Raw genomic sequence first — 144,179 nt, 5'->3', positions numbered from 1 at the left:
AATATATACATATATATCAAAGTATGTTCAAAATATATTTACAACACTTTTAATATATTTTGATGTTTTAAGTTTATTAAGTCAGCTGTCCACGTTAGTAACCTACAACTAGTTGTCCACAGTTAGATGTACATAAATAAATCGATAAATATTATCTTGAATCAATCCACAACCCAGTGTATACGTATCTCAGTATTGATCACAACTCAAACTATATATATTTTGGAATCAACCTCAACCATGTATAGCTAACTCCAACATTCACATATAGAGTGTCTATGGTTGTTCCGAAATATATATAGATGTGTCGACATGATAGGTCGAAACATTGTATACGTGTCTATGGTATCTCAAGATTACATAATATACAATACAAGTTGATTAAGTTATGGTTGGAATAGATTTGTTACCAATTTTCACGTAGCTAAAATGAGAAAAATTATCCAATCTTGTTTTACCCATAACTTCTTTATTTTAAATCCGTTTTGAGTGAATCAAATTGCTATGGTTTCATATTGAACTCTATTTTATGAATCTAAAAAGAAAAAGTATAGGTTTATAGTCGGAAAAATAAGTTACAAGTCGTTTTTGTAAAGGTAGTCATTTCAGTCGAAAGAACGACGTCTAGATGACCATTTTAGAAAACATACTTCCACTTTGAGTTTAACCATAATTTTTGGATATAGTTTCATGTTCATAATAAAAATCATTTTCTCATAATAACAACTTTTAAATCAAAGTTTATCATAGTTTTTAATTAACTAACCCAAAACAGCCCGCGGTGTTACTACGACGGCGTAAATCCGGTTTTACGGTGTTTTTCGTGTTTCCAGGTTTTAAATCATTAAGTTAGCATATCATATAGATATAGAACATGTGTTTAGTTGATTTTAAAAGTCAAGTTAGAAGGATTAACTTTTGTTTGCGAACAAGTTTAGAATTAACTAAACTATGTTCTAGTGATTACAAGTTTAAACCTTCGAATAAGATAGCTTTATATGTATGAATCGAATGATGTTATGAACATCATTACTACCTTAAGTTCCTTGGATAAACCTACTGGAAAAGAGAAAAATGGATCTAGCTTCAATGGATCCTTGAATGGCTCGAAGTTCTTGAAGCAGAATCATGACACGAAAACAAGTTCAAGTAAGATCATCACTTGAAATAAGATTGTTATAGTTATAGAAATTGAACCAAAGTTTGAATATGATTATTACCTTGTATTAGAATGATAACCTACTGTAAGAAACAAAGATTTCTTGAGGTTGGATGATTACCTTACAAGATTGGAAGTGAGCTAGCAAACTTGAAAGTATTCTTGATTTTATGAAACTGGAACTTTTGGAATTTATGAAGAACACTTAGAACTTGAAGATAGAACTTGAGAGAGATCAATTAGATGAAGAAAATTGAAGAATGAAAGTGTTTGTAGGTGTTTTTGGTCGTTGGTGTATGGATTATATATAAAGGATATGTAATTTTGTTTTCATGTAAATAAGTCATGAATGATTACTCATATTTTTGTAATTTTATGAGATATTTCATGCTAGTTGCCAAATTATGGTTCCCACATGTGTTAGGTGACTCACATGGGCTGCTAAGAGCTGATCATTGGAGTGTATATACCAATAGTACATACATCTAAAAGCTGTGTATTGTACGAGTACGAATACGGGTGCATACGAGTAGAATTGTTGATGAAACTGAACGAGGATGTAATTGTAAGAATTTTTGTTAAGTAGAAGTATTTTGATAAGTGTATTGAAGTCTTTCAAAAGTGTATAAATACATATTAAAACACTACATGTATATACATTTTAACTGAGTCGTTAAGTCATCGTTAGTCGTTACATGTAAGTGTTGTTTTGAAACCTTTAGGTTAACGATCTTGTTAAATGTTGTTAACCCAATGTTTATAATATCAAATGAGATTTAAAATTATTATATTATCATGATATTATCATGTATGAATATCTCTTAATATGATATATATACATTAAATGTCTTTACAATGATAATCGTTACATATATGTCTCGTTTAAAAATCATTAAGTTAGTAGTCTTGTTTTTACATATGTAGTTCATTGTTAATATACTTAATAATATGTTTACTTATCATAGTATCATGTTAACTATATATATATCCATATATATGTCATCATATAGTTTTTACAAGTTTTAACGTTCGTGAATCACCGGTCAACTTGGGTGGTCAATTGTCTTTATGAAACATATTTCAATTAATCAAGTCTTAACAAGTTTGATTGCTTAACATGTTGGAAACATTTAATCATGTAAATATCAATCTCAATTAATATATATAAACATGGAAAAGTTCGGGTCACTACAGTACCTACCTGTTAAATAAATTTCGTCCCGAAATTTTAAGCTGTTGAAGGTGTTGACGAATCTTCTGGAAATAGATGCGGGTATTTCTTCTTCATCTGATCTTCACGCTCCCAGGTGAACTCAGGTCCTCTACGAGCATTCCATCGAACCTTAACAATTGGTATCTTGTTTTGCTTAAGTCTTTTAACCTCACGATCCATTATTTCGACGGGTTCTTCGATGAATTGAAGTTTTTCGTTGATTTGGATTTCATCTAACGGAATAGTGAGATCTTCTTTAGCAAAACATTTCTTCAAATTCGAGACGTGGAAAGTGTTATGTACAGCCGCGAGTTGTTGAGGTAACTCTAGTCGGTAAGCTACTGGTCCGACACGATCAATAATCTTGAATGGTCCAATATACCTTGGATTTAATTTCCCTCGTTTACCAAATCGAACAACGCCTTTCCAAGGTGCAACTTTAAGCATGACCATCTCTCCAATTTCAAATTCTATATCTTTTCTTTTAATGTCAGCGTAGCTCTTTTGTCGACTTTGGGCGGTTTTCAACCGTTGTTGAATTTGGATGATCTTCTCGGTAGTTTCTTGTATAATCTCCGGACCCGTAATCTGTCTATCCCCCACTTCACTCCAACAAATCGGAGACCTGCACTTTCTACCATAAAGTGCTTCAAACGGCGCCATCTCAATGCTTGAATGGTAGCTGTTGTTGTAGGAAAATTCTGCTAACGGTAGATGTCGATCCCAACTGTTTCCGAAATCAATAACACATGCTCGTAGCATGTCTTCAAGCGTTTGTATCGTCCTTTCGCTCTGCCCATCAGTTTGTGGATGATAGGCAGTACTCATGTCTAGACGAGTTCCTAATGCTTGCTGTAATGTCTGCCAGAATCTTGAAATAAATCTGCCATCCCTATCAGAGATAATAGAGATTGGTATTCCATGTCTGGAGACAACTTCCTTCAAATACAGTCGTGCTAACTTCTCCATCTTGTCATCTTCTCTTATTGGCAGGAAGTGTGCTGATTTGGTGAGACGATCAACTATTACCCAAATAGTATCAAAACCACTTGCAGTCCTTGGCAATTTAGTGATGAAATCCATGGTAATGTTTTCCCATTTCCATTCCGGGATTTCGGGTTGTTGAAGTAGACCTGATGGTTTCTGATGCTCAGCTTTGACCTTAGAACACGTCAAACATTCTCCTACGTATTTAGCAACATCGGCTTTCATACCCGGCCACCAAAAATGTTTCTTGAGATCCTTGTACATCTTCCCCGTTCCAGGATGTATTGAGTATCTGGTTTTATGAGCTTCTCTAAGTACCATTTCTCTCATATCTCCAAATTTTGGTACCCAAATCCTTTCAGCCCTATACCGGGTTCCGTCTTCCCGAATATTAAGATGCTTCTCCGATCCTTTGGGTATTTCATCCTTTAAATTTCCCTCTTTTAAAACTCCTTGTTACGCCTCCTTTATTTGAGTAGTAATGTTATTATGAATCATTATATTCATAGATTTTACTCGAATGGGTTCTCTGTCCTTCCTGCTCAAGGCATCGGCTACCACATTTGCCTTCCCCGGGTGGTAACGAATCTCAAAGTCGTAATCATTCAATAATTCAATCGACCTACGCTGCCTCATATTCAGTTGTTTCTGATTAAATATGTGTTGAAGACTTTTGTGGTCGGTATATATAATACTTTTGACCCCATATAAGTAGTGCCTCCAAGTCTTTAATGCAAAAACAACCGCGCCTAATTCCAAATCATGCGTCGTATAATTTTGTTCGTGAATCTTCAATTGTCTAGACGCATAAGCAATCACCTTCGTTCGTTGCATTAATACACAACCGAGACCTTGCTTTGATGCGTCACAATAAATCACAAAATCATCATTCCCTTCAGGCAATGACAATATAGGTGCCGTAGTTAGCTTTTTCTTCAATAACTGAAACGCTTTCTCTTGTTCATCATTCCATTCAAATTTCTTCCCTTTATGCGTTAATGCAGTCAAGGGTTTTGCTATTCTAGAAAAGTCTTGGATGAACCTTCTGTAGTAACCAGCTAGTCCTAAAAACTGGCGTATGTGTTTCGGAGTTTTCGGGGTTTCCCACTTTTCAACAGTTTCTATCTTTGCCGGATCCACCTTAATACCTTCTTTGTTCACTATGTGACCGAGGAATTGAACTTCTTCCAACCAAAATGCACACTTTGAAAACTTAGCGTACAATTCTTCCTTCCTCAATACTTCTAACACCTTTCTCAAATGTTCACCGTGTTCTTGGTCATTCTTTGAGTAAATAAGTATGTCATCAATGAAAACAATGACAAACTTGTCAAGGTATGGTCCACACACTCGGTTCATAAGATCCATGAACACAGCTGGTGCATTAGTTAAACCAAACGGTATGACCATAAACTCGTAATGAACGTAACGTGTTCTGAAAGCAGTCTTTGGAATATCGTCTTCTTTCACCCGCATTTGATGATACCCGGAACGTAAGTCAATCTTTGAATAAACAGACGAGCCTTGTAGTTGATCAAATAAGTCGTCGATTCTCGGTAGTGGGTAGCAGTTCTTGATGGTAAGTTTGTTCAACTCTCGGTAGTCGATACACAACCTGAATGTACCATCTTTCTTCTTGACAAACAAAACAGGAGCTCCCCACGGTGATGTGCTTGGTCGAATGAAACCACGCTCTAAAAGTTCTTGTAATTGGCTCCGAAGTTCCTTCATTTCGCTAGGTGCGAGTCTGTATGGAGCACGAGCTATTGGTGCAGCTCCCGCTACAAGGTCTATTTTAAATTCAACTGATCGGTGTGGAGGTAGTCCCGGTAATTCTTTCGGAAATACATCGGCAAATTCTTTTGCGACGGGAATATCATTGATGTTCTTTTCTTCGGAATTGACTTTCTCGACGTGTGCTAGCACAGCATAGCAACCTTTTCTTATTAGTTTTTGTGCCTTCAGGTTACTAATAAGATTTAACTTTGCGTTGCTCTTTTCTCCGTACACCATTAAGGGTTTTCCTTTTTCTCGTATAATGCGAATTGCATTTTTGTAACAAACGATCTCCGCTTTCACTTCTTTCAACCAGTCCATACCGATTATCACATCAAAACTCCCTAACTCTACTGGTATCAAGTCAATCTTAAATGTTTCGCTAACCAGTTTAATTTCTCGATTCCGACATATATTATCTGCTGAAATTAATTTACCATTTGCTAATTCGAGTAAAAATTTACTATCCAAAGGTGTCAATGGGCAACTTAATTTAGCACAAAATTCTCTACTCATATAGCTTCTATCTGCACCCGAATCAAATAAAACATAAGCAGATTTATCGTCAATAAGAAACGTACCCGTAACAAGCTCCGGGTCTTCCTGTGCTTCTGCCGCATTAATATTGAAAACTCTTCCATGGCCCTGCCCATTAGTATTCCCCTGATTCGGGCAATTTCTAATAATGTAGCCTGGTTTTCCACATTTATAACAAACAGCGTTGATATTACTTGCTCTGACACTATTCGTTTCGGTATTACTTGTTCCGGCATTATTTGCTCCCTTAGTTCTGTTAAACTTTGGTCCGTAGACCTCACACTTTGTCGCGCTATGGCCATTTCTTTTACACCTGTTGCAAAATGTCGTGCAAAACCCCTGGTGATTTTCTTCACACCTATGACATGGCTGTTTTTGGTTTTTGTTGCCGTTGTTGTTATTGAGGTTGTTGTTGGGATTGTTATTGTTGTTGAAACGGTTGTTGTAGTTGCTGTTGTTATTGGGATGTTTGTTTTAGTTATTGTTAGGATTGCGGTTATTGTTGCGATTGTTGTTGCGGTTGTTGGGATAGTTGTTGCGATTGTGGTTGTAATTGTTATTGTTGTTGTACTGGTGACACTTGTCACCGTTTTTCTCCCACTTCCTCTTGAGTTGTTTCGTGTTGGTTTCTTCGGCCGCCTGCTCTTTAATTCTTCCCTCAATCTGATTTATGAGTTTATGAGCCATTCGACTTGCCTTCTGTATAGAAGCGGGCTCATGTGAACTTACATCTTCTTGAATCCTTACTGGTAACCCTTTTACAAACGCGTCGATCTTCTCTTCTTCATCTTCGAATGCTCCCGGGCACAATAGGCACAACTCAGTGAATCTTCGTTCATATGTGGTAACGTCAAACCCTTGTGTTCGTAAATCTCTAAGTTCTGCCTTGAGTTTATTGACTTCGTTTCTAGGACGGTACTGCTCGTTCATCAATTGCTTGAATGCCGACCACGGTAGTGCATAAGCAGCATTTTGTCTTACCTGTTCAAGATAGGTGTTCCACCACGTTAACGCAGTACCTGTGAAGGTATGCGTAGCCTACTTAACTTTGTCCTCTTCAGTACACTTACTTATGGCAAACACCGATTCAACTTTCTCGGTCCACTGTTTCAATCCAATTGGTCCTTCGGTTCCATCAAATTCCAAAGGTTTACAGGCAGTGAATTCTTTGTAGGTGCATCCTACACGATTTTTTGCGCCGTTAGCTGCATTGCTAGATTCAGCGTTATTGTTGGTATGTAGCGCAGCCTGTACTGCGGCTAGGTTTGAAGCAAGAAAGGTACGAAACTCCTCTTCGTTCATACTCACGGTATGTCGAGTAGTTGGTGCCATTTCCTTCAAAAATAGCCAAAAGAAACGAGTTAATCATATAGAATATCAAGAGTAGTCAATAGTATTTCGTAGCATAATATGAACTTATTTATAAAAGCTCTTTCTTCATATTAGCGTTTTATACTCTTTAATTCGGGTAGTACCTAAAATGTCCCGTTCGTATTGATTAAAAACGTTCCATATTAATTGATTTCGTTGCGAGGTTTTGACCTCTATATGAGACGTTTTTTAAAGACTGCATTCATTTTAAAACAAACCATAACCTTTATTTCATCAATAAAGGTTTTAAAAAACTTTACGTAGATTATCAAATAATGATAATCTAAAATATCCTGTTTACACACGACCATTACAAAATGGTTTACAATACAAATATGTTACAACAAAATAAGTTTCTTGAATGCAGTTTTTACACAATATCATACAAGCATGGACTCCAAATCTCGTCCTTATTTAAGTATGCGACAGCGGAAGCTCTTAATAATCACCTGAGAATAAACATGCTTAAAACGTCAACAAAAATGTTGGTGAGTTATAGGTTTAACCTATATATATCAAATCATAATAATAGACCACAAGATTTCATATTTCAATACACATCCCATACATAGAGATAAAAATTATTCATATGGTGAACACCTGGTAATCGACATTAACAAGATGCATATATATAAGAATATCCCCATCATTCCGGGACACCCTTCGGATATGATATAAATTTCGAAGTACTAAAGCATCCGGTACTTTGGATGGGGTTTGTTAGGCCCAATAGATCTATCTTTAGGATTCGCGTCAATTAGGGTGTCTGTTCCCTAATTCTTAGATTACCAGACTTAATAAAAAGGGCATATTCGATTTCGATAATTCAACCATAGAATGTAGTTTCACGTACTTGTGTCTATTTTGTAAATCATTTATAAAACCTGCATGTATTCTCATCCCAAAAATATTAGATTTTAAAAGTGGGACTATAACTCACTTTCACAGATTTTTACTTCGTCGGGAAGTAAGACGTGGCCACTGATTGATTCACGAACCTATAACAATTTATACATATATATCAAAGTATGTTTAAAATATATTTACAACACTTTTAATATATTTTGATGTTTTAAGTTTATTAAGTCAGCTGTCCTCGTTAGTAACCTACAACTAGTTGTCCACAGTTAGATGTACAGAAATAAATCGATAAATATTATCTTGAATCAATCCACGACCCAGTGTATACGTATCTCAGTATTGATCACAACTCAAACTATATATATTTTGGAATCAACCTCAACCCTGTATATCTAACTCCAACATTCACATATAGAGTGTCTATGGTTGTTCCGAAATATATATAGATGTGTCGACATGATAGGTCGAAACATTGTATACGTGTCTATGGTATCTCAATATTACATAATATACAATACAAGTTGATTAAGTTATGGTTGGAATAGATTTGTTACCAATTTTCACGTAGCTAAAATGAGAAAAATTATCCAATCTTGTTTTACCCATAACTTCTTCATTTTAAATCCGTTTTGAGTGAATCAAATTGCTATGGTTTCATATTGAACTCTATTTTATGAATCTAAACAGAAAAAGTATAGGTTTATAGTCAGAAAAATAAGTTACAAGTCGTTTTTGTAAAGGTAGTCATTTCAGTCGAAAGAACGACGTCTAGATGACCATTTTAGAAAACATACTTCCACTTTGAGTTTAACCATAATTTTTGGATATAGTTTCATGTTCATAATAAAAATCATTTTCTCAGAATAACAACTTTTAAATCAAAGTTTATCATAGTTTTTAATTAACTAACCCAAAACAGCCCGCGGTGTTACTACGACGGCGTAAATCCGGTTTTACGGTGTTTTTCGTGTTTTCAGATTTTAAATCATTAAGTTAGCATATCATATAGATATAGAACATGTGTGTAGTTAATTTTAAAAGTCAAGTTAGAAGGATTAAATTTTATTTGCGAACAAGTTTAGAATTAACTAAACTATGTTCTAGTGATTACGAGTTTAAACCTTCGAATAAGATAGTTTTATATATATGAATCGAATGATGTTATGAACATCATTACTACCTCAAGTTTAGTAGGTAAGCCTACTGGAAGTGACAAGAAATGATCTAGCTTCAAAGGATCTTGGATGACTTGAAAGTTCTTGAAGTAGGATCATGACACAAAAACAAGTTCAAGTAAGATTTTTACTCGAATTAAGATAGTTTATAGTTATAGAAATTGAATCAAAGTTTGAATATGAATATTACCTTGAATAAGAAAGATAACCTACTGTATATAACAAAGGTTTCTTGATCTTAGATGATTTCTTGGAATGGATTAGAAAGCTTGGAAGTAAATTAGTAAACTTGAAGGGATTTTTGAAGTGTTCTTGAAGTGTTCTTCCTATGATGATTATAGCTTGATTCTTGAAGTGATTTTTGATGAAGATGATGATTAACTACTGGAAAAATACATTTATAATAGTGTGTGTGTGTGTTGAGAGAGAATTAGAAAGAGAATTGGAAGTGAAACGGAGTGAATGATGAGTGGTAATTGGTGAGTGGTGAGTGGGGTTAAAAGGAGTTCTAGTTAGTTGACTAGCTCATGGTAGAAGTTAAAATTGATTAGTCATACATGACATAATCAAGAGTGGAATCCCATGCTAGTTCCTATTGGTATATACTCATAGTAAGTACGTTTTGAAGCTGTGTATAATACGGGTAAGAATACGACTAGAATTCTTGATGAAAGAAAAGAATGGAAAAGTAACTGTCACCATTTTCGTTAAGTATGAGTGTTTTGATATATGTCTTGAAGTCTTCCAAAAGTATTTTAATACATCTAAATACACTACATGTATATACATTTTAACTGAGTCGTTAAGTCATCGTTAGTCGTTACATGTAAGTGTTGTTTTGAAACCTTTAAGTTAACGATCTCAATTAATGTTGTTAACCCATTGTTTATTATATCTAATGAGATGTTAAATTATTATATTATTATATTATTATATTATCATGATATTATGATATATTAATATATCTTAATATGATATATATACATTTAAATGTCGTTACAACGATAATCGTTACATATATGTCTCGTTTCGAAATCCTTAAGTTAGTAGTCTTGTTTATATGTATATAACTCATTGTTAATATACTTATGGAGATACTTACTTATCATAATCTCATGTTAACCATATGTATATCCATATATATATATCTTCATGTCGTTTTTACAAGTTTTAATGTTCGTGAATCGCCGGTCAACTTGGGTGGTCAATTGTGTATATGAAACATATCTCAATTAATCAAGTCTTAACAAGTTTGATTGCTTAACATGTTGGAAACATTTAATCATGTAAATATCAATCTCAATTAATATATATAAACATGGAAAAGTTCGGGTCACTACAGTACCTACCCGTTAAATAAATTTCGTCCCGAAATTTTAAGCTGTTAAAGGTGTTGACGAATCTTCTAGAAATAGATGCGGGTATTTCTTCTTCATCTGATCTTCACGCTCCCAGGTGAACTCGGGTCCTCTACGAGCATTCCATCGAACCTTAACAATTGGTATCTTGTTTTGCTTAAGTCTCTTAACCTCACGATCCATTATTTCGACGGGTTCTTCGATGAATTGGAGTTTTTCGTTGATTTGAATTTCATCTAACGGAATAGTGAGATCTTCTTTACCAAAACATTTCTTCAAATTCAAGACGTGGAAAGTGTTATGTACAGCCGCAAGTTGTTGAGGTAACTCAAGTCGGTAAGCTACTGGTACGACACGATCAATAATCTTGAATGGTCCAATATACCTTGGATTTAATTTCCCTCGTTTACCAAATCGAACAACGCCTTTCCAAGGTGCAACTTTAAGCATGACCATCTCTCCAATTTCAAATTCTATATCTTTTCTTTTAATATCAGCGTAGCTCTTTTGTCGACTTTGGGCGGTTTTCAACCGTTGTTGAATTTGGATGATCTTCTTGGTAGTTTCTTGTATAATCTCCGGACCCGTAATCTATCTATCCCCCACTTTACTCCAACAAATCGGAGACCTGCACTTTCTACCATAAAGTGCTTCAAATGGCGCCATCTCAATGCTTGAATGGTAGCTGTTGTTGTAGGAAAATTCTGCTAATGGTAGATGTCGATCCCAACTGTTTCCGAAATCAATAACACATGATCGTAGCATGTCTTCAAGCGTTTGTATCGTCCTTTCGCTCTGCCCATCAGTTTGTGGATGATAGGTAGTACTCATGTCTAGACGAGTTCCTAATGCTTGCTGTAATGTCTGCCAGAATCTTGAAATAAATCTGCCATCCCTATCAGAGATAATAGAGATTGGTATTCCATGTCTGGAGACGACTTCCTTCAAATACAGTCGTGCTAACTTCTCCATCTTATCATGTCATAACCCGTCCTTAACCATAAGAACGTGTTAGATAACGTATGATTTCATTGCGAGGTATTGACCTCTATATGCGACATTTTTAAAAGAACAACTGCATATATTTTACATTACAAACCATAATTCTTATTTTGATACGAGCTTTAGACAAAATAAAGATGATTACCATTTAGCGATAATCTTAGACTTACAAACTTTACATGTGATGATAACAATACGATTTCTAGCATATTTTACATTACAAATCCTCCGATATGCAGTTTTATTTTTGACACAAATATGCATACTCAAGATCTTGTTTAAATTCAACATGTTGCAGCGGAAGCTTCTAATTATCACCTGAGAATAGACATGTTTAAAACGTCAACATAAAGTTGGTGAGATATAGGTTTAATGCCGGCAGCGATATAAATATAGACCACAAGATTTCATATATAAACATTTTAATAAAAATATTCTAAGTGGTTGAGCACTTGGTAACCATACTTAACATTTAATCACGTCGCATATTCCCTTTATTATGAAATCTTACTACACCGTACCAAGTGTAGTCACGAAACGAAGTACTGTGCAACCGTTGAATACTGGTCGTCCAGTCCGGTTGGGGTTGTCAGGCCCGATAGATCTATCAACAGGATTCGCGTTTACAATACCGCTGTAAATAACAGTTACCAAGCTACAGGGAAGTATGCCAGTGGTACAACTCAACGTAGAATATATTTTTCAGTTACTTGTGTCCATAACGTAAAACATAAAATACATGTATTCTCATCCCGAAATACTTAGAGTTTAAAAGTGGGACTATATACTCACTTTCGTCTTGAAGATATGTAATTTCGACTTGGTCTCCGATTGATATCACGAACCTATCCATATATAGTTTATCAATATATTTCTATTTTAAACAATCGTCACATATATATACTTTTTATACTTTTAATAGTTTTAATAATTTCTTAGTCCGTAGTTAGCAGTCCGATGTTAGTAATTCAATTTTAATGGTTCATTTTTAGGTGTTTAATAAACCCCCAATGAAATAAATAAAAACCCCCATCGTATATGTATTGGTCGAGATTAATCTTGACCCATGGTACCGGTGTTGTCAAATGACGTGTTGCGTACATAAAGTACCGGTGTTGTCAAATGACGTGTTGCGTACAATCATGGGATCTTATGATTAATCTTCTCGTATTGTTTACGGGTGATCCTGAACCATATAAAATTAAATTATGAGTACATATATATAAAATATCATGTTATTTTAAAAAGATGTGATTTATTTAATTTTCTCCAATTATTTTCGTAGCCAAACTAGTCTTAGATATCCGATCTCGTTTTGGTCATAGTTTCTTCGTTACAACTCCGTTTTCGTTGATTCAACTTGCCACTTCCTTGGATCGAGTCCCTCTTTAAGACTATGAACTGTAAATACCTTAGTTTGTATTCGAAATCACAGGTCATAGGTCAAACTTTAGTGAAACTTATGAAGTTAATCATTTTCCATCATGTAAACAACCTTAAATGATTATTTTTCTAAAAATACTTATACTTTGAGTTAAATTATGAAATTTTTATGTGTTATCATATTCATAGTAAAAATCATTTTTCCAGAAAATAAACCTCCAATTCAATGTTTAAGATGGTTTTTAATTATCCAACCCAAAACAGCCCCCGGTTGCACTCCGACGTCGTAAAAACAGTTTTTAAGGTGTTCTTTGAAAAACCAAGTTATACCTTGTTAAATTAGCATATTTTTAAGTTATATTACAGGTCTTGAAGTATTTTAAAAGTTAAGTTATAAGGATCTATTTAGTTTGCAAACAAGTTTGAAAACATTCAAACTATGTTCTTGTTGTTAAAATTTTATACCACAAAATAAGATAGCTATATATATATGAATCGAATAAGGTTATGAACATAGTTACTACCTCAAGTTCCTTGGACAAGGTTACTGTAAAAGAGGAGTAAAAAGCTAGAACCAAAAGGGTGATGGAATTGAATGAAAGATTGGAAGTAAGTTTGTGTTCTTGGAAGGATTTCTTGAAGTGTTTTTGTAAGGTTTTCTTATGAGGTTTAAGTGTTGTTTTTGAAGCTAAATGATGGGGAAAATGCTTAGAGATGATAAAGTATGAAGTTAAGAGTATTTTGAGAGAGAAATGGAAGTCTAAGTATGAGAAAATGGGGTGAAGAAATGGTGTGCATGCATAAAAACGTTTTTAGGTTATAAAGGAAAAAAAAATACCTAACTTTGTTTTCTTGCTAAATAATTCATGCTACTTGACAAATGGTTGGTTCCACATGTTTCTTAATCATTTAAGGCTGCTAAGGAGCAGATTTTTATTGGTATATACCAATAGTAAATACATCTAGAAGCTGCGTATGATACGGGTACATATACCCTAGGTATACGTATAGAAATCTTTGAGAAAACGGAACGAGGATTCAAATATAGCTATCTTTTGTAAATATACTTATATTGTTTTATGTATTTAAGTCTTTAAAAGTGATTAAATACATTACTTATACGATATATGTATAAACATTATAGGTCATAAGTATTTAAGTCAAATAACGTTACGTATGGTTATCGTTTTGAAAACTTAAGTTAGTAGTTTCAAAATATACTTATAACTTATTGTTATTAATACAAAATGAGATATTAAAACATTCTTAGATCATGTTAAATATGTATATATACATATATATACACAAACGTATAATTATCATATATTGTATAGTTCGTGATATCATCGGTCAAACTAGACGGTCAAACGTTGTGTAAAACTCTTTTCGAAAACATAAGTCTCAACAATTTGGATTGCTTATCATGTTGGTAAGGTTTAATTTATATAAATATTAATCTTATAAGTATAGAACGATCGAAAAAGTGCGGGTCATTACAGTACCTACCCGTTAAATAAATTTCGTCCCGAAATTTTAAAATTGTACCTATTTTGCGTCATCGGAAAACAAGTGTGGATATTTTTGTTTCATTTGATCCTCTCGTTCCCAAGTAAACTCGGGACCCCTTCGAGCATTCCAACGAACCTTAACGATCGGTATGTTGCTCTGCTTGAGCCGTTTAACTTCACGATCCATGATTTCGATTGGTTCTTCGATGAATTGTAGTTTCTCGTCGACATGGATTTCTTCAAGTGGAATGGTGAGATCTTCCTTTGCAAGACACTTCTTAAGGTTTGAGACGTGAAATGTATTATGTACTCCGGCGAGTTGTTGTGGTAACTCGAGTCGATAAGCTACCGGTCCAATGCGTTCGATAATCTTGAACGGGCCTACATATCTTGGGTTCAGTTTACCCCTTTTTCCGAAGCGTATTACACCTTTCCACGGTGACACCTTTAACATAACCATGTCACCGATCTGAAACTCTAATGGTTTCCTTCGAACATCGGCGTAGCTCTTTTGGCGACTACGGGCTGTTTTCAATCTCTCCTTGATTTGTACTATCTTCTCAGTCGTTTCGTGTATGATCTCGGGACCAGTTAATTGTAAATCTCCTACTTCATTCCAGCAAATAGGAGATCTACACTTCCTTCCGTACAATGCTTCGAATGGCGCAGCTTTAATGCTCGCATGATAACTATTATTATACGAGAATTCTGCTAATGGTAGATATTTATCCCATCCGTTTCCAAAATCGATCACACATGCCCTGAGCATGTCTTCAAGAGTCTGAATCGTTCTTTCACTCTGCCCGTCGGTTTGCGGATGATACGCGGTACTCATATCCAAACGAGTTCCTAGGGCCTCCTGTAGTGATTGCCAGAACTTTGATGTAAATCTACTATCACGATCGGATATAATGGAAATAGGTATTCCATGTCTTGAAACAACTTCCTTTATATACAATCGTAATAGTTTCTCCATTCTATCCGTTTCCTTTATAGGCAAGAAATGTGCAGACTTGGTGAGACGATCAACAATCACCCAAATGGTGTCGTATCCCCAGGCAGTCTTTGGTAACTTCGTGATGAAATCCATGGTAATACCATCCCATTTCCATTCTGGGATTTCTGGTTGTTGAAGTAACCCTGACAGCTTCTGGTGTTCTGCTTTGACCTTGGAACAAGTTAAACACTCCCCAACATATGTTGCAACGTCTGTCTTTAAGTTAGGCCACCAATAATGCGTCTTAAGATCTTGATACATCTTTCCGACTCCAGGATGTATTGAGTATCTTGTCTTATGTGCCTCGTTCAATATCAACTTCCTTAATCCACCCAACTTCGGTACCCAAATACGGTTTGCAAAATATCGAATTCCATCTTCCCGTATAACGAGTTGCTTCTCATACTTCTTCATTATTTCATTTCCTATATTTTCTTTAGTAAGTGCTTCTCGTTGAACTTCTTTGATTTGTGAGTTGAGATTCATGCGAATTTTTATGTTCATCGCTCGTACTCGAATTGGTTCTCGTTCCTTTCTGCTTAGAGCGTCGGCCACCACGTTCGCTTTCCCGGGATGATAACGAATTTCACAATCATAGTCATTTATTAACTCAACCCACCTACGTTGCCTCATGTTCAGCTGTTTTTGATCGAAAATATGTTGAAGGCTTTTATGATCAGTAAACACAGTGCATTTAACCCCATACAAGTAGTGTCTCCATATCTTCAATGCAAACACGACTGCTCCCAGTTCTAGATCATGCGTCGTATAATTCCGCTCGTGAATCTTCAATTGTCGGGATGCGTATGCAATAACTTTCTTCCGTTGCATAAGAACGCAACCAAAACCTTGTCGCGAAGCGTCACAATATATTTCAAAATCATCGCTCCCTTCTGGTAACGATAAAATAAGCGCCGCAGTCAACTTTTTTTTCAGTAACTGAAATGCACTCTCCTGCTCAGAAGTCCATTCATATTTCTTCCCTTTTTGCGTTAACGCTGTCAACGGCTTAGCTATTCGGGAAAAATCTTGAATAAACCTTCTATAATAACCGGCTAAACCCAAAAATTGGCGTATCTGCATTGGTGTCTTAGGAGTCTCCCATTTTTCAATGGCTTCAATTTTTGCTGGATCAACCTGAATTCCTTTGCTACTAACAACGTGGCCAAGAAATTGCACTTCTTTCAACCAGAAAGCACATTTAGAAAATTTAGCATATAGCTGTTCTTTTCTTAACAACTCTAATATCAACCTTAAATGCTGCTCATGCTCTTGCTCACTCTTGGAATAGATAAGAATATCATCAATGAAAACGATAACAAACTTATCTAGATATGGACTACAAACTCGATTCATGAGGTCCATGAATACAGCTGGCGCATTCGTCAATCCAAACGGCATGACCAAAAATTCGTAATGACCGTAGCGTGTCCGAAAAGCAGTTTTCGGTATATCTTCTTCTTTGACACGTAATTGATGATAGCCCGATCTTAGGTCAATTTTCGAGTACACACATGATCCTTGGAGTTGATCAAATAAGTCGTCAATTCTCGGTAGTGGATACCGATTCTTGATAGTTAACTTATTTAATTCACGATAATCTATACACATTCGGAAAGATCCGTCTTTCTTCTTGACGAATAAAATTGGAGCTCCCCACGGTGAAGTACTTGGTCGTATGAATCCACGATCCAGTAATTCTTTTAACTGACTCTGAAGTTCTTTTAACTCGGACGGTGCAAGTCTATATGGAGCACGAGCCACTGGTGCAGCTCCTGGTACTAAATCTATTTGAAATTCTACAGATCTAAATGGAGGTAATCCCGGCAACTCTTCCGGAAATACTTCAGGAAAATCTCTTGCCACAGGCACGTCATTGATGCACTTCTCTTTTTCTTTCTTTTCGACTTTATTAACATGTGCTAAGATAGCATAGCACCCTTTCTTCAAGCACTTTTGAGCTTTCAAATAACTAATGAGTTTTAGCTTTGAGTTACCCTTCTCTCCATAAATCATTACTGGCGTTTTATCCTTACGAGGAATGCGAATTGCCTTCTTGGCGCACACAACTTCAGCTCCTATTTTGGACATCCAGTCCATGCCGACTATTACATCAAAACTTCCTAATTCTACGGGTATCAAGTCAATTTTAAACATTTCTCCGGCTAAATTTATTTTACAATCACAACAAATTTTATCGGCTTTAATTAGTTTACCATTAGCTAACTCAATCATGTACTTAGCATCTAGAGGTAATGATGAACAATTCAATTTAGCGTGAAAGTCTCTACACACGTAACTTCTATCAGCACCAGTATCAAATATAATAGATGCGGATAAGTTATTAATGGTAAACATACCCGTAACAAGCTCCGGGTCTTCACATGCCTCTCTAGTATTAATAACAAATGCTCTCCCACGTGCAGGTCCGATATTCTTCTCTGGATTCGGGCACTGGCTCTTATAGTGACCTTGTTTTCCACACCCAAAACAAGTAATGGTAGCCAAAGCAGTTCTATTTGCATTGGTGGCAGGAGTCTTGGTACCATTTGTATTTGTAACGAGAGCCCTACAATCTTCAGCAAGATGACCCTTTCGATTACATTTGTTGCATACCACATTACAGTAACCAGAGTGATGTTTGTGGCATCGGTTGCATAAAGGATTTTGTCCTTTATAACCAAAGCTTAAACCACTACCCGCACCTTGCGTGTTTTCTTGTTTCTTAAAAGATTGTTGTTGGTTACCTCGATCATAATTTCCATTCCACTTTCTTTTATTACCTGATACCTTCACATCAGTATTGGATACTTTCTTATCCATGATGACCTGATCCATTAGCTCGTTTGCCATAGTTATAGCTTCATGAATTGTCTTAGGTTTCGATGCTGTAACATTTGCCTTGACCTTTTTGGGCAAACCATCTTTGTACATTTCAATCTTCCGTTCTTCGGTTGGGACCAATTCAGGACATAGCAAAACTAATTCCATGAATCGCTGATTGTAGTTGGTGATTTCAGTACCAATAACCTTCAGACTTCGTAACTCATCTTCCAACTTCCTAACCTCGTTCCTTGGACAATATTCGTTGATTAACATTGTTTTGAATTCTTCCCACGGAGTATCATAAGCTACATCTCCTCCTACAGCCTTCACATAATTTTTCCACCACGTGAGTGCACTATCTTGTAAAGTGCACGATGCATACTTGGTCATGTCCTTTTCAACACAACCACTGATTTTAAACACAGTCTCCATCTTTTCTATCCACCGGGTTAAACCGATCGGTCCTTCTGTTCCACTGAATGATGAGGGCTTGCAAGCTTGAAAAGTTTTGTAAGTGCACCCCACACGAGGATTTGGGTTAACTGCAGCACCTCTTGCAGCCTCGACCCATAACATTCTGTCGTTCACTCGCTGATTGATGAGTTCCTGGATTTCTTGTTCCGTCATTCGGTTTAATCGCGCCATATTCTTCTATAAGAATGAAAAGAAAATAATTATTCACATGGAATATTATAGATGTAGTGTATATTTACAGTACATTATAGCTTATTAATAATATGAACCAGGTATTATTATAAAAGCCTTTTCTTCTTATTAGCGTTTTATAATTATATCTAGGGTATTACCTACCCGTTAATGTCCATACTTAATAGCTTAGTACAGAATCAATTACTACCATCTAAATAATACTTAACCATGGAAAATTATTGCATTTCACACTTCACTATTTTACATATGCTTATCTTACATCGAACATTAAGCAAACCACACTAATAATATTATACAAAACATTATATGATCCCATGGTTTAATACGGCAGCGTATCGTTTGGTCTATTTTCTAGGACGTTTAGGTTCAAAGAATCGCTTAACGCTTATCCTGGCTGTCTACCTATATTTTGGCTGTGGGACTGAAGAACTGGATGCCGGAATAGAACGAATAGGAATAGCGGGAATAGGGGTGGTAGTGTCTAGTGGAGTTGGTGCCACATCATCCTTACTAAACTCGGGATTTGAATTTTCTAATTCATTAGCCTTTCGTTTCTTTCCTAGTTCGAACTCGTCTTTTGTAATTTCCTGTATTTCTTCCTCGGGTTCACTTTCCTCCTAGGGTTCACTTTCCTCCTCGGGTTCACTTTCCTCCTCGGGTTCACTTTCCTCCTCGGGTTCACTTTCCGGGTTCTCTATAGTCGGTTCATCCGGAATTTGTGAGTCTTCCCCAAAGATATTATTTTCGTCATCGGATAGGTTAATGACTGGAACACCATCTGAAGATTCTGGTTCGGAGTCGCTGAATGTGATAACAAGTTTTGAGCCCGACATCTATCACACAACAACTAACCCATTAGTACTACATAATATTTACATATAAATTTTAACCAACAATGATAAGCAATGGTTTTTAAATCAGACCCGGTCAAAGTCCAGACTTACTAATGTATCCTAACGACTTCTCGGTTAGACACACTAATGTAAACCTGGTTCGCTAAGACCACCGCTCTGATACCACATGTCATAACCCGTCCTTAACCATAAGAACGTGTTAGATAACGTATGATTTCATTGCGAGGTATTGACCTCTATATGCGACATTTTTAAAAGAACAACTGCATATATTTTACATTACAAACCATAATTCTTATTTTGATACAAGCTTTAGACAAAATAAAGATGATTATCGTTTAGCGATAATCTTAGACTTACAAACTTTACATGTGATGATAACAATACGATTTCTAGCATATTTTACATTACAAATCCTCCGATATGCAGTTTTATTTTTGACACAAATATGCATACTCAAGATCTTGTTTAAATTCAACATGTTGCAGCGGAAGCTTCTAATTATCACCTGAGAATAGACATGTTTAAAACGTCAACATAAAGTTGGTGAGATATAGGTTTAATGCCGGCAGCGATATAAATATAGACCACAAGATTTCATATATAAACATTTTAATAAAAATATTCTAAGTGGTTGAGCACTTGGTAACCATACTTAACATTTAATCACGTCGCATATTCCCTTTATTATGAAATCTTACTACACCGTACCAAGTGTAGTCACGAAACGAAGTACTGTGCAACCGTTGAATACTGGTCGTCCAGTCCGGTTGGGGTTGTCAGGCCCGATAGATCTATCAACAGGATTCGCGTTTACAATACCACTGTAAATAACAGTTACCAAGCTACAGGGAAGTATGCCAGTGGTACAACTCAACGTAGAATATATTTTTCAGTTACTTGTGTCCATAACGTAAAACATAAAATACATGTATTCTCATCCCGAAATACTTAGAGTTTAAAAGTGGGACTATATACTCACTTTCGTCTTGAAGATATGTAATTTCGACTTGGTCTCCGATTGATATCACGAACCTATCCATATATAGTTTATCAATATATTTCTATTTTAAACAATCGTCACATATATATACTTTTTATACTTTTAATAGTTTTAATAATTTCTTAGTCCGTAGTTAGCAGTCCGATGTTAGTAATTCAATTTTAATGGTTCATTTTTAGGTGTTTAATAAACCCCCAATGAAATAAATAAAAACCCCCATCGTATATGTATTGGTCGAGATTAATCTTGACCCATGGTACCGGTGTTGTCAAATGACGTGTTGCGTACATAAAGTACCGGTGTTGTCAAATGACGTGTTGCGTACAATCATGGGATCTTATGATTAATCTTCTCGTATTATTTACGGGTGATCCTGAACCATATAAAATTAAATTATGAGTACATATATATAAAATATCATGTTATTTTAAAAAGATGTGATTTATTTAATTTTCTCCAATTATTTTCGTAGCCAAACTAGTCTTAGATATCCGATCTCGTTTTGGTCATAGTTTCTTCGTTACAACTCCGTTTTCGTTGATTCAACTTGCCACTTCCTTGGATCGAGTCCCTCTTTAAGACTATGAACTGTAAATACCTTAGTTTGTATTCGAAATCACAGGTCATAGGTCAAACTTTAGTGAAACTTATGAAGTTAATCATTTTCCATCATGTAAACAACCTTAAATGATTATTTTTCTAAAAATACTTATACTTTGAGTTAAATTATGAAATTTTTATGTGTTATCATATTCATAGTAAAAATCATTTTTCCAGAAAATAAACCTCCAATTCAATGTTTAAGATGGTTTTTAATTATCCAACCCAAAACAGCCCCCGGTTGCACTCTGACGTCGTAAAAACAGTTTTTAAGGTGTTCTTTGAAAAACCAAGTTATACCTTGTTAAATTAGCATATTTTTAAGTTATATTACAGGTCTTGAAGTATTTTAAAAGTTAAGTTATAAGGATCTATTTAGTTTGCAAACAAGTTTGAAAACATTCAAACTATGTTCTTGTTGTTAAAATTTTATACCACAAAATAAGATAGCTATATATATATGAATCGAATAAGGTTATGAACATAGTTACTACCTCAAGTTCCTTGGACAAGGTTGCTGTAAAAGAGGAGTAAAAAGCTAGAACCAAAAGGGTGATGGAATTGAATGAAAGATTGGAAGTAAGTTTGTGTTCTTGGAAGGATTTCTTGAAGTGTTTTTGTAAGGTTTTCTTATGAGGTTTAAGTGTTGTTTTTGAAGCTAAATGATGGGGAAAATGCTTAGAGATGATAAAGTATGAAGTTAAGAGTATTTTGAGAGAGAAATGGAAGTGTAAGTATGAGAAAATGGGGTGAAGAAATGGTGTGCATGCATAAAAACGTTTTTAGGTTATAAAGGAAAAAAAAATACCTAACTTTGTTTTCTTGCTAAATAATTCATGCTACTTGACAAATGGTTGGTTCCACATGTTTCTTAATCATTTAAGGCTGCTAAGGAGCAGATTTTTATTGGTATATACCAATAGTAAATACATCTAGAAGCTGCGTATGATACGGGTACATATACCCTAGGTATACGTATAGAAATCTTTGAGAAAACGGAACGAGGATTCAAATATAGCTATCTTTTGTAAATATACTTATATTGTTTTATGTATTTAAGTCTTTAAAAGTGATTAAATACATTACTTATACGATATATGTATAAACATTATAGGTCATAAGTATTTAAGTCAAATAACGTTACGTATGGTTATCGTTTTGAAAACTTAAGTTAGTAGTTTCAAAATATACTTATAACTTATTGTTATTAATACAAAATGAGATATTAAAACATTCTTAGATCATGTTAAATATGTATATATACATATATATACACAAACGTATAATTATCATATATTGTATAGTTCGTGATATCATCGGTCAAACTAGACGGTCAAACGTTGTGTAAAACTCTTTTCGAAAACATAAGTCTCAACAATTTGGATTGCTTATCATGTTGGTAAGGTTTAATTTATATAAATATTAATCTTATAAGTATAGAACGATCGAAAAAGTGCGGGTCATTACATATCATCTTCTCTTATTGGCAGGAAATGTGCTGATTTGGTGAGACGATCAACTATTACCCAAATAGTATCAAAACCACTTGCAGTCCTTGGCAATTTAGTGATAAAATCCATGGTAATGTTTTCCCATTTCCATTCCGGGATTTCGGGTTGTTGAAGTAGACCTGATGGTTTCTGATGCTCAGCTTTAACCTTAGAACACGTCAAACATTCTCCTACGTATTTAGCAACATCGGCTTTCATACCCGGCCACCAAAAATGTTTCTTGAGATCCTTGTACATCTTCCCCGTTCCAGGATGTATTGAGTATCTGGTTTTATGAGCTTCTCTAAGTACCATTTCTCTCATATCTCCAAATTTTGGTACCCAAATCCTTTCAGCCCTATACCGGGTTCCGTCTTCCCGAATATTAAGATGCTTCTCCGATCCTTTGGGTATTTCATCCTTTAAATTTCCCTCTTTTAAAACTCCTTGTTGCGCCTCCTTTATTTGAGTAGTAAGGTTATTATGAATCATTATATTCATAGATTTTACTCGAATGGGTTCTCTGTCCTTCCTGCTCAAGGCATCGGCTACCACATTTGCCTTCCCCGGGTGGTAACGAATCTCAAAGTCGTAATCATTCAATAATTCAATCCATCTACGCTGCCTCATATTCAGTTGTTTCTGATTAAATATGTGTTGAAGACTTTTGTGGTCGGTATATATAATACTTTTGACCCCATATAAGTAGTGCCTCCAAGTCTTTAATGCAAAAACAACCGCGCCTAATTCCAAATCATGCGTCGTATAATTTTGTTCGTGAATCTTCAATTGTCTAGACGCATAAGCAATCACCTTCGTTCGGTGCATTAATACACAACCGAGATCTTGTTTTGATGCGTCACAATAAATCACAAAATCATCATTCCCTTCAGGCAATGACAATATAGGTGCCGTAGTTAGCTTTTTCTTTAATAACTGAAACGCTTTCTCTTGTTCATCATTCCATTCAAATTTCTTCCCTTTATGCGTTAATGCAGTCAAGGGATTTGCTATTCTGGAAAAGTCTTGGATGAACCTTCTGTAGTAACCAGCTAGTCCTAAAAACTGGCGTATGTGTTTCGGAGTTTTCGGGGTTTCCCACTTTTCAACAGTTTCTATCTTTGCCGGATCCACCTTAATACCTTCTTTGTTCACTATGTGACCGAGGAATTGAACTTCTTCCAACCAAAATGCACACTTTGAAAACTTAGCGTACAATTCTTCCTTCCTCAATACTTCTAACACCTTTCTCAAATGTTCACCGTGTTCTTGGTCATTCTTTGAGTAAATAAGTATGTCATCAATGAAAACAATGACAAACTTGTCAAGGTATGGTCCACACACTCGGTTCATAAGGTCCATGAACACAGCTGGTGCATTAGTTAAACCAAACGGCATGACCATAAACTCGTAATGACCGTAACGTGTTCTGAAAGCAGTCTTTGGAATATCATCTTCTTTCACTCGCATTTGATGATACCCGGAACGTAAGTCAATCTTTGAATAAACAGACGAGCCTTGTAGTTGATCAAATAAGTTGTCGATTCTCGGTAGTGGGTAGCAGTTCTTGATGGTAAGTTTGTTCAACTCTCGGTAGTCGATACACAACCTGAATGTACCATCTTTCTTCTTGACAAACAAAACAGGAGCTCCCCACGGTGATGTGCTTGGTCGAATGAAACCACGCTCTAAAAGTTCTTGTAATTGGCTTTGCAGTTCTTTCATCTCGCTGGGTGCGAGTCTGTAAGGAGCACGAGCTATTGGTGCAGCTCCTGGTACAAGATCTATTTGAAATTCAACGGATCGCTGTGGGGGTAATCCCGGTAATTCTTTCGGAAATACATCGGGAAATTCTTTTGCAATGGGAACATCATTGATGCTCTTTTTTTCAGTTTGTACTTTCTCGACGTGTGCTAGAACAGCATAGCAACCTTTTCTTATTAGTTTTTGTGCCTTCAAATTACTAATAATATGTAGCTTCGTGTTGCCCTTTTCTCCGTACACCATTAAGGGTTTTCCTTTTTCTCGTATAATGCGAATTGCATTTTTGTAACAAACGATCTCTGCTTTCACTTCTTTCAACCAGTCCATACCGATTATCACATCAAAACTCCCTAACTCTACTGGTATCAAATCAATCTTAAATGTTTCGCTAACCAGTTTAATTTCTCGATTCCGACATATATTATCTGCTGAAATTAATTTACCATTTGCTAATTCGAGTAAAAATTTACTATCCAAAGGCATCAATGGACAACTTAATTTAGCACAAAAATCTCTACTCATATAGCTTCTATCCGCACCCGAATCAAATAAAACGTAAGCAGATTTATTGTCAATAAGAAACGTACCCGTAACAAGCTCTGGGTCTTCCTGTGCCTCTGCCGCATTAATATTGAAAACTCTTCCGCGGCCTTGTCCATTCGTGTTCTCTTGGTTCGGGAAATTTCTAATAATGTGGCCCGGTTTTCCACATTTATAACAAACTACATTGGCATAACTTGCTCCGACACTACTTGCTCCGCCATTACTCGTTCCAACACCATTTGTTCCTTTCGTTCTATTAACCCCTGGTCCATAGACCTCACACTTCGCCGCGCTATGACCATTTCTTTTACACTTGTTGCAAATTTTGGTGCAGAACCCCGAGTGATACTTTTCACACCTTTGGCATAGCTGCTTCTGATTGTTGTTGTTGTTGCGGTTATTATTGTTGTTAGGATGATTGTTGTAGTTGCTGTTGTTGTTGTTGTTGTTGTTTTTATTGTTGTTGTTGGGCCGTTTGTTGTAGTTGCGATTGATGTTGCGATTGTTGGGATAATTGTTGCGATTATTGTTGTAATTGCTGTTGTTGTTGTATTGGTGATTCTTATCACCGTTTTCCTCCCACTTTCTTTTGACTTGCTTCACATTGGCCTCTTCAGCAGTCTGTTCTTTAATTCTTTCTTCAATCTGGTTCACTAGTTTGTGAGCCATTCTACATGCCTGTTGTATGGAGGCGGGCTCGTGTGAACTTATATCTTCTTGGATTCTTTCCGGTAATCCTTTCACAAACGCGTCGATCTTCTCTTCCTCATCTTCGAATGCTCCCGGACACAATAGGCACAATTCTGTGAATCGTCTTTCGTACGTGGTAATATCAAATCCTTGGGTTCGTAACCCTCTAAGTTCTGTCTTGAGCTTATTGACCTCGGTTCTGGGACGGTACTTCTCGTTCATCAAGTGCTTGAATGCTGACCACGGTAGTGCGTACGCATCATCTTGTCCCACTTGCTCTAGATAGGTATTCCACCATGTTAACGCAGAACTTGTGAAGGTATGAGTAGTGTACTTCACTTTGTCCTCTTCAGTACACTTACTTATGGCAAACACCGATTCGACCTTCTCGGTCCACCGTTTCAATTCGATCGGTCCTTCGGTTCCATCAAATTCCAAAGGTTTGCAGGCAGTGAATTCTTTGTAGGTGCATCCTACACGATTTCCTGTGTTGCGAGATCCAAGGTTATTGTTGGTATGTAGCGTAGCCTGTACCGCGGCTATGTTTGAAGCTAGAAAAGTACGAAATTCCTCTTCATTCATATTCACGGTGTGTCGAGTAGTCGGTGCCATTTCCTTCAAAATAGTCAAATGGAACAAGTTAATCATACAGAATATTAAGAGTAGTTAATAGTATTTCGTAGCATAATATGAACTCATTTATAAAAGATTTTTCTTCATATTAGCGTTTTATAAGTTTAAATTCGGGTAGTACCTACCCGTTAAGTTCATACTTAGTAGCTAATATACAATTCAACTACTACAATTCTATATGAAAAACTGATTGTAATAATATTTCGCGTTCAAACTTTTATACAATATTTTACAAACTTACAATACCGCTTATTTTACATAAAGCATGAAATATAGCACACAATAACTTTGATACAAGATAGTTGTGAAGATAATTCTAGCTAGTACACAAGTCGTTCAGCAAAGGCAATAAAGACACTTAATTCATACGTCCAGAAACAAGTCATGCATTCTGGTTTTACTAGGACTAATTCCCATCCTTGGTCTTGTGGAACATAACCGTTATGGCCGTTGATAAGACAGCGTGTTGTAACGTCGTCAAAGGGACGAGGGTTACGTAATGACCAACAGTCTCGTAATAACCTAAAAACCTCATTTCTTACCCCAATTACCGACTCCGTCACTTGTGGGAACGTTTTGTTTAATAGTTGTAGCCCGATGTTCTTGTTCTCACTTTGGTGAGATGAAACGACCCGACCCAATCCATAGGGATGAATACAATAACATATGATTACATCGCGAGGCATTTGACCTCTATATGATACGTTTTATAAACATTGCATTCTTTTGAAAAGATATACCATAAATGAATATTTAAAATTCAATGTTTTCGACATCTGATAATTTCTACATATAGACAATCACCGTAAATAACAGTTTACAAGAATACTTCCGTTGACAATGCAGTCAAAATAAATACACGGTGATGATTTTGTGAATGCAATGCTTCCTCGAATAAAACATGTATGACTCCATGCACATGGTTTCTCTAACATATATTCAAACAGCGGAAGACTTCTAGGAACCTGAGAATAAACATGCTTTAAACGTCAACATAAAGTTGGTGAGATATAGGTTTAATGCTAGCAGCGTTATAAATATAGACCACAAGATTTCATATACATAAACGTTTTAATAAAAATATTCTAAGTGGTTGAGCACTTGATAACCATACTTAACATTTAATCAACGTCGCATATTCCCTTTATTATGAAATCTCACTACACTGTACCAAGTGTAGTCACCGAAACGAAGTACTGTGCAACCGTTGAATACTGGTCGTCCAGTCCGGTTGGGGTTGTCAGGCCCGATAGATCTATCAACAGGATTCGCGTTTACAATACCACATGTAAATAGTAGTTACCAAGCTACAGGGAAGTATGCCAGTGGTACAACTCAACGTAGAATATATTTTTTTTATCACTTGTGTCCATAACGTAAATCATAAAATGCATGTATTCTCATCCCGAAATATTTAGAGTTTAAAAGTGGGACTATATACTCACTTTTGCCTTGAAGGTATTTAACTCGACTTGGTCTCCGAACCTAACCATATATATATATAATATATCAACATATTTTCTTTTCAAGTAATCGTTACATATATATATATATATATATATATATATATATATATATATATATATATATATATATATATATATATATATATATATATATATATATATATATATATATATATATATATATATATATATATATATATTTATAATACTTTTAATATTTTCTTAGTCCGTAGTTAGCAGTCCGATGTTAGTGGTCCACAATTAGTTGCTCAATAAAATAAATAAAGACCCCATCGTATTCGTATTGATCAGAATTAATCTCGACCCATGGTACCATGTTGTCAAATGACGTGTTGCGTACATAAAGTACCGTGTTGTCAAATGACGTGTTGCGTACAATCATGAGGTCTTATGATTAATCTTCTCGTGTTGTTTACGGGTGGTCCTGAAATATATAAAATCAAATCATAAGTAATTATATATAAAATATCATATTAATTAGAAAAGATATGATTAATTTATTTTATCTCCAAATATTTTCGTAGCTAAACTAGCTTCGGATACCCAATCTTGTTTTAGTCGTAGTTTCTTCATTACAACTCCGTTTTTGTTGGTTCAACTTGCCACTTCCTTGGATTGAGTCAAATTTTAAGAATATGAACTGAAAATACCTTAGTTTGTATTCAAAATCACAGGTTATAGGTCAAACTTTGGTAAAACTTATGAAAGTGATCATTTTCCATCATAAAAACAACATTTAATGATCATTTTTCTAAAAATACTTACACTTTGAGTTAAACCATGAAATTTTTATGTGTTAACATATTCATAAGAAATATCATTTTTCCAGAACATGAACTTCCAATTCAAAGTTCAAGATGGTTTTTAATTATCCAACCCAAAACAGCCCCCGGTTGCACTCTGACGACGTAGATTCAGTTTTTAAGGTGTTCTTTGTAAAACCAAGTTATATCTTGTTAAGTTAGCATATCATTATGATATATTACAGGTCTTGAAGTGTTTTAAAAGTTAAGTTAGAAGGATCTATTTAGTTTGCAAACAAGTTTAAAATCATTCAAACTATGTTCTTGTTGTTAAAATTTTACAACATAAAATAAGATAGCTACATAATTATGAATCGAACAAGATTATGAACAAGGTTACTACCTCAAGTTACTTGGATAAATTTATTGTAAAAGATAAGAAAAAATCTTGAAATCAAAGAGTGGTGGAGTTAGATCAAAAGGTTAGAAGTATACTTCTTCAAATGGGTGGTTATTTTGATATGTTCTTGAAAGAGTTTTCTTATGGTGTTTAAGGCTTGTAATTGAAGCTAAATGATGGGGAAAATGCTTGGAGATGATCAAGTATGAAGTTAGGAGTATTTTGAGAGAGAAATGAGGGTGTAGGTATGAGAAAATGGAGTGAAGAAATGGTGTTCATTCATAAAAACGTTTTTAGTTTATAAAGAAAGAAAAGGATTCCTAATTTTGTTTTCTTACTAATAATTCATGCTACTTGACAAATCCTAGTTACCTCATATCTAGGGCAGTAATAATGTTGATTAGGATATTGATTTGATGTGTATATACCAATAGTAAATACATATAGAACCTGGGTATGATACGGGTACATATACCCTAGATATACGTATAGAGATCTTGAGGAAACGGAATGAGAATTCAAATATAGCTATATTTTGTGAATATACTTATATTGTTTTATGTATTTAAGTCCTTAAAAAGTGATTAAATACATTATATATACGATACATGTATAAGCATTATAGGTTATATGTATATATATCAAAGAATGTTACGTATAGTTATCGTTTTGAAAACTTAAGTTAGTAGTTTCAAAATATACTTATAACTCATTGTCATTAGTACACAATGAGATGTTAAACCATCCTTAGATCATGTTAAATATATATATAAATACATATATATACACAAACGTATAATTATCGTATGTTATATAGTTCGTGATATCATCGGTAAAATTGGACGGTCAAACGTTGTATAAAACTCTTTTCAAAAACACAAGTCTCAACAATTTGGATTGCTTATCATGTTGGTAAGGTTTAATTTATGTAAATATTAATCTCATAAGTATAAAATGATTGGAAAAATCCGGGTCGTTACAGTACCTACCCGTTAAATAAATTTCGTCCCGAAATTTGAATGGGATGGTCATGGCTGACAATAAGTATGTTGTCATGACGTATACGAGTTGGAAATTAGAGTTTTATTATCATCAAGTAATATTGATAAAGCAATTTGATTTTTGTGAAGAGTACGAGTGAGGCTATCACCAAAGGGTGAAATGAGTAGGTATAGATTCGTCATATCTTTTGACGTAGATAGGATTGATTTCCAAGTTCAAGAGATTTGGAGTAAAATCTTCATAATGAGATTTGATTCTTCGATAATCAAGGAAATTAGAATCCACTTTAAATGTGATCATCTATTTTGATTGCTCTGTCGGATCTTTTACTATAAATCCACCTCCCTTCATTTCCTTACAACTCATACCTTCTATTCTTCCTCCCTCAATTCATACTTTAAAACATTTATCAGTATGCTTCATCCAGTACTGATCCTGGATATACTCTTAACTTTCATCTCTGTCATTCTTCTTTTTCATCTACCTCCGGAGGATTTTATTTATTTGTACTATTACCTTGGGGTTATAGTATTGTTAATTCTCCCGTGCCTTTACGTTGCAATACGTATTGATATACACGGTTTGTAATTTATTTGTTGTTGTCGAGCTTTATATTTTCTTTTATATTCAACAGTTCCATACTTCTGTTTCCTCTTCCCGACTTCGAGTCAAGCGAATAATGGTCCGGAATTCGTAGGTATGGATTTTGAAATAAACATAGTTAATGTTCTAAGAAGGAAATAGTAATTGCACGATCTTGATTTGGTAAGTTACCAGAATGTTCGAAAAGATAGAATTATCAAGGAGATATGTTCTTAATATGTTTGGAGATTGGGTAGAATGTAAGAGTTGTGTAACATGGAACATGATGACGTTATGATCTGTGAATCATTATGTTCCATTTAGAAACTCAGCATGAATTATTGTAATATAATCACGTTGATCAAGTGTCATTATATTATACTAATTCATGCTTCAGTTTCCAACACTACTTCAAAACATTCATATTTTAAACTCGAATTTTTCAGAATTTAGAAACTAACACAGTTTCTTTTATGTTGTAACGCAAATATTGTGAAGAGATAAATGATTTTTGATGAGGATAGTTGGGAATATATATTCAGGAATATCGGAGATATTTATAATGAAAAATACGATGATATCTTAGAATATCTAAGATCAGGGAATGACGCGGAAAATCTGTCTGTGAAGGTTTAGAATAAGGAGTAAGGTTCTTACTAACGGTTTCAGCAGACACTGAATCATTTGAATCCTTTGAAGGTAGATTTTGTCATTGTGATTTGTCCACGACCTCCTTTATACTTTGCTCAATCCATTTTCCAGTACCAAATTTTTTGTTCGAGCTTTTCCAATCTATTATTCTTTATTGTCAAACTTCTGACCGTATTTGTTGTCTACTGTCTTTACCACTTTATCGGTCTTTTCCAAAACTTAATAGCACTAATCCGTAGACTGGAGCATTTTTCAAAAACTTCACATTTGAAATATGTAATTCTTGGGGATAGACGTTGTATATATATATATATATATATATATATATATATATATATATATATATATATATATATATATATATATATATATATATATATATATATATATAGATATATATATATATAACTGCCGAAATAGAAATGCTGCGAGATTTCAAAATACCAATTGTTGATTCCGCCAAAGGGGTAACGAGTTGCTGGTACATCTGCTGATAATGTCGTGGAATATAAAAGGTTCCCTGGTAACAAAAGGGTAATCATATGTATTACAGGTTATAATAAGGCTACTTCGAATGGAAAGTCGAGGTTGACTTGCTGAAACTGTGACAAAATTTGCTATTTTGAAAAGGAATCGCAAAGTTATTTTTGCTAATAAATGCTAAAAGATTTAATGCGGATATGTGTTAAATTATGTCCTTGGTTTCGAGAGCTTTTCAGGTGCAAGACTGCGGGTAATGTGTGGTTGGATCATCATCTCGATTGTCCATTATTTGAAGTGTCTTCAGGAATTTCGAAGGGTTTGATCATAGATTGTAATTGTTAATATACATATGATGTTTTAGGACTCTGAATGATACAAATATTTTTCTGGGATCCAAGAATCGAATGATGTTCTAGCATAGTTTTGAAGTCAAAGTATAGTTTTGAAAGATGTAAGAGTCCTAAGAGTGATGTCTTCTGTTAAGTCTTGACTTGGATTTCGTTTTGTCGTAATCAAATTTGGATGAGAATGGTTGTTTTGATTTCTATAAAAGAATGTATATTATAGTTGATGATTGTTGAATCAGAGTCGAAGAATATAATCATATTAATTGTGAATTTATATATCTCTCGGGTATTACCTACCCGTTAAAAAAAAATTTCACAAGTAATGTTTTGTACCAGAGAATTTTATTACAATCTTTATGAAAATATATGTACATATATATCTTCTTCAGATGTAATCATGAATTTAATAAGTCAATATAATATTAGACTCATTTGATTTTCAGTTTGAGCTAGAATAAGTAATCTCTAAAACGATTAGGAACCACATATTCTTCACAGAATATTAATGAAGTTATTGTTCAATACTTCATTATTTATTCTTATATATATTTCCTTAGTGAATCATGCTGATACTCATTGAACTTTTGCTAACTTCGCAAGATATGAATGTTGTTTCCCAGTAAGCTTCGAGTACATTGAAGATGAAAGTGTAAAATCAAACATATTATTGAATAATACACTTGGTTTATTATAAAACGAAATTCATTGAATTGAAACAGGGATTGTAGTTAACGATGATTAAGTTACTGACGAAGGACGTATATCATTGCATATTTGTAGTATGAATTTAAACGAGTAGTATCTACCCTTTTTCAATTCATACTTAATAGCTTAGTACGAAAAGATTTATTTTGGTTTCCGAATTCATATATATAAAATATTTATATAAATTCTTCAGAAGAATGAGTTAATACTTCATAACTCGTTGATGCAATATACGCGTTATTGATGATGTCCACGGTGATTCTTGAACTGGTAGAGCTTGTGATGTTAAAGTTGCTAACGATTCTAATGATGTTGACAGCACTGACTGTGTTGGTGAGGCTAAGGGTACTGCTTATGCTGTTGGTAAAACAAGTCTAGCTTGTACCTTACGCATCATTCTTCTCGGGGTTTCTACTCTTCCTTTTATCATTTCTGTCCACTCATCTGATTTATGGTTAAGGCAGAAATAGGTAATCTCTATGTCTTTAGAGATTACATAATCACCATAGAATGTTTCTCCGATGAAGTTATGAATCAATACTTCATCGTTTGTTGTTGTTGGTACTTCTTGGTATCTATGGTGCGTGTGACGTTGATATCCGAGGTACGAATGGTGATATTGAGGCGTGTGATGCGGATGTGATTGTTGGTGGTGGTAATGATCCTGTTGATGTTGATGATGGTGATAACGTTGATGCTGGTGATGCTGCTGGTGCTTAGGGTATTGAGGCTTGCGATGTTGATGTTATTGACGGTACTGGTTATGCTGCTGATGGTGTTTGTAACCTTCGTACCGTATTCTCCAAAGCCACTACCCGAGTGCGAAGCTTGTTGACTTCTTCTATTACACCGGGGTGATTGTCGGTTCGGACGAGCGGATAAATAAAATCTAGAATTTGATGTAGTATATAATCGTGACGAGATACTCTGGAAATGAGAGAGAAAATGGTTTCTCGAACAGGTTCGCCGGTAAGTGCTTCAGGTTCATCGTCAAGAGGGCAATTTGGTGGATGGAAGGGATCACCTTCTTCTTGTCTCCAATGATTGAGGAGGCTACGAACCCATCCCCAATCCATCCAAAATAGATGATGACTGATTGGTTGATCCATTTCGGTCACACTGCTTTCGGAGCTTGAGTGGTATTCCATATCGGAATTCGAGGGACTTCAACTAGCGACGAGTTCCATTTCGTATGATTGAATAAAGGATTTTTCGATATGAAATGATTTTCCAGCTATCGGGTGGTATTCTAATTATATAGAATATCCACATATATAGAACAAAAGATCTCATAGATTACTGAGGGATTTACGAAATATGTCAGACAAAGTTTACAGTAACAGATACGCGTACATATGAATTAGCAAATACGCTAAGATATGAATTTTGTCTATACACCATTCATGCAATGAATGCAGTAATACGCGTTTAGACTTAAGATGATAAGCATGTAATTTCCTACAGATGATAAGTAGATGATTTTCGACACAAAATGATAAGCAAAATTTTGACATGCAGACACGGTCGAAGTCCAGACTCACTAATGCAACCTAACGACTTATCAGTTAGACACACTAATGTAGACCTGGTTCGCTAAGACCACCGCTCTGATACCACATGAAATGACCCGACCCAATCCATAGGGACGAATACAATAACATATGATTACATCGCGAGGCATTTGACCTCTATATGATACGTTTTATAAACATTGCATTCTTTTGAAAAGATATACCATAAATGAATATTTAAAATTCAATGTTTTCGACATCTGATAATTTCTACATATAGACAATCACCGTAAATAACAGTTTACAAGAATATTTCCGTTGACAATGCAGTCAAAATAAATACACGGTGATGATTTTGTGAATGCAATGCTTCCTCGAATAAAACATGTATGACTCCATGCACATGGTTTCTCTAACATATATTCAAACAGCGGAAGACTTCTAGGAACCTGAGAATAAACATGCTTTAAACGTCAACATAAAGTTGGTGAGATATAGGTTTAATGCTAGCAGCGTTATAAATATAGACCACAAGATTTCATATACATAAACGTTTTAATAAAAATATTCTAAGTGGTTGAGCACTTGATAACCATACTTAACATTTAATCAACGTCGCATATTCCCTTTATTATGAAATCTCACTACACTGTACCAAGTGTAGTCACCGAAACGAAGTACTGTGCAACCGTTGAATACTGGTCGTCCAGTCCGGTTGGGGTTGTCAGACCCGATAGATCTATCAACAGGATTCGCGTTTACAATACCACATGTAAATAGTAGTTACCAAGCTACAGGGAAGTATGCCAGTGGTACAACTCAACGTAGAATATATTTTTTTTATCACTTGTGTCCATAACGTAAATCATAAAATGCATGTATTCTCATCCCGAAATATTTAGAGTTTAAAAGTGGGACTATATACTCACTTTTGCCTTGAAGGTATTTAACTCGACTTGGTCTCCGAACCTAACCATATATATATAATATATCAACATATTTTCTTTTCAAGTAATCGTTACATATATATATATATATATATATATATATATATATATATATATATATATATATATATATATATATATATATATATATATATATATTATAATACTTTTAATATTTTCTTAGTCCGTAGTTAGCAGTCCGATGTTAGTGGTCCACAATTAGTTGCTCAATAAAATAAATAAAGACCCCATCGTATTCGTATTGATCAGAATTAATCTCGACCCATGGTACCATGTTGTCAAATGACGTGTTGCGTACATAAAGTACCGTGTTGTCAAATGACGTGTTGCGTACAATCATGAGGTCTTATGATTAATCTTCTCGTGTTGTTTACGGGTGGTCCTGAAATATATAAAATCAAATCATAAGTAATTATATATAAAATATCATATTAATTAGAAAAGATATGATTAATTTATTTTATCTCCAAATATTTTCGTAGCTAAACTAGCTTCGGATACCCAATCTTGTTTTAGTCGTAGTTTCTTCATTACAACTCCTTTTTGTTGGTTCAACTTGCCATTTCCTTGGATTGAGTCAAATTTTAAGAATATGAACTTAAAATACCTTAGTTTGTATTCGAAATCACAGGTTATAGGTCAAACTTTGGTAAAACTTATGAAAGTGATCATTTTCCATCATAAAAACAACATTTAATGATCATTTTTCTAAAAATACTTACACTTTGAGTTAAACCATGAAATTTTTATGTGTTAACATATTCATAAGAAATATCATTTTTCCAGAACATGAAATTCCAATTCAAAGTTCAAGATGGTTTTTAATTATCCAACCCAAAACAGCCCCCGGTTGCACTCTGACGACGTAGATTCAGTTTTTAAGGTGTTCTTTGTAAAACCAAGTTATATCTTGTTAAGTTAGCATATCATTATGATATATTACAGGTCTTGAAGTGTTTTAAAAGTTAAGTTAGAAGGATCTATTTAGTTTGCAAACAAGTTTAAAATCATTCAAACTATGTTCTTGTTGTTAAAATTTTACAACATAAAATAAGATAGCTACATAATTATGAATCGAACAAGATTATGAACAAGGTTACTACCTCAAGTTACTTGGATAAAGTTACTCTAAAAGATAAGAAAAAATCTTGAAATCAAAGAGTGGTGGAGTTAGATCAAAAGGTTAGAAGTATACTTCTTCAAATGGGTGGTTATTTTGATATGTTCTTGAAAGAGTTTTCTTATGGTGTTTAAGGCTTGTAATTGAAGCTAAATGATGGGGAAAATGCTTGGAGATGATCAAGTATGAAGTCAGGAGTATTTTGAGAGAGAAATGAGGGTGTAGGTATGAGAAAATGGAGTGAAGAAATGGTGTTCATTCATAAAAACGTTTTTAGTTTATAAAGAAAGAAAAGGATTCCTAATTTTGTTTTCTTACTAATAATTCATGCTAATTGACAAATCCTAGTTACCTCATATCTAGGGCAGTAATAATGTTGATTAGGATGTTGATTTGATGTGTATATACCAATAGTAAATACATATAGAAGCTGGGTATGATACGGGTACATATACCCTAGATATACGTATAGAAATCTTGAGGAAACGGAATGAGAATTCAAATATAGCTATCTTTTGTGAATATACTTATTTTGTTTTATGTATTTAAGTCCTTAAAAAGTGATTAAATACATTATATATACGATACATGTATAAGCATTATAGGTTATAAGTATATATATCAAAGAATGTTACGTATAGTTATCGTTTTGAAAACTTAAGTTAGTAGTTTCAAAATAAACTTATAACTCATTGTCATTAGTACACAATGAGATGTTAAACCATCCTAAGATCATGTTAAATATATATATAAATACATATATATACACAAACGTATAATTATCGTATGTTATATAGTTCGTGATATCATCGGTCAAATTGGACGGTCAAAAGTTGTGTAAAACTCGTTTCAAAAACACAAGTCTCAACAATTTGGATTGCTTATCATGTTGGTAAGGTTTAATTTATGTAAATATTAATCTCATAAGTATAAAATGATTGGAAAAATCTGGGTCGTTACATGAGAAGCGAACATTACTAACCCGTAAGCATAACATGCTTCTTTATGTTGCATGCTAGCCGCTTTTTCTAAATCACGAAGTCCTATATTCGGATATACTGAGTCAAAATAATTTCTTAACCCGTTGCGTAAAATAGCATTTGGGTTCCCCGCAATATATGCGTCAAAGTAAACACATCGTAACTTATGGATTTCCCAATGTGATATCCCCCATCTTTCGAACGAAAGCCTTTTATAAACCAAGGCATTCTTGGAACGTTCTTCGAATGTCTTACAAACTGATCTTGCCTTAAATAGTTGTGCCGAGGAATTCTGACCGACTCTAGACAAGATTTCATCAATCATGTCTCCGGGTAGGTCTCTTAAAATATTGGGTTGTCTATCCATTTTATGTTTTTATACTGTAAAATAGACAAGAGTTAGATTCATAAAAAAATACTTATTAATACAAGCAATTTTTACATATATCATAAAGCATAAGCACACTATATTACATATATTACTCCACACGAATACAACTATCTTATTCCGACTCGCTCGTTTCTTCTTGTTCGATTTTGGTTCGTTTTGTCAAGTTTCTAGGGATATATGATGTTCCCCTAATACGAGCCGTCGTTGTCCACATTGGTTTAGAAAAACCTGGTGGTTTAGAGGTTCCCGGGTCATTGTTACAACTTAAGGACTTCGGGGGTTGATGATACATATAAAGTTCATCGGGGTTGGAATTAGATTTCTCTATTTTTATGCCCTTTCCCTTATTATTTTCTTTTGCCTTTTTAAATTCAGTTGGGGTCATTTCTATAACATCATCGGAATTCTCGTAGGAATCCGATTCATCGGAGAATTGGTAATCCTCCCAATATTTTGCTTCCTTGGCGGAAACACCATTGACCATAATTAACCTTGGTCGGTTGGTTGAGGATTCTCTTTTACTTAACCGTTTTATTATTTCCCCCACCGGTTCTATTTCTTCTTCCGGTTCCGATTCTTCTTCCGGTTTCGATTCTTCTTCCGGTTCCGACCCTTCTTTCGGTTCCTCTTCGGGAACTTGTGAATCAGTCCACGAATCATTCTAATTTACATTTAACTCTTCATTATTATTAGGTGAGTCAATGGGACTTGTTCTAGAGGTAGACATCTATCACATAATATCAAACACGTTAAGAGATTAATATATCACATAATATTCATATGTTAAAAATATATAGTTTCCAACAAAAATGTTAAGCAATCATTTTTAAAGAAAACACGGTCGAAGTCCAGACTCACTAATGCATCCTAACAAACTCGATAAGACACACTAATGCAAATTTTCTGGTTCTCTAAGACCAACGCTCTGATGCCAACTAAAATGTCCCGTTCTTATTGATTAAAAACGTTCCATATTAATTGATTTCGTTGCGAGGTTTTGACCTCTATATGAGACGTTTTTCAAAGACTGCATTCATTTTAAAACAAACCATAACCTTTATTTCATCAATAAAGGTTTTAAAAAACTTTACGTAGATTATCAAATAATGATAATCTAAAATATCCTGTTTACACACGACCATTACATAATGGTTTACAATACAAATATGTTACAACAAAATAAGTTTCTTGAATGCAGTTTTTACACAATATCATACAAGCATGGACTCCAAATCTTGTCCTTATTTAAGTATGCGACAGCGGAAGCTCTTAATAATCACCTGAGAATAAACATGCTTAAAACGTCAACAAAAATGTTGGTGAGTTATAGGTTTAACCTATATATATCAAATCATAATAATAGACCACAAGATTTCATATTTCAATACACATCCCATACATAGAGATAAAAATCATTCATATGGTGAACACCTGGTAACCGACATTAACAAGATGCATATATATAAGGATATCCCCATCATTCCGGGACACCCTTCGGATATGATATAAATTTCGAAGTACTAAAGCATCCGGTACTTTGGATGGGGTTTGTTAGGCCCAATAGATCTATCTTTAGGATTCGCGTCAATTAGGGTGTCTGTTCCCTAATTCTTAGATTACCAGACCTAATAAAAAGGGGCATATTCGATTTCAATAATTCAACCATAGAATGTAGTTTCACGTACTTGTGTCTATTTTGTAAATCATTTATAAAACCTGCATGTATTCTCATCCCAAAAATATTAGATTTTAAAAGTGGGACTATAACTCACTTTCACAGATTTTTACTTCGTCGGGAAGTAAGACTTGGCCACTAGTTGATTCACGAATCTATAACAATATATACATATATATCAAAGTATGTTTAAAATATATTTACAACACTTTTAATATATTTTGATGTTTTAAGTTTATTAAGTCAGCTGTCCTCGTTAGTAACCTACAACTAGTTGTCCACAGTTAGATGTACATAAATAAATCAATAAATATTATCTTGAATCAATCCACGACCCAGTGTATACGTATCTCAGTATTGATCACAACTCAAACTATATATATTTTGGAATCAACCTCAACCCTGTATTGCTAACTCCAACATTCACATATAGAGTGTCTATGGTTGTTCCGAAATATATATAGATGTGTCGACATGATAGGTCGAAACATTGTATACGTGTCTATGGTATCTCAAGATTACATAATATACAATACAAGTTGATTAAGTTATGGTTGGAATAGATTTGTTACCAATTTTCACGTAGCTAAAATGAGAAAAATTATCCAATCTTGTTTTACCCATAACTTCTTCATTTTAAATCCGTTTTGAGTGAATCAAATTGCTATGGTTTCATATTGAACTCTATTTTATGAATCTAAATAGAAAAAGTATAGGTTTATAGTCAGAAAAATAAGTTACAAGTCGTTTTTGTAAAGGTAGTCATTTCAGTCGAAAGAACGACGTCTAGATGACCATTTTAGAAAACATACTTCCACTTTGAGTTTAACCATAATTTTTGGATATAGTTTCATGTTCATAATAAAAATCATTTTCTCAGAATAACAACTTTTAAATCAAAGTTTATCATAGTTTTTAATTAACTAACCCAAAACAGCCCGCGGTGTTACTACGACGGCGTAAATCCGATTTTACTGTGTTTTTCGTGTTTCCAGATTTTAAATCATTAAGTTAGCATATCATATAGATATAGAACATGTGTGTAGTTAATTTTAAAAGTCAAGTTAGAAGGATTAACTTTTGTTTGCGAACAAGTTTAGAATTAACTAAACTATGTTCTAGTGATTACGAGTTTAAACCTTCGAATAAGATAGTTTTATATATATGAATCGAATGAAGTTATGAACATTATTACTACCTCAATTTTAGCAGGTAAACCTACTGGAAGTGACAAGAAATGATCTAGCTTCAAAGGATCTTGGATGGCTTGAAAGTTCTTGAAGTAGGATCATGACACAAAAACAAGTTCAAGTAAGATTTTTACTCGAATTAAGATAGTTTATAGTTATAGAAATTGAATCGAAGTTTGATAATGAATATTACCTTGAATAAGAAAGATAACCTACTATATATAACAAAGGTTTCTTGATCTTAGATGATTTCTTGGAATGGATTAGAAAGCTTGGAAGTAAATTAGTAAACTTGAAGGGATTTTTGAAGTGTTCTTGAAGTGTTCTTCCTATGATGATTATAGCTTGATTCTTGAAGTGATTTTTGATGAAGATGATGATTAAATACTGGAAAAATACGTTCATAATAGTGTGCGTGTGTTGAGAGAGAATTAGAAAGAGAATTGGAAGTGAAATGGAGTGAATGATGAGTGGTAATTGGTGAGTGGTGAGTGGGGTTAAAAGGAGTTCTAGTTAGTTGACTAGCTCATGGTAGAAGTTAAAATTGATTAGTCATACATGACATAATCAAGAGTGGAATCCCATGCTAGTTCCTATTGGTATATACTCATAGTAAGTACGTTTTGAAGCTGTGTATAATACGGGTAAGAATACGACTAGAATTCTTGATGAAAGAAAAGAATGGAAAAGTAACTGTAACCATTTTCAATAAGTATGAGTGTTTTGATATATGTCTTGAAGTCTTCCAAAAGTATTTTAATACATCTAAATACACTACATGTATATACATTTTAACTGAGTCGTTAAGTCAACGTTAGTCGTTACATGTAAGTGTTGTTTTGAAACCTTTAAGTTAACGATCTCAATTAATGTTGTTAACCCATTGTTTATTATATCTAATGAGATGTTAAATTATTATATTATCATGATATTATGATATATTAATATATCTTAATATGATATATATACATTTAAATGTCGTTACAACGATAATCGTTACATATATGTCTCGTTTCGAAATCCTTAAGTTAGTAGTCTTGTTTATATGTATATAACTCATTGTTAATATACTTATGGAGATACTTACTTATCATAATCTCATGTTAACCATATGTATATCCATATATATATCGTCATGTCGTTTTTACAAGTTTTAACGTTCGTGAATCGCCGGTCAATTTGGGTGGTCAATTGTCTATATGAAACATATTTCAATTAATCAAGTCTTAACAAGTTTGATTGCTTAACATGTTGGAAACATTTAATCATGTAAATATCAATCTCAATTAATATATATAAACATGGAAAAGTTCGAGTCACTACAGTACCTACCCGTTAAGTTCATACTTAGTAGCTAACATACCATTTCAACTACTACAATTCTATATGAAAAACTAATCACAAAAAAAAATATCATATTCAAACCTTTATACAATAACTTGCAAACTTACAATACCGCTATTTTACATATAGCATGAAATATAACACATAAAACTTTGATAGAAAGTAGTTGCGAAGATAATTCTAGTTAATAAATAAGGCGTTCAGCAAAGGCAATAAAGACACGTAATTCATACTTCCAAAAACAAGTCATGCATTCTGGTTTTACTAATACCACTTCCCATCCTTGGTTTTGTGGAACATAACCGTTGTGACCGATAGTAAGACAATGTGTTGTAAAGTCGTCAAAAAGGATGAAGGTTACGTAATGACCAACAGTCTCGTAATAACCTAAAAACCTCATTTCTTACCCCAATTACCGACTCCGTCACTTGTGGGAATGTTTTGTTTAATAGTTGTAGCCCGATGTTCTTGTTCTCACTTTAGTGAGAAGCGAACATTACTAACCCGTAAGCATAACATGCTTCTTTATGTTGCATGTTAGCCGCTTTTTCTAAATCACGAAGTCCTATATTCGGATATATTGAGTCAAAATAATTTCTTAACCCGTTGCGTAAAATAGCATTTGGGTTCCCCGCAATATATGCGTCAAAGTAAACACGTTGTAACTTATGGATTTTCCAATGTGATATCCCCCATCTTTCGAACGAAAGCCTTTTATAAATCAAGGCATTCTTGGAACGTTCTTCGAATGTCTTACAAACTGATCTCACCTTAAATAGTTGTGCCGAGGAATTCTGACCGACTCTAGACAAGATTTCATCAATCATGTCTCCGGGTAGGCCTCTTAAAATATTGGGTTGTCTATCCATTTTGTGTTTTTATACTGTAAAATAGACAAGAGTTAGATTCATAAAAAAAAATATTTATTAATACAAGCAATTTTTACATATATCATAAAGCATAAGCACACTATTTTACATATATTACACCACACGAATACAACTATCTTATTCCGACTCGCTCGTTTCTTCTTCTTCGGTTTTGGTTCGTTTTGCCAAGTTTCTAGGGATATATGATGTTCCCCTAATACGAGCCATCGTTTTCCACATTGGTTTAGAAAAACCTGGTGGTTTAGAGATTCCCGGGTTATTGTCACAACTTAAGAAATACGGGTGTTGACGATACATATAAAGTTCATCGGGTTTGGAATTAAATTTCTCTATTTTTATGCCCTTTCCCTTATTGTTCTCTTTTGCCTTATTAAATGGTGTTGGGGTAATTTCTATAACATCATCAGAATCCTTGTCGGGATCCGATTCATCGGAGAATTGGTAATCCTCCCAATACTTTGCTTCCTTGGCGGAAACACCATTGACCATAATTAACATTGGTCGGTTGGTTGAGGATTTTCTTCTACTTAACCGTTTTATTATTTCCCCCACTGGTTCTATTTCTTCTTCCGGTTCCGATTCTTCTTCCGGTTCTGATTCTTCTTCTGGTTCCGACTCTTCTTCCGGTTCCTCTTCGGGAACTTGTGAATCAGTCCACGAATCATTCCAATTTACATTTGACTCTTCATTATTATTAGGTGAGTCAATAGGACTTGTTCTAGAGATAGACATCTATCACATAATATCAAACACGTTAAGAGATTAATATATCACATAATATTCACATGTTAAAAATATATAGTTTCCAACAAAATTTCTTAAGCAATCATTTTTCAAGTAAACACTGTCGAAGTCCAGACTCACTAATGCATCCTAACAAACTCGATAAGACACACTAATTCAAAATTCTGGTTCTCTAAGACCAACGCTCGGATACCAACTGAAATGTCCCGTTCTTATTGATTAAAAACGTTCCATATTAATTGATTTCGTTGCGAGGTTTTGACCTCTATATGAGACGTTTTTCAAAGACTGCATTCATTTTAAAACAAACCATAACCTTTATTTCATCAATAAAGGTTTAAAAAGCTTTACGTAGATTATCAAATAATGATAATCTAAAATATCTTGTTTACATACGACCATTACATAATGGTTTACAATACAAATATGTTACAACGAAATAAGTTTCTTGAATGCAGTTTTTACACAATATCATACAAGCATGGACTCCAAATTTCGTCCTTATTTAAGTTTGCGACAGCGGAAGATCTTAATAATCACCTGAGAATAAACATGCTTAAAACGTCAACAAAAATGTTGGTGAGTTATAGGTTTAACCTATATATTATCAAATCATAATAATAGACCACAAGATTTCATATTTCAATATACATCCCATACATAGAGATAAAATTCATTCATATGGTGAACACCTGGTAACCGACATTAACAAGATGCATATAAGAATATCCCCTATCATTCCGGTAAATCCTTCGGACATGATAAAAACGAATTCGAAGTACTAAAGCATCCGGTACTTTGGATGGGGTTCGTTAGGCCCAATAGATCTATCTTTAGGATTCGCGTTAATTAGTAGACCGGTTTACTAATTCTTAGGCTACCAAGCAAAAGGGGCATATTCGGCTTCGATCATTCACCCATATAATGTAGTTTCATTTACTTGTGTCTATTTCGTAAAACATTTATAAAACTGCATGTATTCTCATCCCAAAATATTAGATTTTAAAAGTGGGACTATAACTCACTTTCACAGATTTTTACTTCATCGGGAAGTAAGACTTGGCCACTGGTCGATTCACGAACCTATAACAAATATGTACATATATATCAAAGTATGTTCAAAATATATTTACAATATTTTTAATACGTTTTAATGTTTTAAGTTTATTAAGTCAGCTGTCCTCGTTAGTAACCTACAACTAGTTGTCCACAATTAGATGTACAGAAATAAATCGATATATATTATCTTGAATCAATCCACGACCCAGTGTATACACGTCTCAGGCTAGATCACAACTCAAAGTATATATATGTTTGGAATCAACCTCAACCCTGTATAGCTAACTCCAACATTACTGCATATAGAGTGTCTATGGTTGTTCCAAATAATATATACATGGGTCGATATGATATGTCAAAACATTTGCATACGTGTCTATGGTATCCCAAGATTACATAATATATTAGAATACATGTATAATACAATATAAGTTAGCTAGGATATGATTTGTATAGAATTGTTAATATTTCCCGTAGCTACAAAAATCAAAAAATATCCAATCTTGTTTTACCCATAACTTCTTCATTTTAAATCCGTTTTGAGTGAATCAAATTGCTATGGTTTCATATTGAACTCTATTTTATGAATCTAAACAGAAAAAGTATAGGTTTATAGTCAGAAATATAAGTTACAAGTCATTTTTGTAAGAGGTAGTCATTTCAGTCGAAAGAACGACGTCTTGATGACCATTTTGAAAAACATACTTTCACTTTGAGTTTAACCATGATTTTTGGATATAGTTTCATGTTCATAAGAAGAATCATTTTCCCAGAAGAACAACTTTTAAATCAAAGTTTATCATAGTTTTTAATTATCAAACCCAAAACAGCCCGCGGTGTTATTACGACGGCGTATGTCCAGTTTTACGGTGTTTTTCGTGTTTCCAGGTTTTAAATCATTAAGTTAGCATATCATATAGATATAGAACATGTGTTTAGTTGATTTTAAAATTCAAGTTAGAAGGATTAACTTTTGTTTGCGAACAAGTTTAGAATTAACTAAACTATGTTCTAGTGATTTCAAGTTTAAACCTTCGAATAAGATAGCTTTATATGTATGAATCGAATGATGTTATGAACATCATTACTATCTCAAGTTTTGTGGATAAACCTACTGGAAAAGAGACAAATGGATCTAGCTTCAAAGGATCTTAGATGGCTTGAAAGTTCTTGAAGTAGAATCATGATACGAAAACAAGTTCAAGTAAGATTTCCACTCGAAATAAGATTGTTATAGTTATAGAAATTGAATCAAAGTTTGAATATGAGTATTAACTTATATTAGAAAGATATTTTACTGTAAATAAGAAAGATTTCTTGAGGTTAGATAATTACTCTACAAGATTGGAAGTAAGCTAGCAAACTTGGAAGTATTCTTGATTTTATGAAACTAGAACTTGTAGAATTTATGAAGAACACTTAGAACTTGAAGATAGAACTTGAGAGAGATCAATTAGATGAATAAAATTGAAGAATGAAAGTGTTTGTAGGTGTTTTTGGTCTTTGGTGTATGGATTAGATATAAAGAATATGTAATTTTGTTTTCATGTAAATAAGTCATGAATGATTACTCATATTTTTGTAATTTTATGAGATATTTCATGCTAGTTGCCAAATGATGGTTCCTACATGTGTTAGGTGACTCACATGGGCTGCTAAGAGCTAATCATTGGAGTGTATATACCAATAGTACATACATCTAAAAGCTGTGTATTGTACGAGTACGAATACGGGTGCATACGAGTAGAATTGTTGATGAAACTGAACGAGGATGTAATTGTAAGAATTTTTTTAAGTAGAAGTATTTTGATAAGTGTCTTGAAGTCTTTCAAAAGTGTATTAATACATATTAAAACACTACATGTATATACATTTTAACTGAGTCGTTAAGTCATCGTTTGTAGTTACATGTAAGTGTTGTTTTGAAACCTTTAGGTTAACGAACTTGTTAAATGTTGTTAACCCAATGTTTATAATATCAAACGAGATTTTAAATTATTATATTATCATGATAATATGATGTATGAATATCTCTTAATATGATATATATACATTAAATGTCGTTACAACGATAATCGTTACATATATGTCTCGTTTCAAAATCATTAAGTTAGTAGTTTTGCTTTTACATATGTAGTTCATTGTTAATATACTTAATGATATGTTTACTTATCATAATATCATGTTAACTATATATATATATATCCATATATATGTCATCATATAGTTTTTATAAGTTTTAACATTCGTGAATCACCGGTCAACTTGGGTGGTCAATTGTCTATATGAAACCTATTTCAATTAATCAAGTCTCAACACGTTTGATTACTTAACATGTGGGAAACACTTAATCATGTAAATAACAATTTCATTTAATATATATATAAACATGGAAAAGTTTGGGTCACTACAGTTTCTTACTCGAGACTTTACGTTGTCAATGCTATGAATAAGTGAAGATACGTCCTTGGGCATTCCCACAAATTTTGATAGTCGAGATTTCAGTTTGTATTAAGACTTGGTTTTACGATCCACAATTTTAACCAGTTTCCCATGAAGGGGAGTTTGCCATCAATAGTAAGTTTATCTAGGAGAGTAGCACGTTCCTGTTCCGTAGGACACGTCTCTAAGTTTGTTGCAAGAAATGTAAGGTAAATGGAAACTTTAATTGAGTCAGGAGATCTAAACGGTAGGAGGCGGTTCCAACCCGCCCCAAGATTTTCAAAAGGATCAATATTGCGGATATAACTTTCCTCAATTTCTCAAAACGGATTACACCTTCCCAAGGTGCGGGTTCTCAATATTACACGGTTACTGACTTGGGATTCGAGATGTTTACGTCGAATGTCGGTATAGCCCTTTTGGCGACTACGGGTCATCTTGAGTCCTTCTCGGACTTAAACGATCTCAACTGTCATTTCTTGAATGAGTTCGGATTCGGTGATTTGCTTGCCACATGCTTTGGTTCAACGAATAGGGGTATGACATTTGTGGTTATATAGGGTTTCGGAAGTGCGGCATTAATACACGAATGGTAATTATTGTTGTAAGAGGAACTACTAAAGGTAACAATACCAGTTGTAACATGTCTTTCCAAGATTTGAGTCGTACGTTTGCTTGTTCCATCAGTTTGTGGATGGTACGTGGTACCCATGTTTAAACGTGTTCCTAAGGCTTCTTGTAACACTAGAAGTGAAACGAGTATTTCGATCCGAGGTAGTTGACAATGGTACACCGTGTTGGAAAATAATTCCTTAAGATATGTTTGAACAAGTTAGTTAGGGTTCGAAAACGTTCATTGGAACAAGTTCCTTATCGGCTACAGAGAACGTTTGCCAGGGCTATTCACCCTCGTGGTGAATACTAGTAATACACGATGAGTCTCTCTCTCCATTGAGAAAGTATATAAAAGGTTTCCTTATACAAAAGTACAAGCGAAAGGACAGGAGTGGAATGAGAACTTAGAATAGGATGAGCTCACATCCTGAGGTAGCCATATCGCGCATCTTAGTGGTCAAATGTTGAGACCTGGTGGGAAAACGAGATAGAACACGTAGTTGTATAGTTCGGGGTCGAGTAGTAGTTGTCCGTATCAGGAGCATGAGGACGATAAGTCAAAGAGAAAGGAAGTATCCTTGGATTGTGTGTTATCTTGGGTCCCAGTAATATCAGATGGTCATAGTGAAATAACAGTGTTATGTAATGTGGTACGTGGTGAGGAGAAGATTGATCAGATCCATAATTAAGTATTCCAATCGTTCGTGCAAAAATAACGAATTTCAGTTTCCTTGATTTCGAGTCGAGAGAGTATGCCTTTCGGGCGTTCAAGTAGAAATATTTCCATATTTGAATTCCATTGTGTTACATGAATTTAGCTAGTAAGGTTGGTGTGAATAATCGCGTTAAAAGTTCGGACACGAAGAGGTTTAGTCCTTTCCTGGGGAGTTAACGGGGTTAAAGGACGAGTAACACGAGAAAAAGTCGAAAATGAATCTACGGTAATAATCGGTGAGATCTAAGATTTTACGAATACAAGTCAGAGTCGTGAGGGTTTCCCGATTACATGTGGTTCCGATTGCGAGATGTGTTTTAATGCCTTGACCACTAACAACATGGTCTAGAAATTTGACTTCGTTTAACCAAAATTCTCACTTGGAGAATTCGGTATAGAGTTGCTCTTTTCTCAAGAGTTCGAGCATAAGACGGAGACGTTGTTCGTTTTCTTCTTTACTTGAATAGGTTTAGAACATCAATTATAAGTACGGTAACGATTTTTGTCTTAGATAAGTTTGCATACGCGGTGCCGGAGGTCTATGAATACAGACGGAGCCTTAGATAAACTGAACGGCACTAAAAGAAATTTATAACTATCGTAGCGAGTTTGGAAAGTGATTTGTGAGACATCGTCTCCCTTAACCCTCAATTGATGATAACCAGAATGAAGGTCGATTTTGGAATACACGCGAGATCCTTGTAACGGTTCAAGAGGTTGTTGATACGGGAAAAAGGATATCGGTTCTTAAGCGGAAATTACTTAGTTCGCAATAATCTATACATAATTGCAGGGAAATATTTCTCCTTAACAAATAGGTTTTGAGCTCCTTAGTTCTATAGGAGTCAAGTCAAAATTTAAATTATCCACCCAATAAGTTTAACGTACATCCTCCGATAAAATTTATCGATACACAATTTTTTTTTTCGTTGGTCACTTAAATGGCGTAAGTAGTACCTAGGGAAAATGGTGGAGTGCAAAGAGTAGGCTCCTAGCCTTGGATACAAAACATTTATCGACATCCGAATCGAATAAACATGAAACATGAGAATTTCGAGAAGAAACATACCCGTGACTAGTTGTCATCTCGGGCTTCCTCGGTGTTAATGTTGAAGTCGCGTGCGTTGGGGTTGATTTTCTTCTTTGGGCATTCATTCCTAAAATGACCCGTTTGGCTACATGTGTAGCAAGTGACCGACTTCTGTGTGTTGGGTCCCTTTTGTGTGATGGGGGTGGCACTTCCACAATGTTTGGCCATATGACCCCTTCCTTGGCATCGGCAGCAAATTAGCTTGCCACATTCACCAAAGTGATGTTTGTAGCATCTGTTGCAAAAAGGCTTGCTACATTCACCAAAATGATGTTTGTGGCACTTGTTACAATAAGGTAGGTACCCGGCGTAACCTTTCTTGCCGTAAGAGGTGAAGGACTTCTTGGTGAAGTTGTTGTTGTAGTTGCTCGATGGAGAGGCTTCCCATTTTCTTTTGTTGTTACCCGGTTGGTCCTCGGCCGTTGGTGTCGGCGCTTCAATTTCATTCATTTTTTTTATAAATTGGCGGGCCATTGTTAAAGCCTCTTGTAGGTTGGCGGGTTTGGATGACATTACCCCGTGTTGAACGCTCTTCGGGAGGCCATCCATGTAAAGTTCGACTCTTAGGGATTCGGGTGTCATGAGATTTGGACACATTTGAAATGTCCCGTTCTTATTGATTAAAAACGTTCCATATTAATTGATTTCGTTGCGAGGTTTTGACCTCTATATGAGACGTTTTTCAAAGACTGCATTCATTTTTAAACAAACCATAACCTTTATTTCATCAATAAAGGTTTAAAAAGCTTTACGTAGATTATCAAATAATGATAATCTAAAATATCCTGTTTACACACGACCATTACATAATGGTTTACAATACAAATATGTTACAACAAAATAAGTTTCTTGAATGCAGTTTTTACACAATATCATACAAGCATGGACTCCAAATCTTGTCCTTATTTAAGTATGCGACAGCGGAAGCTCTTAATAATCACCTGAGAATAAACATGCTTAAAACGTCAACAAAAATATTGGTGAGTTATAGGTTTAACCTATATATATCAAATCGTAACAATAGACCACAAGATTTCATATTTCAATACACATCCCATACATAGAGATAAAAATCATTCATATGGTGAACACCTGGTAACCGACAATAACAAGATGCATATATAAGAATATCCCCATCATTCCGGGACACCCTTCGGATATGATATAAATTTCGAAGTACTAAAGCATCCGGTACTTTGGATGGGGTTTGTTAGGCCCAATAGATCTATCTTTAGGATTCGCGTCAATTAGGGTGTCTGTTCCCTAATTCTTAGATTACCAGACTTAATAAAAAGGGGCATATTCGATTTCGATAATTCAACCATAGAATGTAGTTTCACGTACTTGTGTCTATTTTGTAAATCATTTATAAAACCTGCATGTATTCTCATCCCAAAAATATTAGATTTTAAAAGTGGGACTATAACTCACTTTCACAGATTTTTACTTCGTCGGGAAGTAAGACTTGGCCACTGGTTGATTCACGAACCTATAACAATATATACATATATATCAAAGTATGTTCAAAATATATTTACAACACTTTTAATATATTTTGATGTTTTAAGTTTATTAAGTCAGCTGTCCTCGTTAGTAACCTACAACTAGTTGTCCACAGTTAGATGTACAGAAATAAATCGATAAATATTATCTTGAATCAATCCACGACCCAGTGTATACGTATCTCAGTATTGATCACAACTCAAACTATATATATTTTGGAATCAACCTCAACCCTGTATAGCTAACTCCAACATTCACATATAGAGTGTCTATGGTTGTTCCGAAATATATATTGATGTGTCGACATGATAGGTCGAAACATTGTATACGTGTCTATGGTATCTCAAGATTACATAATATATAATACAAGTTGATTAAGTTATGGTTGGAATAGATTTGTTACCAATTTTCACGTAGCTAAAATGAGAAAAATTATCCAATCTTGTTTTACCCATAACTTCTTCATTTTAAATCCGTTTTGAGTGAATCAAATTGCTATGGTTTCATATTGAACTCTATTTTATGAATCTAAACAAAAAAAGTATAGGTTTCTAGTCGGAAAAATAAGTTACAAGTCGTTTTTGTAAAGGTAGTCATTTCAGTCGAAAGAACGACGTCTAGATGACCATTTTAGAAAACATACTTCCACTTTGAGTTTAACCATAATTTTTGGATATAGTTTCATGTTCATAATAAAAATCATTTTCTCAGAATAACAACTTTTAAATCAAAGTTTATCATAGTTTTTAATTAACTAACCCAAAACAGCCCGCGGTGTTACTACGACGGCGTAAATCCGGTTTTACGGTGTTTTTCGTGTTTCCAGGTTTTAAATCATTAAGTTAGCATATCATATAGATATAGAACATGTGTTTAGTTGATTTTAAAAGTCAAGTTAGAAGGATTAACTTTTGTTTGCGAACAAGTTTAGAATTAACTAAACTATGTTCTAGTGATTACAAGTTTAAACCTTCGAATAAGATAGCTTTATATGTATGAATCGAATGATGTTATGAACATCATTACTACCTTAAGTTCCTTGGATGAACCTACTGGAAAAGAGAAAAATGTATCTAGCTTCAATGGATCCTTGGATGGCTCAAAGTTCTTGAAGCAAAATCATGACACGAAAACAAGTTCAAGTAAGATCATCACTTGAAATAAGATTGTTATAGTTATAGAAATTGAACCAAAGTTTGAATATGATTATTACCTTGTATTAGAATGATAACCTACTGTAAGAAACAAAGATTTCTTGAGGTTGGATGATCACCTTACAAGATTGGAAGTGAGCTAGCAAACTTGAAAGTATTCTTGATTTTATGAAACTAGAACTTTTGGAATTTATGAAGAACACTTAGAACTTGAAGATAGAACTTGAGAGAGTTCAATTAGATGAAGAAAATTGAAGAATGAAAGTGTTTGTAGGTGTTTTTGGTCGTTGGTGTATGGATTAGATATAAAGGATATGTAATTTTGTTTTCATGTAAATAAGTCATGAATGATTACTCATATTTTTGTAATCTTATGAGATATTTCATGCTAGTTGCCAAATGATGGTTCCCACATGTGTTAGGTGACTCACATGGGCTGCTAAGAGCTGATCATTGGAGTGTATATACCAATAGTACATACATCTAAAAGCTGTGTATTGTACGAGTACGAATACGGGTGCATACGAGTAGAATTGTTGATGAAACTGAACGAGAATGTAATTGTAAGCATTTTTGTTAAGTAGAAGTATTTTGATAAGTATATTGAAGTCTTTCAAAAGTGTATAAATACATATTAAAACACTACATGTATATACATTTTAACTGAGTCGTTAAGTCATCGTTAGTCGTTACATGTAAGTTTTGTTTTGAAACCTTTAGGTTAATGATCTTGTTAAATGTTGTTAACCCAATGTTTATAATATCAAAAGAGATTTTAAATTATTATATTATCATGATATTATGATGTACGAATATCTCTTAATATAATATATATACATTAAATGTCGTTACAACGATAAACGTTACATATATGTCTCGTTTCAAAATCATTAAGTTAGTAGTCTTGTTTTTACATATGTAGTTCATTGTTAATATAATTAATGATATGTTTACTTATCATAATATCATGTTAACTATACATATAACCATATATATGTCATCATATAGTTTTTTTACAAGTTTTAACGTTCGTGAATCACCGGTCAACTTGGGTGGTCAATTGTCTATATGAAACCTATTTCAATTAATCAAGTCTTAACAAGTTTGATTGCTTAACATGTTGGAAACATTTAATCATGTAAATATCAATCTCAATTAATATATATAAACATGGAAAAGTTTGGGTCACTACAGTACCTACCCGTTAAATAAATTTCGTCCCGAAATTTTAAGCTGTTGAAGGTGTTGACGAATCTTCTGGAAATAGATGCGGGTATTTCTTCTTCATCTGATCTTCACGCTCCCAGGTGAACTCGGGTCCTCTACGAGCATTCCATCGAACCTTAACAATTGGTATCTTGTTTTGCTTAAGTCTTTTAACCTCACGATCCATTATTTCGACGGGTTCTTCGATGAATTGGAGTTTTTCGTTGATTTGGATTTCATCTAACGGAATAGTGAGATCCTCTTTAGCAAAACATTTCTTCAAATTCGAGACGTGGAAAGTGTTATGTACAGCCGCGAGTTGTTGAGGTAACTCAAGTCGGTAAGCTACTGGTCCGACACGATCAATAATCTTGAATGGTCCAATATACCTTGGATTTAATTTCCCTCGTTTACCAAATCGAACAACGCCTTTCCAAGGTGAAACTTTAAGCATGACCATCTCTCCAATTTCAAATTCTATATCTTTTCTTTTAATGTCAGCGTAGCTCTTTTGTCGACTTTGGGCGGTTTTCAACCGTTGTTGAATTTGGATGATCTTCTCGGTAGTTTCTTGTATAATCTCCGGACCCGTAATCTGTCTATCCCCCACCTCACTCCAACAAATAGGAGACCTGCACTTTCTACCATAAAGTGCTTCAAACGGCGCCATCTCAATGCTTGAATGGTAGCTGTTGTTGTAGGAAAATTCTGCTAACGGTAGATGTCGATCCCAACTGTTTCCGAAATCAATAACACATGCTCGTAGCATGTCTTCAAGCGTTTGTATCGTCCTTTCGCTCTGCCCATCAGTTTGTGGATGATAGGCAGTACTCATGTCTAGACGAGTTCCTAATGCTTGCTGTAATGTCTGCCAGAATCTTGAAATAAATCTGCCATCCCTATCAGAGATAATAGAGATTGGTATTCCATGTCTGGAGACGACTTCCTTCAAATACAGTCGTGCTAACTTCTCCATCTTGTCATCTTCTCTTATTGGTAGAAAGTGTGCTGATTTGGTGAGACGATCAACTATTACCCAAATAGTATCAAAACCACTTGCAGTCCTTGGCAATTTAGTGATGAAATCCATGGTAATGTTTTCCCATTTCCATTCTGGGATTTCGGGTTGTTGAAGTAGACCTGATGGTTTCTGATGCTCAGCTTTGACCTTAGAACACGTCAAACATTCTCCTACGTATTTAGCAACATCGGCTTTCATACCCGGCCACCAAAAATGTTTCTTGAGATCCTTGTACATCTTCCCCGTTCCAGGATGTATTGAGTATCTGGTTTTATGAGCTTCTCTAAGTACCATTTCTCTCATATCTCCAAATTTTGGTACCCAAATCCTTTCAGCCCTATACCGGGTTCCGTCTTCCCGAATATTAAGATGCTTCTCCGATCCTTTGGGTATTTCATCCTTTAAATTTCCCTCTTTTAAAACTCCTTGTTGCGCCTCCTTTATTTGAGTAGTAATGTTATTATGAATCATTATATTCATAGATTTTACTCGAATGGGTTCTCTATCCTTCCTGCTCAAGGCATCGGCTACCACATTTGCCTTCCCCGGGTGGTAACGAATCTCAAAATCGTAATCATTCAATAATTCAATCCACCTACGCTGCCTCATATTCAGTTGTTTCTGATTAAATATGTGTTGAAGACTTTTGTGGTCGGTATATATAATACTTTTGACCCCATATAAGTAGTGCCTCCAAGTCTTTAATGCAAAAACAACCGCGCCTAATTCCAAATCATGCGTCGTATAATTTTGTTCGTGAATCTTCAATTGTCTAGACGCATAAGCAATCACCTTCGTTCGTTGCATTAATACACAACCGAGACCTTGCTTTGATGAGTCACAATAAATCACAAAATCATCATTCCCTTCAGGCAATGACAATATAGGTGCCGTAGTTAGCTTTTTCTTCAATAACTGAAACGCTTTCTCTTGTTCATCATTCCATTCAAATTTCTTCCCTTTATGCGTTAATGCAGTCAAGGGTTTTGCTATTCTGGAAAAGTCTTGGATGAACCTTCTGTAGTAACCAGCTAGTCCTAAAAACTGGCGTATGTGTTTCGGAGTTTTCGGGGTTTCCCACTTTTCAACAGTTTCTATCTTTGCCGGATCCACCTTAATACCTTCTTTGTTCACAATGTGACCGAGGAATTGAACTTCTTCCAACCAAAATGCACACTTTGAAAACTTAGCGTACAATTCTTCCTTCCTCAATACTTCTAACACCTTTCTCAAATGTTCACCGTGTTCTTGGTCATTCTTTGAGTAAATAAGTATGTCATCAATGAAAACAATGACAAACTTGTCAAGGTATGGTCCACACACTCGGTTCATAAGGTCCATGAACACAGCTGGTGCATTAGTTAAACCAAACGGCATGACCATAAACTCGTAATGACCGTAACGTGTTCTGAAAGCAGTCTTTGGAATATCATCTTCTTTCACCCGCATTTGATGATACCCGGAACGTAAGTCAATCTTTGAATAAACAGACGAGCCTTGTAGTTGATCAAATAAGTCGTCGATTCTCGGTAGTGGGTAGCGGTTCTTGATGGTAAGTTTGTTCAACTCTCGGTAGTCGATACACAACCTGAATGTACCATCTTTCTTCTTGACAAACAAAACAGGAGCTCCCCACGGTGATGTGCTTGGTCGAATGAAACCACGCTCTAAAAGTTCTTGTAATTGGCTTTGCAGTTCTTTCATCTCGCTGGGTGCGAGTCTGTAAGGAGCACGAGCTATTGGTGCAGCTCCTGGTACAAGATCTATTTGAAATTCAACGGATCGATGTGGGGGTAATCCCGGTAATTCTTTCGGAAATACATCGGGAAATTCTTTTGCAATGGGAACATCATTGATGCTCTTTTCTTCAGTTTGTACTTTCTCGACGTGTGCTAGAACAGCATAGCAACCTTTTCTTATTAGTTTTTGTGCCTTCAAATTACTAATAGGATGTAGCTTCGTGTTGCCCTTTTCTCCGTACACCATTAAGGGTTTTCCTTTTTCTCGTATAATGCGAATTGCATTTTTGTAACAAACGATCTCCGCTTTCACTTCTTTCAACCAGTCCATACCGATTATCACATCAAAACTCCCTAACTCTACTGGTATCAAATCAATCTTAAATGTTTCGCTAACCAGTTTAATTTCTCGATTCCGACATATATTATCTGCTGAAATTAATTTACCATTTGCTAATTCGAGTAAAAATTTACTATCCAAAGGCGTCAATGGACAACTTAATTTAGCACAAAAATCTCTACTCATATAGCTTCTATCCGCACCCGAATCAAATAAAACGTAAGCAGATTTATTGTCAATAAGAAACGTACCCGTAACAAGCTCCGGGTCTTCCTGTGCCTCTACCGCATTAATATTGAAAACTCTTCCACGGCCTTGTCCATTCGTGTTCTCCTGGTTCGGGCAATTTCTAATAATGTGGCCTGGTTTTCCACATTTATAACAAACTACATTGGCATAACTTGCTCCGACACTACTTGCTCCGCCATTACTCGTTCCGACACCATTTGTTCCTTTCGTTCTATTAACCCCTGGTCCGTAGACCTCACACTTCGCCGCGCTATGACCATTTCTTTTACACTTGTTGCAAAATTTGGTGCAGAACCCCGAGTGATTCTTTTCACACCTTTGGCATAGTTGCTTCTGATTGTTGTTGTTGCGGTTATTATTGTTGTTGGGATGATTGTTGTAGTTGCTGTTGTTGTTGTTGTTGTTGTTGTTGGGCCGTTTGTTGTAGTTGCGATTGATGTTGCGATTGTTGGGATAATTGTTGCGATTATTGTTGTAATTGCTGTTGTTGTTGTATTGGTGATTCTTATCACCGTTTTCCTCCCACTTTCTTTTGACTTGCTTCACATTGGCCTCTTCAGCAGTCTGTTCTTTAATTCTTTCTTCAATCTGGTTCACTAGTTTGTGAGCCATTCTACATGCCTGTTGTATGGAGGCGGGCTCGTGTGAACTTATATCTTCTTGGATTCTTTCCGGTAATCCTTTCACAAACGCGTCGATCTTCTCTTCCTCATCTTCGAATGCTCCCGGACACAATAGGCACAATTCTGTGAATCGTCTTTCGTACGTGGTAATATCAAATCCTTGGGTTCGTAACCCTCTAAGTTCTGTCTTGAGCTTATTGACCTCGGTTCTGGGACGGTACTTCTCGTTCATCAAGTGCTTGAATGCTGACCACGGTAGTGCGTACGCATCATCTTGTCCCACTTGCTCTAGATAGGTATTCCACCATGTTAACGCAGAACCTGTGAAGGTATGCGTAGCGTACTTCACTTTGTCCTCTTCAGTACACTTACTTATGGCAAACACCGATTCAACCTTCTCGGTCCACCGTTTCAATCCGATCGGTCCTTCGGTTCCATCAAATTACAAAGGTTTGCAGGCAGTGAATTCTTTGTAGGTGCATCCTACACGATTTCCTGTACTGCTAGATCCAAGGTTATTGTTGGTATGTAGCGCAGCCTGTACTGCGGCTATGTTTGAAGCTAGAAAAGTACGGAATTCCTCTTCATTCATATTCACTGTGTGTCGAGTAGTCGGTGCCATTTCCTTCAAAATAGTTAAATGGAACAAGTTAATCATACAGAATATTAAGAGTAGTTAATAGTATTTCGTAGCATAATATGAACTCATTTATAAAAGCTTTTTCTTCATATTAGCGTTTTATAAGTTTAAATTCGGGTAGTACCTACCCGTTAAGTTCATACTTAGTAGCTAATATACAATTCAACTACTACAATTCTATATGAAAAACTGATTATAATAATATTTCGCGTTCAAACTTTTATACAATATTTTACAAACTTACAATACCGCTTATTTTACATAAAGCATGAAATATAGCACACAATAACTTTGATACAAGATAGTTGTGAAGACAATTCTAGCTAGTACACAAGTCGTTCAGCAAAGGCAATAAAGACACGTAATTCATACGTCCAGAAACAAGTCATGCATTCTGGTTTTACTAGGACTACTTCCCATCCTTGGTCTTGTGCAACATAACCGTTATGGCCGTTGATAAGACAGCGTGTTGTAACGTCATCAAAGGGACGAGGGTTACGTAATGTCCAACAGTCCCGTAATAATCTAAAAACCTCATTTCTTACCCCAATTACCGACTCCGTCACTTGTGGAAACGTTTTGTTTAATAGTTGTAGCCCGATGTTCTTGTTCTCACTTTGGTGAGAAGCGAACATTACTAATCCGTAAGCATAACATGCTTCTTTATGTTGCATGTTAGCCGCTTTTTCTAAATCACGAAGTCCAATATTCGGATATATTGAGTCAAAATAATTTCTTAACCCGTTGCGTAAAATAGCATTTGGGTTCCCCGCAATATATGCGTCAAAGTAAACATATCGTAACTTATGGGTTTCCCAATGTGATATCCCCCACCTTTCAAACGAAAGTCTCTTATAAACCAAGACATTCTTGGAACGTTCTTCGAATGTCTTACAAACTGATCTCGCCTTAAATAGTTGTGCCGAAGAATTCTGGCCGACTCTAGACAAGATTTCATCAATCATGTCTCCGGGTAGGTCTCTTAAAATATTGGGTTGTCTATCCATTTTGTGTTTTTAAACTGTAAAATAGACAAGAGTTAGATTCATAAAAAAAATACTTATTAATACAAGCAATTTTTACATATATCATAAAGCATAAGAACACTATATTCCATATATTACACCACACGAATACAACTATCTTATTCCGACTCGCTCGTTTCTTCTTCTTCGGTTTTGGTTCGTTTTGCCAAGTTTCTAGGGATATATGATGTTCCCCTAATACGAGCCATCGTTGTCCACATTGGTTTAGAAAAACCTGGTGGTTTAGAGGTTCCCGGGTCATTGTTACAACTTAAGGACTTCGGGGGTTGACGATACATATAAAGTTCATCGGGGTTGGAATTAGATTTCTCTATTTTTATGCCCTTTCCCTTATTATTTTCTTTTGCCTTTTTAAATTCAGTTGGGGTAATTTCTATAACATCATCGGAATTCTCGTCGGAATCCGATTCATCGGAGAATTGGTAATCCTCCCAATATTTTGCTTCCTTGGCGGAAACACCATTGACCATAATTAACTTTGGTCGGTTGGTTGAGGATTTTCTTTTACTTAACCGTTTTATTATTTCCCCCACCGGTTCTATTTCTTCATCCGGTTCCGATTCTTCTTCTGGTTCCGATTCTTCTTCCGGTTCCGACTCTTCTTCCGGTTCCTCTTCGGGAACTTGTGAATCAGTCCACAAATCATTCCAATTTACATTTGACTCTTCATTATTATTAGGTGAGTCAATGGGACTTGTTCTAGAGGTAGACATCTATCACATAATATCAAACACGTTAAGAGATTAATATATCACATAATATTCATATGTTAAAAATATATAGTTTCCAACAAAAATGTTAAGCAATCATTTTTAAAGAAAACACGGTCGAAGTCCAGACTCACTAATGCATCCTAACAAACTCGATAAGACACACTAATGCAAATTTTCTGGTTCTCTAAGACCAACGCTCTGATACCAACTGAAATGTCCCGTTCTTATTGATTAAAAACGTTCCATATTAATTGATTTCGTTGCGAGGTTTTGACCTCTATATGAGACGTTTTTCAAAGACTGCATTCATTTTTAAACAAACCATAACCTTTATTTCATCAATAAAGGTTTAAAAAGCTTTACGTAGATTATCAAATAATGATAATCTAAAATATCCTGTTTACACACGACCATTACATAATGGTTTACAATACAAATATGTTACAACAAAATAAGTTTCTTGAATGCAGTTTTTACACAATATCATACAAGCATGGACTCCAAATCTTGTCCTTATTTAAGTATGCGACAGCGGAAGCTCTTAATAATCACCTGAGAATAAACATGCTTAAAACGTCAACAAAAATATTGGTGAGTTATAGGTTTAACCTATATATATCAAATCGTAACAATAGACCACAAGATTTCATATTTCAATACACATCCCATACATAGAGATAAAAATCATTCATATGGTGAACACCTGGTAACCGACAATAACAAGATGCATATATAAGAATATCCCCATCATTCCGGGACACCCTTCAGATATGATATAAATTTCGAAGTACTAAAGCATCCGGTACTTTGGATGGGGTTTGTTAGGCCCAATAGATCTATCTTTAGGATTCGCGTCAATTAGGGTGTCTGTTCCCTAATTCTTAGATTACCAGACTTAATAAAAAGGGGCATATTCGATTTCGATAATTCAACCATAGAATGTAGTTTCACGTACTTGTGTCTATTTTGTAAATCATTTATAAAACCTGCATGTATTCTCATCCCAAAAATATTAGATTTTAAAAGTGGGACTATAACTCACTTTCACAGATTTTTACTTCGTCGGGAAGTAAGACTTGGCCACTGGTTGATTCACAAACCTATAACAATATATACATATATATCAAAGTATGTTCAAAATATATTTACAACACTTTTAATATATTTTGATGTTTTAAGTTTATTAAGTCAGCTGTCCTCGTTAGTAACCTACAACTAGTTGTCCACAGTTAGATGTACAGAAATAAATCGATAAATATTATCTTGAATCAATCCACGACCCAGTGTATACGTATCTCAGTATTGATCACAACTCAAACTATATATATTTTGGAATCAACCTCAACCCTGTATAGCTAACTCCAACATTCACATATAGAGTGTCTATGGTTGTTCCGAAATATATATTGATGTGTCGACATGATAGGTCGAAACATTGTATACGTGTCTATGGTATCTCAAGATTACATAATATATAATACAAGTTGATTAAGTTATGGTTGGAATAGATTTGTTACCAATTTTCACGTAGCTAAAATGAGAAAAATTATCCAATCTTGTTTTACCCATAACTTCTTCATTTTAAATCCGTTTTGAGTGAATCAAATTGCTATGGTTTCATATTGAACTCTATTTTATGAATCTAAACAAAAAAAGTATAGGTTTCTAGTCGGAAAAATAAGTTACAAGTCGTTTTTGTAAAGGTAGTCATTTCAGTCGAAAGAACGACGTCTAGATGACCATTTTAGAAAACATACTTCCACTTTGAGTTTAACCATAATTTTTGGATATAGTTTCATGTTCATAATAAAAATCATTTTCTCAGAATAACAACTTTTAAATCAAAGTTTATCATAGTTTTTAATTAACTAACCCAAAACAGCCCGCGGTGTTACTACGACGGCGTAAATCCGGTTTTACGGTGTTTTTCGTGTTTCCAGGTTTTAAATCATTAAGTTAGCATATCATATAGATATAGAACATGTGTTTAGTTGATTTTAAAAGTCAAGTTAGAAGGATTAACTTTTGTTTGCGAACAAGTTTAGAATTAACTAAACTATGTTCTAGTGATTACAAGTTTAAACCTTCGAATAAGATAGCTTTATATGTATGAATCGAATGATGTTATGAACATCATTACTACCTTAAGTTCCTTGGATGAACCTACTGGAAAAGAGAAAAATGGATCTAGCTTCAATGGATCCTTGGATGGCTCAAAGTTCTTGAAGCAAAATCATGACACGAAAACAAGTTCAAGTACGATCATCACTTGAAATAAGATTGTTATAGTTATAGAAATTGAACCAAAGTTTGAATATGATTATTACCTTGTATTAGAATGATAACCTACTGTAAGAAACAAAGATTTCTTGAGGTTGGATGATCACCTTACAAGATTGGAAGTGAGCTAGCAAACTTGAAAGTATTCTTGATTTTATGAAACTAGAACTTTTGGAATTTATGAAGAACACTTAGAACTTGAAGATAGAACTTGAGAGAGTTCAATTAGATGAAGAAAATTGAAGAATGAAAGTGTTTGTAGGTGTTTTTGGTCGTTGGTGTATGGATTAGATATAAAGGATATGTAATTTTGTTTTCATGTAAATAAGTCATGAATGATTACTCATATTTTTGTAATCTTATGAGATATTTCATGCTAGTTGCCAAATGATGGTTCCCACATGTGTTAGGTGACTCACATGGGCTGCTAAGAGCTGATCATTGGAGTGTATATACCAATAGTACATACATCTAAAAGCTGTGTATTGTACGAGTACGAATACGGGTGCATACGAGTAGAATTGTTGATGAAACTGAACGAGAATGTAATTGTAAGCATTTTTGTTAAGTAGAAGTATTTTGATAAGTGTATTGAAGTCTTTCAAAAGTGTATAAATACATATTAAAACACTACATGTATATACATTTTAACTGAGTCGTTAAGTCATCGTTAGTCGTTACATGTAAGTTTTGTTTTGAAACCTTTAGGTTAATGATCTTGTTAAATGTTGTTAACCCAATGTTTATAATATCAAAAGAGATTTTAAATTATTATATTATCATGATATTATGATGTACGAATATCTCTTAATATAATATATATACATTAAATGTCGTTACAACGATAAACGTTACATATATGTCTCGTTTCAAAATCATTAAGTTAGTAGTCTTGTTTTTACATATGTAGTTCATTGTTAATATAATTAATGATATGTTTACTTATCATAATATCATGTTAACTATACATATAACCATATATATGTCATCATATAGTTTTTTTACAAGTTTTAACGTTCGTGAATCACCGGTCAACTTGGGTGGTCAATTGTCTATATGAAACCTATTTCAATTAATGAAGTCTTAACAAGTTTGATTGCTTAACATGTTGGAAACATTTAATCATGTAAATATCAATCTCAATTAATATATATAAACATGGAAAAGTTTGGGTCACTACAACATTAAGACTAGTTCGGTAAACCGTTGATTATAAGCTTCGAGGTCATTCCCGACCGTTTTTAAATTCCTTAGACCCCGTTCGAGCCTTCGAGTCTCGTCGCGCGGGAAGTATTCGTTGATCATTCTTTCTCTTAATTCGGTCCAAGAGAGTGTAAGGGCCTCATCGATACCCACTGATTGTACATACGTGTTCCACCATGAGAGAGCAAAGAGTGAGGGTGGAAAACTTGACCTTATCTTGGTCCTGACAACCGCTTATGTTAAAAACGGCTTCCGTTTGTTCGAACCATCGAGTAAGAGCAATCGGTCCCCCGGTTCCATCGAAAGTGGGAGGTCTGTTCCCCATGAAGTTTTTATAGGAGCACCCCTCATTTGAATTACCGGCTCCATGATTGTTGTTGTGGTTGGAGAAGTGATCGGCCACGGCCTCACCCACGGCGGTGGCTATCATTCGTTGAAGGGCTTGTTTTAAGGTTTCGGGAAGGGTATTGTGTTGACCTTGGTGAGCCATTGTTCCTTTATGACACAAGAATATCGTTGATTAGTATTCACAACAATACTAATCGTGATACGGAATAATGTTGAAGAGAAAATTTTCCTTGACTCACCTTAAATTATTTATGTCGTAATGTCGGAACGTTCATATGAGTCACCGTAATATAATCCCGGCAATTATATTACCCTGATTCATATGTGCATTCGACATTATTCTATAAAGTCAAGGTGGCGCGTCAATCAAATTAAACAACGAAAGATTTAGATGAAGCGAGAGTTAGTTATGAGTAGAAACGTTCGAGTATAAATGCAAAAATAGTCAAGTAATTCCTACTTCAAGTCTATATGCCGGTTGTAGTCTAGATTCACTAATGTACCCTATGACTTGGGGTTGACACCAATGAACTCTAAATCCCTACAACCAAGGCTCTGATACCACTTGTAGCGACCCCGAAAAATCGTCAATTGACGGCGTCGACTACTTAGGTCTCGTTGCGTGGTCATAGGTCTTTAACGTGACATTTGACCAAAGATATGTCGCATTCCTTTCAAAAATAAAGATTGTTTCAAAGTTTACAAGAATCGTTCATCCAAAAGTTACGTTACAAAGTTATAGTTACATGTGAAACCTATGCGACACAGTTTTAAAGAAAGTCAAAAGACGCTCCATGAAATGCATGAATACTCGACATCCAATGCAAGTATCAAATAATGAGCGGAAGCATGTTTCACATAGCGTTCAAAGACCTGAGAAAAATATAGAAATCTGTCAACGAAAACGTTGGTGAAATCATAGGTTTAAGTAAGTAAGTGAGTAAAAGTAAGTCGAACCACAAGATTTGCAACATTGATAAAATAGTAGTACATTCTAAAAGTTAATATTCACGAGCACCCAATTATCAAGGCTTAACATTCCGTCCGTTGAACTCCATTAATAGTGCTAGAACAATACTGTTTCTCGAAAAATATTCATCTGTGGACGGTACCGAACCGTCCGAGATGAGGGTTTGTCAAAGCCATATGGCCATACAACATAAGTTCACGCCTACACTTACACACTGCAAGAGTAACTAATGAAAATCGAATTGAGGATTTTGTTCTAAACTCGTATGTAGAATGTTTGTTTTCCTCTACTTGTGTTCACTTAGTTAAAAAGAAATGTTTATGTTTTCTCATCCCAAATGTAAGTTCAAAAGAGTAAAAGTGGGACTATGATCTCACATTGAGTGCAAGAGTAATAAAGTACTTCAACAAGTAACGTGCAAAGTACGAACGCTAGTCTTGACCTAAACAATTAGGGTTGTATCAATAACGGTAAACACGATAGGTCAAAGATGTTCAATTAGTCCTATGGCTCGTTACGACTCGATTATGTAGCATGTGAAACAATTTGTCAAGTTTCATGCAAGATACAAGTATAGAAACAAGTTAGGAAGGTTGTAAAATCATTTGGTTAAGTTTGACAAAAAGTCAAACTTTGGTCGGTCAAAGTCAACGAAAAAGTCAACACGTTCGGGTCGGGTCCCGAACTATTTTCTGAGGTTTTTATTCATATATAAGCATGTTAGAACAAGTCTCATGTGAATCGGAGGTCCATAGCGTGCCAAACATTTTTCTTATTTTGACCAAGGAGGTCAGAGCCTGGACATGGCTTATGCCGCGCCGCGGCCCACAATTGTCGCGCCACGACAATACACGGGAGCTGGTACCTGGTCAGTTTCAAATGTTCGAGTCTTGATCCAAAATTTGTTTTAGCACAAAATGCAAACCGTAAACATTTAGAAGGCGTTTCTTATATCGTTGGAAAGCTCTTTTGACAAGGAACACAACTAAACATGTTACATCAAACAAAAACATCATTCCAATAACCGATTTCTCGGCAAGTGATCATTTAAAGTCCATTTTCAAAGTTTCAAGCTCACAAAATGCATTTTAAGTCTCGGGAATCCAATTCACACATATGATATGCCGTTTTGAAGGTAATGAAACATACATTACAATTATACACTTACAATTAACATTTCATGGCATTCAAGCATCAAAAGTTCATCTCAAGAACTATCAAACCCTAATCAAGAATCACAAAATCATTAATCATATTTTTGAAGTTTTACAAATCAACCTACACATCAAAATGAAGCTAGTGATACTAGTAACACAATTAAAACATGAACTTAACAATTTAACAACATTTAATCTTCCAAAATCAAAGATTAAGCAAACCCATTTTTAAGTGTTCAAACTAGTTGCTCAAATCAACAAATCGAACAAACAAAACATATATTCATGTTATACACGAGCCATAGACACTAATTAACACTTTTATAATTCAAAAACATCAAGGACACAAAATCTAGTGATTTTAGAGAGTTACCCAAATGAGATGAAATTGGTATCAAGTTGTAGAGGATGAAGAGAGGATTTCAAATATGTAATTTGTTTTGATGTTAGCTTCCAAATCCAAATTTAGATGATGAATCAATGGTTTAGGTGTTTGAGAGCATAAAAGGGAAGAAAGAAAAAAAGAGGAAGGAGGTGATGAAATGAAGTGTGTGGTGGTGGGGAGTTACTAGTTGGTCAAGTTTGCCAGAGTGGCAAGATTAGTCCCTCAAGTTTGTAGTTGGGTGCGGGAATTAACCAAACGAATTATTTTAAATTACACGGGAGTGCGGGAGACGTTATAATCCCGTAACGAAAATATTAAGGATGTTAGTTAACGGAGGATACGAATCTAGATACGAAGGACATTATTAAAAATAAAAAGACGGGCGTTAAAATAATTTAACGGAAAAAATGCGGGATGTTAAATTACCCACACCTTAAAAGAAATTTCGTCCCGAAATTTAGTTGGAAGCAATAGTCGTTGTTTCTTACTCGAGACTTTACGTTGTCAATGCTATGAATAAGTGAAGATACGTCCTTGGGCATTCCCACAAATTTTGACAGTCGAGATTTCAGTTTGTATTAAGACTTAGTTTTACGATCCACAATTTCAACCAGTTTCCCATGAAGGGGAGTTTGCCATCAATAGTAAGTTTATCTAGGAGAGTAGCACGTTCCTGTTCTGTAGGACACGTCTCTAAGTTTGTTGCACGAAATGTAAGGTAAACGGAAACTTTAATTGAGTCAGGAGATATAAACGGTAGGAGGCGGTTCCAACCCGCCCTAAAATTTTCAAAAGGATCAATATTGCAGATATAACTTTCCTCGATTTCTCGAAACGGATTACACCTTCCCAAGGTGCGGGTTCTCAATATTACACGGTTACTGACTTGGGATTCGAGAGGTTTACGTCGAATAAACCGACGAGCCTTGCAGTTGATCAAATAAGTCGTCGATTCTCGGTAGTGGGTAACGGTTCTTGATGGTAAGTTTGTTCAACTCTCGGTAGTCGATACACAACCTGAATGTACCATCCTTCTTTTTGACAAACAAAACAGGAGCTCCCCATGGTGATGTACTTGGTCGTATGAAAACACGCTCTAGAAGTTCTTGTAATTGGCTTTGAAGTTCCTTCATTTCACTGGGTGCGAGTCTGTATGGAGCACGAGCTATTGGTGCAGCTCCCGGTATAACATCTATTTGAAATTCAACGGATCGGTGTGGAGGTAATCCCGGTAATTATTTCAGAAATACATCGGGAAATTCTTTTGCGACGGGAACATCATTGATGCTCTTTTCTTCAGTTTGTACTTTCTCGATGTGTGCTAGAACAGCATAGCAACCCTTTCTTATTAGCTTTTGCGCCTTCAAATTACTAATAAGATTTAGCTTCGCGTTGTCCTTTTCTGTGTACACCATTAAGGGTTTTCCTTCATATCGTACAACGCGAATTGCATTTTTGTAACATACGATCTCTGCTTTCACCTCTTTCAACCAGTCCATGCCGATTATCAAATCAAAACTCCCTAACTCTACTGGTATCAAATCAATCTTAAACATTTCGCTACCCAGTTTAATTTCTCGATTCCGACATATATTATCAGCAGCAATTAATTTACTGTTTGCTAATTCTAGTATAAACTTATTATCCAAAGGCGTCAATGGACAACTTAATTTAGCACAGAAATCCTTACTCATATAGCTTCTATCCGTACCCGAATCAAATAAAACATAAGCAGATGTATTGTCAATAAGAAACGTACCCGTAACAAGCTCCGGGTCTTCCTGCGCTTCAACCGCATTAATGTTGAAGACTCTTCCTCGGCCTTGCCCATTATTATCCCCCTGATTTGGACACATATTTTTGTAATGGCCCTTCTTCCCGTATCCGAAACAGGTAATGTCGGCATAACTTGTTCCGGCATTATTTGTTCCCTTAGCCATTGATCCGTAGATTTCGCACTTTGTCGCACCATGGCCCTTTCTATTACACTTAGTACACACTGCTGTACAGAGCCCAGTTGGATGGTATCCTTCACATCTCTGGCAGAATTTCTGCCTCTTGTTGTTATTGTTGGGATTGTTGTTGTTACGGTTGTTATTGTTGTTGAAACGGTTGTTGTAGTTGTTGCTGGGGTGGTTATTGTTGTTGCGTTTGTTGTTGTGAAAATTGGTGCGATTGTAGTTGTGATTGTTAGGTTGATTATTAAAATTGTGACCCTTTTCACAGGTTTCTTCCCATTTCCTCTTGACTTGTTTCGTATTGGCTTCTTCGGCCGCCTGTTCTTTAATCCTTTCCTCAATTTGATTTATAAGTTTATGAGCCATTTAACTTGCCTTTTGTATGGAGGCGGGCTCGTATGAACTTATATCCTCTTGAATCCTTTCCGGTAACCCTTTTACAAATGCGTCGATTTTCTCTTCTTCATCTTCGAACGCTCCCGGACACAATAAACACAACTCGGTGAATCATCGTTCGTATGTGGTGATATCGAATCCCTTCGTTCGTAATTCTCTAAGCTCTATCTTGAGCTTATTGACTTCGTTTCTGGGACGGTACTGCTCGTTCAACAAGTGTTTGAATGCTGACCACGGTAGTGCGTAAGCAGCATCTTGTCCCACTTGTTCGAGATAGGTATTCCACCATGTTAATGCAGTACCTGTGAAGGTATGCGTGGTGTACTTTACCTTATCTTCCTCAGCACATTTGCTTATAGCAAACACAGATTCGACCTTTTCGGTCCATCGTTTCAGTTCGACTGGTCCTTCAGTTCCATCGAATTCCAGAGGTTTACAGGCAGTGAAAGCCTTGTAGGAGCATCCTACACAGTTTCCTGTGGAGTTAACTCCACTGCTAGACCCTGAGTTATTGTTGTTTTGCATTGCAGCCTGTACTGCGGCTATATTTGCTGCAAGGAAAGCACGGAAGTCTTCCTCACTCATGTTCAAGTTCTGACGAGTAGTCGGTGCCATTTCCTTCAAAAATAGCCAAAAGAATTAAGTTAATCATATAGAATATTAAGAGTAGTCAATAGTATTCCGTAGCATAATATGAACTCATTTATAAAAGCTTTTTCTTTATATTAGCGTTTTATAAGTTTTAATTCGGGTAATACCTACCCGTTAAGTTCATACTTAGTAGCTAACATACAATTCAACTACTACCATTCTATATGAAAACTGATTATAATAATATTTCACATTCAAATTTTTATACAATATTTTGCAAACTTACAATACCGCTATTTTACATATAGCATGAAATATAGCACATAAAAACTCTGATACAAAACAGTTGCGAAGACAATTCTAGTTAATACGCAAGTCGTTCAACAAAGGTAATAAAGACATGTAATTCATACGTCCAGAAACAAGTCATGCACTCTGGTTTTACTAAGACTACTTCCCATCCTTGGTCTTGTGGAACATAACCGTTGTGACAGTTGACAAGACAGCATGTTGTAATGTCGTCAAAAGGACGAGAGTTTCGTAATTTCCAACAGCCCCGTAATAATCTAAAAACCCTGTTTCTCACCCCAACTACTGAAGGTTTTATTTAAAAGTTACAATCCGATGTTCTTTTTCTCACTTTGGTAAGAAGCGAACATCAATAACCCGTAAGCATAACATGCTTCTTTATGTTGCATGTTAGAAGCTCTTTCTAACTCATGAAATCCTATGTTGGGATATGTTGAGTCAAAATAGGTTCTTAACCCGTAGCGTAAAATTGCATTTGGGTTCCCCGCATTTAACGCTTTAAAGAAAACACGGCGTAACTTACGGTCTCCCCAATGTGATATACCCCACCTATCAAAGGAAAGCCTTTTATAAACTAAGGCATTTCTGGAAAATCTTTCAAATGTTTGACAAGTTAATTTCGCCATAACTAATTGTGCTGATTAATTCTGACCGACTCTAGACAAGATTTCATCAATCATATCCTCTGGTAGGTCTTCTAAAATATTCGGTTGTCTACCCTTAACCTCCATTTTGTATTTTTATACTGTAAAAATAGACGAGGGTTAGATTCATAAAAGATAATTAACAAACAATACAAGCAATTTTTACATTTATCATAAAAGCACAAGCACACTATATTACATATATTACACAACATGATTACAACTCTTTAATCTGACTCACTCGTTTCTTCTTCTTCTTCGGACTTGGTTCGTTTTGCTAATTTCCTAGGGATATATGGTGCTCCCCTAATACGAGTTTTCATTTCCACAATGGTTTAGAAAAACCTGGTGGCTTAGAGGTTCCCGGGTTATTGTTACAATATAGGAAATACGGATGTTGCCGATACATATAAAGTTCATCGGGGTTGGAATCATGTTTCTCTATTTTTATACCTTTTCCCTTATTATTTTCTTTTGCTATATTAAATTGGGTCGAGGTAATTTCTATAACATCATCGGAATCCTCATCGGGATTTGATTCATCAGAAAATTGGAAATCTTCTCAATATTTTGCTTCCTCGACGGAAATACCATTGACCATTTTTAACTTTGGTCCGTTGGTTGAGGATTTTCTTTTATTTAATAAATTTACTGTAGGTATCAATATTTCTTCCTTCAGAACCTCTTCTTCTTCCGGTTCCTCCTCTTCCTATTCCTCCTCTTCTGGTTCCTCTTCTTCCGGTTTCTCTTCTTCTGGTTCCTCCTCTTCCGGTTCCTCTTCGGGAATTTGTGAATCTTTCCAAAGTATATTCGACTCTTCATTATTATTAGGTGAGTAGATGGGAGTTGTACTAGTGGTAGACATCTATCACACAATATCGAACACATTAAGAAGTTAATATATCACATAATAATTACATGTTAATAATATATAGTTTCCAACAAAAGTGTTAAGCAATCGTTTTTAAAGAAAACACGGTCGAAGTCCAGACTCACTAATGTATCCTAACAAACTCGATAAGACACAATAATGCAAATTTCTGGTTCTCTAAGACCAATGCTCGGATACCAACTGAAATGTCCCGTTCATATTTATTATAAACGTTCCATATTAATTGATTTCGTTGCGAGATTTTGACCTCTATATGAGACGTTTTTCAAAGACTGCATTCGATTTTAGAACAAACCATAACCTTTAAAATATTACGACGATTATCAAATAATGATAATCTAAATTATAGCGTTTTTTACACGAGCATTACATAATGGTTTACAATAATATTACACATCAACATAAGTCTTCGAATGCAGTTTTTAAACAATATTATACAAGCATGGACTCCAAATCTTGTCCTTAATTTAGTATGCAACAGCGGAAGCTCTTAATAATCACCTGAGAATAAACATGCTTAAAACTTCAACAAAATTGTTGGTGAGTTATAGGTTTAACCTACATATTATCAAATCATAATAATAGACCACAAGATTTCTCATTTTCATAAATATCATTACACTCGCAAGTGCATAAAAAACATTCATATGTTGAACACCTGATAACCGACGTTAACTTAATGCATAGAATATCCCCAAAACAGAACCTCTATCTTAAGCATTCGCGTCAATTAGTAGATCAGTTTACTAATTCTTAGGTTACCAAGCAAAAGGGGCATATTCGGCTTCGATCATTCACCCATATAATGTAGTTTCATTTACTTGTGTCTATTTCCTAAAGCATTTATAAAACTGCATGTATTCTCATCCCAAAAATATTAGATTTTAAAAATGGGATTATAACTCACTTTCACATATTTTTACTTCGTCGGGAAGTAAGACTTGGCCACTGGTCGATTCACGAACCTATAACAAATATGTACATATATATCAAAGTAGGTTCAAAATATAATTACAACATTTTTAATACATTATGATGTTTTAAGTTTATTAAGTCAGCTGTCCTCGTTAGTAACCTACAACTAGTTGTCCAAAGTTAGATGTACAGAAATAAATTGATATATATTATCTTGAATCAATCCACGACCCAGTGTATACACGTCTCAGGCTAGATCACAACTCAAAGTATATATATTTTTGGAATCAACCTCAACCCTGTATAGCTAACTCCAACATTACTGCATATAGAGTGTCTATGGTTGTTCCAAATAATATATATACATGGGTCGATATGATATGTCAAAACATTTGCATACGTGTCTATGGTATCCAAGATTACATAATATATTAGAATACATGTAATACAATATGAGTTAGCTAGGATATGATTAATATAGATTTGTTACCAATTTTCACGTAGCTACAACAAGAAAAATTATCCAATCTTGTTTTACCCATAACTTCTTCGTTTTAAATCCGTTTTGAGTGAATCAAATTGATATGGTTTCATATTGAACTATATTTTATGAATCTAAACAGAAAAAGTATAGGTTTATAGTCAGAAATATAAGTTACAAGTCATTTTTTTAAGAGATAGTCATTTCAGTCGAAAGAACGACGTCTAGATGACCATTTTGGAAAACATACTTTCACTTTGAGTATAACCATGATTTTTGGATATAGTTTCATGTTCATAAGAAAAATTATTTTCTCAGAAGAAAAACTTTTAAATCAAAGTTTATCATAGTTTTTAATTAACTAACCCAAAACAGCCCGCTGTGTTACTACGACGGAGTATATCCGGCTTTACGGTGTTTTTCGTGTTTTCTGATTTTAAATCATTAAGTTAGCTTATAATATAGATATAGAACATGTGTTTAATTTATTTTAAAAGTCAAGTTAGAAGGATTAACTTTTGTTTGCGAACAAGTTTAGAATTAACTAAACTATGTTCTAGTGATTTCAAGTTTAAACCTTCGAATAAGGTAGTTTTATATATATGAATCGAATGATGTTATGAACATCATTACTACCTCAAGTTTAGTAGGTAAACCTACTATAAGTGACAAGAAATGATCTAGCTTCAAAGGATCTTGGATGGCTTGAAAATTCTTGAAGTAGAATCATGACACGAAAACAAGTTCAAGTAAGATTATCACTCGAATTAAGATAGTTATAGTTATAGGAATTGAATCAAATTTTGTATATGAGTATTACCTTGATTTAGAATGATATCTTACTGTAAACAACAAGGATTTCCTGAGGTTGGATGATCACTTTACAAGATTGGAAGTGAGCTAGTAAACTTGGAAGTATTCTTGATTTTATGAAACTAGAACTTGTAGAATTTATGAAGAACACTTATAACTTGAAGATAGAACTTGAGAGAGATCAATTAGATGAATAAAATTGAAGAATGAAAGTGTTTGTAGGTGTTTTTGGTCGTTGGTATATTGATTAGATATAAAGGATGTGTAATTTTGTTTACATGTAAATAAGTCATGAATGATTACTAATATTTTTTGTAATTTTATGAGATATTTCATGCTAGTTTCCAAATGATGGTTCCCACATGTGTTAGGTGACTCACATGGGCTGCTAAGAGCTGATCATTGGAGTGTATATACCAATAGTACATACATTTAAAAGCTGTGTATTGTACGAGTACGAATACGGGTGCATACGAGTAGAATTGTTGATGAAACTGAACGAGGATGTAATTGTAAGAATTTTTGTTAAGTAGAAGTATTTTGATAAGTGTCTTGAAGTCTTTAAAAAGTGTATGAATACATATTAAAACACTACATGTATATACATTTTAACTGAGTCGTTAAATCATCGTTAGTCGTTACATGTAAATGTTATTTTGAAACCTTTAGGTTAACTATCTTGTTAAATATTGTTAACCCATTGTTTATTATATCTAATGAGATGTTAAATTATTACATTATCATGATATTATGATGTATGAATATATCTTAATATGATATATGTACATTAAAATGTCGTTACAACGATAATCGTTACATATATGCCAAGATTCAAAATTCTTAAGTTAGTAGTCTTGTTTTACATATGTAGTTCATTGTTAACATACTTAATGATATATATAATTATCATTTTATCATGTTAAATATAGTGTAACAATATCTTAATATGATACATATGTATTTAGTAAGACATTGTAATAACGATAATCGTTATATATATCGTTTCGAGTTTCTTAACTTAGTAGTCTCATTTTTATGTATATAACTCATTGTTAATATACATATGGAGATACTTACTTATCATAATCTCATGTTAACTATATGTATATCCATATATATATCATCATGTAGTTTTTACAAATTTTTAACGTTCGTGAATCGCCAGTCAACTTGGGTGGTCAAATGTCTATACGAAACTCATTTCAAATAATCAAGTCTTAATAAGTTGGATTGCTTAACATGTTGAAAACATTTAATCATGTAAATAATAATTTCATTTAGTATATATAAATATGGAAAAGTTCGGGTCACTACACTTATCAGGATCCAACAAGTGGCATAATGAAGAAAACATTGGACAAAATAAAATTTGTTAGAAACAAACAAATTAACTATGAGAAATTTTGTTAAGAATCCACGCTAACAAAATCCTAGCGAACTGTTCCTAGCTAACTGTTAATTCTTTATTATATTTTAATTATCGCAATTTTAATTTTCGCAATTTTAGTTATCGTCATTTAATTTACGTTATTTACTTTATGCACTTATTTATCGTCATTTAAATTTCTGTTATTTATATTACGTACTTTAAATATCGGGACACGTATACAAGGTTTTGATATATCATATCGACGCATCTATATATATTATTTGGAATAACCATAGAAACTCTATATGTAGTAATGATCGAGTTCTCTATACAGAGTTGAGGTTGATTCTATAATAATATATATACTTTGAGTTGTGATCGAGTCTGAGACATGTACACGGGTCACGATACGTATTAATTAATTCGAATGTTATATATTAAACTATATATGAATTATTGAATTGCTAACTGTGGACTTTGAACTATGGACTACCAACATTGGACAATTAAAATGAATTAAAATATTGATTATAACATATAAAACTAAACAATTCTTCAAGTTTGCCACTTGATTTCATCTTAAACCTCGTTTGTATCTTGACGATTACAATCTGCGTTCAAACCTTTCATAATTCTTGGAAACACCTCAATCGAGAGGATAAACCAACTGCACTTCATCTACATAAGAAAAGATTAATGCATATAGTTATGCACCTGAAAAACTCTCGGAAACCGAGTAAACGTTTAACACGTAGCTGTGCTAATTTCTTAGTGTTATTATTACGCAAAATAACTTGGAAATCCCTTTCAAAGTAGCAAATTTTGTCACAGCTCCAGCAAGTCAACTTCGACTTTTCATTTAAATTAGCCTTATTATAACCTTGATTTATACGCGTGCTCTTTTATTGTTACCAGGGAATCTTTTATATTCTACCATATTACCATCAGCGTTTAATCATCTAAAAACACAATTCTCTTGAAACTACCTCGGATTGATAACCGATGATTCAAACATGGTAGCACTAAATGCAGAGGAAACAGCAAAATCGTAGATGGTCTAAAAGGCCAAAAGTTTGATGATAAAGAATAGAGTGTTGGGGACGCTCGATAGAAAATTTGGTATTGAAAAATGGATTGAGCTAACCATGAAGGAGACCAAGAACAAATACAAGGACCAAACCCTATATTCAAAGAATCCAGGAAATTCTGGATCCGATGGAATCTTTAGAGAATATCTTGCTCCGAAGTCATGTTAAAATCTTGCGGAAAAATTTTTCTTCATCAACCTTCAAACTTAGAAACTCCAAAATATCATCATAAATATCTTCAATATTTCTTAGGATATTTTCATAAATATTCTTATCCGAAATTATCTACCTCTTCGTGTTTTCTGTATTCCATTATATTGAAAACTTCTGTAAGATCTAAGTATAAATTATGAATGAATTGTGGAGAAGTGTAGGGAATTGAAGCATGAGTTAGTATAATATAATGGCACTTGGCCAACGTGATTATATTACAGTAAGTCATACTGAGTTTCTAATGGGACATAATGATTCACAGATCATAACGTCATCATGTGCCATGTTAAATAACTCTTTCATTCTGCTTAACTTCTGAACATATCAAGAAAGTATATTCTTGATAGTTCTACCCTCAGTGATTCAGGTAATTTGACAAATCAAATCGTGCTGCTACCTTTCCTTTCTACCTTGTATATTATGATAATTTGAAACTCCATACCTACAAATTCCGGACCATTATTTGCGAAAAGAAAACAAAAGCATGAAGCTCCAAAATAGAAAGGGGGTATAAATCGCAGCAAATAAGAGAGAACATTAGCTATGAATGACAATGATTATAGAAGACGGAAGCAGGGACTTCAAAATATAAAGCCTGATAACAACACATAAATTACAAACCGTGTATATCAATGTTTATCGCAACATAAAGACACGGGAGAATTAAAAACACTATAACCCCAAGGGCAAAGTAGAAGAAAACAGATTCCTCCAGTGGAAGTTGGAAAAGGAGAATGATTGTTGCGATGGTCAGGATAAGGACAATGATCAGAATTGGATTAAGCATTTTCACAATTTTTGGGAATTATGAATTAAGAAAGAAAGTATTGGAGTGGTGAAAACAATAGAACGGAGGAGACAAATTTATAGTGGAAATATCAGATAGAGCAATCAAGATGGATGTTCGCATTTAATTAAAGAGATCTTAATTTCCTTATTCGCCGATGTGACGACCCGGAAATTTCCGACCAAATCTAAACTTAACCTTTATATGTTTCCGACACGATAAGCAGAATTTGTAATATTGAATCTCAAAAAGTTTGGAACTACATTCATGTAATCAATTACCCTTTTACCGTTTTCGACGATTCACGAACAATTATGAGTATATAGATATGTATATATAATATATAATATTAACTTATAACATTAACAAAGTATTAGATATATGATACTTTAAATGAACGTATTTGTTTTGATATATTTATCGACAGAATTAAGAGATAATATCAAATGATTGAATTATCAGATACATTATGATATGAGTACGGGCGTATGTTATGAGGTCCACTGTGATTTAAGAAATCTATTCTTTTTGACAACATTCGGAAAATGGTAAAGTGATTTATAAATAAGAACAAATGTGTCAATTAACGGGAACTAGATAAGGGTTAGTGGAAATTCCTGTTTAATTTCCAAGGCATGTTTTATAATATTTTCCTCGTGACCTTGATAAGATAACTATGTTAACTTTCATTTTATTTAATATGAAAATAAGAACGTGGAGTGTAAATAACTTAGATGTTGGATATCGACAAGTTAAGTAACTCGGCATTTTTCATTAAGATGATTTTATACGTTTATTTAACCTTTGGACTTTATCCCATGCTTCACCAATAGACTGTAATTTAAAAACTTGAAACCTATTATGAATATATATAATTCTACTTTTCTAAAATGTTTTATGATATAACAATTTCCATTATTTTAACCTTTTAACAAAATGATTCTTAAATATATTTAGTTTTGGAAAACAAAATTATCATATTTATTTGATTTAGTTTCAAAAGTACAAAAAACGTTTTCAGTTTAAAAAGAACTTTATTATTAAAACGTATATATCTTTTATAAATATCTAGAACCACTTTTGACAACTCATTACTTAACCAGTATGATAAAGATAACGATATTTATATTTTATTTTATTAAATATATATAACGATTTAAATTAATATTATATATATTTATACGCGTATTATACGTATATAGTTTTATACTTTTACTATACTTTAACTTTACCTTTACTTTACTTTTACTTTACTTTAACTTTAATAATTCATACTTTAATAATTCACTTTAATAATTCATACTTTAATAATTCACTTTAATAATTCATACTTTAATAATTCACTTTAATTATTCACTTTAATAATTCATACTTTAATAATTCACTTTAATAATTCATACTTTAATAATTCACTTTAATAATTCAAAAATCTATTATAAATAGAATTGAATAGGTTTCATTATTTCATAGAAACTTGAAAATATATTTCTCTAAACTCTCTCAATCGAATTACATATATATATTTTCTTTGTATTATTTCAAGATATTATTAGTATACATAAAATACTACGACGGAGTTATACTCAGACGATTTCAAAATAAGTTTTCAAACGGGATAGAGCTAAGGAAATTATGGGTTATAGCTATGGAGGTTATGGGTATTGATCGAGGGTATTGCTAGTGAGGTCAACCTAATGTTTATCATTTTCGTTGCGTCTACATACTTTCCTGCAATATTGAATCACAATATTGATACGTTCGTGAATCCGAGACAAACCCTGCACTTGTTCAGTGCTGTCATATACATAATTGCTATGAAATACAGTATTGTGAGTTTCATTACTCCCTTTTTTATATATATTTTGGGCTGAGAATACATGCGCTGTTTTATAAATGTTTTACGAAATAGGCACAAGTACTAAAACTAATTCTATGTGGGTTTAAACCAGAAATATACCCTTAGCTTGGTAACATTAAACTACTTGTCTATGTACGGTAGGCGCGAATCCTAAAGATAGATCTATTGGGCCTGACAAACCCCATCCTGACTATGGGATGCTTTAGTACTTCGAGGTTATTTTAAACACACCTGATCTGGTGTACTTCAGAGGGTAAAACATGAACGTTAAGGCTTGTTACCGGGTGCCTACAACTTATAGAATACTTTTAAAAACTTGCGAGTGTACGGATATTTATGGAAACTGAAATCTTGTGGTCTATTACTATTACGGAAATGATTGATTATGATAAACTAATGAACTCACCAACCTTTTGGTTGACACTTTAAAGCATGTTTATTCTCAGGTATTAAAGAAATCTTCCGCTGTGTATTAGCTCATTTTAAGGATATTACCTGGAGTCATTCATGACATACTTTGAAAGACGTTGCATTCGAGTCGTTGAGTTCATCAAGATTAATATTAAGTCAATTATAGTTAGATGTAATATGAAATGGTAGCATGCCGTCAATTTTTGATGTAAATAAAGTTTGTCTTTTAAAAACGAATGCAATGTTTGTAAAACGTATCATATAGAGGTCAAATACCTCGCGATGTAATCAACTATTGTGAATCGTTTATAATGTATATTAACGTGTCCTTTCAGTTGGTATCAGAGCGGTGGTCTTAGCGAACCAGGTCTTGCATTAGTGTGTCTAACTGATAGTTGTTAAGATGCATTGGTGAGTCTGGACTTCGACCGTGTCTGCATATCAAAAGTTTTGTTTATCATTTTTAGTCGGAAATCATCTACTTACCATCCTTAGGAAATTACCTGCTTATCATTCTTAGTCTAGACACGTCTTGTTGCATTGATTGCATGAATAGTGTATAGACAAAATTCATATCTTAGCGTATCTGCTAAATCATATCTTATCGTATCTATTACCGTAAACTTTGCATGACATATTCCGTAAATTCCTCCGTAATCTATGAAATCTTTTGATCTATATATATAGATATTCTATGTAGTTAAAATACCACCCGATAGCCGGAAAATCATTTCGTATCGAAAAATCCTTTATCAAATCGTACGAAATGGAATTCGTCATCAGTTCAAGTTCCTCGGATTCCGAAATGGAATCCCACTCAAGCTCCGAAAGTAGTGTGACTGGAATAGATCAACCAATCAGCCATCATCTATTCTGGATGAATTGGGGATGGGTTCGTAGCCTCCTTAATCATTGGAGACAAGAAGAAGGCGATCCTTTCCATCCACCACATTGCCCTCTTGGCAATGAACCTGAAGCACTTACCGGCGAACCTGTCCGAAATACCATTTTCTCTCTCATTTCCAGAGTATCTCATCATGATTATATACTACACCAAATTATAGATCTTATTTATCCGCTCTTCCGAACCGACAATCACCCCGGTGTAATAGAAGAAGTCAACGAGCTTCGCTCTCGGGTAGTGGCTTTGGAGAATATGGTGCAAATGTTACAAACACCAGCAGCAGCACCAGCAACATAACCAGTACCACCATCAACAACATCAACAGTACCATTACCACCAACAACAACAACCGCATCGCAAACCTCAACTTCACAATCTGTCCCATGAGCATCGACGTCATACGCCTTGTAGATACTAAGGAATACCACAACGATGAAGTATTGATTCATAACTTCATTGGGAAAACATTCTACGACGATTATGTAATTTCTAAAGTTTAGAAATTATCTATCCTAGCCTTAACCATAAATCAAGTGAGTTTAATTTAATATTAACTCATTAAATCTATATTACATCTGAAAAAAATATACACATATATTTCCATAAAGACTGTAATAAAATTTTTTTGTACAAAATATTAATTGTGACATTTTTTTTAACGGGTAGGTAATATCCGAGAGATATATAAATTCACAATTAATATGTTACATTCTTCGAATCTGATTCAGCAAATCATCCATTATACTCCTTACTTTCACAACAATATACATTCTTTTATAGAAATCAAAACAACCATACTCATTCAAAAATGATGTTTATGCGAGGTGTATATAAAATAGCTTTATATTTTAGCAGAAAATACTATTAAATACGATACAATTTTACACAAGATATTTATTTATTTAGAGAATGGATATACTTAAACCTTGCTACAACACTTATAGGCAGTGTACCTAATCGTACAGTAGTGTAGTTTTTAGTAAGTCCGGTTCGTTCCACAGGGAAAATCTTTAAACAAAGCTTAACACTATATTAGTTTACTTTTATAAAAATACAAATATATATATAAGTAATATTATTATTATTATTATAAAGAGGGGTTTTTACCGTTTAATGACCGGTTTGTCGATTTTAATTCTTCAGTCGCAGTTAAAACCAAATGTAAAATATTAAATAAAAGACTTAATTTAAAGCGTAAAGTAAATAACGATAATGAAATTACGAATAATAAAAGTGCGATAAAATAAACTTGCGATAATTAAAAAGTACGATAATTAAAAGTGCAATTAAATACAATAACAATAAATAAAAATGCGATAATTAGAAGTGCAATTAAATATAAAATAAAGGAAATTAAATATGAAATAAAAGAATTATGCTTATTTAAACTTCCGTAATCATGATGTTTGACGTGTTGATTTTAGTTTTATACCCATGGGTTAATTGTCCTTTGTCCTGAATTATTTAATATGTCCATACGAATTTTGTCCATAATAGTCCATCAGTCATAAATATAAAGAGCGAAAGCCTTCGTCAAATTATTCTTATTCCCGAAGTCAAATATTCCAACTAATTGGGGATTCGAATTGTAATAAGGTTTTAATACTTTGTTTAATGAATACACCAGGTTATCGACTGCGTGTAAACCAAGGTTTTACTACTTTGTTAACAATTACACCAATTACCCTTGAATGTAATTCACCCCTGTTTCAACAAGTCTATTAATTATTAATCCAGTTCCGTATCCGGTAAAATGAATAATTATTGGTATTTATAGATATCCCGCCCACCGTACCCAGTCAAGCGTATGTGGTTATATATAAATACGTCGAATTATAAGTTTATATATTAAATTAACAAGGTATTGTTTAGTTAATATAAAACCCATTAATAACCCATAGTCTAATTTCCACAAGTGTCGTTCTTTTATCCAAACCCCAATTATGGTACAAAGCCCAATTACCCAATTTTAGTAATTAGCCCAACATCATGATTACTTCGGATTTAAATAAGCATAATAATAACTTAGCTACGAGACATTAAATTAAAAAGGTTGAACATAACTTACAATGATTAAAAATAGCGTAGCGTTACACGGACAGAATTTCGACTTACACCCTTACAACATTCGCTAACATACCCTTATTATTAGGATTAAAATTAAAATTAAAAATAAAATATAAATATAAATATTACGTATATAGATAGAGAGATTGATGGATATATTGGATGGTTTTTGCGATCAAACTGCGTTTGCTTTTATAGGGAATTGAGTCCAGGTGAGCTCCGCGACTCGCGGCATTTTTGCTCTTCAAACTCCGCGAGTCGCGGAGTTTGAAATTCCAGCTCACTCCAAATTGGATCTTAGTCTGCCGACGGTTTATTATATAAATATAATATATATATAATTAATATAATTAATTATATATTATATTATATTTATATACATAGTTAACTTGTAATTTTTAGTCCATTGTGTCGAGCGTTGAGAGTTGACTCTGGTCCCGATTTCGGATTTTCGAACGTCCTTGCGTATTATTTTATATCTTGTACTTTGCGTTTTGAATCTTGTACTCTTGTAATTTCGAGACGTTTCTTATCAATAATTGGAACCTCTTTGATTGTATTTTGTACTTTTGAGCTTTTTGGTCGTTTGCGTCTTCAATTCGTCGAATCTATCTTTTGTCTTCACCTATTATTATTTAAACGAATATCACTTTTAAATAGAACAATTGCAACTAAAAGCTTGTCTTTCTTGAGGAATAATGCTATGAAATATATGTTCGTTTTTAGCATTATCAAATATTCCCACACTTGAGCGTTGCTTGTCCTCAAGCAATATCGTCTTGAAATACTAGAATCACTTTTTTATTCTTCACACTTTGTACATCAGTGATTTCTATACGGCGGTATAAACAATGGTAGTAACAATATGATTTACAGTCCCACATGACTATAAAAATTTAGATCCATTAAGGAAATTGGATCTTTATGAAAACATTTGATCTTTTGAAAATTAAATCTAGTTTTTACCTTAGATAAGTTTTCCGGAATAACCCTTCACCGGTGTTTGCAAAATATTTTTGTGGGTTTGGTGGGTTTCAGATTTGAAAATTTTAGCTCAAAACTTATGGTTTTGTGTCACGCACTTGCTAACCTTGTATTTGGAAAGCAACACGTCCAGTTTACTTGTCCCGTATATTACCTTTCGGTAAACTACCGTCCGGTTGTAAAGGAAAGCGTTGAACAAGCAACTGTTAAGGCAATGTCCCCTGACATGCTTTTAATTATGGTCTATAACGTGTCAGACGCAATTACTATCCTTGGTAGGAGCAATAGTAAAGCTCACCCTTATAATTTGTAGGTTTGGCACAAGGTCCTGTCTTTGACCACTATGCAACCACCGTTCTTACGGTCGACACCCGATTTGGTTCAGGTGACCTAATGAATTCCAGGTGAATTCCTAGGATTTTACGTTCAATGGTAATGAACGTATTGAAAATGGGTTTTTAGAAAACAAATCGGTTTGTAATTTTGATCAAAATATTTTCTCGTTCAGGCTCGAGTTTAGATATCATTGAATTCCATGAGTTTGTAATTCTCAATCTTTAAGGTCAATCTCAAGGATTGAGTAATATCAGGCTTAAAAGCTGATTTTTGATCTTTTAAGGAGATTATCCTTTCTGGGGATTTTATTCATTAGTCTTATCCAGCTAATTTGCATGGTGCCCCCCCATTGTACGAGATAAATCCTTCTCATGGTTAGGATAAATCTGACCACTTGGCGACCCTGTTTAATGCTGAGGTCCTTGGATTTCCTGCTGCTGCTGATTTTAGTGATAACTTTTCTAGATTTTTCGTCAACCTACAGCTGGTCTGGACGACAACTTCTTGACCTAAATCAAGAAGCGCGTGTCTTTTTCGGAAGACTTTACTTCCTTTTAATGATGGAATTGATTCATCGTGTAGATCCATCTCTTCTTTTCTTTCATTGGGTAAAACAGTTTAGTTTAGTCCAAAGCAAAAGTATTTTCAGTTATTTGTTACAGATATATGTGACATATGTTTAAGATAACTTGGTAAATTTTCCCACACTTGGCTTTTATTTTCCTTTTTATTGTCCTCTATTCCATTTTAAATGAATTTTAACATTTTGGTTTGTTTCTCAATTTATGTCCTTTCCGAGGTAACAATAATTTCGGTGTTAAAACCTAGTTTTATCGTTCATAAATATGTATAAACATGATTTTGAGTTCATTTAATTTAAAATTTTGAAAAATTTTACTAGAATTGGGTAGTCAGTATATAAGACTAGGGCTGTTCTTTATTATCAGAGAGCACTAGATTCTAATACAACTACTACTTTACTAGTATTTCTAATGGTAACCAAGTGTATAAAGTAGAAATTTTAAAATCCGAAAGAATTTAACCCCTTCCCACACTTAAGATCTTGCAATGCCCTCATTTGCAAGAAATCAGTAACAATTTAAATTATTGAGGGTGATTTGTGTGAAAATGATTAAATTTTACCAAAGTTTCCAAACATATTTGTGTTTGCTTGCTGAATGATAAATGGTGCATATCATTTGTTCATTCCGTCTTGTTGTTATTTCACATATATTTTGCATCTTGTCGTCAAAATTAGTTGCTTTTGCTGAACTTAATGCCAGTCTTTGAAAATGCGTTGTTTTACCCTGTTGTGTACATAAGATAAACTGCAAACATATATACATATTTTTGAAGTTTGGTATATTACCCCACATTCAAAAATTATTAAAATCTAAGAATAAAAGTTAGAAAATTATAAAAACTATTACAATATTAACATAAGTATTAAACGTATCAACATTACAAATTACAAAATAAATAAAACTAAGTAGACTAGGGATGATACTGATACCAGTAGGGGTTCCATGCATAACCATAGGTGCTATAAAATGCTTCGGCTGGGTTATACGTAGGATACGGTGGTTGAATCTCTATAGACCAGGGAGGGAATATGGGCTTTGGAGTAGGAATATAGTTTCTACCTATATGTTGGCAATAAGCTATGATTTGGTTTTGATGAACTTGCTAATCTTCAAATGCTCTATGTCTAGCATTTTCGTACTCCTGTGAAGCTATAAACCTTTGCATTTCTTGCATTTCATTTCCCCCTCCTACATTACCTTGCTGTTGGTTTCTCTCAACCTGTGGATGTCTACCATGGTATTGTACTGCGGCGTTATTTCGCCTCTTCAAAACTTTCGCACCATGGTATACATTTAAACCTATTGTATCGCGGGGTTCTGGTTCTTCGACTAATAATCCCCCCCGACTTATATCCACACCGATATATTCAGCAATCAAAGTAATAAATATACCACCTCCTATTATGCTATGCGGTCTCATCCCCCTAACCATAGCTGATAAATAATAACCCACACAATAAGGTATACTTACAGCGCTTTGTGGGTCTCGAATACACATATGGTAAAACAAATCCTGTTCATTTACCTTTTCCTTGTTCTTACCTCTTTGTGTAATTGAATTAGCTAAAAACCTATGAATTACTCTTAATTCAGCTCTATCTATATCCAAATAAGAGTAATTTCCCCCTTTGAATCGGTGATGGCTTGTCATTTGACTCCATACACCATGTGTATCAAAATTTTCATCTATCTTTCTACCATTTAGTATCAACCCTCTACAATCGGCAGATGCTAACTCCTCAGGCGTATATATACGTAAAGCCTGAGCCATGTCTAGTAAAGACATGTGGCGCATCGAACCTGAAATGTCCCGTTCTTATTGATTAAAAACGTTCCATATTAATTGATTTCGTTGCGAGGTTTTGACCTCTATATGAGACGTTTTTCAAAGACTGCATTCATTTTTAAAACAAACCATAACCTTTATTTCATAAATAAAGGTTTAAAAAGCTTTACGTAGATTATCAAATAATGATAATCTAAAATATCCTGTTTACACACGACCATTACATAATGGTTTACAATACAAATATGTTACATCGAAATCAGTTTCTTGAATGCAGTTTTTACACAATATCATACAAACATGGACTCCAAATCTTGTCCTTATTTTAGTATGAAACAGCGGAAGCTCTTAATATTCACCTGAGAATAAACATGCTTTAAACGTCAACAAAAATGTTGGTGAGTTATAGGTTTAACCTATATATATCAAATCGTAACAATAGACCACAAGATTTCATATTTCAATACACATCCCATACATAGAGATAAAAATCATTCATGGTGAACACCTGGTAACCGACATTAACAAGATGCATATATAAGAATATCCCCATCATTCCGGGACACCCTTCGGATATGATATAAATTTCGAAGTACTAAAGCATCCGGTACTTTGGATGGGGTTTGTTAGGCCCAATAGATCTATCTTTAGGATTCGCGTCAATTAGGGTGTCTGTTCCCTAATTCTTAGATTACCAGACTTAATAAAAAGGGGCATATTTGATTTCGATAATTCAACCATAGAATGTAGTTTCACGTACTTGTGTCTATTTTGTAAATCATTTATAAAACCTGCATGTATTCTCATCCCAAAAATATTAGATTTTAAAAGTGGGACTATAACTCACTTTCACAGATTTTTACTTCGTCGGAAAGTAAGACTTGGCCACTGGTTGATTCACGAACCTATAACAATATATACATATATATCAAAGTATGTTCAAAATATATTTACAACACTTTTAATATATTTTGATGTTTTAAGTTTATTAAGTCAGCTGTCCTCGTTAGTAACCTACAACTAGTTGTCCACAGTTAGATGTACAGAAATAAATCGATAAATATTATCTTGAATCAATCCACGACCCAGTGTATACGTATCTCAGTATTGATCACAACTCAAACTATATATATTTTGGAATCAACCTCAACCCTGTATAGCTAACTCCAACATTCACATATAGAGTGTCTATGGTTGTTCCGAAATATATATAGATGTGTCGACATGATAGGTCGAAACATTGTATACGTGTCTATGGTATCTCAAGATTACATAATATACAATACAAGTTGATTAAGTTACGGTTGGAATAGATTTGTTACCAATTTTCACGTAGCTAAAATGAGAAAAATTATCCAATCTTGTTTTACCCATAACTTCTTCATTTTAAATCCGTTTTGAGTGAATCAAATTGCTATGGTTTCATATTGAACTCTATTTTATGAATATAAACAGAAAAAGTATAGGTTTATAGTCGGAAAAATAAGTTACAAGTCGTTTTTGTAAAGGTAGTCATTTCAGTCGAAAGAACGACGTCTAGATGACCATTTTAGAAAACATACTTCCACTTTGAGTTTAACCATAATTTTTGGATATAGTTTCATGTTCATAATAAAAATCATTTTCTCAGAATAACAACTTTTAAATCAAAGTTTATCATAGTTTTTAATTAACTAACCCAAAACAGCCCGCGGTGTTACTACGACGGCGTAAATCCGGTTTTACGGTGTTTTTCGTGTTTCCAGATTTTAAATCATTAAGTTAGCATATCATATAGATATAGAACATGTGTTTAGTTGATTTTAAAAGTCAAGTTAGAAGGATTAACTTTTGTTTGCGAACAAGTTTAGAATTAACTAAACTATGTTCTAGTGATTACAAGTTTAAACCTTCGAATAAGATAGCTTTATATGTATGAATCGAATGATGTTATGAACATCATTACTACCTTAAGTTCCTTGGATAAACCTACTGGAAAAGAGAAAAATGGATCTAGCTTCAATGGATCCTTGGATGGCTCGAAGTTCTTGAAGCAGAATCATGACACGAAAACAAGTTCAAGTAAGATCATCACTTAAAATAAGATTGTTATAGTTATAGAAATTGAACCAAAGTTTGAATATGATTATTACCTTGTATTAGAATGATAACCTACTGTAAGAAATAAAGATTTCTTGAGGTTGGATGATCACCTTACAAGATTGGAAGTGAGCTAGCAAACTTGAAAGTATTCTTGATTTTATGAAACTAGAACTTTTGGAATTTATGAAGAACACTTAGAACTTGAAGATAGAACTTGAGAGAGATCAATTAGATGAAGAAAATTGAAGAATGAAAGTGTTTGTAGGTGTTTTTGGTCGTTGGTGTATGGATTAGATATAAAGGATATGTAATTTTGTTTTCATGTAAATAAGTCATGAATGATTACTCATATTTTTGTAATTTTATGAGATATTTCATGCTAGTTGCCAAATGATGGTTCCCACATGTGTTAGGTGACTCACATGGGCTGCTAAGAGCTGATCATTGGAGTGTATATACCAATAGTACATACATCTAAAAGCTGTGTATTGTACGAGTACGAATACGGGTGCATACGAGTAGAATTGTTGATGAAACTGAACGAGGATGTAATTGTAAGCATTTTTGTTAAGTAGAAGTATTTTGATAAGTGTATTGAAGTCTTTCAAAAGTGTATAAATACATATTAAAACACTACATGTATATACATTTTAACTGAGTCGTTAAGTCATCGTTAGTCGTTACATGTAAGTGTTGTTTTGAAACCTTTAGGTTAACGATCTTGTTAAATGTTGTTAACCCAATGTTTATAATATCAAATGAGATTTTAAATTATTATATTATTATGATATTATCATGTATGAATATCTCTTAATATGATATATATACATTAAATGTCTTTACAACGATAATCGTTACATATATGTCTCGTTTAAAAATCATTAAGTTAGTAGTCTTGTTTTTACATATGTAGTTCATTGTTAATATACTTAATGATATGTTTACTTATCATAGTATCATGTTAACTATATATATATCCATATATATGTCATCATATAGTTTTTACAAGTTTTAACGTTCGTGAATCACTGGTCAACTTGGGTGGTCAATTGTCTATATGAAACCTATTTCAATTAATCAAGTCTTAACAAGTTTGATTGCTTAACATGTTGGAAAAATTTAATCATGTAAATATCAATCTCAATTAATATATATAAACATGGAAAAGTTCGGGTCACTACAGTACCTACCCGTTAAATAAATTTCGTCCCGAAATTTTAAGCTGTTGAAGGTGTTGACGAATCTTCTGGAAATAGATGCGGGTATTTCTTCTTCATCTGATCTTCACTCTCCCAGGTGAACTCGGGTCCTCTACGAGCATTCCATCGAACCTTAACAATTGGTATCTTGTTTTGCTTAAGTCTTTTAACCTCACGATCCATTATTTCGACGGGTTCTTCGATGAATTGAAGTTTTTCGTTGATTTGGATTTCATCTAACGGAATAGTGAGATCTTCTTTAGCAAAACATTTCTTCAAATTCGAGACGTGGAAAGTGTTATGTACAGCCGCGAGTTGTTGAGGTAACTCAAGTCGGTAAGCTACTGGTCCGACACGATCAATAATCTTGAATGGTCCAATATACCTTGGATTTAATTTCCCTCGTTTACCAAATCGAACAACGCCTTTCCAAGGTGCAACTTTAAGCATGACCATCTCTCCAATTTCAAATTCTATATCTTTTCTTTTAATGTCAGCGTAGCTCTTTTGTCGACTTTGGGCGGTTTTCAACCGTTGTTGAATTTGGATGATCTTCTCGGTAGTTTCTTGTATAATCTCCGGACCCGTAATCTGTCTATCCCCCACTTCACTCCAACAAATCGGAGACCTGCACTTTCTACCATAAAGTGCTTCAAACGGCGCCATCTCAATGCTTGAATGGTAGCTGTTGTTGTAGGAAAATTCTGCTAACGGTAGATGTCGATCCCAACTGTTTCCGAAATCAATAACACATGCTCGTAGCATGTCTTCAAGCGTTTGTATCATCCTTTCGCTCTGACCATCAGTTTGTGGATGATAGGCAGTACTCATGTCTAGACGAGTTCCTAATGCTTGCTGTAATGTCTGCCAGAATCTTGAAATAAATCTACCATCCCTATCTGAGATAATAGAGATTGGTATTCCATGTCTGGAGACGACTTCCTTCAAGTACAGTCGTGCTAACTTCTCCATCTTGTCATCTTCTCTTTTTGGCAGGAAGTGTGCTGATTTGGTGAGACGATCAACTATTACCCAAATAGTATCAAAACCACTTGCAGTCCTTGGCAATTTAGTGATGAAATCCATGGTAATGTTTTCCCATTTCCATTCCGGAATTTCGGGTTGTTGAAGTAGACCTGATGGTTTCTGATGCTCAGCTTTGACCTTAGAACACGTCAAACATTCTCCTACGTATTTAGCAACATCGGCTTTCATACCCGGCCACCAAAAATGTTTCTTGAGATCCTTGTACATCTTCCCCGTTCCAGGATGTATTGAGTATCTGGTTTTATGAGCTTCTCTAAGTATCATTTCTCTCATATCTCCAAATTTTGGTACCCAAATCCTTTCAGCCCTATACCGGGTTCCGTCTTCCCGAATATTAAGATGTTTCTCCGATCCTTTGGGTATTTCAGCCTTTAAATTTCCCTCTTTTAAAACTCCTTGTTGCGCCTCCTTTATTTGAGTAGTAAGGTTATTATGAATCATTATATTCATAGATTTTACTCGAATGGGTTCTCTGTCCTTCCTGCTCAAGGCATCGGCTACCACATTTGCCTTCCCCGGGTGGTAACGAATCTCAAAGTCGTAATCATTCAACAATTCAATCCACCTACGCTGCCTCATATTCAGTTGTTTCTGATTAAATATGTGTTGAAGACTTTTGTGGTCGGTATATATAATACTTTTGACCCCATATAAGTAGTGCCTCCAAGTCTTTAATGCAAAAACAACCGCGCCTAATTCCAAATCATGCGTCGTATAATTTTGTTCATGAATCTTCAATTGTCTAGACACATAAGCAATCACCTTCGTTCGTTGCATTAATACACAACCGAGACCTTGCTTTGATGCGTCACAATAAATCACAAAATCATCATTCCCTTCAGGCAATGACAATATAGGTGCCGTAGTTAGCTTTTTCTTCAATAACTGAAACGCTTTCTCTTGTTCATCATTCCATTCAAATTTCTTCCCTTTATGCGTTAATGCAGTCAAGGGTTTTGCTATTCTGGAAAAGTCTTGGATGAACCTTCTGTAGTAACCAGCTAGTCCTAAAAACTGGCGTATGTGTTTCGGAGTTTTCGGGGTTTCCCACTTTTCAACAGTTTCTATCTTTGCCGGATCCACCTTAATACCTTCTTTGTTCACTATGTGACCGAGGAATTGAACTTCTTCCAACCAAAATGCACACTTTGAAAACTTAGCGTACAATTCTTCCTTCCTCAATACTTCTAACACCTTTCTCAAATGTTCACCGTGTTCTTGGTCATTCTTTGAGTAAATAAGTATGTCATCAATGAAAACAATGACAAACTTGTCAAGGTATGGTCCACACACTCGGTTCATAAGGTCCATGAACACAGCTGGTGCATTAGTTAAACCAAATGGCATGACCATAAACTCGTAATGACCGTAACGTGTTCTGAAAGCAGTCTTTGGAATATCATCTTCTTTCACCCGCATTTGATGATACCCAGAACGTAAGTCAATCTTTGAATAAACAGACGAGCCTTGTAGTTGATCAAATAAGTCATCGATTCTCAGTAGTGGGTAGCGGTTCTTGATGGTAAGTTTGTTCAACTCTCGGTAGTCGATACACAACCTGAATGTACCATCTTTCTTCTTGACAAACAAAACAGGAGCTCCCCACGGTGATGTGCTTGGTCGAATGAAACCACGCTCTAAAAGTTCTTGTAATTGGCTTTGTAGTTCTTTCATCTCGCTGGGTGCGAGTCTGTAAGGAGCACGAGCTATTGGTGCAGCTCCTGGTACAAGATGTATTTGAAATTCAACGGATCGATGTGGGGGTAATCCCGGTAATTCTTTCGAAAATACATCAGGAAATTCTTTTGCGACGGGAACATCATTGATGCTCTTTTCTTCAGTTTGTACTTTCTCGACGTGTGCTAGAACAGCATAGCAACCTTTTCTTATTAGTTTTTGTGCCTTCAAATTACTAATAAGATATAGCTTCGTGTTGCCCTTTTCTCCGTACACCATTAAGGGTTCTCCTTTTTCTCGTATAATGCGAATTGCATTTTTGTAACAAACGATCTCCGCTTTCACTTCTTTCAACCAGTCCATACCGATTATCACATCAAAACTCCCTAACTCTACTGGTATCAAATCAATCTTAAATGTTTCGCTAACCAGTTTAATTTCTCGATTCCGACATATATTATCTGCTGAAATTAATTTACCATTTGCTAATTCGAGTAAAAATTTACTATCCAAAGGCGTCAATGGACAACTTAATTTAGCACAAAAATCTCTACTCGTATAGCTTCTATCCGCACCCGAATCAAATAAAACATAAGCAGATTTATTGTCAATAAGAAACGTACCCGTAACAAGCTCCGGGTCTTCCTGTGCCTCTACCGCATTAATATTGAAAACTCTTCCGCGGCCTTGTCCATTCGTGTTCTCCTGGTTCGGGCAATTTCTAATAATGTGGCCCGGTTTTCCACATTTATAACAAACTACATTTGCATAACTTGCTCCGACACTACTTGCTCCGCCATTACTCGTTCCTACACCATTTGTTCCTTTCGTTCTATTAACCCCTGGTCCGTAAACCTCACACTTCGCCGCGCTATGACCATTTCTTTTACACTTGTTGCAAAATTTGGTGCAGAACCCCGAGTGATTCTTTTCACACCTTTGGCATAGCTGCTTCTGATTGTTGTTGTTGTTGCGGTTATTATTGTTGTTGGGATGATTGTTGTAGTTGTTGTTGTTGTTGTTGTTGTTGTTGGGCCGTTTGTTGTAGTTGCGATTGATGTTGCGATTGTTGGGATAATTGTTGCGATTATTGTTGTAATTGCTGTTGTTGTTGTATTGGTGATTCTTATCACCGTTTTCCTCCCACTTTCTTTTGACTTGCTTCACATTGGCCTCTTCAGCAGTCTGTTCTTTAATTCTTTCTTCAATCTGGTTCACTAGTTTGTGAGCCATTCTACATGCCTGTTGTATGGAGGCGGGCTCGTGTGAACTTATATCTTCTTGGATTCTTTCCGGTAATCCTTTCACAAACGCGTCGATCTTCTCTTCCTCATCTTCGAATGCTCCCGGACACAATAGGCACAATTCTGTGAATCGTCTTTCGTACATGGTAATATCAAATCCTTGGGTTCGTAACCCTCTAAGTTCTGACTTGAGCTTATTGACCTCGGTTCTGGGACGGTACTTCTCGTTCATCAAGTGCTTGAATGCTGACCACGGTAGTGCGTACGCATCGTCTTGTCCCACTTGCTCTAGATAGGTATTCCACCATGTTAACGCAGAACCTGTGAAGGTATGCGTAGCGTACTTTACTTTGTCCTCTTCAGTACACTTACTTATGGCAAACACCGATTCGACCTTCTCGGTCCACCGTTTCAATCCGATCGGTCCTTCGGTTCCATCAAATTCCAAAGGTTTACAGGCAGTGAATTCTTTGTAGGTGCATCCTACACGATTTCCTGCACTGCTAGATCCAAGGTTATTGTTGGTATGTAGCGCAGCCTGTACTGCGGCTATGTTTGAAGCTAGAAAAGTACGGAATTCCTCTTCATTCATATTCACGGTGTGTCGAGTAGTCGGTGCCATTTCCTTCAAAATAGTTAAATGGAACAAGTTAATCATACAGAATATTAAGAGTAGTTAATAGTATTTCGTAGCATAATATGAACTCATTTATAAAAGCTTTTTCTTCATATTAGCGTTTTATAAGTTTAAATTCGGGTAGTACCTACCCGTTAAGTTCATACTTAGTAGCTAATATACAATTCAACTACTACAATTCTATATGAAAAACTGATTATAATAATATTTCGCGTTCAAACTTTTACACAATATTTTACAAACTTACAATACCGCTTATTTTACATATAGCATGAAATATAGCACACAATAAATTTGATACAAGATGGTTGTGAAGATAATTCTAGCTAGTACACAAGTCGTTCAGCAAAGGCAATAAAGACACGTAATTCATACGTCCAGAAACAAGTCATGCATTCTGGTTTTACTAGGACTACTTCCCATCCTTGGTCTTGTGGAACATAACCGTTATGGCCGTTGATAAGACAGCGTGTTGTAACGTCGTCAAAGGGACGAGGGTTACGTAATGTCCAACAGTCCCGTAACAATCTAAAAACCTCATTTCTTACCCCAATTACCGACTCCGTCACTTGTGGGAACGTTTTGTTTAATAGTTGTAGCCCGATGTTCTTGTTCTCACTTTGGTGAGAAGCGAACATTACTAATCCGTAAGCATAACATGCTTCTTTATGTTGCATGTTAGCCGCTTTTTCTAAATCACGAAGTCCAATATTCGGATATATTGAGTCAAAATAATTTCTTAACCCATTGCGTAAAATAGCATTTGGGTTCCCCGCAATATATGCGTCAAAGTAAACACATCGTAACTTATGGATTTCCCAATGTGATATCCCCCATCTTCCGAACGAAAGCCTTTTATAAACCAAGGCATTCTTGGAACGTTCTTCGAATGTCTTACAAACTGATCTCGCCTTAAATAGTTGTGCCGAAGAATTCTGACCGACTCTAGACAAGATTTCATCAATCATGTCTCCGGGTAGGTCTCTTAAAATATTGGGTTGTCTATCCATTTTGTGTTTTTATACTGTAAAATAGACAAGAGTTAGATTCATAAAAAAAAAATACTTATTAATACAAGCAATTTTTACATATATCATAAAGCATAAGCACACTATATTACATATATTACACCACACGAATACAACTATCTTATTCCGACTCGCTTGTTTCTTCTTCTTCGGTTTTGGTTCGTTTTGCCAAGTTTCTAGGGATATATGATGTTCCCCTAATACGAGCCGTCGTGATCCACATTGGTTTAGAAAAACCTGGTGGTTTAGAGGTTCCCGGGTCATTGTTACAACTTAAGGACTTCGGGGGTTGACGATACATATAAAGTTCATCGGGGTTGGAATTAGATTTCTCTATTTTTATGCCCTTTCCCTTATTATTTTCTTTTGCCTTTTTAAATTCAGTTGGGGTAATTTCTATAACATCATCGGAATTCTCGTCGGAATCCGATTCATCGGAGAATTGGTAATCCTCCCAATATTTTGCTTCCTTGGCGGAAACACCATTGACCATAATTAACCTTGGTCGGTTGGTTGAGGATTTTCTTTTACTTAACCGTTTTATTATTTCCCCCACCGGTTCTATTTCTTCATCCGGTTCCGATTCTTCTTCCGGTTCCGATTCTTCTTCCGGTTCCGACTCTTCTTCCGGTTCCTCTTCGGGAACTTGTGAATCAGTCCACGAATCATTCCAATTTATATTTGACTCTTCATTATTATTAGGTGAGTCAATGGGATTTGTTCTAGAGGTAGACATCTATCACATAATATCAAACGCGTTAAGAGATTAATATATCACATAATATTCACATGTTAAAAATATATAGTTTCCAACAAAATTTGTTAAGCAATCATTTTTCAAGTAAACACGGTCGAAGTCCAGACTCACTAATGCATCCTAACAAACTCGATAAGACACACTAATGCAAAATTCTGGTTCTCTAAGACCAACGCTCGGATACCAACTGAAATGTCCCGTTCTTATTGATTAAAAACGTTCCATATTAATTGATTTCGTTGCGAGGTTTTGACCTCTATATGAGACGTTTTTCAAAGACTGCATTCATTTTTAAAACAAACCATAACCTTTATTTCATAAATAAACGTTTAAAAAGCTTTACGTAGATTATCAAATAATGATAATCTAAAATATCCTGTTTACACACGACCATTACATAATGGTTTACAATACAAATATGTTACATCGAAATCAGTTTCTTGAATGCAGTTTTTACACAATATCATACAAACATGGACTCCAAATCTTGTCCTTATTTTAGTATGCAACAGCGGAAGCTCTTAATATTCACCTGAGAATAAACATGCTTTAAACGTCAACAAAAATGTTGGTGAGTTATAGGTTTAACCTATATATATCAAATCGTAACAATAGACCACAAGATTTCATATTTCAATACACATCCCATACATAGAGATAAAAATCATTCATGGTGAACACCTGGTAACCGACATTAAAAAGATGCATATATAAGAATATCCCCATCATTCCGGGACACCCTTCGGATATGATATAAATTTCGAAGTACTAAAGCATCCGGTACTTTGTATGGGGTTTGTTAGGCCCAATAGATATATCTTTAGGATTCGCGTCAATTAGGGTGTCTGTTCCCTAATTCTTAGACTACCAGACTTAATAAAAAGGGGCATATTCGATTTCGATAATTCAACCATAGAATGTAGTTTCACGTACTTGTGTCTATTTTGTAAATCATTTATAAAACCTGCATGTATTCTCATCCCAAAAATATTAGATTTTAAAAGTGGGACTATAACTCACTTTCACAGATTTTTACTTCGTCGGGAAGTAAGACTTGGCCACTGGTTGATTCACGAACCTATAACAATATATACATATATATCAAAGTATGTTCAAAATATATTTACAACACTTTTAATATATTTTGATGTTTTAAGTTTATTAAGTCAGCTGTCCTCGTTAGTAACCTACAACTAGTTGTCCACAGTTAGATGTACAGAAATAAATCGATAAATATTATCTTGAATCAATCCACGACCCAGTGTATACGTATCTCAGTATTGATCACAACTCAAACTATATATATTTTGGAATCAACCTCAACCCTGTATAGCTAACTCCAACATTCACATATAGAGTGTCTATGGTTGTTCCGAAATATATATAGATGTGTCGACATGATAGGTCGAAACATTGTATACGTGTCTATGGTATCTCAAGATTACATAATATACAATACAAGTTGATTAAGTTACGGTTGGAATAGATTTGTTACCAATTTTCACGTAGCTAAAATGAGAAAAATTATCCAATCTTGTTTTACCCATAACTTCTTCATTTTAAATCCGTTTTGAGTGAATCAAATTGCTATGGTTTCATATTGAACTCTATTTTATGAATCTAAACAGAAAAAGTATAGGTTTATAGTCGGAAAAATAAGTTACAAGTCGTTTTTGTAAAGGTAGTCATTTCAGTCGAAAGAACGACGTCTAGATGACCATTTTAGAAAACATACTTCCACTTTGAGTTTAACCATAATTTTTGGATATAGTTTCATGTTCATAATAAAAATCATTTTCTCAGAATAACAACTTTTAAATCAAAGTTTATCATAGTTTTTAATTAACTAACCCAAAACAGCCCGCGGTGTTACTACGACGGCGTAAATCCGGTTTTACGGTGTTTTTCGTGTTTCCAGATTTTAAATCATTAAGTTAGCATATCATATAGATATAGAACATGTGTTTAGTTGATTTTAAAAGTCAAGTTAGAAGGATTAACTTTTGTTTGCGAACAAGTTTAGAATTAACTAAACTATGTTCTAGTGATTACAAGTTTAAACCTTCGAATAAGATAGCTTTATATGTATGAATCGAATGATGTTATGAATATCATTACTACCTTAAGTTCCTTGGATAAACCTACTGGAAAAGAGAAAAATGGATCTAGCTTCAATGGATCCTTGGATGGCTCGAAGTTCTTGAAGCAGAATCATGACACGAAAACAAGTTCAAGTAAGATCATCACTTGAAATAAGATTGTTATAGTTATAGAAATTGAACCAAAGTTTGAATATGATTATTACCTTGTATTAGAATGATAACCTACTGTAAGAAACAAAGATTTCTTGAGGTTGGATGATCACCTTACAAGATTGGAAGTGAGCTAGCAAACTTGAAAGTATTCTTGATTTTATGAAACTAGAACTTTTGGAATTTATGAAGAACACTTAGAACTTGAAGATAGAACTTGAGAGAGATCAATTAGATGAAGAAAATTGAAGAATGAAAGTGTTTGTAGGTGTTTTTGGTCGTTGGTGTATGGATTAGATATAAAGGATATGTAATTTTGTTTTCATGTAAATAAGTCATGAATGATTACTCATATTTTTGTAATTTTATGAGATATTTCATGCTAGTTGCCAAATGATGGTTCCCACATGTGTTAGGTGACTCACATGGGCTGCTAAGAGCTGATCATTGGAGTGTATATACCAATAGTACATACATCTAAAAGCTGTGTATTGTACGAGTACGAATACGGGTGCATACGAGTAGAATTGTTGATGAAACTGAACGAGGATGTAATTGTAAGCATTTTTGTTAAGTAGAAGTATTTTGATAAGTGTATTGAAGTCTTTCAAAAGTGTATAAATACATATTAAAACACTACATGTATATACATTTTAACTGAGTCGTTAAGTCATCGTTAGTCGTTACATGTAAGTGTTGTTTTGAAACCTTTAGGTTAACGATCTTGTTAAATGTTGTTAACCCAATGTTTATAATATCAAATGAGATTTTAAATTATTATATTATTATGATATTATCATGTATGAATATCTCTTAATATGATATATATACATTAAATGTCTTTACAACGATAATCGTTACATATATGTCTCGTTTAAAAATCATTAAGTTAGTAGTCTTGTTTTTACATATGTAGTTCATTGTTAATATACTTAATGATATGTTTACTTATCATAGTATCATGTTAACTATATATATATCCATATATATGTCATCATATAGTTTTTACAAGTTTTAACGTTCGTGAATCACTGGTCAACTTGGGTGGTCAATTGTCTATATGAAACCTATTTCAATTAATCAAGTCTTAACAAGTTTGATTGCTTAACATGTTGGAAACATTTAATCATGTAAATATCAATCTCAATTAATATATATAAACATGGAAAAGTTCGGGTCACTACAGAACCTCCTAACAAAAATCTAATAAAAGATCGATCGGTTAAACTAGCTACCCGATCATTTAATTCTATACTACACAACAATTCTTCACACCATACTTTATATACAGGTCTACGCATGGTGAATAAACGTACCCAGTCGTTAAAAGTAGAATTACCATACCTCTGTGTAAGTAATTCCCTAATTGGCCCGGCCAATTCTACAGCTTCTAATGGTCCCCATTCTATGACCCTAGGTACCTCAACAACTTTAGAATGAAGAGTATGCAAACCCCTTTGGTATTTTGGATAATCTATCCAAAGTCTGTCAAATCTCAGGTTCGGGTGCAAATCTTCCAAGTGCATATCAGAAAATGTCATGACTGGATGAGGTATATCTTGTTTGTAGTAGTTATCCACCTCCTGTTGTTCCGCATTCTCGGCAGGAGCATTGCGAGCTTGGGATAAAGATTCACCCCTTTCAGTCTGCAAAACACATCAAACACAATTTTTGTGCATCCAAATATGCATTAGTGTTAGCAAAATCATCAATCAAAATAATTACAATGACATGATCAATTTATATCAAACTTAAGCTCATTTTCATATTTTTATCAAATCTACACTTTTTCAAATAAGCATATACGAAAATGTTCGCCAAGTTCATAAGCATTTAACTCAAATAACATGTCAAAATAATCATTACTAGCAATTAAACAAGTTTCAAATGGCATTATCTTTCAAAAATTAAGTTCATGAATTTTAGACTTGAAAAAGTAAACTTTAATTCTCAAAATCATGTTTAGGCTCAAAGTTTGGATCATTTAACTACCTAAACATGTTACACTACTTAATTTAGCAACAATTCATGACAAAAATCGACCATAACCTGTTTATATCAAAAAGCCCCAAATTTGCTCAAGAACACAAACCCTAGATTACTCAAAATTTGAAGTTTAAGGCTTCTAATCATGTTAATTAGCATCAATCTAGGTTATACAAGCATAATACATAAGCAATTTAAGCATAATTACACTAAAAAGCATCAAAATCAAATTGGGTATAAAATTGCTCAAGAACACTAATTTTCGGATTAAATGGTGTTTAGGTGTAGAAATTTACCGTTTTTATTGAGTAATTCCTTGATAGCATCCTTCTTAACATGATTTTAGTAAAAGATTTGATGATTAACGGTTAAAAATTGTGATTTTGGGGGTGTTTTTTCGGGTTTTTGCGGTTTGTTTTCGCAGTATTTTTTGTGCTGTGGTGTGCAACTGAGCTGTTCTGGCGTTTTATTTTTTTCTGTATTTCGGTCCCTCCGCGAGTCGCGGTGTTTGAACCTTCAAACTCCGCGAGTCGCGAAGTTTGTATATATATATATATTTTTTAACATCTTATACTAATTAAAACAATTAAGTAATTAATTTTAAAATTTTGTTTCCCTTGTTATTTAGGACGAGGTCGTTTCGGATCGATGTCCTAGTCCGTCCTTCGACAAAATTTTAAAATTTGTCTTTTTGCAGCGATTGTTTTAAAAGCTAAGATTTTTGGGGGTTTTTAATGTTTTTGGCATACTTTAATTCAATAAGATTAAAAATAATGATAATAAAAGTTCTCGTCCCTCCCTTGGGTAAAGCAATTTCGGTTCAAAGACCTAGTCTTCAACTTACGACGAATTTTAAAAATCATATTTTTAACTTAATGATATAAAGTAAATTTTTGTTTTTAAATTCACACAATTTAAATATAAAATTCAAAATTAATATTAAAAATTCACACCAAACTTACAATTTAAAATGTATAAAAATAAAATTCATATTTTAAAAATTAAAAATTCACACCAAACTTAATTTAAAAATTCATATTATAAATTCACACCAAACTTATATTAATTTTTCAAATATTTACAATTTTAAATATATTGTTTTTACAAAGTTTACAATATTAATTTAAGATTTATATATTAATTTTAAAAACATGGTAAAAATAAAATTAAAAATCTTTTTGGCTTTTTATCCCACTTTAATCAATCAAATATTATCAAAAATATGCGCCCCTCTTTTCGGTAAAGTAATTTCGGTTCCAAGACCTAATTTAACTCATGAAGAATTTTTGAAATATTTTGGGTTGATTGATTAAAGATATTTATACCTTAAGAATAAACGTTAAATTTCGCATTGATGTAATAAATTTTTGAATGATATCAATAATTTCGGTCGCCAAATCTAATTTTATTCAATACCAATTTAATACTTTATAGCGAACAAATTAGCGTTTATTATCAAAAGGTTAAAAATAAAAATAAAAATAAAAAAAAATAAAAACTGTACAAACATACCTGTGAAATAGATTTCTTAGTTATATGATCTATCCCATTCATAAGATAGTCGGTTTAATTGGTTTTCCATGGATACATAGGCGTAACCTCAAGCATTCAGTGTTTTTTCTTCTAAACATATGAACGGTCCGTCTCTGCATAAAGTAACAAATTCGGTGTTTGAATAGGTTTGATTATTTGAACATTTACCTCCATGTGACCATTTTCCGCATTTGTGACATCTTTCTAGGTGTCGTGCTCTTCTTTTCGCTGCAGATTTTGATTTTCCTTTACCAAATTGTAACTTATTATCTTCGCATCTGGATTCTTTTCTAACTCCGTCCAATCTTTCTCTGATTACTGATACTATTTCACTTGGAAGTGTGTCATTATTACGTTTAGTGATTAAAGCGTGTAGCATTAGACCATGGTTTAGTTCACAGGCAGTCTTCATTTCCTAAAAAAATAAAAATTCAGAATGGGGGGAGAATACTAGTTCTTTAGGGTCTGCTAGGGAAAGACCGTTCGGGTTCCATTTTCGAGAACTACATGAAAACAGACAATCTAACTCTAACAGAAATACATAAACCTTAAAAGACTTGATTCTCCCCACACTTAGTTAGCTGTGGTGTCGAAATTGTGATTAACTTCGTTGTCAACTTCCATCGGACCATGTATGTAATGTTTAACTCTATGACCATTAACTGTAAATTCAATCCCATTTGAATTTATTAATTCTATCGTTCCGTATGGGAAAACTCTTTTGACTATGAATGGTCCAGACCATCTTCAATTTTCCAGGAAATAGCTTGAATCGTGAATTGAAAAGAAGAACTCTATCTCCTTCTTTAAATTCTTTTGAACTTCTGATTCTTTTATCATGCCATTTCTTCATTCTTTCTTTATAGATTAACGAATTTTCGTATGCTTCATGTATTAATTCTTCTAATTCGTTTAGTTGACTTAATCGTAGACGTCCGGCTTCATGTAAATCAAGATTACATGTCTTCAAAGCCCAAAATGCTTTGTGTTCAATTTCTACTGGAAGATGACATGCTTTTCCATAAACAAGTCTAAAAGGTGTGGTTCCAATTGGAGTTTTGTAGGCTGTTCTAAAAGCCCAGAGTGCATCCTCCAATTTAATGGACCATTCCTTCGGATTTGATCCTACGGTTTTCTCTAGAATACGTTTTAAAGCTCGGTTGGAATTTTCAACTTGTCCACTTGTTTGTGGATGATATGAGGTGGAGATTTTATGAGTTACTCCATATCTTTTAAGAACTTTCTCAAGTTGATTATTACAGAAATGAGTACCCCGATCACTTATTAAAGCTTTCGGTGTTCCAAACCTTGCAAAAAGACATTTTAAAAAGTTGACTACAACTCGTGCATCGTTAGTTGGGAGAGCTTGTGCTTCCTCCCATTTAGATACATAATCAATGGCTACGAGTATATATAGATTATTATGAGATTTTGGAAATGGACCCATAAAGTCAATACCCCAAATGTCAAATACTTCACATACTTGGATGACATTTTGTGGCATTTCATCACGTTGACTTATTTTTCCGGCCATTTGACAAGCATCACATGATTTGCAAAGAAGGTGTGAGTCTTTGTAAATTGTAGGCCAATAGAATCCAGCATCATAAACTTTTCTTGCTGTTAGTTGAGGCCCATAATGCCCTCCTGTTAGTCCTGTGTGACAATGGTTTAATATTTTACTGGCTTCATCTCCGAATACACATCGGCGTATTATTCCATCTGGACAACTTTTAAACAAATGTGGATCTTCCCAGAAATAGTGTTTTATATCACTAAAGAATTTCTTTCGTTTTTGGTACGATAATCCTTTTTCAAGGAATCCACATACTAAGTAGTTTGCATAGTCTGCAAACCATGGGATTTCATTATAATCTATCTTCAATAGATATTCATCAGGAAAGTTGTCTTGTATGGCCGATTCATTTAGAACTTCTAATTCGGGATTTTCAAGACGAGAAAGATGATCAGCGGCGAGATTTTCTGCTCCTTTTTTATCTCGGATTTCAATATCAAACTCTTGTAAGAGTAAGATCCAACGGATTAATCTTGGTTTGGCATCTTGTTTCGAAAATAGGTATCTAAGAGCAGAATGGTCGGTATAGACCACCGTTTTAGCTAGAACGAGATATGATCGAAATTTGTCAAAAGCAAAGACAATAGCAAGGAGTTCTTTTTCAGTAGTTGTATAGTTCGTTTGTGCTCCTTGTAACGTCTTACTAGCATAATATATAGGTTGAAATCGTTTTTCAATCCTTTGTCCTAAAACGGATCCCATTGCAAAATCACTTGCATCGCACATTAATTCAAATGGTAGATTCCAATTTGGTGTTATCATGATCGGCGCATTAATGAGTTTCTCTTTAAGAATATTAAAAGATTTGATACATTCATCTGAAAAGATGAATGGAGCATCCTTTTCTAGGAGTTTATTCATAGGAGTGGCAATTTTAGAAAAATCTTTTATGAAACGTTGGTAAAAACCGGCATGCCCTAGAAAACTCCTAACTCCTCTAACATTGGTGGGATGTGGAAGTTTAGCAATTACATCTACTTTAGCTCTATCCACTTCAATTCCTTCTTTTGAAATTTTATGACCAAGAACGATGCCTTCTTTAACCATAAAATGGCATTTCTCCCAATTAAGAACTAGATTTGATTGTTCGCATCTAATAAGCATTCGTTCCAGATTAACTAGACATGATTCAAATGTATCACCGAAGACTGAAAAGTCATCCATGAAAACTTGCATGCATTCTTCTATCATGTCGTGAAAAATTGCCATCATACACCTTTGAAAGGTTGCAGGGGCGTTGCAAAGTCCAAATGGCATGCGTTTGTAAGCAAAAGTACCATAAGGGCACGTGAATGTGGTTTTCTCTTGATCTTCGGGTGCTATTGGAATTTGAAAATATCCGGAAAATCCATCTAGAAAACAATAGTAACTATTTCCGGCTAATCTTTCCAACATTTGATCTATGAAAGGTAAGGGAAAGTGATCTTTTCTGGTGGCGTCATTTAATTTTCTATAATCAATACACACACGCCATCCTGTTACAGTCCTAGTAGGAATAAGCTCATTTTTCTCATTTGTAATGACAGTCATGCCACCCTTCTTAGGTACGCATTGAACTGGGCTTACCCATGGACTATCAGAGATTGGATAAATTAGACCTGCATCTAGCAGTTTAATAATCTCTTTCTTAACTACATCTTGCATATTAGGATTTAGTCTTCGTTGGCGTTGCACATACGTTTTATGACCTTCTTCCATAAGGATTTTATGTGTGCAATACGAAGGACTTATTCCTTTAATATCATGAATCTTCCATGCAATGGCTGGTTTATGAGCTTTCAACACAGAAATGGGTTGTGATTTCTCATTTTCAGTAAGAGAAGACGATATTATTACAGGTAATTCAGATTCACCATGTAAATAAGCGTATTCCAAATGGTTTGGAAGTGGATTTAACTCTAATTTCGGAGGTTCTTCTATCGATGATTTGTATCGATATCTGTCTTCTTCTTTTAGCATTTGAATTTCTTCTGTTGTTGGTTCATATCCATTAGCTATAAGTGTAGCTAACATTTCAGCTTCATCAATTGGTTCATTACCTTCTCCTAAAGAACATTCTCCTGTTCTTGTAATTCTGGAAATTCTTCTAATAATTCTGCATGTGCATCTATAGTTTGAATATAATAACATGTATCATCTGCAGATTGTGGTTGTTGCATTGCTCTATCAACTGAAAAGGTAACACTCTCATCCTCTATACTTAGGGTCAATTTCTTACCGAACACGTCTATCATTGCTTTAGCCGTGTTTAAGAATGGTCTTCCTAATATGAGAGGAACTTGAGAATCTTCTTCCATGTCCAGAACAACAAAATCTACTGGAAATACTAAAGTACCAACTTTAACTAGCATGTTCTCCATTATCCCTCTAGGATATTTTATTGATCTATCGGCTAGTTGTATGCTTATTCTGGTTGGTTTCAATTCTCCAAGGTCTAGTTTAGCGTATAGTGAATATGGCATTAGATTTATACTAGCACCTAAGTCTGCCAATGCTTCTATTGAACTAAGACTACCCAGAAAACATGGAATTGTGAAACTTCCTGGATCAGATAATTTTTCTGGTATCTTATTCAACAGCACTGCTGAACAATTAGCATTCATGGTAACAGCCGAGAGTTCTTCCATTTTCTTTCTATTTGAGATTAGATCTTTCAAGAATTTAGCATATCTAGGCATTCCTGAAATCACATCAATGAAAGGAAGATTTACATTTATCTGTTTAAACATATCCAAGAATTTAGATTGCTCGGCTTCAAGTTTCTCTTTCTTCATTTTACTCGGGTAAGGAAGTGGTGGTTGGTATGGTTTAACATAAGGTTTAGCCTTAACTGTGTTATCTTCATTAACCTTTTCAACTACCGGTTCTTTTTCCTTATCTTGATTAGGTTGTGGTTCTTGTGGAGTAGGAATAGCTTCATCAGAAGTTACAGGTATTTCAGGTGGTTTAAGTGTTGTACCACTTCTTGTGGTAATGGCTTTAGCTGTTTCATTCCGGGGGTTAGTATTTGTATCACTAGGTAGACTTCCCGGTTTTCTTTCACCTATTAACCTTGCTAGGTTACTTACTTCTTGTTCCAAGTTTTTAATAGAAGCTTGTTGATTTCTAAATGCTTGAGCATTTTGTTCATTAGTTTGTTTTTGAGATGTGAAAAACTGCGTTTGAGTTTCAACTAGCTTCGTCGTCATATCTTCTAAATTCGGGTTTTTATCATCGGTTTGTTGTGGTGGTTTGTTTTGAAAATTAGGTCTTTGCTGGTTGTAAGTATTATTGGATACTTGTTGATTGCTAGGACCTTGTTGGTTGTTGTATGGAATATTTCGGTTATAATTCTGGTTTTGATTGTAAATCGGTCTTGGCGGTTGATAATTATTCTGATAATTATTTCCAGGCCTTTGGTTTATGTATGAAATATTCTCTCTTTGTTCCATTGTTAATTCAATACTGAGACAATCTTTTGTCAAATGTGGTCCTCCATACTGCTCACAACTAATTCGTATTGAGTGAATATCTTTAGTCATCTTTTCCATTCGTCTCTCGACAGCATCTATCTTTGCGGAAATGGAATCTAAGTCATGGCTAGAATCGGCTCTAGCTGCTTTAGATGATCTAACGATATCTTTTTCTTGGTGCCACTCATGTGAGTGGGAAGCAGTGTTATCAATAATTTTGTAAGCATCAGTTTCGGTTTTCTTCATAATAGAACCACCAGCTGCTATATCTATGTCTTTTCTTGTAGTGATGTCGCATCCTTGGTTGAATATTTGTACTATTTGACAGATTTCTAAACCATGTTGCGGACATCCTCTTAATAACTTTCCAAATCTTGTCCACACCTCATATAGAGTTTCATTTGGCTTCTGTGTGAATGTAACAATTTCTCCTTGAAGTCTTACGGCTTTAGATGCAGGAAAGAATTGTTTAAGAAATTTTTCAACTAATACGTCCCATGTATCAATCGCCCCTTCAGGTAACGATTCCAACCAATCTTTGGCTTCTCCCTATAAAGTCCAGGGAAATAACATGAGATATATCTGTTCATCCTCCACTTCTCGGATTTTAAATAGTGTGCAGATCCTATTAAAGGTACGAAGATGTTCATTTGGATCTTCCTTCGACGCACCACTAAATTGGCATTGATTAGTCACCATGTGTAGAATTTGTCCTTTGATTTCATAATCTGGCGCATTAATGTCTGGATGAGTAATTGCGTGACCTTGGCCAATGCGTTTAGCTCTCATTCGGTCTTCCATACTTAATGGTTCTGTTACTTCCATAATTGAATTTGTTGAATCTGAATCACTAGAGGATTCTGATTTAATGGTTCGTTCCTCAACAATCTCTGTTTGAATGATTGGTGGTTCCGGAGGAAAATTTAATGGTTCAGGATCTATGAATCGTCCCTGAATATTCTCTGGATTCTCAATTGTGAGGTCGGGTTCAAAAAATGGATTATCGGAAATTTGAACTGGAGTACTTGGTCGACTGGATGACGATTCTAAAGAAAAATCAACGGCAGTAATATTTGCTAAATGTCTTGATCTAGTTACAGGTGGTGAACGTACAAAAGGTGATGAACGTCTTGCTCGGTGCATTCACTGAATATCCTATTAGTTTTTAAAAGGAAAGAAAAATTATAATAAGTTATCTAATCAATAGACTTTTCTGATTTTGCTCACGTTTCGAATAGCCAAAAGATGCAGCAGAGGGGCAGGATTCGTTTGGTCTCAATATAATTGAGGACTGTTTGGCTCCAATAACCCGGTCCACGTACAAATCCAACTATTACTACGAACCAGAAAATTTTGATGTCTATCAATTTAACCACTTAAAATAATTTTTTGTAATTTTAAGAAATTTAGATAAGAAGTAGAATAAAAATCTATGTCCTAAAAACTAGAATAGCGAGAAATAAGAAAGAAAAAGAGCGTGTCGAAAAAGGTCGAAAAAGAAAAATGGTTGAAAAATAAAAGGTGACGGAAAAATAAAAGAAACTTATAAAACTTAAAAACACTTGACTAACCTAACCTTATTACCACAACTAACTTAAAATTATAATAGCAAATTGAGATTACTAATTGGAATGATAATTGATACATAGGTAAAAGTCGTCTAAAAATATTAAAGCTTACAGGAAAAACTAAATCCCAAATGGAAATAACTTAAAAAGAAACTAAAACTTAAAAAGCCGTCGCAAAACTCTAAAGTACCTAAATCTTAGTCTAAAGAAAAAGCACTTAAGGAATTCTACGTCAAAGCCTAAAAATCTAGAAGTAAAAATAACTATGGCAAAAACTAAGTTTAAAACTAAATATGAGCTAAAAATACAAATATTACGCTAAAACGATTAAAAAGGGACAAAATATAAAAATAAACTAAAAGTTGTAAAAAGTAAAATTTTTATAAAAATATTTATATTATTTATTTTATAAAACTATTAATTTTATATATAATAAAACTAATTAAAATTTAAAATACAATTTAATTTAAAAACTTAAACTAATTATATTAATAATTAAGTAATTAGGGTTTATTAATAATAATAATTAATAATTACCCGTAATAAATGCTGATTAGGGTTTCTGTCGGTGTCAGGGTGGCTCCGCGAGTTGCGGTAATCGAGGCTGCAAACTCCGCGAGTCGCGGGGTTCCAATTTTCAACTCAGGTACAGTTTAAAATTCGACGCGTTTTTTTTTTATTTTTTTTATTTTATATTTTCTGTTTTCTATTTTAAAATCTAAAATATTTATATAATAAAAACTTATATTTAAAAACTAAAATAAAAATAAAGAAACTTTATAAAACTTAAATATTTAATAAAATCTTAAAAATATATACATTTTTGTTTTTCTTTTTATATTTTCGAATAATTAAAAACGTATTTTTACAAAAATGAATTTTAATAAAAGTAAACTAAAAAAAATCTTTTTTTTATGTAGCGTTGCGCTTCCGGCTTTTAAGCTAGATTGTGTCCCCGGCAGCGGCGCCAAAAATACTTGATGTTTATGCGAGGTGTATATAAAATAGCTTTATATTTTAGCAGAAAATACTATTAAATACGATACAATTTTACACAAGATATTTATTTATTTAGAGAATGGATATACTTAAACCTTGCTACAACACTTATAGGCAGTGTACCTAATCGTACAGTAGTGTAGTTTTTAGTAAGTCCGGTTCGTTCCACAGGGAAAATCTTTAAACAAAGCTTAACGCTATATTAGTTTACTTTTATAAAAATATAAATATATATATAAGTAATATTATTATTATTATAAAGGGGGGTTTTTACCGTTTAATGACCGGTTTGTCGATTTTAATTCTTCAGTCGCAGTTAAAACCAAATGTAAAATATTAAATAAAAGACTTAATTTAAAGCGTAAAGTAAATAACGATAATGAAATTACGAATAATAAAAGTGCGATAAAATAAACTTGCGATAATTAAAAAGTACGATAATTAAAAGTGCAATTAAATACAATAACAATAAATAAAAATGCGATAATTAGAAGTGCAATTAAATATAAAATAAAGGAAATTAAATATGAAATAAAAGAATTATGCTTATTTAAACTTCCGTAATCATGATGTTTGATGTGTTGATTTTAGTTTTATGCCCATGGGTTAATTGTCCTTTGTCCTGAATTATTTAATATGTCCATACGTATTTTGTCCATAATAGTCCATCAGTCATAAATATAAAGAGCGAAAGCCTTCGTCAAATTATTCTTATTCCCGAAGTCAAATATTCCAACTAATTGGGGATTCGAATTGTAACAAGGTTTTAATACTTTGTTTAATGAATACACCAGGTTATCGACTGTGTGTAAACCAAGGTTTTACTACTTTGTTAACAATTACACCAATTATCCTTGAATGTAATTCACCCCTGTTTCAACAAGTCTATTAACTATTAATCCAGTTCCGTATCCGGTAAAATGAATAATTATTGGTATTTATAGATATCCCGCCACCGTACCCAGTCAAGCGTATGTGGTTATATATAAATACGTCGAATTATAAGTTTGTATATTAAATTAACAAGGTATTGTTTAGTTAATATAAAACCCATTAATAACCCATAGTCTAATTTCCACAAGTGTCGTTCTTTTATCCAAACCCCAATTATGGTACAAAGCCCAATTACCCAATTTTAGTAATTAGCCCAACATCATGATTACTTCGGATTTAAATAAGCATAATAATAACTTAGCTACGAGACATTAAATTAAAAAGGTTGAACATAACTTACAATGATTAAAAATAGCGTAGCGTTACACGGACAGAATTTCGACTTACACCCTTACAACATTCGCTAACATACCCTTATTATTAGGATTAAAATTAAAATTAAAATATAAATTATAAATATAAATATTACGTATATAGATAGAGAGATTGATGGATATATTGGATGGTTTTTGCGATCAAACTGCGTTTTCTTTTATAGGGAATTGAGTCCAGGTGAGCTCCGTGACTCGCGGCATTTTTGCTCTTCAAACTCCGCGAGTCGCGGAGTTTGAAATTCCAGCTCACTCCAAATTGGATCTTAGTCTGCCGACGGTTTATTATATAAATATAATATATATATATAATTAATATAATTAATTATATATTATATTATATTTATATACATAGTTAACTTGTAATTTTTAGTCCATTGCGTCGAGCGTTAAGAGTTGACTCTGGTCCCGGTTCCGGATTTTCGAACGTCCTTGCGTATTATTTTATATCTTGTACTTTGCGTTTTGAATCTTGTACTCTTGTAATTTCGAGACGTTTCTTATCAATAATTGGAACCTCTTTGATTGTATTTTGTACTTTTGAGCTTTTTGGTCGTTTGCGTCTTCAATTCGTCGAATCTGTCTTTTGTCTTCACCTTTTATTATTTAAACGAATATCACTTTTAAATAGAACAATTGCAACTAAAAACTTGTCTTTCTTGAGGAATAATGCTATGAAATATATGTTCGTTTTTAGCATTATCAAAAAATCTAATTACATATTCTGATTTTGAAATCGCCGAATTCAATTCAAGTTATAACCGGTATCATCACTCTGAGATTCTTACATCTTTCAAAGCTATACTTTAACTTCAAAAACTGTGTTAGAACATCGTATGTATATTAATGATTATAATCTGTGTTCAAGCCCTTCGAAATACCTGAAGACACTTCAAATAACGAACAATCGAGATGAAGATCCAACCACATGTTATCCACAGTTACGTACCTGAAAAACTCTTGAAACCAAAGTCATAATTTAATATGTATCCATGTCAGACCTTTTGGCATTTACTAGCTAAAATAACTTTTCAATCCTTTCTAAAAATAGACGGTTTTGTCACAGCTCCAGCAAACCAACTTCAATTGTTCATTCGAATAAGCCTTATTATAATGATTACCCCTTCATCATTATTACCGGGGAACCTTTCATATCTCGCCACATTAGCAGTAAACTTATTAACAACTTCATTGATCTTTGACTTTCCGAAAAATCTTTATATTTATCAAAACCCCATCATTTACTCATCTGCATCTTGTAAAGAGAATTTCCATACGAATCATCAGAAATTAGCAATCAGTATTTTGAAATCTCGCAGCATGTCTACGCCAACAATTACATGTGTCTATCTTCTGGACTTATATACTTTGAATGTGAAGTTTCTGAAAAACACCCTAAACTGCGAACTAGTTCTCGAAATACTGATGAAGCAGCAAAAACTATAAACGACCTTAATAATAAAAAGTTTGATGATAAAGAGTAGTGTGTTGGCAAAGCTCAGAAAAAGAGAAAATTTGGTACTGAAAAATACAGATTGAGCAAACCATGAAGAATGCTGTGGATAAATCACAAGGACGAAATCTACCTTCAAAGAATCCAAATGATTCCGTGTCTGCTGAAGTCATTATCGAATACCTTGCTCCTAACTCTAAACCCTTACGGACAATATTCTTCATCATCCTCTGATATTAGAAATTTTAAGATATCATCGTATCTTTCATTATAAATATCCTCCATATTTCTGAAGATATTTCCATAATTATTCTTATCTGAAATCATTTACCTCTTCGTGCTGTCTGTATTACATCATAAAAGAAACTATTTTAGTTTCTAAATTCAGAAACTTTCGAATTTAAAATAGGAATATTTTTGAAGTAGTGTTGGGAACTGAAGCATGAACTAGTATAATATAATGACACTTGATCAACGTGATTATATTACAGTAAGTCATGCTGAGTTTCTAAATGGAACGTGATGATTCACAGATCATAACGTCATCATGTGCTATGTTACACAACTCTTGTATTCTCTTTAACCTCTAAAATATCAAGAAAATATTTCTTGATGATTCGGCCTTTTTCGAGGTATTCTAGTAATTTGACAAGTCAAGATCGTGCCATTACAATTTCCTTCTTAGAACATTAACAATGTTCATTCCGAAATTCATATATGCGAATTCTGGACCATTACAAGCGGTGCTTAATCACAAGAAGAAGAAATGAAAGGACAAAACTCCGAAATAGAAATTGGGGTATAAATCGCAGTAAATAAAAGAGAGCATTAATTGGGGATGACAATGATTATAGAAGATAGAAGCAGGGACATCAAAATATAAGGGAAGATATAAAACCCAACAACAACCCAGAAACTATAAACCGTATATATCGATGCATATAGCAATATAAAGACACGGGAGAACTAAAAACACTATAAAACCAAGAGTATAGTAGAAGTAAATAGATTCTTCTGGAGGTAGATGAAAAAGAAGAACGACATATATGAAAGTGAGGAGTATATCGAGAATCAGCACTGGATGAAGCATATTGACGAATAATTTTAAAGTAAGAATTGAGGGAGAAAGAATAGAAGGTGTGAATTAACAGAAAACGAAGGAGGTGGATTTATAGTGAAATATCCGACAGAAAAATCGAGATGAATCATCGCATTAAATCGAAGAGGATCATAATTTCCTTAATCACCGAAGAATCAAATCCTATATAGATTACAAAGATTTTCTTTAATCCGGAGATCAACCGTGATGACGTCATAAGATAAGATGAATCCCTATTTTCTCATTTCACTCTTTTACGATAGCTTCACTCATACGTTTCGAGTAATCGAATTATTTTATCCATATTTCTCAATCATGATAAAACCCTATGAATCAACTTATATTCGTCATAATAACATTCTTATTGTTAGCCATTGTGATGACCCGGGAATTTTCGACCAAATTTAAACTTAATCTTTATATATTTCTGACACGATAAGCAAAGTTTGTAATGTTGAGTCTCGAAAACTTTGGAACAGTTTACATGAATGCATTTGCCCTTTTACCATTCCCGACGATTCACGAACCATTGCTTGTAAATAAATATGTATATATGATATATAAATATAAATATAAATATAAGTACATATATAATACAGTGAATTAATAAAGTATACTTTTAAACTAATCGAAATTTAAAATGTAAAATAATACTTAGAATAATTAAAAATATTATTAAGATAATTACATATATATAAATATATAAATATATAAGTTATTATGAATCTATATATATGATTTCTATTAAAGATATATAAAAATATTAACAATACAATAAATGTCATCATATAATATAATATTACATAAATGGTATTATATTTAATTGCAAGTTTGAAATATAATTATTATAATACTATTATCATTTTATCATGATCATTATTAATAATTAAATTTATTCAATTTATCATTTTTGTTAGTAATAATAAATTGTAAATATCACTTATTATTAATAGTCTCTTTATTAATAATAATATTATTATTATTAATATTACTAAAGATATTAATACTCATACATGATGTAGACCAAAAATTCAAGAATTAAATATATATATATATATATATATATATATATATATATATATATATATACAAACAAGATATATAAATACAAATTATTATCGATAATATTATTATTATTAGTTTTAGTTAATATCATTCAATACTATTATGATTATTATTAATTTAATTATTAATAGTAGTATTAATAAATTAGAATTTTTGATATTATTATTATTATTATTATTATTAATTTTATTATTATGATTATTATTTATATAATTATTATTAGTATTAATATATACTTAATTAGTTAATAATACAATTTATATATAATTGTATATCTACTTGCAGAATTTGTTTCCTATCTTATTCACACTTTAACAAATTTTGTCTTCTGTCTCTAAAAACTTTAAAACCCCAAATCATTCGTACAAATCTATTTATGATCTCAATCTACTTTATTTTTTTTTATTTTTCTGTCATTGTTTTTGTCTGATTGAGAAAACCACGAACCATCCTCTCTGTTTAAACGATCGATTCAGTTGAATTTTACATCACTTAACCTATTACTACTTTTATTAATCACTAACAACCTTCCCAAAATTATATTTAATCAAATTAAATCAGAAAGAAGTCGATGAACTCAAATATATCTCTGTTCAGGTATTTTTTTTTAAATTCGTCGAATTCATAATAGTTATAAAAATCCATTAATGCAGTAATGTTATAAATACTTCGTTTAATTAATCTAGAAAGTTTCACTTGTTAAATTCTCATATCGAATTCGAATTTTGAAAGTCAAATTTTAAGTTCAAAAGTCAAACGGGTTGTTCTTCGTCAAATTCGAATTCTGGATTGTGTTTCTGTTAAAATTAAGTAATGAGAAAGTTTTAAAGATTGATTTAGAACATATGTTATGAAGAAACTTGGATCCAAAACGTACTCAAAATCAAGTTTGATGTTTGAGTTTTAAATTGTGTTCTTCGTGATTTTTATTACTGTTATATATATATATTTTTTTGTCGACTGATAATTAAAGAAAACCACAACTGGCCAAATATAATTTAAGTTCATGTCTTAATTAGATTTGTAATTTGTGGTTAGGATGATTAGATCAACGATCGGTCCTGAATATTGAAGAAAAAGATGAATAATTAAATGTACGGGTTATATAATCAGAGTTTGTGTGATAAAACAGAAAATGGGCGTAGCCCAGATGGTTTAGGATGGTGTTCGGTTTCGAGAGGTCGGGGGTTCGAGTCCCTGGAGCTGCAATATATTTTTTTTAGGCAGATTTCCTTAAGGTAGCCTTTTATTACCTTAATTAATATTATTGTTATTATTATTATTATGATTATGATTATGATGATTATGATTATAATTGTAATTGTTATAATTAGTATTATAAGTGTTATTAATATTATTATTATTATTGTAGTTTTGTCAATTAAGTATTATTATCATTATTATAGTTATTATGATTATCATTATTATTATTATTATTATTACTAGTATTATGAAAATAAATTAAATTAGTATTATTCCCATAAATATTAGTATTAGTATCATTCTATAATTATTAGTATTATCATTATGCATTATTATTATTATTATTATTATTATTATTATTATTATTATTATTATTATTATTATTATTATTATTATCATTTTTTTTAATAATGTTAACAAGTCATTATAAGTATCATCATTTATGTTATCATGGGTATTATTAATATATAAATACTAAAATCATTATCATAAATATCATTAACAGTAAAATTTAAATTTTACAGTTATAATAATTATATTCATTATCATTATCATAACCATTAGAATAATTAGTAACACTATTATCCTAATTAATAATAATAAGAATTATCATTATTATCATTATTTTTTTTACCATCACTAACATTATTATAAATACTACATTATTTTTAACAAACAAGTTATATATAAAAATATATTCAATACATATAACATAATGAAATTTATATATTTTTTTTTCTATACAAGATGAGTATATGAAACATATATATATATATATTATATATAAATATGTATTTTTTTAAATATAAAATGACATTACTAATAGAATTATATATATATATATATATTTATTCAATTACAAATATGTATATTAATAAATACACCAATTATATAGGTTCGTGAATCCGAAGCTAACCCTACACTTGTTCAATGACGCCATATGTATTTTTACTACAAAATACATTAGGTGAGTTTCATTTGCTCCCTTTTTAAATGCTTTTGCAATATATACTTTTGGGACTGAGAATACATGCGCTGCTTTTATAAATGCTTTACGAAATAGACACAAGTAATCGAAACTACATTTTATGGTTGGATTATTTAATCGAATATGCCCTTTTTATTAAGTCTGGTAATCTAAGAATTAGGGAACAGACACCCTAATTGACGCGAACTCTAAAGATAGATCTATCGGGCCCAACAAGCCCCATCCAAAGTACCGGATGCTTTAGTACTTCGAAATTTATATCATGTCCGAAGGAGGATTCCGGAATGATAGGGATATTCTTATATATATATTGTGAATGTCGGTTACCAGGTGTTCAATCCATATGAATGATATTTTTGTCTCTATGCAAGGGAAGTATGTTTATGAGAATTGGAAATATGAAATCTTGTGGTCTATTAAAATTATGAAATGATTGTTTATGATAAACTAATGAACTCACCAACCTTTTGGTTGACACTTGAAAGCATGTTTATTCTTAGGTACGAAAGAAATCTTCCGCTGTGATTTTGCTCATTTTAAAGATATTACTTGGAGTCATTCATGACATATTTCAAAAGACGTTGCATTCGAGTCGTTGAGTTCATCAAGATTATTATTAAGTCAATTATAGCTAGATATATTATAAAATGGTTTGCATGCCTTCAACCTTCAATGTAAGGAAAGATTGTCTTTTCAAAAACGAATGCAATGTTTGTAAAATGTATCATATAGAGGTCAAGTACCTAGTGATGTAATCAACTGTTGTGAATCATTTATAATCGATATGGACTTCGTCCGGATGGATTAGGACGGGGCGTTTCAGTTGGTATCAAAGCAGTGGTCGTAGCGAACCAGATCTTGCATTAGTGTGTCTAACTAGGAGTTGTTAGGATGCATTAGTGAGTCTGGACTTCGAATTAGTAGTTGTTAAGTTATATTAATAAGTCTGGACTTGAACCTGGTCTGCATGTCAAAAGTTTTGCTTATCAATTCATGTCGAAAATTACCTGCTTATCAATCTTAGGGAATCACTTGCTTATCGTTCTTAGTCTAGACACATCATACTACAGTGATTGCATGAATAGTGTATAGACAAAACTTCATATCTTAACGTATCTGCTAATTCATATCTTAGCATATCTGTTATTGTTACCTTTGCCTGACAGATTCAGTAGATTCCTCTATAACTTATGGGATTTTAGTATTATATATGCATATGTAAATTATGTATTGCAGGGTACTAATCTACATCCTATAATTTATTTCTTATCGAAAGATCCTTCATCTGATTGTACGAGATGAATCCCTCAACCAGTTCCAATTCCTCGGATTCCGACAGCTATTCTGATATGGGGTTTCACCTAAGCTCCGAAAGAAGTATCACCAGAATGAATCAACCAATCAGCCATTATCAATTCATCTGATGGGTTCATAGTCGACTTAATTAATGGAAACGCGCAGATGGTAATCCCTTCCGCCAACCGAATTCACCTCTTGACAATGAACCTGAAGCGTTTACCGGCGAACCTGTTCGAGACACCATTTTCAGTCTCATTTCCAGGGTAACTTGACAAGATTATATTCTATCCACAATTCTGAACCTTATTCATCTGCTCGTTCCGACCGACAAACATCCCGGAGTAATAAGTCAACGAACTTCGCGCTCGAATAATCAATCCGGAGAATATGGTGCAAAATGTACCAGCTTCAGCAATATCATCGGCACCAACAGTACCATCAGTAACAACACCAGTACCATCAACCATCCATGCCTCAATATCATCATCTGTACTTCGAGTATGATCTTCGTTCTATGTATCGTTCCACCTCATTTATCTTCGTTCGACATGGCGAATATGTAATCTCTAAAGTTTTAGAGATTATTTATTCTAGTTCCAACCGAAAACTAAATGAGTTTAATATTATGTTAACTCATTAAATCCATGATTACATCTGAAGAAAAATATATATGTATATATGTTTTCATAAAGATTGTAATTAAAAATTCTTTTGTACAAACTGTTAATGGTGAAAATATTTTAACGGGTAGGTAATACCCGAGGAATATTTAGATTTCACATTAATAGGTTACATTGTACGTTCTTCGAATCTGATTAACAGTCATTTACTATCCTACTTGCAACCACAGCTATACGAATCCGTTCATCACAGAATAACTATTTTCATTCAATTTCATATTTGGATTTTGATTTATCAGAATCCAACAAGTGGCATAACGAAGAAAACATTTGATACAATAAAATTTGTTAGAAACAAACAAATTAACTATGAAGAATTTTGTTAAGAATCCACGCTAACTGTTCCTAGCTAACTGATTATATTTTATTTATCGCAATTTACATTTTCGCAATTTTATTTATCGTCATTTAATTTTCTGTTATTTACTTTACGCACTTTATTTATCGTTATTTAATTTCTGTTATTTATTTTACGCACTTTAAATATCGGGACACGTATACAAGGTTTTGACATATCATATCGACGCATCTATATATATTATTTGGAATCACCATAGACACTCTATATGCAGTAATGATCGAGTTCTCTATACAGGGTTGAGGTTGATTCTACAATAATATATGTAGTTTGAGTTGTGATCGAGTCTGAGACGTATACGGGTCACGACACGTATTAATTAATTCATATATTATATATTAAACTATACATAAATTATTGAATTTCTAATTGTGGACTATCAACTGTGGACTACCAACATTGGACAATTAAAATGAATTAAAATATTGACTATAACATATGAAACTAAACAATTCTTCAAGTTGCCACTTGATTTCATCTTAAACTTCATTTGTATCTTGACGATTACAATCAGCATTCAAACCTTTCATGATTCTTGAAAATACCTCAATCGGGAGGATGAATCAACCGCACTCCATCTACGGAAGAAAAGATTTACGCATATAGTTATGCACCTGAAAAATTCACAGGACCTGTATAAACGTTTAACACGTATCTGTGCTAGCTCCTTTGGCGTTGTTATCACCGAAAATAACTTTGCAATTCCTTTCCAAATTAGCCAATTTTGTCACAGCTTCAATAATTCAACTTCGACTTTTCATTCGAAGTAACCTTACTATAAATCCTGATATATACGATTACCCTTTTAATACCGGAGAATTCTTTTATATTCCACCATATTACCAGCAGACGTACCAGCAACCTCGTTGCTTCTTGACTTAAATCTCTCTGACAAATCATTATATTTATTCATTGAACCCTATCATATACTCATCCACATCTTGTAGCGAGAACTGCCATACCAATTACCGAGAATCAGCAATCGGTACTTTGAAAACTCACAACATATCTGCATCAACAGTTATACGTATGACATTTATCGCTTAGAATTATGATCTCTCATTCTGAAATTCTGAAAAGCACTCAGTCACAAATCAATACTCTGAATGTTGAAAAAGCTGAATGAAGCAGCAGAAACCATAGACAACTATAAACGCCCTTAATCATTGGAAGTTTGATGATAAGGAATAGTATGTTAAAAAAGCTCAGAAAGGTTGGAACTGGAAAACGAATTGAGCTAACCACGAAGGAGACCAAGGACAAATACAAGGACCATATCATATATTCAAAGAATCCAGATAATTCTGGATCCGATGAAACCTTCAATGAATATTTTGCTCCGTACTCATGTTAAAATCTTGCGGAAAAATCTTCCTCATCAACCATCGAACTTAGAAATTCCAAAATATCATCATCAATATCTTCGATATTTCTGAGGATATTTTCATAAATATTCTCATCCGAAATTATATACCTCTTCGTGCTTCCTGTGTATCATATATTGGAAACATTCAATAGAAAAAAAATTTAGTACCGAAAAGCAGATTATGCAAAACTATGAAGAAAGCCGTGGACAAATCACAAAGAATAAGTTTGACTTCAAAGAATCCAAATGATTCAATGTCTGCTAAAGTCTTTAATGAATATCTTACTCCTTACTCTAAACCCTTGCAGACAATAGTTTCTATCATCCAGCGATATTAGAAATTTTAAGATATCATCGTATCTTTCATTATAAATATCCTCCATATTTTTAAAGATATTTTCATAACTATTTTTACCTGAAATCATTAATCTCTTCCTGATATCAGTGTTACATCATATAGAAACTGTTAGTTTCTATATTCTGTAAACTTTAGAGCTTAAAATATGAAAGTTATTGAAGTAATGTTGGGAACTGATGCATGAGTTAGTATAATATAATGACACTTGATCAACGTGATTATATTACAGTAAGTCATGCTGAGTTTCTAAATGGAACATGATGATTCACAGATTATATCATCATCATGTGTCATGTTACATAACTCTTTCATTCTGATAAACTTCTGAACACATCAAGAAAATATATTCTTGATAGTTCTATTCTCGGTGATTATGGTAATTTGACAAACCAAATCTTGCTATTACGTTCTTTCTTGTTTAGAACATTAAGCTCATTCGAAACTCCACACCTATGAATTCTGGACCGTTACTTGCGAAAAGAAAACAAAAGCATGAAGCTACGAAATAGAAAGGGGGTATAAATCGCAGCAAACAGGATAGAGCATTAACTGTGGATGACAATGATTATAGGAGACAGAAGCAAGGACATCGAAATATAAGGAAAGATATAAAACCCAACAACAACACTGAAATTACAAACCGTAGATATTAATACGAATAGAAATATAAAGGCACGGTATAATTAAGAATAGTATCACCCAAGGTAATAGTAGAAGTAAACAGATTGTTATGGTGGAAGACTGAAAAGAAGGATGACAGAAATAATAATTAGGAAAATATCAAGGATTAGAACTGGATTAAGCATTTTCACAATCTTTTGGATGTATGAACTAAGGAAGAAAGTATAGGAATGGTGAGAATAATAGAAAGGAAGAGCTTCATTTATAATGGAAATATCAGACAGAGTAATCGAGGCAGATCACCGTATTTAATTATAGCGATCTTAATTTCCTTACTCGCCGAAGAATCAAATCTTTTAGATTTCAAAGATTTCCTTTAAATCTCTTGAATCCCGGAATTCAAACGTGACCACGTCAAAGGTTAAGAAGCACCTCATTTTCTAAATTCAACCCTGACTACGTCAAAAGCTAAGGCAAATCTCTATTCAAATCTTTTGCGATAGCCTCTCTCATGCGCTCCGAGTAATTTATTTATTCTATTCAAATACTTACTGGAGATAAAAATTCTATTTATCAACTCATACTCATGAAAATATTTTTATTATTGGTCATGACCACCTCACTCAAATTTCGGGACGAAATTTCTTTAACGGGTAGGTACTGTGATGACCTGGGAATTTTCGACCAAATTTAAACTTAATCTTTATATATTTCTGACACGATAAGCAAAGTCTGTAATGTTGAGTCTCGAAAACTTTGGAACAGTTTACATGAATGCATTTGCCCTTTTACCATTCCCGACGATTCACGAACCATTGCTTGTAAATAAATATGTATATATGATATATATATATAAATATAAATATAAGTACATATATAATACATTGAATTAATAAAGTATACTTTTAAACTAATCGAAATTTAAAATGTAAAATAATACTTAGAATAATTAAAAATATTATTAAGATAATTACATATATATATATATATATATATATATATAAATATATAAGTTATTATGAATCTATATATATGATTTCTATTAAAGATATATAAAAATATTAACAATACAATAAATATCATCATATAATATAATATTACATAAATGGTATTATATTTAATTGCAAGTTTGAAATACAATTATTATAATACTATTATCATTTTATCATGATCATTATTAATAATTAAATTTATTAAATTTATCATTTTTGTTAGTAATAATAAATTGTAAATATCACTTATTATTAATAGTCTCTTTATTAATAATAATATTATTATTATTAATAATACTAAAGATATTAATACTCATACATGATGTAGACCAAAAATTCAAGAATTATATATATATATATATATATATATATATATATATATATATATATATATATATACACACACATAAACAAGATATATAAATACAAATTATTATCGATAATAATATTATTATTAGTTTTAGTTAATATCATTCAATACTATTATGATTATTATTAATTTAATTATTAATAGTAATATTAATAAATTAGAATTTTTGATATTATTATTATTATTATTATTATTAATTTTATTATTATGATTATTATTTATATAATTATTATTAGTATTAATATATACTTAATTAGTTAATAATACAATTTATATATAATTGTATATCTACTTGCAGAATTTGTTTCCTATTTTATTCACACTTTAACAAATTTTGTCTTCTGTCTCTAAAAACGTTAAAACCCCAAATCATTCGTACAAATCTATTTATGATCTCAATCTACTTTATTTTTTTTATTTTTCTGTCATTGTTTTTGTCTGATTGAGAAAACCACGAACCATCCTCTCTGTTTAAACGATCGATTCAGTTGAATTTTACATCACTTAACCTATTACTACTTTTATTAATCACTAACAACCTTCCCAAAATTATATTTAATCAAATTAAATCAGAAAGAAGTCGATGAACTCAAATATATCTCTGTTCAGGTATTTTTTTTTAAATTCATCGAATTCATAATAGTTTTAAAAATCCATTAATGCAGTAATGTTATAAATACTTCGTTTAATTAATCTGGAAAGTTTCACTTGTTAAATTCTCATATCGAATTCGAATTTTGAAAGTCAAATTTTAAGTTCAAAAGTCAAACGGGTTGTTCTTCGTCAAATTCGAATTCTGGATTGTGTTTCTGTTAAAATTAAGTAATGAGAAAGTTTTAAAGATTGATTTAGAACATATGTTATGAAGAAACTTGGATCCAAAACGTACTCAAAATCAAGTTTGATGTTTGAGTTTTAAATTGTGTTCTTCGTGATTTTTATTACTGTTATATATATATATTTTTTTTGTCGACTGATAATTAAAGAAAACCACAACTGGCTAAATATAATTTAAGTTCATGTCTTAATTAAATTTGTAATTTGTGGTTAGGATGATTAGATCAACGATCGATCCTGAATATTGAAGAAAAAGACGAATAATTAAATGTACGGGTTATATAATCAGAGTTTGTGTGATAAAACAGAAAATGGGCGTAGCCCAGATGGTTTAGGATGGTGTTCAGTTTTGAGAGGTCGGGGGTTCGAGTCCCTGGAGCTGCAATATATTTTTTTTAGGCAGATTTCCTTAAGGTAGCCTTTTATTACCTTTATTAATATTATTGTTATTATTATTATTATGATTATGATGATTATGATTATAATTGTAATTGTTATAATTAGTATTATAAGTGTTATTAATATTATTATTATTATTGTAGTTTTGTCAATTAAGTATTATTATCATTATTATAGTTATTATGATTATTATTATTATTATTATTATTACTAGTATTATGAAAATAAATTAAATTAGTATTATTCCCATAAATATTAGTATTAGTAACATTCTATAATTATTAGTATTATCATTATGCATTATTATTATTATTATTATTATTATTATTATTATTATTATTATTATTATTATTATTATTATTATTATTATTATTATTATTATTATTATTATTATCATTTTTTTTAATAATGTTAACAAGTCATTATAAGTATCATCATTTATGTTATCATGGGTATTATTAATATATAAATACTAAAATCAATATCATAAATATCATTAACAGTAAAATTTATATTTTACAGTTATAATAATTATATTCATTATCATTATCATAACCATTAGAATAATTAGTAACACTATTATCCTAATTAATAATAATAAGAATTATCATTATTATCATTATTTTTTTTACCATCACTAACATTATTATAAATACTACATTATTTTTAACAAACAAGTTATAAATAAAAATATATTCAATACATATAACATAATGAAATTTATATATTTTTTTTTTCTATACAAGATGAGTATATGAAACATATATATATATATATATTATATATATAAATATGTATTTTTTTTAATATAAAATGACATTACTAATAGAATTATATATATATATATATATATATATATATATATATATATATATATATATATATATATATATATATTCAATTACAAATATGTATATTAATAAATACACCAATGATATAGGTTCATGAATCCGAAGCTAACCCTACACTTGTTCAATGACGCCATATGTATTTTTACTACAAAATACATTAGGTGAGTTTCATTTGCTCCCTTTTTAAATGCTTTTGCAATATATACTTTTGGAACTGAGAATACATGCGCTGCTTTTATAAATGCTTTATGAAATAAACACAAGTAATCGAAACTGCATTCTATGGTTGGATTATCTAATCGAATATGCCCTTTTTATTAAGTCTGGTAATCTAAGAATTAGGGAACAGACACCCTAATTGACGCGAACTCTAAAGATAGATCTATCGGGCCCAACAAGCCCCATCTAAAGTACCGGATGCTTTAGTACTTCGAAATTTATATCATGTCCGAAGGAGGATCCCGGAATGATGGGGATATTCTTATATATATATTGTGAATGTCGGTTACCAGGTGTTCAATTCATATGAATGATATTTTTGTCTCTATGCAAGGGAAGTATGTTTATGAGAATTGGAAATATAAAATCTTGTGGTCTATTAAAATTATGAAATGATTGTTTATGATAAACTAATGAACTCACCAACCTTTTGGTTGACACTTGAAAGCATGTTTATTCTCAGGTACGAAAGAAATCTACTGCTGTGCTTTTGCTCATTTTAAAGATATTACTTGGAGTCATTCATGACATATTTCAAAAGACGTTGCATTCGAGTCGTTGAGTTGATCAAGATTATTATTAAGTCAATTATAGCTAGATATATTATAAAATGGTTTGCATGCCTTCAACCTTCAATGTAATGAAAGATTGTCTTTTCAAAAACGAATGCAATGTTTGTAAAATGTATCATATAGAGGTCAAGTACCTAGCGATGTAATCAACTGTTGTGAATCGTTTATAATCGATATGGACTTCGTCCGGATGGATTAGGACGGGGCGTTTCAGCCATGACGACCTCGATCAAATTTCGGGACGAAATTTCATTAACGGGTAGGTACTGTGACGACCCGGAAATTTCCGACCAAATCTAAACTTAACCTTTATATGTTTCCGACACGATAAGCAGAATTTGTAATGTTGAATCTCAAAAAGTTTGGAACTACATTCATGTAATCAATTACCCTTTGACCGTGTTCGACGATTCATGAACAATTATGAGTATATAGATATGTATATATAATATATAATATTAACTTAAAACATTAACAAAGTATTAGATATATGATACTTTAAATGAACGTATTTGTTTCAATATATTTATCGACAGAATTAAGAGATAATATCAAATGATTGAATTATCAGATACATTATGATATGATTACGGGCGTATGTTATGAGGTCCACTGTGATTTAAGAAATCTATTCTTTTTGACAACATTCGGAAAATAGTAAAGTGATTTATAAATAAGAACAAATGTGTCAATTAACGGGAACTAGACAAGGGTTAGTGGAAATTCCTGTTTAATTTCCAAGGCATGTTTTATAATATTTTCCTCGCGACCTTGATAAGATAACTATGTTAACTTTCATTTTATTTAATATGAAAATAAGAACGTGGAGTGTAAATAACTTAGATGTTGGATATCGACAAGTTAAGTAACTCGACATTTTTCATTAAGATGATTTTATACGTTTATTTAACCTTTGGACTTTATCCCATGCTTCACCAATAGACTGTAATTTAAAAACTTGAAACCTATTATGAATATATATAATTCTACTTATCTAAAATGTTTTATGATATAACGATTTCCATTATTTTAACCTTTTAACAAAATGATTCTTAAATATATTTAGTTTTGGAAAACAAAATTATCATATATATTTGATTTAGTTTCAAAAGTACAAAAAATGTTTTCAGTTTAAAAAGAATTTATTATTAAAACGTATATATCTTTTATAAATATCTAGAACCACTTTTGACAACTCATTACTTAACCAGTATGATAAAGATAACGATATTTATATTTTATTTTATAAAATATATATAATGATTTAAATTAATATTATATATATTTATACGCGTATTATACGTATATAGTTTTATACTTTTACTATACTTTAACTTTACCTTACTTTACTTTTACTTTACTTTAGCTTTAATAATTTATACTTTAATAATTCACTTTAATAATTCATACTTTAATAATTCATACTTTAATAATTCACTTTAATAATTTACTTTAATAATTCATACTTTAATAATTCACTTTAATAATTCACTTTAATAATTCATACTTTAATAATTCACTTTAATTATTCACTTTAATAATTCATACTTTAATAATTCACTTTAATAATTCATACTTTAATAATTCACTTTAATAATTCAAAAATCTATTATAAATAGAATTGAATAGGTTTCATTATTTCATAGAAACTTGAAAATATATTTCTCTAAACTCTCTCAATCGAATTACATATATATATTTTCTTTGTATTATTTCAAGATATTATTAGTATACATAAATACTACGACGGAGTTATACTCAGACGATTTTAAAATAAGTTTTCAAACGGGATAGAGCTAAGGAAATTATGGGTTATAGTTTTGGAGGTTATGGGTATTGATCGAGGGTATTGCTCGTGAGGTTAACCTAATATTTATCATTTTCTTTGCGTCTACGTACTTTCCTGCACTATTGAATCACAATATTGATACGTTCGTGAATCCGAGACAAACCCTGCACTTGTTCAGTGCTGTCATATACATAATTGCTATGAAATACAGTATTGCGAGTTTCATTACTCCCTTTTTTATATATATTTTGGGCTGAGAATACATGCGCTGTTTTATAAATGTTTTACGAAATAGGCACAAGTACTAAAACTAATTCTATGTGGGTTTAAACCAGAAATATACCCTTAGCTTGGTAACATTAAACTACTTGTCTATGTACGGTAGGCGTGAATCCTAAAGATAGATCTATTGGGCCTGACAAACCCCATCCTGACTATGTGATGCTTTAGTACTTCGAGGTTATTTTAAACACACCTGATCTGGTGTACTTCAGAGGGTAAAACATGAACGTTAAGGCTTGTTATCGGGTGCCTACAACTTATAGAATACTTTTAAACACTTGCGAGTGTACGGATATTTATGGAAACTGAAATCTTGTGGTCTATTACTATTACGGAAATGATTGATTATGATAAACTAATGAACTCACCAACCTTTTGGTTGACACTTTAAAGCATGTTTATTCTCAGGTGTTAAAGAAATCTTCCGCTGTGTATTAGCTCATTTTAAGGATATTACCTGGAGTCATTCATGACATACTTTGAAAGACGTTGCATTCGAGTCGTTGAGTTCATCAAGATTAATATTAAGTCAATTATAGTTAGATGTAATATGAAATGGTAGCATGCCGTCAGTTTTTGATGTAAAGAAAGTTTGTCTTTTAAAAACGAATGCAATGTTTGTAAAACGTATCATATAGAGGTCAAATACCTCGCGATGTAATCAACTATTGTGAATCGTTTATAATGTATATTAACGGGACCTTTCAGCCGAGGAATCAAATCTTTTAGATTTCGAAGATTTTCTTTAAAATCCCTTGAATTCCGGAATTCAACCAAAACAACGTCAAAAGTTAAACTTAACTTTATTTCTCATTTCATTCTTTTGTGATAACTTCACTCATACGCTTCGAATAATCGAATTATTTTATCTGTATTACTCAATAATGATAAAACTCTAATTATCAACCCATATTCGCTATGAAAACATTTTTATTGTTAGCCATGACGACCTCACTCAAATTTCGGGACGAAATTTCTTTAACGGGTAGGTACTGTGATGATCCGGAAATTTCCTATCAAATTTAAACTTAATCTTTATATGATTTCGACACGATAAGCAAAGTCTGTTAGGTTGAGTCTTAAAAATTTTGAACTGTTTTCATATATGCAAATTACCCTTCGACTGTCCCCGACGATACACGAACAACTATTGGTAAATAGATGCATATATATATAAATAATATATATATATATATATATATATATATATATATATATATATATATATATATATATATATATATATATATATATATATATATATATATATAATTGAAACATTTAATTTGTTATATTATTATTAATGTTGCTAATATTATGACTGAGATTATTAAAAATTATCATAAGTATTGTTATTTTATTAAGATATAACTTATTATTATTATTATTATTATTATTATTATTATTATTATTATTATTATTATTATTATTATTATTATTATTATTATTATTATTATTATTATTATTTAGTATTAAGTATTAATATCAGTATTATTAATATTATTAAAATTATAATACATAGATATAAAAAAATTAATAAATTTAACTTGTTACATTAGTATTATTATGGTTATTAATAATAATAATAATAGTAGTATTATTAATAATATATTTACATTTATTAATGATTAATATTATATATAAAATATGAACTTAATTGATATTTTGAATCCGTTTAAGTTCACTATCAAACAGTATCCATTCTTGTTTTTCTGTCTGGAATCAAACCTTTAATTGCTTAAAGACAATAAATTAATCACAAATTCATTAAACATCCGTATCAACTTTTCAATTTTTCTTTTCATGTGATTTCATGTCCATAGAATACTGACAATTAGAGGGCTGCTTTCTTATTGAATTACTATTGTTGATTGATTCAATCACACTTTATTTCTGTTTTCTTTTTTGTTTGATAACCGAGAGTCACCATTCCCACACTACTTTTATTCTTTTGAGTCACCAATCATCCCACACTAATACTAATTCCTTTATTTTATTTTTCCTTTGAAAAACCATAACCGAAAACCACTTGAGCATTCTATTGATCCGTTCATTGATCAACGTTTCATTCCTTGCTTTATTCGAATCATATCACCACCACCTTTGATCGACTACAAGTCACTGCAGCGTAAGTTTTTCTTGCTTCTGTTCAAATAACAACCCATCATCTTACGAATTTACTTGAGTCAAGAACCAACACATGTAGTCTAATAGTCTTCGGTTCACCATAAACCACCACCTACGATGCCCGTTGATTACTACTACGGTTAGATAAACCACACACAAACAACAACCGGCTCACTGTGATTACAACGAGTACCATCTAGACCCACCATCATAACCCACCATGAGAACTAGCATTTACTGTTGTCACCAGTCTCTTCATCTTGTTATCATATGAGAAACACCAAACCGATAAACATCACCGATCAAACCATCTTTAGTGTTTCCATCGAGCAAGATAAGCCACAATCAACAACCGACTTATTCGAAGGTCTTTTCTTTAAACCGCCATCACCACCTCACCAACAACCACCTTCTTCAACCTCGCCAACTTTCTCGGTGTTTTCTGTTTTTAACCTTGTACTAACATCAACAGACATCACCAACACAAACAAAAACTCATCTTGATTATCTGTTCCTTGTTCAAACCCAAAACCGCCAACCACCTGCGTTTTTTTTTCTTCTTTTATGCTGATATAATATCGTTATTTATGTTGTTATTTCATGTTGCTTTTGCAGCTGAAATTTCGCTTATTATATTAACCTATACGAACCCACAATCTAACCTATCACTTTAACTTTTGTCTCCTATTATAATTTTCTATTCCACTATCAATACAACTTGTTTGATTCCATCACCGACTGCTTCTTCCGTTTATTCTTTCTTTTCGTTTTTTTTCTTTTTATCCCAGCCGACAAGTTTCTTTAATCAATAAGTGGACTAAATAAAAGTTACTTGGGCCGGGGAGAATGTTTTGGGTATGGGGCCGCGAATCCGTTTATTTTGGGCTGCAAGGATAAGAAAAGAATGGTGATATTGATTCGATGAAAATTATTATTTGATAATGAAGTACCTATATAATGAATTAAGATGATGAAAGGCGAAAATAAGGATTTAGAAAGGTAATGGTATGATTATGAACGCATGTGTATGCATTAAACCCTCAATCACTTTCCAACTTTTTATAGTAATGGACTTTTAGAAATTAAAATTTAAGAAGATGCGTAATGATAACTAATGATGATGATGATTATGATAAATGCTATGTTGATGATGATCAGAAATGTTAACGAGATGATAATAGTGATACAAACAATGATGAATATAATTAAACGTGTATAGATCAGCCGAAACCTTTATTTGATGGAACTTGGGCCGTATGTAATTTAATTTTCTGTTGGGCCGAGAGTTGTTTATTTTATATTGGGCCGAAATAAATCTAGTTGGGCCTTTTACTATTCGTGATCCAGTTTCTCTTGTCATTTCCTGTTAGAACGAACGCCGACAAGGAATGATTGGATAATGAATCGTTAATGATTATTGATGATGACAATCATGTTAAGATGATTATAGAATAAAGGGATGTATATGATATATGATGATGCTAGTTGATGATAAAACATAGATGATGATGGTGAGGTTAAAAGGTGACGATGATTTTAGGATGGTGATGATGTTCACGGTGGTAAACACGATAGTGAAGATGAAATGATAATGGTTATAAGAAAATGGGTATGATGTGATAATGATGAATGATATGATTGATGATGATTCAAATAGAAAACTAATCTAAAAGATATTAAAATCTTAATAATAATAGAAAAACTGATACGGAGTAATGGTTAAGGATGTTATCGGGTTAGCGGGACGTCGCGGGTTCAAACCCGGACTTGGGCATTTTTTTAAAGGCTACTTCTTTGAGGTAGTATTTCTATTACCACTACTATCATTATTATCATATCATTATCAGTATTAATATAAGTATCATTATTATTAATATTATCATTTTATGAATTAATAAAATAAGTATCATTATTATTAATTTTTTTTTTATCTTTTTATCATTTTTATTATTAGTATTATTAGTATTATTAGTATTACAATTACTAAGTATTATAAATATTATTTTTATTATTATTATTATTATTATTATTATTATCATTATTATTATTATTATTATCCTTAACTTAGTGTTATTACAAATATTAATTTTTGCAAACAGAATATATTTATATAAAAATATATTTATGTATACTTATATTACATAATATTATGGTTTAATTGATATAATATTATTTATATTGATATAACGTTAATTAAATCATATATCAAATAAGCATTATAATATATTATAAGTATTAATAAAAGTATATATAAATATTAATGTTAATACATAACTAAATATATATAAAGTTGCTCAATTGCCATTATATGTGTTAACATACATATAAATGATATAGGTTCGTGAATCCGAGGCCAACCTTGCATTGTTCAGTTCCGTCGTATGAATATTTTTACTACAAAATATCGTATAGTGAGTTTCATTTGCCTTTTTACCCTTTATATTTTTGGGCTGAGAATACATGCGCAATTTTTATAAATGTTTTGCGAAATAGACACAAGTAATTGAAACTATATTATATGGGTGAATGATCGAAGCCGAATATGCCCCTTTTTGCTTGGTAACCTAAGAATTAGTAAACCGATCTACTAATTGACGCGAATCCTAAAGATAGATCTATTGGGCCCAACAAGCCCCATTCTGGAATTTTGAATGCTTTAGTACTTCGATTATATCATGTCCGATGGGTGTCCCGGAATGATGGGGATATTCTATATGCATTTTGTTAAGGTCGGTTACTAGGTGTTCAATCCATATGAATGATATTTTTGTCTCTATGCATGGGACGTATATTTATGAGAACTGAAAATGAAAATCTTGTGGTCTATTAAAATGATAAAAATGATCGATCATGTTAAACTAATGAACTCACCAACCTTTTGGTTGACACTTTAAAGCATGTTTATTCTCAGGTATGAAAGAAATCTTCCGCTGTGCATTTGCTCATTTTAGAGATATTACTTGGAGTCATTCATGACATATTTCAAAAGACGTTGCATTCGAGTCGTTGAGTTCATCAAGATTATTATTAAGTTAATTATAGTTAGATATATTATGAAATGGTATGCATGCCGTCAACTTTCGATGTAATGGATGTTTGTCTTTTTAAAACGAATGCAATGTTTGTAAAATATACCATATAGAGGTCAAGTACCTCGCCATGTAACCAAATGTAATGTATTCGTCCAGGTGGATTAGGACGGGTCCTTTTACGTAGCTTGAAAGTTTTAGAAAAACTTGAATTCGTTGGTACAGGACATACACAGTCAGTTTCACGGTCGACCGTAGTGCAGCCGCGTAACATTTTTACCAAGATAATTACTTATGTATTGGTCTTTTGCTAGAGAAAGTTTAGACTTATTAACCCATGTCATCCTACATATGATTAATCACTTATCTCTTGTGTGTCATCATCAAAACAAAGTGAATAACCTTTGAATATTATGATTGGAATCTTAACCAACATTCTCCCCCTTTTTGATGATGACAAACATAAGAGTAAGTGTTTTAACTATGTAAGTCGACATAAGTGTTAACATCACTTACCATACACTTTCTCCCCCTTTTGTCGAAGCAAAAAGGTTAGTCCCACTTGGAACTAAGCACGCCCTAGAGTAATGCTCCCCCTTAAATCGTACACATTTATCAATTGTTCCTGTTTATCAATAGAATGGCTCCCCCTCGAACCAATATTAGACATAAAGAGTAACAAACATAATAAGCATGACAAGTACATTACATAACAAGTTTCATTCTTAGGACAAGTGTTTTATCTACCCGCCCTCAGAGTTTTTCTTAACCAACATTGAGTGTTCAAGGATAAATGCCATTAGTTCTAAACGCATCGGAGATAGTTGAGCTTTCATTGTCGGAAGAGATAATGATTACCGGATGAGCTTCCCAACAAGTTAGAGGAATTGTGGACACGGGATGAGAAATTTGAGAAGGGTTGATGGCACTAATAAATCGAAAAATTCGATTAAGATGGTTGGAGTATTGAAGTGGGCGAGTTCCTAGTTCTCGAAGGTAACCCATTCTTTGAGTAGTGAGATAAGCGAGATTTATGGGTTCATGAGTGAGAAGAGACCACATGACAACAACTTCGGTTCCTGAAACGTGAGTAACGGTAGGTTCCCGACAATAGACATTGTTCCAAATGACGTTTAGGATGAGTTGAAGATCATGGCGTATTTCGTCATCTTGAATGCGAAGTCGTCGGTTGAGGTTTCGCTGTACTCCAGGAGTGGTAATGAGATCTAAGATGGGTTGCAATGGAAAGGTAGGGTTAAGAGATCTTAGATCGGTTGAAGGAGTATAGAAGGAACGTCCATTGGAAGGAATAGCCATAACGGTTGCGAATTATTCAAAAGACCAAGTGTAAGGTGTATCGAAAAGTTGAAATGCAACTTGGTCAGGATTTGAAACATCAAGGTGAGCATAAAATTCCGTAATTAACGTTGGGTAAATAGTTTCATCAAACTCAAGGAATGAGAAGCAATTGTTTTGGGTGAAAAGTTGAGTTAGTTCGGGAAATTCTATATGATGAACAACACGCTCTTCATGAAGTGTTCTAGTCTCCATGTGTTGCCTATTGTTCGTGATACGTTGATTTCTCGTATAGGTCATTTCCTAGAAAAGCCACAATTTTAGCAAAGTAATCAAGTTTATATAATTTTGAAAAACTATATGCTAAACATGTGTAGATTAGTCCTTGTCTAGACTCATTTTGAAAACATAAATTTTAAAATTAGATTGTGCTATTTTCTTTTTGAAAATTTAGACAAGTTTCATCACTTTACTTTATGTTTGTCAAGAATGGATACTAGTCATGAGATTAACAAGTATCATAATGATTTGTTCAAACATATGTGTGTGCATGAGTGAGTTTAAAGGCTTAAAACATATATGAGTTTTAAGGCAAGAAATCACTATTATGACACATTTGATAAGAAAAACCTTTTAGAACAATTTTACTCATGTATTTTAAGAAAATCATGCAAGAAACAAGTGTTCCTATTAATTTGGAAAGACTAAAATATAATCAATCTAGTAAAATTGAAAGTAAGATTTTGGATGCTTACCTTAAAGAGAATTAAAAGAGTATGGACCACTTTTTGAAAAGTACTTGAAGGTAGAACAAAAGTAAATATGAAAATCCAGTGGTTGTGGTTTAAAGAAGACATTTGGTTGGTGGAAAAGTTGTTTGGATATTAAAGAGAAAGCATAAAAGACAAAGAAAATCGTTAGACGTCAGGCGGCTGCTAACACGGTCGACCGTCCTTCGACCGTACGTGATCTGCTGCAGAATTTACGGAGTATGTTCCATCATTACCAGTCCATTCCTAAACAAGTTAAAGGTCTCCTTTTTAAAGGGCTCAGTAAATATGTCAGCTATGTTTTCAGCAGATTCTACCTTGTCTATCACAATATTACCATTTTGGACGTGGTCACGAAGGAAGTGGTACCTAATGTCTATGTGTTTAGTCCTAGAGTGTAATATTTGATTTTTAGATAGATCTATAGCACTTTTGTTATCACAACATATGGGAGTTTCAGATGAGATGATACCGTAATCGAGGAAGGTGTGCTTCATCCACAACACTTGTACGCATGCTCTTCCCATGGCTACATATTCGGCTTCGGTGGTAGACAATGCAACGAACGTTTACTTCTTTGAGAACCATGATGTTAAGCAAAGACCCACGAACGCGCATACTCCACTTGTGCTCTTTTTATTTTAGATAATATCCTTCATTATATAAATTCGTACCTTCCGTTAACTAACGTTCTTAATATTCCCGTTATTAGATTATAACATCTCCCGTTTACTCTTGCGTATTTAAAATAATTCATTTCGTTAATTCACGCACCCGCTTTTAAACTTGAGGGACTAATGTTGCCAAGGGACCAAAGTTTAAACTAGGTCAAATGGTCAAACTCCACCTTCCACCACTCATTCATCTCCCACCTCCCAACTATTTTCTCTCTAGTTACCAAAACCCCATTTTCACCCAATTTATTAAATCATCATCTAAATCATTTCAAGGAAGCAAATATCAAAACAAATTGTACTTTTAGAATCCTCTCTTCATCCTCTACGTTTTGATACTAATTTCACTACTTGGGTTAAGGTTTCTAAAAACTCCAGATTTCATGTTCTTAGTGTTCTTGACTTAAAGGTGTGTTAATTACTGTCTATGGCTCATTGTGATGTCGTGTATGTAATTTGTATGCTTGATTTGTTTGTTTTGAGTAACTAGCATGAACACTTGAAGTGAGTTTGTCAAATCTTTAATTTTGGATGATGAAATGTGTTTAGATGTTAATGTTTATGTGTTTAAAGAGTTAGTTACTTCATATGCTTCGTTTTGGTATGTTGGATGACATGAAAATCTCACATTAACATGATTATTGATTTCATGATTCTTGATTAGGGTTTGATAGATTTTAAAATGAACTTTTGATGCCTTGAATGCTATGAGTTGTTATCGGTGAGTGTTTAGTTGCATTGTATGAGTAATTACCTTCGAAACGACATATCATATGTGTAAATTGGATTCCCGAATCATCTTATGTGTTTATGAACTTTGAACATCTGATAATGAAAATTCAATGATCTTTTGAAGAGGATTTGGTTATTGTAAATGATGAATTTGATTGATGATATGTGTTTAGTTGTATTCCTCGTTAAAATACCTTTCCAACGATGTATGGTATGCGTTTTGAGTGTTTACGGTTCATTAGTTGTGTTAAAATGAAGTTTGATTCGTGCATTAAGTGTTCAAAACTGCCCAGATTGCTGATCTGACACCTGAGCGCTGCTCAAGGCCCCTGGAGCATTGCTCAAGGCCCCCATATGCCTATTTGAGTGCCAGTTGGAGCCCAGCTCCGATTCGTGCTGACCAAACTCACTTTGTGATTTCACAGTTTCATTCCCGCTTACTCGTAACTCCGATTGACATGAAACTTGACCAACATGTTTATATATGACTACTAATTGAGGAAAAATTTTCGGATACCCGACCCAACCCCGTTGACTTTGACTTTGACTTTGACCAAGTTTGACTTTTAGTCAAACTTAACCAAATACTTATGCAATCGTTCAAACTTGCTTTTATACTTGTATCTTGCATGAAACTTGATAACGTGACTCACATGCTATATAATCAAGTCGTAACGAGCCATAGGACTAATTGAACACATTTCGCCCGACCTTGTGTCGTAAATGGTAATTGATACAACTTATTTGTTTAGGTCAAGGCTAAGCAACTTTCATTTGCACAACGTTTAATTACAAGTACTTTGGCATGCAACTACGGTGAGATCATGGTCCCACTTTTAATCTTTTATACATATACTTGGGATGAGAAAACATAAACTTTTCATTTTACAAATTGAACACAAGTACGAAAACAAACATTCCATGAACGAGTTAGAACAAAAATCCTCAATTCAATTATTATTAGTTACACTTGTAGGGTGTAAGGGAGAACTTATGTTATGTGGATCCATACGGGTTTGACTAAACCTCATTCGAACGGTTCGCTACCGTTAGCGGATGAAATATATTTTCAGTTATAGTGTAGGTTCTAACATTATGATGCAGAGGTAATTATTCAGTTAAGTCTTGATAATTGAGAGCTCGACAAACAACATTTTTAGAATGCCAACGATTTGGATAATCAACTTATACTAAATCTTGTGGTTCATTACAATATACTTACTAAACCTATGATTTCACCAACGTTTTTCGTTGACAGTTTTCTATATATTTTCTCAGGTTTATGATTGGCTACTTGATACCTGCTTCCGCATACTTTGATTTCTTGCTTGGGGTCAAGCATACATGCATACGCTAGTGATAGCACCTTGGGATTCAAACTTAAGTATATACGTATACGCTATTGATAGCAATCGTGATTTTCAAATCATATTATGTCGCAAGTTATTTCATTATACTTTACAACTTTTGTAAACTTAAACTTGTTGTCGAACCGTTTGGTAACTTAAAACTTTGCAAGTCATACACGTTTCAAATGAATGCGACATAATTTTGATCAAACGCGTCTCATTTAGGGACTATGACCACGTAACGAGACCTAAGTTGACGACGCCGTCAATGGCGATTTTGGCGGGTCGTCACATATGGTATCAGAGCGTTGGTTGTAGGGATCTAGGATATGCATTAATGTATCTGACAGAGTCGTTAGGATGCATTAGTGAGTCTACACTACAACCGATAGTTAGCCATTCCATTCTGACATACATTTGCTATAGATAGCACTTACTTGACTACTTGTGCATTTATACTTGAATCTTACTTAGGTGAACTTCTTAATTGTACCTAACTCTCGTCATGTGAACTCGTACTCTGCCACTTTCGGGTAACACACATAAATTCAAGATTCATACGCATAAGGATGACGCGACTTCATTCGCTATACTAGTTTGGAAATTCTGTCTTCCCATGTTTTCCGCTGCCGTCCCGGCTTACTACCTACCAGTGTGGTTAAACTTTCATAACTATTGCGGTCACTACTCACTAATCACTACTGATATTACACCAGTGCTCCTCCCTTTATATCACCATTCGTTACTACTACCACTACTTTGGATGAGTATCGTCATCACTACCTATCACTACTGATGTGTACTACTCGTTACCATAATTCATTTCTCTCTTTATACTTACGGATACCACTAATCGACTTTGAACGTTTTGAAGTGAACAATCAGTTATACATTTCCCGCGGGAAACACATTTTCAGAGATTGCACTAACTCTTTCGATTAAATACGAGTCTTGTTAAAGACGTCATTGCACCTTATTCACTTGCAATCTTCACGATTACATAAACTTAACCATATGGAGAGGTGTTGGAATGGAGGTATGAACTAGCGAAATATAACGACACTTGATCGACGTGGTTATATTACGGTAAGTCATACCAAAGTCCCAATAGCTCAAAATGATGGTGGGTAAGGAATTCAAAATCTATTTAATACCTCTAGACCTAGAAAACTTCGATGTAATTATTGGTATGGATTGGTTAGCCAAGATAAAATACAACGTTCCTTGTGATCTCAAAACCATTCGTATCCCTATTGAGAACGGTGAACCCTTGATCGTTTGTAGAAAAAGAGTTGCACCGGGCTCAACTTCATTTCATGCCTCAACGTTGAAAAATATCTTCGCAAGGGTTGTTTTGTGATCCTAGCCCACATTAAGAAAGTTTAGACCGATGAGAACCATATCGATGATGTATCAATTGTTGGTGACTCTTTTGATGTATTTCCCGAAGAATTGCCAGGTCTTTCACATCATCGACCGGTTAAATTCCAAATCGATCTTATCCCGGGAGCCGCACCCGTAGCACGTGCGCCGTATAGACTTACTTCATCTGAAATGCAAGAATTACAAAGTCAACTCCAAGAACTACTTGACCGTGGTTTTATCTGACCTAGCCATCCACCATAGGGAGCTCCAATCCTATTCGTTAAGAAGAAAAATGGTTCCCTAAGAATGTGTATTGATTAACGTGAACTAAATAAATTACCGGTTGAGAACCGATATCCTCTTCCCCGTATCGATGACCTCTTGATCAATTACAAGGATCTCGTGTGTATTCCAAAATTGACCTCTAATCCGTTTATCATCAATTGAGGGTTAAGGGAGATGATGTCTCTAAAACCATTTTTCGAACACGCTACGGTAGTTATGAATTTCTTTTAATGCCGTTCAATTTAACTAATGCCCCGACCATATTCATGGATCTCGTGAATCGCTTATGCAAGCCTTACCTAGACAAATTCTTCATCATATTCGTCGACGACATCTTAATCTACTCCAAAAGTGAAAAGAACATGAACAACATCTTCATCTTATGCTCGAACTCTTGAGAAAAGAACAACTGTATACCAAGTCCTCCAAGTGTGAATTTTTGGTTAAACGAAGTCAAATTTCTAGGCCATGTTGTTAGTGGTCAAGGTATTAACGTCGATCCCGTGAAAATCGAAGCCATTAGTAAATGTAAAACTCCCACGACTCCGACTCATATTCATAAATTTTTGGATCTCGCCGGTTATTATCGAAGATTCATTTCCGACTTTTTCCGTATTGCTCGTCCTTTAACCTCGTTAACTCACGAAGGAAAGAAATTCGTTTGGTCCGCAGAACAAGAGTCGACATTCCGAATCTTAAAGAAGAAGTTAACCACCGCACCGATCTTATATCTTCCCGAAGGCAATGATGATTTTGTGGTATTTCGTGATGCCTCCAAACAAGGTTTTGGGTGTTGTTAATGCAATGAAAGAAAATTATTGCTTACGCTTCCCGACAATTGAAATTTACGAACAAAAGTACACGACACATGATCTCGAACTTGGAGCCATTGTCTTTGCACTTAAAATGTGGAGACACTATCCTTATGGAACCAAAGGTACCGTTCTCACCGACCATAAAAGCCCCCAACACATTTTCGATCAAAAACAACCGAACATGAGACAACGACGGTGGACTGAAACATTAAATGTTTATTATTGTTAACTTCATTACCATCCGAGCAAGGAAAATGTTGTAGCCAATGCCTTAAGCTGAAAGGAAAGAATTAAACCTCTCCGTGTCTGAACCTAGAACGTGATTATCTACACCAACCTCGCTAGCCAAATTCGTGCAGCACAAAATGGAACCCAAATATGAAAATATTTTTAAGTGAACCCCTGAAAGGCATCCTCTCTCAACTCGAAATTAAAGAAACTGAAATTCGTTATTTTTGCCTGAAGAAATTTGGATGCCTAATTATGGGACTCGATCAACCTTCTCATCACCACGTACCATGTTACATGACTCTGTCATTTTCCTTGCTACCATCTGAAAACTCTGAGAATATTGTTAACATAATCCAAGGGTACATCCTTATTCTTTGACTTATCGTCCTTATGCTTCTAATAAATGGCCAGCTACTACTCAACTCCGAAATATATAACTACGTGTACTATCTCGTTTCCACCAAGTCTCGACATTTGACCACAAGATGCGCGATGTGACTATATCAAAATGAAAACTCCTCCTATCATTATGCTCATACTTCCGTAAGGAAATCTTATCATCCAATCTCTCAATGGAAAGAGACTCCACACACTATACCAGTATCCACCACGAAGTGGAATAATCTTATCAAACGTACTCAGAAACCGACGAGATGGGAAAATTTGCACAACTATTCATTGAAGGAATTCTATTCCAACACATTGTGCCATTGTCAATTATCTCGAATCGAGATGCTCATTTCGCTTCTAGACTTACAAAAAACAAAGCCTTGAGAACACGTTCAGACATGAGTACCGCGTATCATTCACAAACCGACGGACCAAGCAAACGTACGATTCAACCCTTGGAAAAACATATCACGAACTTGTATTGTTGCCTTTAATTGATTCTTCTTGCAATGATAGTTATCATTCGAGTATTAACGCCGTACCTTTCAAAACTTTATATGGTCGCAAATGTCGTTCTCCAAATTGTTGGGCGAAGTAGGCGACAATCAAACTACCGAACCCGAACTCATTCATGAAATAACCGTTAAGATCATTCAAATTTTAGAAAGACCCAAAATGACCCGTAATCGTCGAATGAATTATGCCGATGTTAGACGTAAAATTCTCAAATTCCAAATAGGTGACCGTGTGATGTTAAAAGTTGCACCTTGGAAAGGTGTAATCCGTTTCGGGAAACGTAAAAAGCTAAATTCGCGATATTTTGATCCTTTTGAAATCTTGGAGCGTATTGGACCCGTTGCTTACCGTTTAGTTCTTCCGACTCAATCAAGTTCCGTTCATCCTACACTCTATGTATCAAACTGAAGGAAGTGTTTTGCCGAACAAGAACTTGTTATTCCTTTCGATGAGTTATATATCGATGACAAACTCCACTTCATGGGAAAACCGGTTGGAATTATGAATCGTGAAACCAAACCTTAAAACAACGTAAAATCCCGGTTGTCAAAATTCATTGGAATTCCAAAAGAGGACCCGAGTTTACATGGAAAAGACAAGATCAAATACAAAAGGGAGTACCCTCGCTTATTCGTAGAATTGGCAACGCAAGGTCTCGAGGAAGAAAACAACAACTACTACTTCCAACTAAATTTCAGGACGAAATTTCTTTTAAGGTGTGTGTAATGTAATAACCCGCCTTTTTCCATTAATTTATTTTAACACCCGTCTTTTTATTTTAGATAATATCCTTCATTATCTAAATTCGTACCTTCCGTTAACTAACATTCTTAATATTCCCGTTATTAGATTATAAAATCTCCCGTTTACTCTCGCGTATTTAAAATAATTCATTTGGTTAATTCACTCACCCGCTTTTAAACTCGAGGGACTAATGTTGCTAAGGGACCAAAGTTTTGACTACGTCAAATGGTCAAACTCCACCTTCCACCACTCATTCATCTCCCACCTCCCAACTCTTTTCTCTCTAGTTACCAAAACCCTATTTTCACCCAATTCATTAAATCATCATCTAAATCATTTCAATGAAGCAAACATCAAAACAAATTGTACTTTTGGAATCCTCTCTTCTTCCTCTACATTTTGATACTAATTTTAATACTTGGGGTAAGATTTCTAAAAACTCTAGATTTCATGTTCTTAGTGTTCTTGACTTAAAGGTGTGTTAATTACTGTCTATGGCTCATTGTGATGTCGTGTATGTAATTTGTATGCTCGATTTGTTTGTTTTGAGTAACTAGCATGAACATTTAAAGTGAGTTTGTCAAATCTTTGATTTTGGATGATAAAATGTGTTTAGATGTTAATGTTTATGTGTTTAAAGAGTTAGTTACTTCATATGCTTCGTTTTGGTATGTTGGATAACATGAAAATCTCACATTAACATGATTATTGATTTCATGATTCTTGGTTAGGGTTTGATAGATTTTAAAACAAACTTCTTATGCCTTGAATGCTATGAGATGTTATTGGTGAGTGTTTAGTTGCATTGTATGCATAATTACCTTCAAAACGGCATATCGTATGTGTAAATTTGATTCCTGAATCATCTTATGTGTTTATGAACTTTGAACATTTGATAATGAACATTCAATAATCTTTCGAAGAGGATTTGGTTATTGTAAATGACGAATTTGATTGATGATATGTGTTTAGTTGTATTCCTCATTAAAATACCTTTCCAATGATGTATGGTATGCGTTTTGAGTGTTTACGGTTCATTAGTTGTGTTAAAATGAAGTTTGATGCGTGCATTAAGTGTTCAGAACTGCCCAGATTGCTGATCTGACACCCTGAGCACCACTCAAGGCCCCTGAAGCGCCGCTCAAGGCCCCCATATGCCTATTTGAGTGCCACTTGGGGCCCAGCTCCAATTTGTGCTGACCAAACTCACTTTGTGATTTCACAGTTTCATTCCCGCTTACTCGCAACTCCGATTAACATGAAAGTTGGCCAACATGTTTATATATGACTACTAATTGAGGAAAAATTGTCGAATACCTGACCCGACCCTGTTGACTTTAACTTTGATTTTGACCAAGTTTGACTTTTAGTCAAACTTAACCAAATACTTATGCAATCGTTCTAACTTGCTTTTATACTTGTATCTTGCATGAAACTTGATAACGTGACTCACATGCTATATAATCGAGTCGTAACGAGCCATAGAACTAATTGAACACATTTCGCCCGACCTTGTGTCGTAACCGGTAATTGATACAACTTATTTGTTTAAGTCAAGGCTAAGCAACTTTCATTTGCACAACGTTTAATTACAAGTACTTTGGCATGCAACTACGGTGAGATCATAGTCCCACTTTTACTCTTTTATACTTATACTTGGGATGAGAAAACATAAACTTTTCGTTTTACAAATTGAACACAAGTACGAAAACAAACATTCCACGAACGAGTTAGAACAAAAATCCTTAATTCAATTATCATTAGTTACACTTGTAGGGTGTAAGCGAGAACTTATGTTGTATGGATCCATACGGGTTTGACTAACCCTCATTCAGACGGTTCGCTACCGTTAGCAGATGAAATATATTTTCAGTTATAGTGTAGGTTCTAACACTATGATGCAGAGGTAATTATTCAGTTAAGCCTTGATAATTGGGTGCTCGACAAACAACATTTTTGGAATGCCAACGATTTGGATAATCAACTTATACTAAATCTTGTGGTTCATTACAATATACTTACTAAATCTATGATTTCACCAACGTTTTTCGTTGACAGTTTTCTATATGTTTTCTCAGGTTTATGATTGGCTACTTGATACATGCTTCCGCATACTTTGATTTCTTGCTTGGGGTCAAGCATACATGCATATGCTAGTGATAGCACCTTGGGATTCAAACTTAAGTATATACGCATATGCTATTGATAGCAATCGTGATTTTCAACTCATATTATGTCGCAAGTTATTTCATTATACTTTACAACTTTTGTAAACTTAAACTTATTGTCGAACCGTTTGGTAACTTAAAACTTTGCAAGTCATACACTTTTCAAATGAATGCGACATAATTTTGGTCAAACGCGTCTCATTTAGGGACTATGACCACGTATATGACACCCCCAAATAGGGCCTGGGGTATTTGTGTCTAATTATATCAAATCACAGTTGTATAAACGAGAACGACTCTACATGAGACATTTTGTGAGTTTTGCAGCGGAAGATAAATATGTCTTTAATTGGTATGATATGAAATGAAGACTCCAAGCATAGCAAGCAATCATCATCAAAGCAGTAGATATACAGCGGAAGCAATAATTAAGTACCTGAGAATAAACATGCTTAAAAAGTCAACACGAGGTTGAGTGAGTGAATAGGTTTGTCATAAATAATGATTTCAGTAATAGTGTTAGACCACAAGATTTTTTTTCATAAGTAGATCACTCAGATCCAGTCAAGTTGATCTCCCGCAGGATCAAAAAGTTATGCCAGTGCGTGATATTTAGACTAAACGTTGTTTGCCCCGTGACAAGTTGTTCTGTCCTTGTCGTTTAATTTCATTATCAAGTAATACAAAGACTTAATCAAATGTATCGGGGACGTCACTCCCGATAGGCCTATCCCCAATAATTAAGAATGCCGCAGCAATTAAAAATATCACTGTAGGGACTTAGTCGGACATAGCCGGGTATAGCATAGTTTTAATAGTTAGTACTGATATTTAGACTAGACTTTCAAGTTTGCCCCGTAACAAGTTATCGTTTATACTTGTCGGTTGGGAACTTGCTGGTCATAGCCCAACATATCACAGTTTAATAGTTGGTACTTGTATTTAGACTAGACTTTAAAGTTTGACCCGTAACAAGTTATCGTTTATACTTGTCAGTTGGGGACTTACTGGTCATAGCCCAACATATTACAGTTTAATAGTTGATACGTGTAAAACAGTTATAAAAGTTGCGCATGTATTCTCAGCCCA

Source organism: Rutidosis leptorrhynchoides, chromosome 3 (assembly GCF_046630445.1).
Source record: "Rutidosis leptorrhynchoides isolate AG116_Rl617_1_P2 chromosome 3, CSIRO_AGI_Rlap_v1, whole genome shotgun sequence".
Lineage (NCBI taxonomy): Eukaryota > Viridiplantae > Streptophyta > Magnoliopsida > Asterales > Asteraceae > Rutidosis > Rutidosis leptorrhynchoides.
Note: the sequence above shows the minus strand (reverse complement) of the source record.